A 144,179-nucleotide genomic window follows, 5' to 3' on the forward strand; every position below is an offset into this window, starting at 1 on the left:
GGAGACTGTTTCTGACAGATCCTATCTGCCAAAGGTGATTATCAGCAACTGCTTTATCTGCCTTAAGGAGACAAGCTTAATTGTAAAAATCAAAAGTTTTCTCTAGATAAGGTGTGCTGGCTAACAAAAAATTAACTCTACTGTATTGTACAAATTAAACCAAAAGAAAAGCATTCTCCTGAGTTGAAAGAACTACAGATTAAGAATCTCCAAGGAATCAACAGAAATGCCTCACAAAATAAAGACTAACTTTTAACACTCTGCCAGGACCAGAGAGCACAATGCTCTCCTAGGAAAGGACCAGGAAGACTTTCCTCCCTTACCACCCTCCTGCTTTGATGAGCAGGTGGGAGCAGAGCTGAGAGAAGAGAAAGAGGATTCTGCTCCATTTCCTTGGCCTCCCTGCAGAAGACACCTGCTGCATGGGGGAGCAGTTTTCAAATAATTCAAGTTTAAAGACTTGATTATTGTAGCTAGGATGGCACATCAGAGAGATCTAATCCTCAGCTTGAAGCTACTCCTCTACTTTCTGATAGAGAGCCAGAATTAGTGTAGGTGATAACTAGATACTGCTTTGGTATTGCATTCAAAAGGGAAAAACTGGTGTGCTAACCACTGTGACTCGACTTTTGCTTTTGGTGTCCTAAAAGTGAAATTAAAGAAGAATCAAAGAATCACCTGCCCCAGAGATGGCAAATTATTTCTGAGCTTAGTAGCCTCTAAAATGTTGCCAGGAGCTATAGGTTTTTATGTATCACATCAGTCCTATATGTCAGAGAACTGGCGGTAAGAGGAAAGAGAAGATATTATGGATGACACCCAATATGCTCTACTTGCAAAAATAGTTAGGGGCTGGTATTGATAATATAACTTACGAGACGCAATAGGCTTCACTTAGCCCCAAATTTACTTACCTTGAAAAAAAGATATGAATGGATCACAGACCTAAGTGTAAAATGTAAAAGTATAGAACTTTGAGAAAAAAATAACAGGATAAAATCTTCAAGTTTTTATACTTCACACCAAAAGTGTGATCTACAAAAGGAAAATTTAATATATTAGACCTCAATAAAATTAAAAACATCTGCTCTGTGAAAGACCCCATTAAGAGGATGAGAAAACAAGCGATGTAGTGGGAGAAAATATTTGAAAACCACATATCCAACAAAGGATTTATATCTGGAATATATAAAGAAGTCTTAAAATTCATCATTAAAAAATCCCATCAAAAAATGGGTGAAATACATGAACAAGCATTTTACTGAAGAGGATATACAGATGGCAAACAAGCACATGGAAAATTGCTCAGTTTCATTAGTCATCAGGGAAATGCAAATTAAAACCACAACAAAATACCGTTATACACCTATTAGAATGGCTAAAATAAAAAAACAGCATTAACACCAGATGCTGGTGAGGATGCAGAGAAACTGGATCACTCATACATTGCTGATGGCAATGTTAAACGGTATAGCTGCTCTGGAAAACAGTTTGGCAATTTCTTATAAAACTAAACCTGCAACTACCATACAACCAATGATCACACTCCTGAGCATTTATCCCAGAGAAATGAAAACACGTCCACACAAAAACCTGCACACAAACATTCATATCAGTTTTATTCATAATAGCTGAAAACTGGAAAAAAACCCAGATGATCTTCAGTGAGTAAATGATAAACAACCCATGGGGCACCCATATCATGGAATACTACTCAGCAATGACAAGGAACAAACTAGTGATCCATGCAACAACTTGGATAAATCTCTAAGAAATTACACTGAGTAAAAAAAATCTCAAAATGTTACATTTTGCATCATTCCATTTATATAACATTCTTAAAATAACAAAATTATAGATTAACAGTTGCTAGAGGTTTGGGGGTGGTAGTGATGAGGGGAGGCTACAAAGGGATAGCATGAGAGAGACTTCATGATTATGGAACTGTTCTGTCTCCTGACTGTGGTGGTGGTTACGTAAACCCACACAGGAGATAAACTTGGATATTACCACACACACACAGACACACACACACAAGTGCATTTGGAACTGGTAAAATCTGAATAAGCTCTGTAGATTGTTGATTTCCTGGTGCGACATTGTACTATAGTTACGTAAGATGTTACCATCCAGAGAAACTGACTGAAGGGTACATGGGACCTCCAAGTACAATTTTTCGCAACTTTCGGTGAATCTATAGTTATTTCAAAATAAAAATTTAAAACAAAACAAACAAAAAAGGATACAGGACCGGCAATATAGCACAGACAGTAACAGCAAAGATGAGGTCTCATGACACCCAGGCACATGTTCCCATATACTTGTCATTCATTCAGGATGGGTCACTAGAGACGAAGTTGAGTGGGTGTGGGCTCATGGAAGCCATCAGCTGGTTAGACATGTGGCTCACATTCTCAAGTGCATCTTCATTTCACCAACACTGGTTTATTCATTACTCAGTAAGCAATCTCAACAATGAGGTACAGGTAATGGGCCTGGTACATAGACCTAGGCTGAATTCTCATTTACCTTGGATCTCATATAGGTATCCTCCTAACAGATCCTTACATTAGTATTGGAAAGAGTGTTCAATCAAGGGTCAAAACCTCTGGCATCCCGAGAGGAAAGGCCATACAACTAGCCGTTCACCCTATCCTTCCACCATCTCAATACCATACAGTGACATTGACTGATAAGTGCTGAGCATTCAGGATTGGGGTGTGCAACGAATTTCTATCTGAATTCTAGAACATATATGAGAAGGAGATTCTAGCAAAATAAAAATGATCAATGCCTGGGGCCCAGGGAAATCTACACACCCTGTTAATTGGCAGAAACCAATTATTGGATGGATTCTTTCTCATTCTAGGAGGAAGAGTTTAATATGCGTGTCTGTGTGTGTCTATATATACTTTTTTATTGCTCATCAGAGGATATAGAGCATCATTCTGAAAACTTAGAAGGAAAACCTATCTCTGAAAATTATTAGCTATAGAAATCAAAAGAAAGTTTAAGTAACAATAGCCAATTAGGCATTACTAGGGTGGAATAAACAGTCATGTTCTCAATGACACGAGAAAAAGAAAGTCATAACGAAATGCTATACCCAGATGAAAAGAAAGCTGGGAGAGATAAGAAAGTGTTCAAGGAAATTACACAGCCAATAGCATATCTGTAACTTCAAGTTTTTAAATGGTGGAGTAAAGGTGGAAGATTGCCCTTCCTCTCCTCAAAAATCACCCTAGAGTGCTAGAAGAGTAAGTGTATAGAAAGGTATTAAAAGAATAAGAAACAGAAGGAAAATCCATTTTCAATGAAAGTAGGAGCCATCTATAACTCTGAACCACAACCTATGAGGAAGGGCTGCCAACAACAGCGAAGGTCAAACAGAAGAATGGAAATGCTGAGGAAGGGTGCCCCAACGCACATCTCAGAGAACACAGCAGCTTATGAAGCTGTTGTCTCTCAGCCTCAAACTCAAGTGCCCTTCTCTCATGCTTTGTGCTGCTGGGACTCTGCAAATCACATTTGTCCTACTAGATTCTTCCAGTAGGGGGAAGGAGGGGAGAGATGTCAGGGCTGGAGTTCATTCCAGTAGAGGCAGTTGGTTCCAGAAACAGTTGATTCCAGTTTCTAGTTTTTCTACATTCCCAGAACATCAGCCTCATCTTATCCCCTCTAAAATATCAACAACCAGCGCCTCAGAGGTCTGCATCTCCCATCCCACCAAGCTTCTAGGTTGTAATAACCCCAAACTGTCCCCTTTACTCCTCCAGTACTAGGAGTGGCGGCTGCCTTCTGCGGTACTGTCTCTATGTCAAGCCAGGGGTTCCTTTTCCCATTTTCTATCCTCTAGTGTCTGTTTAATCAAGTTCTTATATTAAATTCACTCTGCTAAAATTACTGGTGGAGTTCTGTTTTCCCGACTGGACTCTGACTGATATAAAATCATCATCCTCAGAAGTAAATAGTGTGCCCTGAGGGGCAAAATTAATAATTCCTAAGGACTGGTTGATAGAACGTCCCTGGCCCTAGTTTGATGTGAATCTTTGGGAAGCTGGGAGGGTGACGCGGGATAAACCATCACATAGATCACTATTGCAGAGACTGGTGTCCTGGTGAAGTGGGAGGGGAGGAAGGGGGCTCAGCCTTATGAACTGAGGGCAGTGCTTATGTCCCTTGTCCAGGGAGAAGTCACGTCTAAGAGAACACTCACACAAGGTTCTGTCTCAGGAATTCTCACCAGCCAGGAACGTCACCCTGCCTGCTCTCTGACAAGCACTTCTCACAGATAACTGGTCCAGGGAGAGCTCATCTCATTCAAAGGTGAGCAACAATCCAAAATGAACTTGACATAAATTATATGCAGATACATACTATATCCTAATGAGAAAACAATAGCATAAGAATAAATAACCAAAATTGTAAGAAAAGTTTTAGCATATACAATCAAGTAGTAAATTTTAAAATTATAAAAATAACTAAATAGGCTTTATTTTTGGATAAGATACTTCTACATTAAAAAACTAAAAATATTACACTAATAAATCAAAAATAAAAGCCAAATAACTGGTGGTGATTTGATTTTTTCAATAGATATAAAATATTCAATAAAATTCTGTACCCATTATAAAAATGTTTAATAAAATAAAAGAATTCTCCGTAAATATTTTAAACAGTATTTATCAGAAATCAATAGTAAACAGTTCTGAAAATATAACCACATTCTAACCAACATCTGGAACAAGACAAGCATGCTCACTATTTGTATTATTCAATACAACTTTGGGCAGTCTCTTTAATGGAATAAATCTAGGAAACAAAATGAGGGAAAAAATTGAAGAGGAAGCAATATTTACATAAGATATGATTGTATACATAGAAATCTAAGAGATACAACTTTAAACCTGAAAATAATATACTGTTATATGTCAATTATACTTCAGTAAAAAAATATAAATATTTACATACTGATATCTTTGCTTCCAATCAGCCATAACTAGTTAGAAACGAAACGAAAAATAAAATCCCCGGCCTGCCCCATGGCTTAGCGGTTAAGTGTGCGCACTCCGCTGCTGGTGGCCTGGGTTCGGATCCCAGGCGCGCACCGACACACCGCTTCTCTGGCCATGCTGAGGCCGTGTCCCACATACAGCAACTAGAAGGATGTGCAGCTATGACATACAACTATCTACTGGGGCTTTGGGGAGGAGGGAAATAAATAAATAAAAATCTTTAAAAAAAAAAAAAGAAAAAGAAAATCCCATTCACAAAAATGAGAACTAAAAAAAATTCAAGAAAGAAAAAAATATAAACATATTAAAAAAACTATGCAAATTTACTGATAAACATAAAATGAGGCCCCAACTGAATGAGAAGACATACCATTCTCCTAGATAGGAAGATTCAAATCGAATAAAAATGTCAATCTTCCAAAAGCAATAGATAAACATAATACTTTCCAATCAGAATGTCAAAGGAGTTTTCAAGGAATTTAATAATTGATTTTAAATTTCATCTGGAACAATAATTATGTAAGAATTGACAAGAAGTGTTTGAAAAACAGAATAATGAGGGGAGATGTGTCTTAGATATTAAAATGTCCTTAAGAGCTACTGTAATTAAAGTAGCATGTTACTATATCAGGAATAGACAAATAGTTCATTGTGCCAGAATATAATCAAAAATATATATGCATTTAATACACGGAAAACATGACACTTTAAATCAGTAGGTAAGGGATAGATTATTCATTATTATTATTATTTTTTTGTGTGTGTGAGGAAGATCAGCCCTGAGCTAATATCCATGCTAATCCTCCTCTTTTTGCTGAGGAAGACCGGCTCTGAGCTAACATCTATTGCCAATCCTCCTCCTTTTTTTTTTTTTTGCCCCAAAGCCCCAGTAGATAGTTGTACGTCATTGTTGCACATCCTTCTAGTTGCTGTATGTGGGACGCAGCCTCAGCATGGCCAGAGAAGCGGTGCCTCGGTGCGTGCCCGGGATCCGAACCCGGGTCACCAGTATCGGAGCACACGCACTTAAGCGCTAAGCCACGTGGCCGGTCCCGGATAGATTATTCAATACATAGATGATTATTCAATACATAGATATGGAACAACTGAACATCTATTTTGTGTAAATTAAAGTTAGATTCCTGCCTCAAGAGTTGTATAAATATAAAACAGTCATGGTTTATAAAACTATTAGGGAAAATTTTTAAGAAATAAAAAAATCTTGATTGGAGAATAACCTTTTCCAGAAAATCCAGAAGCCAAAGAAAATTGGACATAATTCCTAGACTTTACTACACAAATCTTAATTTTCTCTATGTTGAAAAAATACTATAGACAAAGTTGAAAGACAAATGACACATTAGGAGAGAATGTTTGCAACTCCGAGAACACAGAGGGGCAAGCAGGGCACTGCAGTCTCCTTTTACCTTGAGGGCATTTGCTGAGCCTGTCCTGGTTCCAACAGCAATAGATAAACTGGTGAACCAACAGCTCCGCAGAGTCGGGGTGGGAGAAAAGGCCTAGAGTGGGAGCTCAGTAGCTCCCTGTTCCCAGTGGGAGCTCACTGTTCCCCACACCATGAACCTGGAACGTCAAAGGGCTCCACTCACCGTAAAGTTCAGCTAGACATAACACTGCCCCTGCTACACTGGGCAGTAGAGATACCGCCCATCTCAAAACTGCTTGTTGAGTAACATAACTGTCACCCATCCTTAATGGGATCATGCAGCTGAAGTCACCTTAACTAGGAGTTTCAAAAAACCTCAAGCCAAGAATTTAATTTAGAATGGTCCTGGGCTGGTAGTGTACCCAGAAATCTGGCAAAGCAAACACAAACCCTCTCTTCAGAAATGCACCTTTATCCCAGGAACCAAATATTTCCCTCCCCATCCTCTCCCCAAACGATCCAAGGAAAGTGAGCAGCTCTTAGTCAAAACAAAGCAACACGACAAAAACACAAGCACCGTGAGAGAGAGCGAGCGAGTGCCGTGAGTGAGAGAGAGCACCGACGATGGCTAGGAAACTTTCACCTACAAATACGTTAGGTCATTGTCCTCAAAATGTAGTCCCTAAACCAGCAGCATGAGCATCACCTGGGAACTTGTTGGAAATTCAGATCCTGGGCTCCACTGCAGACCTACTGGGTCGGAGACTCCAGCGGTGAGGCCCGGCAATCTGGGCTTGAACAAGTTCTCAGGTGACTCTGATGCACATCCAAGTCTAGGAACCATTGCTTTCAATATAAAATTGAAAAAACCAATATATAGTGTGAATTTCATATGTTTTTCAAGAGATGCTTGTAAACATGACAAAAGAGCAAACAATTTTGAATAAAACGAAGCAGAACTTTCAGAAGTGAAAAATATAACTGGAAGTTAAAATTCACTTGATCCATTTAGCAGCAGACCAGATGGACACAGCTGAAGAAAGTGAGTTACCTGAAAGCTAGAATGAGAGAAATGGTGTAGAATGAGGCACAGAGAGAGCAAGAAGGGAAAGTATGAAAGAGAGGTTAAAAGAGTTGAGGCATAGAGTGAATCTGTATTGTGTATTTCATAATACAAAGAAAAAATTGTAAAATGCCTGCATGATATAATTAATGCAACTGAATTAATATATACACATTGAACTCCGCACCCCACAGAGAAGTCCAAAGTCATAAGGGCGCTTTCCTGGGCACAGAGTTGCGGGGGCTGCAGGCCCCTGGAAGAACTCTAGCCTTCAGGCCATTATCATCCAACAAAGGATGAGAGTCATAGCCAAGGACAAAGGTTAAAAGGTGGACAGGTGAGGTGCCAGCCCCGTGGCTTAGCGGTTAAGTGCATGCGCTCCGCTGCAGTGGCCCGGGGTTCGCCTGTTCGGATCCTGGGCGCTCACCGCCGTACCGCTTGTCAAGCCATGCTGTGGCGGCATTCCATATAAAGTAGAGGAAGATGGGCGTGGACTACCCACACCTGACAAGCGGAGAGTCTAAATAGGCTGTTTAAAATATTGGATTAGACTAAGATTACAAGGATTGGAGTAATCTTATACTTGCATTGCTTTTAAGAAATGAATGCGAGAACTACCAAATTTCAATTATGCTTAAGGGAAAAAGACAGACTAACAGTCTTGGCGCACTCCTACAAGAGAATTCAAGACATTTATTTACTAGTAAATCAAAGAGTGTGAAATAGAAGTTTCTCATGGCAAGCAATCAATACCAATAGCACTTGTAAATAGTGTTAGTCTATAATATGCAGGTTTTATATGTGTTAGAAAGTATATGATGAAAAATTGACATCTAATTGTAATGAAAAATAAAACTCTTAGATAACCAAAAACAGAATGCTATCTCCTGGACATAATAAAGAATATCTAATTTAAAAAGTAGCCAAGATCATACTTTCACAAATCATACAAAAGATTATCATGAAATAAAGAATAAGTCAAAGAAGGCTGCTTTCTACAGATTATTTACTCTCACTTGAGAGTAAAACAAAGAAAATACACTACACGACCCTACCAAATTAATTCACAGACCATGAGAACTTAAAATAAGTATAGTAGAATTGGTGCATAAATTTTCCCTCTGTCTTTGACATTCTTCAACTTTACTAGACTGTACTTAGACCTAGGATTTTATTACCTATCCTGTGAACTCTTCAACATGAGGTCTTTCATAGTCCTTTCATTCTAGAAAATGGAATATTAAATTCTATTTCATAACAAGAGGATATTTAAAAAAAGAAACCAAGTAGAAATAATGATAGAAAACTATAATTGCTGAAATAAAGAACTGGGCAGATAGTATGAATATTAGAATGGATTCCACTGAAAGAAGATCTCACAAGCAGAAGATCAGGGCAAGGAATCATCCCAGAAAGCCCCAAGAAGTAATAAAGAGTAGACCTGCAGATAATAGGAGGGTCAGAAAAAGAGGGGAAAACAACTTGAGGGAGGAAACATTTGAAAAAAATTATAATGACTGAAAATTCTTAAAACTTGCAGAGAGAAAAAGAAACTCACATACAAAGGACCAAAAGATAGCAAACTTCTCCAAAATATCAGCGGCATCAAGAAGACGGTGGTGATAACAGCCATTCTGAAGAGCATGAGGTGATATCTCCTTGTGGTTTTGATTTGCCTTTCCCTAATAATTAGTGATGTTGAACATCTTTTCATGTGCCTGTTGGCCATCTGTATATCTTCTTTGGAAAAATGTCTGTTCAGACCCTCTGCCCATTTTTTGACCAAGTTGTTCGTTTTTTTGTTGTTGAGTTGTATGAGTTCTTCATATATTTTGGAAATTAACTCCTTATCAGATATATGATTTGCCAATATTTTCTCCCAGTTGGTGGGTTGTCTTTTTGTTGATGGTTTCATTTGCCGTTCAGAAGCTTCTTAGTTTGGTGTAGTCCTATTTGTTTATTTTTTCTTTTATTTTCTTTGCCTGAGGAGATGCGGTATTCAAAAAGATACTGCTAGATCAGTGTCAAAGAGCATACTGCCTGTGTTTTCTTCCAGGAGTGTATGGTTTCAGGTCTTACATTCAAGTCTTTAATCCGTTTTGAGTTAATTTTTCTGTATGGTGTAAGATAATGGTATACTTTCATTCTTTGCATATGGCTATTACAAAAAAGACAAGAAATAACAAGTGTTGGAGAGGTTGTGGAGAAAAGGGAAGCCTCATACACCGCTGGTGGGAATGCAAACTGGTGCAGCCACTATGGAAAATAGTATGGAGATTCCTCAAAAAATTAAAAATAGAAATACCATATGATCCAGCTATTCCACTTCCGGATATTTATTCAAAGAACATGAAAAGACTAATTTGAAAAGATATGCACCACTATGTTTATTGCAGCATAATTCAGAATAGCCAAGACTTGGGAGCAACCCAAGTGCCCATCAACGGATGAATGGATAAAGAAGATGTGGTATATATATACAATGGAATACTACTCAGCCATAAAAAAGATGAAATTGTGCCATTTGCAACAACATGGATGGACCTTGAGAGTATTATGCTAAGCAAAGTAAGTCAGATGTAGAAAGACAAATACCGTATGTTTTCACTCATACGTGGAAGATAAACACATAGATGAGAACAGATTGGGGTTACCAGAGGGGAAGGGGGTGAGGGGAGGGTGAAAGGGGTAAAGGGGCACATATGTCTGGTGACAGAAGGCAACTAGACTTTTGGTGGTGAACATGATGCAGTCTATACAGAAACCGAAACATGATATACACCTGAAATTACACAATGTTATAAACCAATGTGACCTCAATAAAATAATTTAAAAAAGAAGAAGACAGTCGTGAGACTTTAAAGAGACCCAAAGAGGACTACTAAATGGGTGTAGGGCCTGGGCCTTGCTTGCGCAGCAAGAGCCCATAAGCCCATTGCAACCATGCATCCTTCTGGCTCCCTTCCGGGCAGGAGGCCCAGCTGCTGGGATTTGTAACAATGCAGGGCCTGGCCAGCCCAGATCCTACCTTATTTCACTTAAAGAACATCACGTCTTAAAGGGCCACAGAGCCCCTCCACATGAACTACGGTTCCTGGGAATGCTGGTCGTACCAGGGACAGCCCCTTGGCAAGCATATAGCCTTTGTGTCCGCTGCCTACATAAGCAACCCCCTCCCCACCCGCGGTGGTGGGTGCACATTGCTGTCCAGCCGGGCGCCACTAGACCTCCCTTTAAGTAACTCCCAGTACACCTCTATGTCTCGTTTGCTGACTCGGGGTCTTTTCTTGGGTCTCTCCGCAACCTATCCCACACTGCTCACCCAACAGGGTGTGCAGCCAGACAATGGGTCTGCATAAAACACAGGAAGGAATTTCTCTTTGCTTCTGAGAGACAGAAGGACAAGAGAGGGAAGATGTGGAGAGAGAAGGTCGTGGTGGAGAGTGAGGCGTCTGAGGCTGGAGAGGACGCAGTAAGATGCAGCAGAAGAAATTTTCTAGTTGGTGACGTAGCCGGAGAATATTTAAGGACAACAATTTTCAAGATTCAACTTAAGGTGTTTTACACTATTTTATGGAAACTACTCTACCATGCTTTCTTGCTTCAGAAACTTAGAGTAAAATATTTTACTTTTCTGAATGCTTTCCATGAATGTGTGCGTGTGCGTGTGCGTGTGTGTGTGTGTGTGATGGATAAGACAGTCTCACTGAAATGAGGAGCTTAGAGACAGAGGTGACCAAAAAATGTAAGCTGCCAGGAATGTTTAGAAATCTTGGAAGAGACAGAGGGTAGGACTTCCACAAAGTTTTGAGCCAAGCCCATCTGGATAGCCAGGGCCTGGGAGACTTCATTCCAGCTGATGTCTGGGTCACATAGTACTTCCACTTCCAGAACAAAACTTTCCTCTAAGAGTGGCTCCTGTGCCTTGCGTTCCTTCTGTATGAATCCCCTGACTAATGTTTTCCCTAGTTCTGGGTTCTAACCCTACTCAGTTAATTGCCTTGTACTCAGCCTTTCATCCTCATTAGCATGCCTTTATTCCCTTCCTTTTGTAGAAACTCAATACTTTACAAAAGTTCCCCGAGCACACCTCTATTAATCTCCCCCAGCTCACTGAATCATGTGGTCACCTCAGAAACCGATGCTCACACAGTTTTATTTTAAGTATACATGCATTACCCTGAACTTGAGGGGCGTGAACATCTGCAAATCCCTCATATGTTTGGAAGGAAGGGGTACTTTGTTGTAATATTTACTTCATTTAAAACTTTTCAAACTTTTTCTGTAAACTTTCGTAACTATTTTAGATTTTACAGGCCATATGGCCTCTGTCGCATCTATTCAGCTCTGCCATTTTGTGCGAAAGCAACCATAGACAATATGGGAACAAATAGTTGTGGCTGTGTTCCACTTTATTTACATTTTATTAACAAAAACAGTCAGTGAGAAGGATTTAGGCCACAGGCCTTGTTTTGCTCTAAACAAGCACTTGCCAAAATGAATACTAGTCCTCTGGGATATTAAGTATAGTAAAGGCCTGTGGACGGCTGGATCTGGGTAACGCTGACCTGATCTTCCTGAGGATGTCCAATCCCTCCCCAAGGTTTTAACAGATTTAAAGATTTCTCAAGGTGAATTTTAGCTCTAGACTTCTGCTTTTTCATATAGACGTCTGTTCTATATCTGGTCTGCCCTGATTTCTGCATATAAACCACTCCCTGATTTATGCACTTGCTAAACTAGTCACACTATATTTTGGTGAATTTAGCAGTTTGCTGTGGCTACCATAGCAAAGTACCAAAGACTGGGGGGCTTAAACAACAGAAATTTGTTTTCTCAAAATTCTGGAGTCTGGAAGTCCAAGATCAAGGTGTTGCAGGGTTAGTTTCTTCTGAGGCCTTTCTCCTTCACTTGTAGATGGCTGTCTTCTTCCTGTGTCTTCACATGGTCTCCCCGCTGTGTGTGTCTGTCCTAATCTCCTCTTCTTATAAGGCCACCAGTCCTATTGGACTACAGCCCACCCTACCGACCCCATTTTAACCTAATTACCTTTTTAAAGATCCTGTCTCCAAATACAGTCCCATTTTGAAGTAAAGGAGGGTTGGGACTTCAACCTCTCCTTCAATACGAATTTGGGGTAACATAGTTTAGCCCATATTTGTGAAAACATAAACTTTTATGAAGTCTTGTGGTTACAGGAAGGAGTTACCATATGTATTACATAGCAAAAATTTTAAATTGCTTGTTGGCCACTTCTATTGTTAAAGCCTTTTTTGACCACTCTGCCACTGTGGGTTTTAATCAGTCTCTACATCCCAACAGTGTCCAGATTTCCACCATCTAGCCAGCATACCTTTTGTCCACCCTCCTTCTCAAATCTTTACCTCCTTCCTTCTGGATTGTGGTTGCACGGTATCAGTTTACCTGAAGACTGAAGTCAACCCCATGGGCAATCAATGAATCACACCTCTGTGATGAAGACCCAATAAAGACGCTGGACATTGAAGCTTGGGTGGGTGTCCTAGAATTCACTGGACCCAGAATAACCAAAATGATATTGCAAAAGAAGAACAAAGATGAAAGACTTAAACTATCTGTTTTTATTCTTTATAATAAAGCCACAGTAATCAAGATAGTATGGTATTGGTGTTAGACGAATAGATCAGTGGAATAGAGATTCTAAAAATAGAATTGCTCATATACAGTAAATTTATTTTCAACAAAAGTGCGAAGGCAATTCATTAGGGAAAGGATAATCTTTTCACTAAATGGTGCTAGAATAATTGGATAGCCATATGCAAAAAATAGCCTTAACATTTACTTCACGCCATATAAAAAAAATTAACTCAAAATGGATCATATATCTACACGTAAGAGCAAAAACATCCAGAATAAAAAGTAAGAGAAAACTTAGTGACCTTGGATTCAACAAGATTTCTTAAATATGACACTAAAAATATGAACTATAAAAAGAAAAATCAAAACAATTGAACTCCATCAAAATTAAAAACTTTTGCTCTTCAAAAGACAATGAAAAGGCAAGCCACATACTAGAAGAGATTATTTGCAAAACATGTATCCTACAAAAGGTTTGTATATAGAATACACAAGTAACTCTTATAGCTCAAGAATAAGACAAACCAATGGGCAAAACATTTGAATGGATACTTAGCCAAATAAAATATACAAATGGCAAATAAGCACATGAAAGGATGCTCAACGTCATTAGTTATTAGGGAATTGCATAGTAAAACCACAAGACACCCCTTCGTCCCCACTAGAATGGCTAACCATAAAAAGACGGACTATACCAAGTGTTAGCAAGGATCCAGAGCAACTGGCACACACTGCTGGTAACAATATAAAATGTCACAACTACTTTGGAAAACAGTTTGACAGTTTCTTAAACAGTGAAACATACATCTACCATGTGATCCAGCCATTCCACTCTTAGGTATTTATCTAATCAGGGGAAATGTAAGCACATGTCTGCACAAGACCTTGCACACACATGTTCATAGTAGCTTCCCTTACAATAATCAAAAACTGGAAACAACCAAGTGCCCGTTAACTAGTGAATGGATAAACCAATTATGATTAATCTATACAAGTAATACTACTCAGAAATAAAAACAAATGAACTATTGATACAAAAGGATATGGATGAATTTTTAAATAATTGTCTGAGTTAAAGCAAACAGACCCCTGCCCCCCCAAAAAGAGTATATATTGTGTAATTTCATTTATATAAACTTCTAGAAAATTCAAACTTCTCTATAGTGACAGAAAACAGCTCAGTGGTTGCTCAGGGCAAAGGCTGGATGGAGGGATGACAAAGGAACACAAGGAAACTTTTGGGCATGATGGATCTGTTCACTATTGTGATTGTGGTGATACTTTCACAGATAAACACATATAGATGTCAAAATTTATCAAATTGTACACTTTAAAGTTGTGCAGTTTATGTATGTCATTTATACCTCAATAAAGTTGTAAAAAAAGGGAATTATCAGTCACTAATATCAGGTAAAAAATTAAAATAAATACATGCATCACAGAAAAAATAAAAAATATTCTAGCTCTTTGTGGTGGGTCATGAAGGAGACTAGTTCTGCCAGTGAGAACTTGCCTTTGAGGACAAGGACTCAGTGAGAGACCTACTCATGGTCTAGAAGCCACCGTGAAGCCAGAGCCAAATCAGCGTGCTAGAGAAGATCAAAGAAGGAGGTAGGGTCCAGGAGGAGAACACACACCTCGTCCACGAAATTTATCAACCCTAGTTACATATATTGTATTTATTTTAATTACTATTTCTGTAATTACTTGAATGAGGGAAAAGCTCAGGGAAGAAGCAACATTCAACACGAACCCTGAAAGATTCAAATAAAATGGGAAAGAAGGGGATGAATACCGGATTGACTGAACTATCTGAACAAATGCAGATTTGGATATGCTGTTGGGCAGGGTTTAAAAGCAGTAGCCCCTCTAGGTAGCGTGAGTTTTGCTCTATGGATACTCAGATCTATAGTCATATAACTAATCAAATATAATAGTTTACTTTTTAATGTGAGCCTATGTTTGAGTGTCCTCATTCTTCGTAGGACACTCATCCTTTCACAGGCACCACAATGTTTATGTTGCAAACACTGTAGTATCTAGTCATATATCCATAGGAACCTAGTCCCTGGGGAAGTTCTTTCCAAATTGAAGATAGTTAAATATCTTGAAATTTAAACTTCAACATAGCTAAGTGAGACCAGTGGTCCCTTTGGCTCTGAAGGTGCACTTATAGCTTTCTTTAAGTGTTCAAAGTATTTTTAATATGAAGTTTATTTTTTTCAATCATGTAAGAGTTATGTGTTCAAATAAAATATTTACAATATACAAGAAGAGGGAAAAATCTTCTACAGTCACGCCACACTTAACATCCAATATTAACATTTTGGAGTTTGCTTCAAGGATTTTAATGCACCTCTTAACATAGTGGTGACTATAATACAAATACACTGTTGTTCCTTGCAAAGAATATTTTTATGTCCATGAAGGTAATTAGTTAGGTGACTAGGTTTATTTCCACTTTTTATCTGAGAATTACATCTGCTCAAGTATAAGAAATTTATCAGCGCATTATATCACTAAGAGACGGCCTATTGTTCTCACATGGATACTTGTCTGACAGATAAAGGACAAAAATTAAAGCAGTAGTAGTTACAGATAGTATTTGCTAATAACTTATTCAACAATAACTATACTAATATGCTTCATTTTAAATCAGCTAATGGAAAGCTAAGCATTAGTAAGGCCTGTTCTGAGACTTAACAAGAATCATCACTTCCCGATAGTCTCCTTTTGGGTTGAAGAGGTTTTTCAGTGGAAATGTATGCATTTGATGAATGATAATTATGTGGTTCCAAATCTCCTTTAGCCGATACATTTGCAGCTGTTATCCAAGTTATTTTATGAATGTCTGAAACAGCTGTCAACATTCTGAAGGGGAAGCTCTTCAATCAATGAATTGACAGAAATGCAATACTTAGATTTTTCTGAGCAGAAGGCAAGAGAACATAAGATATATATATCTATTTAGTGATGTAGCCAGCGAAGAAGTGGAACGATTGATACTGCCATTGTGTTTTAAAGTGCTGGGGAAAATTTTCACGCTCATGGGCATGGAAAAGACATTCTAAGAGCACACTACCTGGGGGGAGACCCTCTCAAGTCAGATGGATGTCTGAGTGTCCTAAGGATACAAGCAGTGCAATCTTATTTCCATCAATAAGAATGCTTCTAGTGGTGTATAGCAACATTGTAAATCATATTTTAATTAAAATTTTAGTACTTGTTGATGTCATTTGTTTATTGTGTCAATAAAACATTTTTAACAGATGACATCTGGACATTTTGCTTAATTTCTCTCTCTTTTTTCTCTATAAAATTCTTTAGTAAGTCTAATTGTCGAGAAAGGCATCAGACTGACAGTTCTGGAAAATGAGGCCTTTTATTCAGTCTCAGAATCCATGTGTTCAGAACAGAACTGCCTTCACACTGCTATCGGCGTCAATTCCACACTAGAGGGATGACTTCTTAAGGGAAGATTCAGGTCTCTTTTAACCTTGATCTGGCATTTGCTTCTTTGTTAAGGTTGCAGCCCTAAGTGTAAAAATGAGTATTAGTTATAGCAGTGCTTTCTGGATCCTCATGTGTCAGAAATTAGATTGAACCTGTAGGATCCCAAAAAGGGAACCCCAACTCCAGCCTCGGGAAGGCGCGGACCCACAGACACAGAAGACCGAGCTTGATGCAAATGCAAGAGGCTTTATTAAGCGGAGCTCCGGGCCGACACGTATCTCTCGCAGGAGACAGAGGAGTCGACCCCGAACCTTAAAGGGCAAGCTCTTTTATAGGATTCGGAAGCATAAAGCGGGAAAAGGTTGGCGCGGTCTTACATGATTGGCTAATTTAAAACATTTAAACAGTTACATTTTATGGCGCGAATTGCTATGGCGCGAAGCAATTATCAGGTTACACACACGCGTCCCCATCTGGACCCCCTCCACCCCGACCCTCCCAAACTTATCCCTCTGGAGCACTCTCTTGTTCTCAATTTTTTCCCCGAACAGTTTAGGGTGGGTCTTTCATGAATAGAGTCAGTCAGGATTGATAAACGTTCCCTCCTATACCAGGAATCCTTAGGGTGTGGAGGTGCCTGTCTCTAAGGTATTAACTTTTAAATTTTTAATATAATTTACTTCCTTCAAACCCATTATGTCTTTCCATCTGCAAGTGGTCCAAAAATGATTTTTGAACTGCCGTGACCTACTTAAAAGTAACCCAATATTTTCTTTGCAAGAATGGAAGAAAAACACTGTCTGCTCTGACTTTTCATGTAACCATGTCCCCTTGTGGGCATGTCATAATTTGTCACATGCCTGTAACCAAAGAATAAAATTAGGGTGTAGAAGTTTGCAAAAGTCTTCCTGATTAAGTCATGCTGGCAGAATACATACACTCATCTCTGTGAATTTGATACTGATGATCAAATATATGAAAACGTTTTGCTGTTGGTGCTGCTCCTTAATAGATGGAAACATCAGTAGTCATGGCATGATATCCCTGGGCAGCTTTTAAAAATGCACAAAATAATCTTTTAACTTTCAAATGAAGATTAAAAATAGAAAATCCTCTTTGTTGACTATGAGACTTCTTCAAGCATTGCTGAATAAGTTTATTTGTTTGTTTGTTTCCAATTAATATTTCACTCTCTATTATTTTCTCTTTCCTCCCTTAACTAACCTACTTGTAGGGTTAGTCACACACAGGGGCCACCATGGAGCCATGGCCCAGTTTGAGTTCCCCAGAAGCAGATCCCTAGACAAGGATCTATGTGTAAATGATTTATTCAGGAAGCACTCCCAGGAGAAACCAATGAAGGACCGGGGGACGCTAGACAGGGAAGGGGAAAAGGCAAGCAAGGGTATGATCTCAGGCAAAGTTCCCTGGAGAGAAGAACCAGTCTGATCTGGCAGGGGAACTGAATTATAAGTTTTGCTGCAGTTTATCCCAACTGGAGGCAAGGGAGCTGGGTTTTCACTGGCTGCACCGGTTAGCCATTGGCTGAGGGCTTCCCTGAGGAGACATGAACTCCCAGGCATTTCCTGCTTTCTATACTTGTCCCCAAAATGGTGTCAGCAGACAATGGGCAGACCTCCAAAGAAAGACACAGGTGTGGACAATTAGAAGCTAAAGCCTACAGAAGCCAGGGGAGGAGCGCATAAGCATAAGAGACCCCACTGAATCTGGCCAAACCCCAATAGTGTACAATACATGTAGGAATGTTAGACAATATGCCTAGAATTGTAAAGTGAGGATAAATGCTCATTCAGAAATCATGAGCTCTGTCCTAGAAGAATATAAACATATCCGAGCAGTCATATTTTGAGTAGCATGCTTCTTGCCATGAGAGAAAGAAGGCATAAAGCAGAGATTCTCATGCTCATTAGAATCACCTGGGGAGCTTTTAGAACTCCCAATGCTCAGGTCATACCCCAGACCATTCAATCAGCATCTCTGGGCCTGGTACAGGACAGCAGTGTTTTTTCAACCCATAGCCAATGTTAAGAACCTTTGGCACAGAGTATGGTCTCAATATTGACCGCACTTGCAAAAGGAGGGAGTTGCCTTTCTTAAAAGGCTTTTTGTTCGTAATCTGTAAAACAAAACATTCTGCTCTTTAATACAATACATGTTAATGGGAAAATGGCTTGCTTTTGGCAAAAACATCAGCCTTTTTTCTCACTAATATATTATTTGGTATTTATGTAAAAGTTGTTTAACTAGTGCAGGGACAGCTGTTAAGAGTTTTGCAGAAAACTACAGGGAAACTTTTCATTGTTTTTAAAATACAAAACAAAGAGGACTATTTCAAGAAATAATAAGAAAGCTACCTTTTATCTTATAAAAATAAAAGAAAGATGCTGAGAAGGCGGCAGAGTAGGAAGCACTAGGAATCCATCTCCCCACCTAGACAATAATTGCACTCGCAGAATCTGATGTAACTATTTTGGAACTCTGGAGTCTATTGAAGGCTTGCAACTTCCAGGGGAAGACTTGGATGGTAAATTGCGCTTAATTTCAGTCAATTTCATGGTAGCAACTATCCATCTCTCATCCTCCAGCCTCACAACAGGCAGCTGTGCCCCTGCTTCAGGCGCATCTTGCATGCAGCTTGAGGGAGCCAGGGTGGATAATAAGGACCCTGCCTCCAAATATCAGGGATCTGTGCTCTGACCACTGATTGCTGCTTCCAATCACAGAGGTACATTCACAGAGAGTCATTGTTGCACTCTTCCCCCCTGTTACAAGCCTCTCCTCTTCAGGCCGGAAGGACTGTCAGAGAATTTAAAGGGCCAGTGTCTTTTAAAATTTTGGGGTTTTTTTCCCCCTCTCATTTTCCTCTTTTTTCTGTTTTGGGAGCCAGACCTTTAAGGTCTAGGACATTCAAAAGCAACTGCATGTATTGGGGAATTTAGACAGTCATCATACATATCCACAGAAAAACACAGGCTCAGAAAAGACCTTAAGTGTACACCTGAGGCTGATCCCCAGCACAGAGACAGCCCACAACAATCAAAAAATAAAAACAATAACAAAAACAAAAATCAGCAAACCCTGGGGAAGAGGGAGAATCTGATTTCCAAAGTTGCCACATCATTAGTTTCAAATGTCTAGTTTTCAACAAAAATTCACGAGGTGTACAATGAAACAGAAAAGTATGGCCCATTCAAAGGTTAAAAAAAAATAAACCCAATAAACACCATTCCTGAGAAAGACCTCCTGGTGGACCTACTAGACAAAGATTTTGAAACAACTGTTTTAAAGATGCTCAAAGAACTAAAGGAAGATGTGGAGAAAAATCAAGAAAATAATGTATAAACAAAATGAAAATAACAGTAAAGAGATAGAAAATATGAAAAAGAAAGGAAAAAGAAATTCTGGAGCTGAAAAGTACAATAGCTGAAATGAAAAAATTCACGAGAGGGATTAAAAGACAGATTTGAACAGGAAGAAGAAAGAATCAATGAACCTAAACATGGGATATTTGAAAACATTGAGTCTGAGAAAAGGCAAATGATTGAAGAAAAGTGAGCAGAGTTTAAGGGACCAGTAAAACATCATCAAGCATACCAACATATGCATTGTGGGAGTCCCAGAAGGAGGAGAAGGAGAAAAAGGGGCAGAGAGATTATTTGAAGAAATAATAGTCAAAAATTTGCGAAATTTGATGAAAGACATGAATATAAACATCCAAGAAGCTCAATGAACTCCTAGCAGAATGATCTCAAAGAGTCCCACACCAAGACACATTATAATCAAAATGTTGAAAGACAAAGACAGAGAGAGAATCTTGAAAGCAGCAAGAGAGAAGTGCTCTTCACAAACAAGGATCCTCAATAAAATAATCAGCAGATTTCTCCTCAGAAACTTTGGAGCCAGAAGGCAGTGGGCTGATATATTCAAAGAGCTGAAAGAAAAAAACACTGTCAATCAAGAATCCTATATTCAGCAAAACTGCCCTTCAAAAGTGAGAGAGAAATTAAGACATTCCCAGATAAACAAAAGCTGAGAGAGTTTGTTACCAGTAGTCCTGACCTACAAAAAAAAAAAAATGCTAAAAGGAGTCCTGCATGTTGAAATGAAAAGATGCTAGACAATAGCTCAAAGCCATATGAAGAAATAAAGATCTCAGTAAGGTTAAATACATGGGCAATTATAAAAGTTAATATTATTGTAATTTTGGTTTGTAACTCTTCTTTTTATTTTCTACATGATTTAAGAGACTAATACCTTAAAAAAATTATTAGTCTAAAAGTTGGTATTACTTTAACTTTGGTTTGTAATTCCATACTGTGTTTTCTACATAATTTAAGAGACTAATGCATAAAAAATACAATTATTTGTGTATGTTTTTGAACACAATGTATAAAGATGTAATTTTGTGACATCAATAACGAAAGGGGTTGGGGATGGAGCTGTATAGGAGCAGAGTTTTTGTAGGTTATTGACATTAAACTGGTATAAATTCAAATTAGAGTGTTATAACTTTAGGATGTTAAATGCAATCCTCATAGTAACCAAAATATCTGTAAAATATGCACAAAAGGAAATAAGAAAGGAACTAAAACATTTCGCTACAAAAAAATCAACTAAACACAAAGACAGCAATGTGGGAAATGAGGGACAGAAAAGCTATAAGACATATAGAAAACAAGTAATAAAATGACAGAAGTCCTTCCTTATCAGTAATGACTCTAAATGGATTAAATGCTCCAATCAAAAGACAGAGATTGGCAGAATAGATTAAAAAACATGATACAACTATATGCTATCTACAAGAAACTCACTTTAAATCAAAGACACAGCTTGAAAGTGAAAAGATGGAAAAAGATATTCCATGCTAATAGTAACTACATAGCAGCATTGTTTTATTTTATTTTTTTGTGAGGAAGATCGGCCCTGAGCTAACATCTGCCAATCCTCCTCTTTTTGCTGAGGAAGACTGGCCCTGGGCTAAAATCTATGCCCATCTTCCTCCACTTTACATGGGACGCCACCACAGCATGGCTTGACAAGCGGTGCGTCAGTGTGCACCCAGGATCCGAACCTGCGAACTCCGGGCCACCACAGCAGAGCGTGCGCACTTAACCGTTTGCACCACTGGGCTGGCCGCTTTAGCAGCATTATTTACAATAGCTAAGACATGGAAGCAACCCAAGTGTCCATTGACAGATGAATGGATATGCAAAATGTGGTATAATAATACAATGGAATATTATTTAGCCTTAAAAAGGAAGGAAATTCTGACACATGCTATGACATGGATGAACTTTGAGGACATTATGCTAATTGAGATAAGCCAGTCACAAAAAGATATATACTAGGCCGGCCCTGTGGCTTAGCGGTTAAGTGCGTGCGCTCAGCTACTGGCAGCCCAGGTTTGGAAACCCGGGTGCGCACCCACACACCGCTTCTCTGGCCATGCTGAGGCCACATCCCACATACAGCAACTAGAAGGATGTGCAACTATGACATACAACTATCTACTGGGGCTTTGGGGGAAAAAAAAAAGGAGGAGGATTGGCAAATACATGTTAGCTCAGAGCTGGTCTTCCTCAGCAAAAAGAGGAGGATTAGCACAGATGTTAGCTCAGGGCTGATCTTCCTCACAAAAAAAAAAAAAAAGAAACTAAAAAAAAACAAAGATATATACTATATGATTCCACTTACATGAGTTTCCTTGACTAGTCACATTCATAAAGACAGAAATGAATGGTGGGTATTAGGGGTTGGAGGGAGGGAGGAATGGAGAGTTATTGTTTTGTGAGTTCAGACTTTCAGTTTTGCAAGGTGAAAAGAGTTCTGGATATGGATGGTGGTGATGGTTGCACAACAATATGAATGTACTGAATGCTCCTGAACTGTAGACTTAAAATAGTCAAGAGGATAAATTTTATATCACGTATATTTTACCACAATAAGAAGAAAAAGACACATCACTATCAAGCTAAGAGAGAAAGGTTTATGTGACAAGGATAATAAGTCAATGAAGGAAAATGGCAAGGAAATGACAGAAACCAATTGTTTTTCTAAATCCTTATTTACTCACTCTTACACTGAGTTTAGAGAATAAGCTTGAACTCCTGGCCAGAGAGGCATTTCATGAAGCCAGGATATCAATATTTAGGACAAATTAATGTTTGTGGTATGAAATTATTTCAAAAATCATTAAAGGATTTTTTTATATTATTCAGGGTAATTTTTGTTTACACCTCTGTGTGTGTGTGAAGAAATTAAGAATATCTAAGAAATTTAAGTAATTCTGTTTTCACAACCAATCTACCTACATAATGTTTTGTTTTTTCTTTGTATTTTATTTTCATGGTATTAAAAGGTGATTTTTTCTTTCTAAAGATAAAATAACACTTTTTCTTTTTTTTTTCTTTTTGTGAGGAAGATCAGTCCTGAGCTAACATCCATGTTAATCCTCCTCTTTTTGCTGAGGAAGACCAGCTCTGAGCTAACATCTAGTGCCAATCCTTCTCCTTTTTTTTTCCCCCCAAAGCCCCAGTACATAGTTGTATATCATAGTTGCACATCCTTCTTAGTTGCTGTATGTGGGACGCGGCCACAGCATGGCCGGAGAAGCGGTGCGTCGGTGCGCGCCCGGGATCGGAACCGGGGCTGCCAGTAGCGGAGCACGTGCACTTAACCGCTAAGCCACGGTGCCGGCCTAAAATAACACTTTTGCGTTGTTAATATGTGCTTTTAGCATTTGAAATATGCCAGCCATGGGTGGGGGGATGCGTGAAATAGGTGAAGGGGATTAAGAGGTACAAACTTCCAGTTATAAAATAAATAAGTCACCAGGATGTAGTGTACAGCATAGGGAATATAGTCAATAATATAGTAATAACTTTGTATGGTGACAGATGGTTATAGACTTATCGTGGTGATCACTGCATAATATATATAAATGTTGGATCACTATATTGTACACCTGAAACTAATATAATATTGTATGTCAACAATACATCAATAAAAAAATAAAAAATAAAACAAAATATGTAAGCCGGTGTATCCAAACTTGACAGTTTCTAGTACGCTTAAAATCTAATTAGGTTGTCGTGAGAATCAAATGTGATAAATTATGTAAAAATGCTTTAAAAAACATAAATTATTGAATAAATAAATGTAAAGTACATATTTTTTCTAGATACGGTTATAAATCTAATTTTGAAAAAAAGTCTCACAAAGTGGAAATTTGTAAAATAAACATGGAGTTTTGTATAATGTGCAATAAATTCACTTTAATCAATTCCTAAAAGCACTGAACTTTGGGTAATTCAGTTAAATAATAATTACAATCATTCATTTATAGAAATATGCAGATGCTGGGTCTGCACACAAAATAAAATGGAGGTTTCTACAGATATCTCAACAGAAAATGAAACACAAATGATTTTTTTTAGGAAAGGAAAAACCAGAGTTTCTAAAATAAGGAATTAAAAAATAAGTAGAAAACCTCCTACTATGAATATGGGAACAGGGGAGGGAGGTATTTGCCAAACACCTGGCGGTTTTCCTTCACCCCAAATCACAGAAACAAAGCCACATCAAGGACATGCTGTTTGGAAAACTGATATGATGATCATTATTTTCTGATTAATTATGTTGCATTTGCTTTGCTTCAAGAGCTAAGATGCCATTTTCTAAGGTCAGAAGGAAGGCATCTTTTGTGGGGGTAAAAATCTTCAATGACACTTTTCTGGCAATAAAAATAGAAATGGACTCATGAAACAACCACACTGTTATTGTAATGGCTAGTCTTACACTCATTAATTAATTTCAAAATAAATTTAGCTGCCGGTTTAAATAGAAAGTGCACACAAATGTACTCACAAATTCTCAATTTGTACACATCCTCAATTTAGGAAAACTAAATCAAATGACAAAACTATCAAAAATATCTCCAGGACATCAAACAAAAACTGGAGTGTAACCAGTATATGAACTTTGACCACTGAAGGATGGTGAAAATAGGAGAAAAGGACAACTTATGTTTTACGTAACCATTCATTCAACCAACAAGTATTTATTGATTGCATAGTATTTTGCCAGGCACAGTACAGGTGGGGATACAATATAAACAAAACAGACATGAACCCTGCTCTCAAAGGATTTGAAAAAGACTTCAAATTCATCTCGTCTAAGCAACTACTAGATGTTAAGCACCCGCTGCAATATCCCCATTAAGTGGTGGTTGCAAAAACCAGGGATTAGCTTGCTCAACATCCCTTCCAATTTCCTTCCTTCAGCAAATATGTATGTTCCAGGTTCTAGGTACTGAATACTGTTTGGAAAACCGTTAGGAATAGAGCAGCAAGCAAAACAGTTAAAAAAATTACTTCCCTCCTGTGCTGCTAAAGCTGGAAAGTTAAAGACTCCTTGCAGCTAGAAGTCCAGATATGATTTAGTTTCTGCCAGTCAGATGCACCCATGTGAGACTTAAATTTGTAACTGGATTGAGTGGGAATAGATGGGCAGCGCATTGAGGCATCCACTGGGCTGGTGCACATCATAGCAGTTGCAGTGTTCTAGGGATGTTCCTCCAAGTTCAGCTACAGCTGGACCCACCCTCCCTTTCAATGATTTTGTAAGTAAGTTAACACCTGGTAATAAATCCCACCTGCAAAGGAGCACAAACTGATACAATGTTAATAACCCAGTGTTTGTGCCTACTGTTTAGCAGGATCCCTCCCTGCTGCTAGGAAGATGGGAATCTGCAAAACTGATTGAGTATATTCAAAAGACAAGAGATGAAAACTAAAATCCCATTTCTTTTCTTATGTTCTCTCTTTCCAACAATAGGCCAAATGCATTAAAAAAAAAATCTGGAAGTCATGCTAACTTGTATTATCAATTTTATCTTCCCTGCTATAAACTGCGTGAGTTGTTGAATTCTTAAATTGAACTCTTGATTCTGACTACATAAAGAAACACATTGCTCTGATTAGATAAGAAGTTATAAAGAACATGAATACTTGACAACTGCATGCCCTGAGGTCGGCAAACTATATCTAAAAAGTGGTAGACATATAAATAAAGTAACAAAAAATCATAGATTTACCATATAAGCATATATATTTCTAAGCTTCAAAAGTCATTAAGAATGTAACTTGGATAGCTTCATTTGAAAACTGATATGCTTATTTCAGGAATCTGTATTTCCTAGGATAAAATGTTTCTTTGAGTCTAAAGTTAAAATAACACCATGCAGGTGTTTACAATCTAATCACTGCAAACTTTATTCAGAGAGAGATGAGATAGTTTAATCACACACTAGGCTGTGATATGCTCATTGAAATTGGACACAATTTCAGATTTCAGATATGATGCTTGATTTTGGAAAACACTTGGAAAATGGGCCAGGAATGTTTCTTCGGTGGAAATAGGAAAGGTGGCATGCAAATGCTTAAGAGTCATTTAAGGGTATTGAAGAATAATTTTTAATCGTCTGATTTGATAAATCGAGAGAGAAAATTTTACTTTGTAGGTACTATAAAATGGGGGAGGTTAATTCCTTTCAGAGAGTTTAGAAGTGATTCTGCATAATGGTAAAGAAATGAGTTAGAAGGTTTCCTTATTTTGATTTGCAGCTCTATAAAACATTTCTGAAATAAAACCATCTTGATCCATTTGGCAGGAAGTAATGTTTTCCTTCTCAAACTCCCAAATTACTTTGCAATTCTTTCATGACTATATCACAGTCTTTCTAGAATGATCAAATTTGTGTAAATATCCTTCCCCCTTATAAGTTTATAAGCTCCTGAAAAACAGGTACCATCTTAATACTCAGATGGTTTCTATCACAGAGCCTTGCAAAGTATGAATCAACAAATATTGGATGATAAAGACAAAATAGCCTTTGTGTAGATTAAATTCTTACTTTAATTCCTAAAGTACCAAAATTCCACTTTTCAGCTGGGCAGCAAAGTCAGCAGAGATGCTGGGCAGGTTTACCCATATCTCCAAATCATGAAATATTCAGTTGCCTGATTGGACTTTCTGGAAGAATCCTTGGGTCCTGGAGCCCCAGCATTCTAGCCGTCTTTGAATAGGCAAAATCTGAATAATTCTGGGTTCATGTTTGTATCAGGAAGCATTTATCAAGTGCATATGTGTAGCACTCATGGTGGGCACTGTGGAAAGCAGAGATGTAGTATGAATGTGGGAACAGCCTGTAGTAGGACACCGAGAGTGGTGGGGACGTGGTGAATGGAGGGGGGGTGATCAGCCTAAAGCATCCACATTTAAATTTCACACACACACAAAACACTGCGCAGGCCCAAGAAAACAAATCTGAAGGTCAGCCAGTTTTTGACCTCTGAAAAACAACCTAGACAGATGTAACCTCACGTCCTTACACAGGAGATGGGATGTGAACTGTGACAGTAGCAGACAGAGTTAACTGGTGTTGGGTGCTGAAGCAAGAGAACAAGTGAACTGGGTCCCTGAAGAGAATGGTAACTGAGCAGATGGCCCGGATAAAGGCAAGAGTGAGGGTTCCTAAGACACCTTTGCCTACCTCACAATTCTGCCTAGGACTGGGCATAACATGCGTAGTGGTTAGGTGTGTGTGCTCCTGGGCCACATTGCCTGGCTCCATCCCTTCCTGGTTGTGGGATCTTATGCAAGTTATTTAACATCTCCATCCTTCAGCTTCCTATGTCTAGTATGAGGATAATAATAGTGTCTCTCTCACAGGAGTGTTATTATGATTAAATGAGATAAAACTTAGAACAGTGTATAATCAATGCCATATAATGTTATATAATGCTCTTTAAATTTTTTAATGTTTTATGTGTGTGTGTGTTCATGTGTATATGCAAGTATAATTTATATAATTGTCTTTTTTTAAAATTTTTTGTTTATTGCAGTAACATTGGTTTATAACATTGTATAAATTTCAGGTGTACATCATTATACTTCTATTTCTGCATAGATTACATCATGTTTATAATTGTCTTTTATATTTCTTAGAATTGTATCCCATGGTCCATCTAAACTCACACACTTTCTCTGATAGAGACACTATCAGAGAAACTGATAGAGATATGTTGCTCATACTTGGCTTCCTTAAAAGATTAGGAATGAAAATTACACTTCAGAACACTTCTCATTTTTCAGGTCTGGATCACAATCTTCTTCTATTTATTTACATTTTCAGGCTGCATCAACTTCCTAGGAGCAATGCACGTTTTAAGTTGCCTCCCTGCTGTGTAAAGTGGTACTTCCTCTATTTGTTCTAAAATAGTCTCTTTTATGCCTCAAGAAGTTCACTTTGGTTTTAGTTTTCTGGAATTTGATTATTAAATCTGTATTTATTTTAGCCATGCCAGTAGTGATTTCATTGATTTCAATTATACTCCTTCTTAGCATTCATTTTTTCCTTCTGAAAGTCCTAGTGTTTTGATTATATCCAGTCTATAATCTTGGTCATTTCGTTCCCTTTTTCTAGGTCTTCTTTACTCCACTCAGTGTCCATCATAGGTGAGTCCTGCACTGATCTAAATCCATGCTTGGGTGTGGGTGAAAGAAATACTTGTAAGGTCATAGAACATTTTCTACACGCTGTTATTCCAAATAGAAGAACCACTTATAAGCCCACCACCCTATCGGAATAACTACTTCCACTGTCTACATACACAAAAAAAATGACAGAATCTATGCAAAGTAATTACAAACATGGTTAAGGAGATATTGGCCCAAAAGTGCACTGCCCCTGAACTTGTGTATGTCTGAAGTCATTTTCAATGCACAGCAAATGGTGTGATCGATCCACCTTTACGTTCCATGTAAATTTGTTTTATTTTTGATAACGAAGCCTGGAAAAATAATTCCTGAAGCATCATAACAGTGTTGACTGACAGCTCCCTAAGTGGTATCTCTTTTATAGCAAATATAATTGACAGCTTGTAGGCAAAGAGAATACGTAGATGGATTGGGTCCACAGTGAACACAGTGGGGGAAAAACCGAAGAAGATCTTTGTTCTATTTATTATTTATTAAAATTCAATTAATATGGTAAAATATATGCATCTTGGGAGAATAGATTTACCTGTAAGCTGAGACAGATTCAGTTTTTAAACTCTTAAAGAAGTTTGATATATAGCAATCATATACTAAAATTACCTCATAAATATTTTTAAACTTCAGTGAAATTTACACTACTCATTTTCTTACTTCATGTATATTGTTTACTTAGCTAGGAGTGGTCTAGATCATTAGAGACTTTTCAAGTTGTAGATTTAAATTCCACTCCAGTTATCTTTTGTGGGCACCTGCCTGTGTAGAATAAGTTAAAAATCTGGCCACATTAAAAACAAGAATCCTGCCATGCCCAAAAGAGTTGAAAGCAGATACTTGTACGCTCATGTTCTTGGCAGTATTATCACAATAGTCAAAAGGTGGAAACAACTCAAGTGTCCCCTGATGGATGATGGATTAAAAAAATGTAGCATATATATACAATGGAACATTATTTAGCCTTGAAAAGGAATGAAATTCTGAAACAGGCTACAACATGGATGAACCTTGAAAACCTTATGCTGAGTAGAACAAGCCAGGCCAAAATGGACAAAAAAATGTATGGTTCCACTTATATGAGATACCTATCATAGATTCACAGAGATAGAAAATAGAATGGTGGTTACCAGGTGCTTAGGGAGGGAGAATGGAAGTTGTTGTTTAGTAGGTACAGAGGTTCAGTCTGGGAAGACGAACAAGTTCTGGAGATGGATGGTGGTGGTGGTTGCACAACAATGTGAATGTACTTAACGCCATTGAAGTGTACACTTAAAAAGGGTTAAAACGGTAAATTTTGTTATATATATTTTTAACCACACACACAAAAAAATGTGTAGGAATTTGCCAGACGATCAAGATGGAAAAGGGCATTGCCACTGGATTAAATGTAATGGAATCTGACCTACTACTAAATAACAGATTGTAAACTCAAACAAAACAAAACAAAACAAAACAAGAATCCTGAATTATTTGGAGGGCTTTATACTGGGCCTCACCCCCAGATATAATAGGTCTGGATTTTTGTTGTTAGTGCTGTAGAGTGGATTCTGACTCCTAGTGACCCTGACTACAGCAGAGCGGAACCCTGCCCGGTCTTTTTACACCATCCTCTCACCTTCCAGCACTATATCAGACAACACTCCACTCCTATTCACAGGGTTTTCATGGCCAAGTTTTTCAGAAGTGGGTGGCCAGGTCCTTCTTCCTAGTTGGAAGCTCCACTGATCCCTGTCCACTACGGGGGACCCTGCTGGTATTTGAAATACTGGTGGCATAGCGTTCAGCACCACAGCAACACACAGACAGGTGGTATGGTTCCCTGACTGGGAAAAGAACCTGGACCCTGGCGATGAGAGCTCTGAGTCTTAACCACTACAGCACCAGAGCTGGCAGGGCTGGATTGGGACCCAAGAATTTGCATTTCTAACAAATTCCCAAGTGTATTAGTTATCTATTGCTGCATAACAATTTACCCCACATTTTAGTGACTTAAGACAACACATATTTATTATCTCATAATTTCTGTGGTCCAGGAGTCTGAGATCAGCGGTTCTGCTCAGGATCTCTCACGAGGTTGCAGCGAAGATGTTGATGGAGGCTTCAGTCATATAAAGACTTGGCTGGAGGATCCACTTTCAGGACGGCTCACTCCCATGGCTGTTAGCAGAGGCTTGAGTTCCTCACTAGGCAGACCTCTCTGTAGGGCTGTTTCATGACATGACATCTGAGTTCCCCCTAGAGGGGGCGCTTTGAGAGACAGAGCAAGCAGGAAGCCATAGTACCTTTTGTGACTAGTGTCCAAAGTCTATTCTTCAGAGACAGGTCATTAAATCTAGCTCACATTCAAGGGGAGGAGCTCCACTTCTTAAAACGAAGGAGTACCAAAAAATTGTGGACATTTTAAAAATCAATACACTGGGTGTATTTCTAGGACTGCTTTAAGAAAGTAGCATAAACTGGGTGGCTTAAACAACAGAATTTATTGTCTCACAATTCTGGAGGCTAAGTCCAAGATCAAGGTGTCCGTAGGGCTGGTTTCTTTTGAGGCCTGTGAGGGAGAATTTATGACAGATCTCTTTCTCTGCCTCTGGTAGCCTCAGGTGTTCCATGGTTTGTAGAAGGCCATCTTCTCTCTGTGACGTTGCCTTGTCTTCCTTCTATATGTCTGTCTCTATATCAAAATTTCCTTTTTTTATAAGTACTGTTGTCATATTGGATTAGGACCCACCCTAATGACCTCGGTTTCACCAGATTACCTCTATAAAGACCCTGTTTCCAAATAAGGTCACATTATGAGGTAACCAGGGTAGGACTTCAACATCTTTTGTGGGGGACACAATTCAACCCACAATTCAATCAGGTAATGCTGATGCTTCTGCTGTGGGCACCATGCTTTTGAGAATCACTGGTCTAATCCACCCCCTGGCTACACTGATGAGAAATGGAGGTTTTCCATAAGCTCAACAAACCACCAAGGGTCAAAGAGTGTGTGTGGAGGGCTCAGGTGAGAACTCTGATTTCTTGATCCACATTTAATGCACTTTCCATGAACCACAGTGTTTGGTCATCTTTGACCCAAAGTTCCCTGAAGATCTCAGTTCCCTGTGGAACCCATTAGCCTTTGTGTTTTTTCTAGGTTAAGATTTTTCCATATTGATTCACAAAGCTCTGCAGTTCCAGGGATGCTCTCTAGGAATCCTTTAGAGGGATGTGTGTGTGAATTTTCTGGGGACTACATCATTCAGTATTTAACCTATATATACTGGGTACGAGAAGAGAGAGAGTAGGGGATGAAGAGGAGATTATAAAGGAAAGAGGAGTAAGGAATGAGTTATGAGGAATATAGGAAAAAAAATAACAACTGTACTAATTTACACTCCCACCACAGCCTGCCACATGTTTCAACGTGAGTCAGGATGGCATGAGAGATGAAAATCACCTCTTCCTGTCATATGTATGTATAAAATATTTTTAGAAATTCAATAATAATAATAAAATGAACACCTGCGTGTCCACCAGTCATGTAAAGATAAAGAACGTTGGCAGGAGCATTGACGCCCCTGTGTGTCCTGCTCAGAACATCCTTCTCCCTTCTCTCTGGGATGTTTACTATCCTGGAATTTGTGTGTATTATTCTCTTGCTTTTCTTTATGGTTTTACTACATAGGGATAAACCCTTAAACAATATCTTGCTTAGTTTTGCCTGTTTTTGAACTTCATGTAAATGGAATCATACTATGTATGCATATGTGACTTTCTATTTTTCCCTCCACCTAGTGAAACTCATCCATAGTCATATGTGTAGGTATGATTCATTTGTTGTCATCGCTGTATGGTGCTCTCTTATCCACCAATCTTTCTATCAACAGACAGGTTTTTTTAAAGTTACAAAAAAATTGATGCTATGAACATTCATATACTTGTTTTCTGGTATACTGTACAATAATTTCTGCATGGTATATACCTAGGAAAGTGATTGATAGATTGTAGGGTATAAACATCTTAACTTTAGATCATTGATTAGTTGGTTGATTTCAGGAGGGCTATCCCAATTTCTGGAGGGCTATCCCACGAGCAGCATCTAACAGTTCCTGCTATCTCACATCTCAGCAACATTTGGTGTCGTTAGTCCAACATTTTGACTCTCCTAATGTTTACCTTACAAGCTAACTTTAGAACCAAACCCTCACATTAGATGTGACTCCACTATGTTGGACTTTATGATCCTGGTACATAGGATGCCTAATGCCTCTGACATAACAGATGCTCATTAAATGAGAGAAAAATTAAATGAATCTAAGCTTTAGTTGTTTGGTAAAATTACAGATTTTTGTCATATTTTAAATATTTATCAGCACGTTCCTGATTCCGATCTTTCCTTCCATCTCCAAATTATGTACCCCATGTCAACCTATAGTGGTATATTTGTTCCCAAACTCAAAGGTTACACAGGAAATTTAATGCAGCAGTCCACGTGTTGCCCCTGGAGGTGAGAAATGCTTTACGGTAATCCAGTAAAAGATGGTTAACATGAATTTTAGAGAAAAAAATAAAAGAAAAAACTTTCACAATTACTAACCTTAATTTCAATACTTAGTTCTTATACGCTCCAACATGTCATTTTAAAAAAATGGTATAAATTCTGCTTCTACATACTTATTTGTTTTCTACTTGATTAAATTTCCACAATTAAATTCAAAAAAAATTTTTTTTACTCTGTGTAGGAACTGCTGTTTAAAGACATCTATTTCAATGAGCTATGAAGTCTTGATTCCCAGTGCTAGTTCGTGGAGCTCTGCCAATTTCTGATGAAAGTTTCACTAGCCGAAAAGGTAATAACAAAAAACAGCAGAGTGAGCTTTTCACACAACTAAATGCATTCCGTTTGAAGAACCACTCTTTATTCTGATTGTCATTTCTACCTTTTTAATGTTAAAATGTTTTGTGTTTTAAGAAAGGATGGCGATAAGAGATGGCATTTATTTGCTTGACAACTTTCTATGACTTCAGATTTTTCTCTGTGTATTTGTTTTAATTTTACTGATCCTTCAAGTCTAAATATTTGGAAACGCTTTCAACGAAGTTCAAACCTTTATTTTGTAGAAAGCACCCTGGGAGTTACCGTCAGGAGCACACTGTTGGGGGAAGAGGGAGAATCTCCCTCTGCCCTTTTCCTTAAGGTTCTTATGGCTAGCCAAATAATTAACAAGACAGGAGAAAATAATACCAAGTTTAATAACATGTATACATGAGAGAAACTCAGAAATGAGCAACTCGTCCCTCTGTCTAAGCTGCTTGCTTAAGTATTGCAGCTAAAGGCGAGGAGCGTGTTGTGGGTGGGTAGTGGCCTGGAACTTCAGAGGGCAGGAGGACAATTCTTTTCGGGGTCATCTATAGATAATGTGGTCAGGGAGAGACAGAGTTTTTGATAAAAGAGGCTTGGTGCCTTTGCTATTGTAACCTCCATCCTACATTATCTTTACAGCCATCATGATAGAAGATCTGTTCCAGGAAGGAGCCACCATGTCAAATTCTTTAGGCAGTTAGTGGGGGAGGTCAAATGTCCCTCAGAGAAAACAATCAAGGTAAAGAGATATATTTCAGGGTGGCCAAATCTTGATCTCCCACAACACTCATCTCTATTCAACACTTATTTATTTAGTTGTGATTGGGCTTCAAGTAAAGCTTAGTACTAACACTATGGGGAGTGACGGGTCAAGATGAGTAAGAAGGTTAGTCCTCACCGGTTTCCGATTTAGCCTGCGCATTATCCAGTTAAGAAACAATGTCAGAGTGAGTGCCATGGAACCTAGAAGGGTTTGGCAGTTGCTGGAGGAGGGTGAAGACCCTGAACCCTGAAAAACGTGGCAAGGTAGAGAGGAAGGAAAACCCATGCTAAGAAGGCAGGCAGACAGGAACCGAGGCTTGGAGTGCATTCCTGCGTGCTGGGGAGAGCAGCGTCTGTGTCGGAGCGTGGTGACGACAGAAGGGACGAGGGAGGTGCGGGCGGGCTGCGAAGGTCCCGCGGTTCAGGGAGAACCGGCTCGAGGTGCAGCACTGGGCATGGGAAGGAAGCGCTAGATAAAGAGCCACGTGAAACTGCTACCAAGACGACTTGGAGAGCGACCAAATCCAAGGGCTACAGAAGAGCAAGGAGGCCAACCTGCATGACCCACTGGCCAGTCAACGCACGCCAGGGGTGGAGTCGGACACGCCCCGCGGGCTCGCGCACCCAATCAGCGACGAGACCCCTCGCCCCGCGGGACACGCCCCCTGCCTCAGACTTCCGGCAAGCTCGTCTTCCCGACAGCCTCGGGAACTCGGCGCCCATCGGCGCCTGCGCAGGCCTCAGGTCTCCCGCAGCCAATATGGCGGCTCTCTGTGTGTTCTGCGGCACAGCAGGGTCCTACCGCCTCTTTCTTGGGAGTAGGGTTAGTCTTGCCCGGGGACAAGGCCTCTGGAAAGCCGCGGCTGCTGAGTTGCAGACAGGTACCGGATCCCAGGTAGGCCCGGGAGAAGCGGAAGCGCTGGTCCCTGTAGCGCGAGGATGTGGAGCCGGCGCCGCCACCGCCACCTTCCCCTGGCGTCTCGTGTGCTCTCACACCGGGACCCTGGGGTCTTAGGTATTTAGTAGAGGTCTGAGGTTGAGAGAGGAGGAGTGGGTATTGCTTTGCGGCGGCCACTCTACGTGTTGTTTGTGGTTTGCGCAGCATGCAATGAGGGGGGAAGGTGTCTGCAGATGGAACTACAGCGACCTCCCTTGACTCGGCTGCCAGGCTAAGGGAAGCCTGTGCCGAGGTGTGGTGTCGGTCCAGAGGGGAGGAGAGCCGCGCCGGGGCGGGTGAATGAGAACTGGACTCCTGCAGTGGCCTGGAAGACTTAATGGAGAAAGTCACACAGTGGAGAGGATAAACAGTGAATTTCTAAAAGTGCTTTGCATGTATGCAGTTTCCGTTTTCTTAATTTTCCCAATACTTTGCCTCTGGAGAGATGGAGACCAGAATTTGTACATTTCGTCTAATCCTGAGGGCAATGGGAAGCCAGCTTTACAGCTGGTCGGATGATGATGCCGTTCACTGACATGGGATCTCAGAAGGAGGAACGAGATTTGAGAGGGAAGTTTAGTTTTGGATACAGTTGTATTTATTATGTTATAATTGGGATGTCCAAGTGGAGATTTCCAGTAGGCCCATAGATAGGCAAGTCTGTAGTTCAAGAAGAGAACTGATTTACAAGTAGTCTATTGCCTTGTAGATGGTAATAAGTTAGATCACCTCGGGAGGGTGTGCTGAATCAGGAATAAGCAGAGGTACAGGGCCCTGAAGGACAAACAGTCAAGGAAGAGGACCCCCGAGAGATTGAGAATGAGCTGCCAGAGAACTAGGGGACAAACCAGACAGTGTGGTGTTATGGAAAAAGGGAGAATGTTTCCAGGAGGGAAAGTGATAAACAGTACCAAATATTTTCCAATAAAAAAATAATAAAAAATAATGTTTGATGGATAAATGAATGGATGGATTGGTTGATTTGGGTTAAAATATAAAAGAAATAACATAAAAAAAAGATAGTATTCCTTTTTTCATATAGTTTTAGATTATAATATTTGACTTCTTTACAATATGTTGAAAGTTTTTATTTTTTCATGCATCTCTTTTGAGTATATCCTTCTTGTATACACATAATTATCTATAAAAGGGACTATAGCATACAGAATGTTTTATTGTTGACACTAAATGTTTGTGTGTGTTGTTGGGGGGGGAGGGGTGCTAACTTTCCCTCCTTTGAATTCCTGAACCTGTGTATTTTTTTGTCTTTGTGTTCTTTTAATCCTAGACAAGCATACATGCATATGCATACTTCCAAAAAAATGGATCCTGTTCTATTTTTTCCTTCTCTAACTTACATATTTAGTAGAAATCCCTGCAAGTCACCTGTTATGTGTCTAACTGCTGCATAATACTCTGTGGTATGAATGTATCCAAGTTAATTTAACAAAGGGCATTTGCTTTGTTTCCATTTTCTTCCCACTAATAAAGTGTTCAGTAAACATCCTGGTATAATTCTTAGGTGCTGATGCTTTTATTTCTGTAGGAGAGAGTTCCAGTTGTGAGGTTATTGCTGCAAAGGATGTCTACATCTTAAATTTTAATAGATATTGCCATATAGCTTTCCAAAAAGGCTGTGGCAATTCACATTCCATCATTGGTGTTTGAGAGTGCCCCTTTTTCTACCTGCAGTAGGTATTATTATTTTTTCAATAAGATGGGTGAAAAATGAAAAATGATTTCTCCTTGTTACTTTAATTTTCATCTCCCTGACCACTCTTTGCAATAGAGCTTTTTTTTTTTTCCCCATTTGGTAAATGTTTACTGAGCACTTTACTTGAGCCAGGCACTGTGAAGTGAACAAATTATAGTCAAACAATTACCAAACAGGATCGACCCTTAGCACTCACTCTTAAGGGATGGTCCTAAGATGGCTGAATCCCCAAAGTCCTGAATACTACCACAGCATATATTTTACCACAACTGAAAGACTTAACTGGCCCCCTCAGACCCTTAATGACTCCATGTGTATGGCTAAAGACATTTATAAAGCTTTTTTTTTTGGCACAGAGCTTGTCTGTCTTAAATATTTGTTCACTTCCATCTCTAACATTAATAGTTATATTTCTCTTTGGGCCATGTTTTTTAAAACAACAAAATTTTTAATCACTTCATGAGTGGCTGAAATAGTATGCCTGTTTCTTTGTTTTTTGTTTTTAATTTGGATCATAACCTATTAGTTATGAAATCTCTTCAGAGGTTACAGACGACTTAAAGAAGAGAGTGGGGAGAATAGAATAATAGTAATAATCAAAGTGCATCTCATACAGGCTAAGTATTTTTGCTTATTTGTATAAGTGTGTACTAGGTGGTGATATAAACAGTAGCTATTACTGTGGGTCACAGTCAAAAAAGTTTTGAGAAACACTGATGCAACAAGGAAGAAGAAACAAGTTCTGTTAAGCTACAACTCCTGGGTGCTCAGTGGGGACCCTCAACAGCAGAATTCCCCCTGCATACCAATCTTGTGGCATACATGTTTCATATTAATGCCTCAACACAAGTGCAAATATGTGTGTGTCCCAAATTTGGGGTGGGGGAGGGAATTTTACTCATGAATGGCCAAACTTCTCAGATTATAAACCTCTGAATATCAGAGATCTACGTACGTACAGTGTACTGTGGGCTTTACAGAGGTGAATACAGAAGAGCACAGAAGTGCAGTGGCTTATTCACACGACTTGTAATGGGTAGAGTGGCGGGCAGCTTCTCAGAGGAGGTGATGGGAGAGTGTTTAGGAGTAATTAGGAGTTATATGAAAAAAGAGAGAGATTCTGTTCTAGCAAGATGTAATAGGTACACAAGGGACAGAGATTCCAGAGTCAGTGGATTCTGGCAACAACAAATAATTGGTTATAGCAGTTATAATTGGTGTAATATTTGGTGAGAGAATGGTGAGACGGGATTGGAATATTTGGCAGCATCCAGACTATGGTCTGTTTTGCTGTGCTAAGGTACTCGAATTTTTTAATCTGTCACAAAAGAAAGTAGCGTTGGTCTTATTATAGCAGTTGACAGTCATGATGTACTACAAAGATTACCCATGAATCCTTAAATTCTTTATTAGTATAGTTTATTGTAGGAATGCTAATTTAGTTTTCTATAGTATTTACAACTTTAATAATAAGAGCAGTAGACCAATTTATATTTTGAAAAATATTGCTACAAAATATCAGTAATATGTCCTCTTAATTTTATTTTCTACTAAGCGCTTTCTTAGTGTTTAAACTTTTCATTTTTAGTGAGCCAGTATGCCTTTGTTGAATTGGACTGGCTGCCAGAGAAGAACGATTGATGACGTTTGGTGGCTTAGCCCTTGTGTATTTTGGTTTTATTATACAAACATTGTTGCCTCTGTCTTAATTAACTGTTCTTTTCATATCTCATCTTACGGGCTCCTGGAGGTTATAATGTCCTAAACTTTATTGATAAATTGCTAAAAAACTCTTTGAAAAACAAATTTAAAAATTGACCTGCATGTGTAACAGATGCTTTATACAGCTTTGTAAATTAGTTATGTTTTCCCCAAGATAATGTTTGATAATTTTTTTTTTTTTAAATCCCAGTTTATTAGCAATGGAAAGAAGACCCCTTTGGTAGGATATGTTGTTCCCTTTGAGATCTCATCTTGTTCTTTTAAGGATAGATTTAGTGTGTTCCTCGTTGCTTTAATTATGGAAAATACTGGGACATTAAAATTTGATTTTTCTTATGTAGCAGTTTACAAATTTCTTATTTAAAGAGAGCTTGATAATAGATACTACCATCATTCCCACCTCTCTTTTCCTTATAAAACAAGATACGTAAACTTTCTTGTACTGTGCTTCCTTGTTATTAGGATGATGAATGAATTAGTTATTTATTGCTGGGTAACAAATTACTCCAAAATTTAGCAGTTTAAAACAACAGACATTTGTTATCTCACAGTTTCTGTGGTTTAGGATTCCAGGCGCAGGGGCTCCTGGGTCTTCTGCCCAGGGCCTCCCATAAGGCAGCATTCCGGGTGTTGGCTGTGGCTACAGTCATCTCAAGGCTGGAGGGTGGAAATCGACTTCCCAGCTTGCTCAGTGTGGGGATTAGCAGGAGACATATCCTTGCAGGCTATTGGGCCAGAGGCTGCCCTCAGTTCTTGCCACGTGGGCCTCTGTAGGGCAGCTTATCACATCTGGCTTCCATCAGGTTGATCTAGAGAGGGTGAAAAAAGAGGGAAGACAGCGTCTTTGTAACCTAATCTCAGGAGTGACATGCTGTCACTTTAGTCGTGTTCTCTTCGTCAGAAGCAAGTCACTATGTCCAGCTCACACTCAAGGGGCAGGGATTGCACAACGGCATGAGTACCAGGCAGAGGAATCCCTGGGAGCTATCTTGGAAGCTGCCTACAACTCACATGTGTTTCTTTTTCATTATCTATGTCTCATGTATTTAAGTCTTTCCCCTGTATTTGGTTTGTAAACCTCTTGAGAAAAATAACCTTTCTGTCCCTGTTATGATACCTAGCCTAATGCCTACAGATAACCTCCTGATGCTCACTGTTTCTTGAATTAAACATGTGAAGAGTTCTTCTGTATAGGGATATGTGGGTGCATACGTGTGTGTGTGCACATTTGTGTACATGTGAACAACTGTTATGTTACTTTTTGCCAAATGAGTTTAGTAACTTAAATAAAAAAACTGCGTCTTTTACATGTTTCATGTTTTCTTATCTCAGTATAGCAACATTCTCATTTTAACACGACTCAATTCCACTTTACAATTATTTCTGTTAAAATTTAGTACATAGCCTGGCCCGTAGTAGTTGACCCATTCAAATTTGTTAAATGAACTCGTAAAATAGTTTACTTTTTAGAATTTTATTATGAAAAATAAAGCATATTCAAGCATATACAAAAATAGAATAATATAATGAACTCCATGTACATGTCAACCAGCTTCAACAATTGCGAATCTTGTTTCATCTGTCTCCTTCCTTTTTTTTTCCTAGAGGCTTTTAATGTAAATCTTAGACTTTCTGTTATTTTACTTACAGATACTTGAATATGCATCTCTAACAGGTAAAGATTTTTTAGCTTCCATGCCACTGTGAACATATCTAACAGGATGAACAGTAATTTCTTAATGTTATCTATTATCCATTCCGTGTTCACATTTCTCTGATTGTCCCAACAATAACTTTTTATAGTTGGTTTGTTTAAATCAGGATTCAAACATGGTCCATGTATATAATATTTGATGGATAAGTATATTAAGTCTCTTAATTTATAGCAGTTTGTGGAATGAATATAAATGGTGAATTTTGCTTAAGTAGTATAGTAGATTTCCTTGTTTGTTTAACCTAGCATCCATTTCCCCTTCATAATGGCACCCCACTTTTCTTAGGAGGAATGAGTTCTTGCCCGTCGGACACAGTCCAGTGGAACTATAATCTGGGGCACCTGACCCGAGATAGCCCCATTAGATATTCCCTCCCTTGAGGTCTTGAGCAGGGAGACTAGGATGGTTGGAATACCGTTTTATCTTAATGGCTACGTTCTGACTTCAGTGAACTTGCTGTGGATCATTGGAGTTCCTGCGTTTTAGCTCCAAAGATGCTTCGGACGCTGCCTGCTTCAAGTGTAGTCCTGTGGGCCCCTATTAGCCTTCTAAGAAATGTCCCTTTTGCTTAAGTAAAGCAAAGTCAGTTTCTTCTGCATCCAGAGACCTCTAGTTGATAGAAGTATAAACCTGTTCAAAAAGGTTACTATAATCACTCTCTTGGAGTCCTTATATTGTTTCTTGCTATCCACATTTTCTCTAATCTGACTTCAGTCTTTACCTTTTCTTTTATTCCTCCAAGTATTTTTTTTTTTGCCTTTTCTATTCAAATGAGCAGCAGATTCTTCTTTGTTCCATTTTTATCCGGTTGAACAAAAACGAAACTCCTCTGTACTCCTGTAATACCCTTCAAGAAGTGTGTAGCCCTGGCATTTGGCCAAATTTGGGACATCACTGCTCTGTCAGAATGTGTCTGCTTCTTGGGCAACGTGCTTGATTGAAATTATAGTTGTCTGACCCACTGATTATCTTTAAAAAGAAACAAATCTGTCAAGTTGTAGCTATACTATTCCATAAAAACAAAGTCTGAGGAAAATTCTCTATCACAGCTTTTCAGCTGGAAATAGAACCTGTAGAAAATTTTGTTGGGAATTGTACTTAACAGAGGCAAAGTGGATTCTTTCCAGGAATTCTTACTGTTCTTAGCTAAAGACCTGGTTGTCACTCAGCCTCATCTTACTTAATGGATCGTACTAATGAATAATGGACTTCTGTGAATGTAAATATTTTTGTGTGAATTCATTGCTGGAATAATTCAGAACGTTTAATAAATATATCCAGTAGTCTGGTACTGATGCTGTGATGGCTTTGTAACTTTAATAAATATTATGAATTTTCAGAATGTCATATTCTTAAGCAGTGTGAACAAATGTCTTTAAAAAGATGTTAAAGATTCTAAAGAGATTTTATGAAAAATAGCAAATTAGGGACGTGTTAATTAAAAAAAGAGGCTTTCTAAATGAACAACAATAAAAAATTTTACAAATATTTTTTAAGCTTCATTTATGTTAAGACTAAGAAAGCTGCCACCTCATGTCACAAACTCCAGAGAATATAGACAGACTCAGAATAATTTTACGTCAAGTGAAGAAATGAGTCTTCAAACCACTAATCAACTCTTTTGCTTGAGATGATGCTAAAATGTATTAGCAACTAAAGAAGGAAAGGAACAATGCAGAAGAGAGAGATGAAGAAAGTACAAAGAAATATTTACTCAACAAAATGGAAGAGTTATTTTCCTATAACTACTTCACATTGTCAAGGACATTTAAAAAAAATATCGAATGAGGGAGAATTCTGTGAAACAGGGTAAGACAGGAAGATATGATTAAAAGAAACTGTTAGGGAAAGAATTTTGAAGATAAACCAATGATATAAGAAGCTAAAAATTCAGAGTGGGTGCACAAATGACAGTGCAGAAAAGGGAGAAAAAGAACATGAGTAAAAGTTTACAAGTCATAAAGAAAGCAGAAGACAAGGACAAAAAATAAGCTTGAAGAGAAGCTGATATGTATGGAGGACATAATAACATAATTACTGTGATGGACGAAGAGAAGATAATAAATAGGTGAGAATTCAGTGGATATTTTTTTCCTGAAGTTACTAGGAGAAATACATTTAAACATTTTATTCAGAGACATATAGAGATAATCACAAGTAAAATAAAAGCAGGCCGTATACTGTCCAAATTGCCGGATCAAAAGACAAGTGAAAAAAACTACAGATCGTATAGCAAAAGAAGGAAAACAGGAAGGAAGCATAAAAAATATAAAGATGAAATAAGATCAAAAATAAGACAGGATATCTATTAAAACTCGTTTAAATGGGATATTCTCAAGTATTTAAAAAAAACTCAGATTGGGTCAAAAAAACCCAAAACTTAAAATGACTCAAAATTTAACAGAAAAATATGGGCAATGATATTTCAGGGAAATGCAGATAGGAGTTTGAAAGGGTTCCAGTATTATGATCCAATAGAATTAAATTCAACATAAAAGTATTGCGTGGGAGTGGAACACTTTATAATGCTGAAGGGTACAATCTGCCCTAAGATAGAACTCTCCTGAACTAAATAGTGCATTGAGTATACCACTAAAACATACAAAGGAAATATATAGGAAATGAAAAGATAGTTGACAAAGAAAATAGATACTGTATAGATGTAGATTTCTATCTATTTCTTTGGTATTCTCCTAGCTCATATCCAGTATAAATGGATACTTAATGTTTTTTCTAGATTTTTTTCCTTTAATTTTTATGTCTACATTTTATAACCACTGTATCATTGCTCTTGAAGTATTTAGTCCATCAGCCTTATCACCCCTTACTCTGCAGACCATCTCATGTCCTATTTCACAAAGAAAATAATGGCCATAAGACATAACTAACCTTACCTTTCTGCCTACTCTCCCTCACAGACTGTTTTGTTGCTTTGCATAGAAGAGATGTTTCTCATTCTAACCCTAATGCCCGCTATTTCCCTTATTCTGATGGTGTCAACATCATGTCCAATGCTGATTATTAACAGACTGTATCTCTAGCTTAGATCTCTCTTGTGTGACTCACAGAGCCATCTGCCTCCTCACCACCTCTCCTGAGATGTCCATCAAGCATCTCAAATTCGTCATGCCCAAAATTGAATTCTTCTCTTTCCTCACTGGTCTTGCTCTTCCTCTAGAATTTGTTACTTCAGTGAATGGAGCCATATTCACTGGCAGACTCATTTCTCCTGAGGGCTGCAGTTGGTGATGGGTGGGAAGTGTAGTGGGTTCACTTGGATTATAAATAGATTGTTTTAGCTATAGACAAAAACAGTTAGTCGTATTATTTACAAAACCAGCAGTGTAATCATCTTTTGGCAATGGAACATTTGGGAGAATTACCTCTACTGTATGACTGCTATGTTTCTCTCCCAAATTCATACCTTTGCCATGATTCTTGGGGCACAAAAGCATTTTCTATTCACTTTGAATCTAAGAAGCAACATTTTCCATTGTTCAAAGAAGATAGGGAATCATAAAAAATAAAAACTAAAGCCTGGAAAAGATAAAAACATAAGATGGTAAAAAAATACTGCAATGGGAGAGTTGGTGCTGGTGGTTCTTGGCTGTGGGGAGAGGTAGCAGGGGTGTAAAAGCAGGCTCCGCCTATAGGAAAGGGCAGGCTGATTATACATGAGCAAGTTTTGGTCATGTTTGTACTCATTGATAGTGACACTGTATCTTTATAATGCATAGTAAGAAAATATAATTGTTGATTAATAATGTGGAGACACTCCTCTGAGCTCTCTTGAGGAAGAATGAACTATAAAGTTTCATGGAATTTTAAATTGCCCTTTCTTACTTGTTAAAAAGTAGCAAGGAATTGTTTTATCACTATTTTAATTTGTGAGAGTTTAAGAACATAATTTGTACTATTGAGTATTATTTGTCCTGTAATTTTCTCCCATTTTCTCTTGTAGCTGTGGTGACAAATTACTGTAGAGTTATTTGAATCTCTGATTCTCAAAAGGGTAGGGAATGGATGAGGGAGAGATGGTGGTGGTGGTGGTATGTGAAAGGAATTTTTATGTTTATGAGAAGGGAAGTGAAGGAGTTACTAAGAATTGTAGCTCTTAAAGCCTGAGTATTGCTTAAGAGTGTTTAAAATTGTTGAGACAGAGTTGATGGTTGAGAACCACAGATTTAAGATTTTGAGAAAAGCCAGTACCAGAAAGATCTGTTCTAGTTATATCCAGCTAATTGAATGCAGCTGAATGATCATTTGAAAACATTTTTCTGGTTCTTTAACACCCTTTATTGCAGGTGAAATATTAATGTCTTGGGGGGAAATTCCTAGGGCCACAGAATACAAAGTATCAACAGCAGCAAGTGTGATATCCTTACTGATAGTTTAAAAGGATGTGAAAGCCCTTATTTCTACAGTTAGCCTGTTGAACCGAATTAGTAGTAAGAAATCTTCTCAATGTTGAGTGAAGCACTTTCTTCATTGTGTCAGCTTAAAATAAGACGGTGGAATAAAGTCTCAAGCTAAGCTGAACCTATTATTTTAAGGCTTTTAAAGATAGGCTGTATTTGTACCCTCAAACAAGGTGATACCTCTAGGCTAAGGATACTGTTCTCAGGTATGTGCCCCTTGACTCTAGGTATGTGCCCCTTGACTCCCATATCATTTGCTTGCTGGTTTCTGTCTACATGTACATTTGCCTCTTTTTAAGGGAGTGACATTCTACTTTTCTTTCCATGTGTGTCAAATATCACAACTAGCTGACATTGACCACTCACTATCAAATATGGTTGTTGGTAGTAGATAAGGAAGTGGCATATCACTTAAAAGTATTTTTATTTTCAATTTGTTAAAATGCTGGTAGTTTAAACTGCTTTGTAAGTATAGGCTTTTAAAAGCGAGCTTTTGAGCAGGGGACAATTTCTAACAGCTTTCTTAATAGATCTTTCACCTTGTTTCCAGACTCCTGCCAACTGAGTACTATAATACAGAGAAAACTGTTTGAATATCGTGTTTTGTTTAGAGACAGTGGCCTATAAGATCATTGTTAAATTTAAAATCTTTTCTTTCCATTTATATTTTCTGCTAGATCTTAAGGCTAAGACATACCACAGTTGTAACAACAAAGAAAAATGTTGCAGCCTTGAGACGTGAAACTTACACAGTGGATTTTATTAAAAAGCAGATTGAAGAGTTCAACATAGGAAAGAGACATTTAGCCAACATGATGGGAGAAGATCCAGAAACTTTTACGCAAGAGGATATTGATGTAAGTACAGTTACTCTGTTGGAAAAGTAATTGCTGTAGAGTTTTAGATATTGAAAGCACTTTTCAGGGGCCGGCCCGGTGGCGCAAGCGGTTGGGTGTGCACGCTCCGCTGCGACGGCCCAGGGTTTGCCGGTTCGGATCCCGGGTGCACACCAATGCACGGCTTGTCAAGCCGTGCTGTGGCGGCGTCCCTAATAAAGTGGAGGAAGATGGGCACAGATGTTAGCCCAGGGCCAGTCTTCCTCAGCAAAAAAAGAGGAGGATTGGCATTGGCAGCTCAGGGCTGATCTTCCTCACAAAAAAAAAAAGCACTTTTCTTCAGCCTGAGCCCTTTAGCTCTGTGTAAATTTTAATCAAATTGTCAGAATAAGGAAAAATGCCACTGTACGTTGCAGATTGGAACCATGCTTTCAAAGAGAGATGCTACTCTGTATTTGAAGCATTATAAAGTATGGTGAGTTTTAGATTTTAACAAGAAATGGATACTTTCCTTGATTCAAGGCACAGGAGCCATTATGAATGCTTATACAGGATTTGGAAACATCCTGTCGTGTAGTCTTAAACTCAGCTTTCTTACAAACTGATAAAACGAATGGAAATACCATAATTAATTATAGGAAATACCATAGTTAAACCTAAGCCTGGTGTTTTTATCAACTAACTATATATTTGAATTTTCAGAGGCGGGCATGTTCTAAGTGATTTGAGAATTAGGGTTAGAACTCTATACCTGTTCCACTCTTGAGTTGTTATAATCCTGACAAAGTAGTAATAATCAATCATGTTGTTTTGCTAGACATCCCAGGATAACTAGCAAAGGAACCTAAATTTAACAACTTTGAAGCTTGTTCTAATTTTTAAAAAAGTAACATAGAACGTCCCATGGTGTTTCATACTTATCTGAAGGATAACGTCTTTGTATGGATTTAACATTTTAGATGATTTTAAATATTTTGATCATTTTCTGATTTTATGCATTTTAGTTTAATTCCCATCTTTTTGTATACCTTTCCTAATTATTTGTAAATGGTACTTCAGTATCTCTTTAAGGCACCAGACCAACATTTTTGACTCAACCAGAAGGATTTCTTATTGCCCTTCTAGATCTAGGTGATTTGGAGTTATGGACCTCATAGCTGCTGTCCTGTTTTTGAATCTTATGGTAATCTGGACAGTATTTGGGGGTATTAAGAAAACTATAATTTTATAGCACTAATTTTGTCATGGGGAATGCAAATATTGCTCCATTTTTAGAAGAGGAGACTGAGGCACAGAATGGATAAGCATCATGTCTACATATGGAAGTAGGGAAAAGGGAAGAGCTCTCAGACTTTAAACTTTGAATTGGTGTTCTTTCTTCGTATGTGCCTCGTTTCATAGATAACGGACACCTAACAGTATCCAGAATGTATTGCATAATTTTTAGCTAGATAGCTGCATACTCAAAAACCTGTGGTTTTCAAGAAGAATTGAAGGACAAAAAGTAACTAATGTTTGGATACTCAAAAAATTATGAGTTCTTTAAGAAATGAAGAAAAGGACAAAAAACAAAAGATCTTCTCCTTCCTCATGTATCCTTTAAAAAGATAAGAGAATAATGAGTATCTTGGCAAAGTAGTCATACTATAGATTTTTGTTTTCCAAATAGGAATATAATCTCTGTTCTCTTAAATCTTCTCTTTTGAGACAAGTTCTTCGCTATTTTATTTCTTCTTTTTTTTGGGTAGCTGCTTTATTGAGACATAATTCACAGACCATCTAAAGAGTACGGTTCTCCCGTTGTTCATCTGTTTACAGAGTTATGCAGCCATCACAGTCTGATTGTAGAACATTTTCGTCACCCTGTAACAGAAACCTTGTATCCTTTAGCACTCCCTCTTCACTTCCCCCATCCCCCCCAGCTCTGGGCAACTACTTTCTACTTTCTGTCTCTAGATTTGCCTATTGTGGACATTTCATATAAACAAAATCATACAACATGTGGTCTTTTGTGACTGGCTTCTTTCAGTTGGCTTATTGTTTTCAAGATTCATCCATATTGTATCATGTATCAGTAGTTTATTCTTTTTTATTGCCAAATGATTTTCCATTGTGTGGGTATACAGGCATACCTCGGGGTGTTCAGTTCCAGACCACTGCAGTAAAGCAAATATTGCAGTAAAGCGAGTCACACGAATTCTTTGGTTGCCCAGTCATATAAAAGTTATGATTACACTATACTGTAGTCTAAGTGTGCAATAGCATTATGTCTAAAAAAATGTACGTACCTTAATTAAAAAATACTTTATTGCTAAAAAATGGTAACCATCATCTGAGCCTTCGGTGAGTTGTAATCTTTTTGCTGGTGGAAAGTCTTGTAAAAAATGCAGTATCTGCAAAGCACGAAAATGTGAGGTATGCCTGTACCACATTTCTTTTCAATCCATTCATCATTTGATGGGCGTTTGGATTGCTTCCATTTTTGGCTTTTATGAACAATGCTGCTATGAATATGCATGTGAAAGTTTTTATATGGTCATATTTTTCACTTCTCTTGTATATACCTAAGAAGCTATTGCTAATTCAAGGTCATAAAGAATTACACCCAAGTTTTCTCCTAAGAGTTTTATAGCTTTTGCTCTTACATTTAGGTCTTTGATCCAGTTTGAGGCAGTTTTCATATATGGTATGAGATAGAGGTCCAGCCTCATTCTTTTACATGTGGATATCCAGTTGTCCCAGCAGCATTTGTTGAAAAAACTATTGTTTCCCCATTGAATTGTTTTGTCACCCTTACTGAAAATCGATTGACCTTACTGAAAATCAAATACGAGGGTTTGTTTCTGGATTCTCAATTATATTTCATTGATCTATATGCAGGTATGACACTGTGTTGATTACTATAGCTTTGTAGTAAATTTTGAAATCGGAAAATGCTAGTACTCCTACTTTGTTCTTCTTTTTCAAGATTTGTTCTGGGAATGATGGGAGCAAATGCAAGTTTTTGTTTGCTTTTTAACATTGTTCAATGAAACATTACTTATTAATAGCAAAACCGTTAATATGACCTTGAGCTAACATCAAGTGTTAGATATTGGTTAAGACTCACAAGAATCAAAGGTTTTATCCTGTATCAAATTTAACTAATACCTTAAAGGATACAGGTTTTTAATGTATTTACTATTATTTTTTACATTAATTGATTTGGATATTAAACCAAGCTTGTATTCCTGGAATAAATCCTACTTTGTCAGTGTGGATAATCTTTTTTATGTGTTTTGGATTTGGTTTGCTAGCCTTTTGCCTGAGGGTTTTTGTGTCTAATTGATACTGATTTGTACTTTTCTTGTAATGTCTTTGTCTGATTTTGATATCAAGATAATACTGACCTCATAGAAAGAGTTAGAAAGTGTTCTATTTTTGGAAGAGTTTGTGAAGAATTGGTATTAATTCTTTTTTAAATATTTGGTTGAACTCATCAGTGAAGCCATCTGGGCCTGGGCTTTTTTTTTGTAGTAGTGGTTTTTTAAAATCATTATTACTGTTTGCTTTTAAAGATGGTCCTCCCCTCTCTCCTTGTGACCTGTTTGTCCCTGAGTAACTGTTGTTCTCAGCAAGAGGATCCCACTACCCACCTGAGGTTACCCCTGAAGCATTTTTGAGCGTGTCTTTACTACCTTTTTGGATGTTCATGGGGCATATTTAGCTCGCTGAGAGAAACAGAATCATTCAGCAGTTTTGTAATTCTATCTGAAGGGATAAACATTTTCACAACATAAGTATTTAAATGAATTATGTTGTTTGGAGTGGTTAGTTCATTGCTTGGATGTTTAATCAGAATATTAGTTTGGGATTTTAAAATTATTTTCATGAGGATTTAATTTCTACAGAGTAGACATGACCTATAATTTAATTCAGTTACCTAGTTAAAAGTCTAGGCTCACTGTATAATTTTCACATAGGTAAATTAGGTGCCATTGTATTCAGATTAAACCATTTGTTATTTTATGTTTTTTAGAAACTGGTTTTTCCATACTACTTAACCAGTCGCTAAAATAGTGGTAGTTGAAACAATCTGTGAAATGCATTTAAGCAAAAATATTTAAGATTTAGAACAACTTTTTTCATATATTAATATATCTTTAAAATTTTTTTGTTAAGGTATATACAACAGACACACATGGGTGTCTCCACATAGAGTGTCCTTTTTCTATTATTTAGAGAAATCTAAAAGGATCTTGCCATTCAATCAGATAGAAACAGTATGTTTAGTTCTGGTTCTTAAAATATAGAATTGTTTTCCAGAGACGATATGTTTAACATCACTATGTAAATGTGAGAGGTGACAGCTTTTCTGTACTTTTAAAATTGCATGTGTATATATAGATGGTAAAAGTAAGTTATGTTATTTTGTGTCATTGTGCTAATAGAATATAGTAAAAATCTCCCTTAGATTTAGCCAATAAAGTAATGAAATAATGAATTAATATGATAAACATCCAATTGCTCCTTTAAAATATGTAGAATCTTCTAAAATGAAGCTGAATTTCTTGCGTTGTGAGGAATATAGATGCAGGACATGTAGAACTTTGTTGTTAAATTGATTTTTTTAAAGTATATTCATTATAGTTGAAGTGATGTTGTAGAAAGATGCAGAACCTGGGATTAGGAGAATCCTTGGCAGTGTCACTAAGTAGCATTGTAATGTTCAGCAAGTCACAGCACTGTCACTTGATTTTCTCATCTCTAAAATAATACCTGCTTGCCTACCTCAGGACGTAACTAGGGAGCATGAGATTAATGCAATGTGTTATTCTCATTACTATTAAACGTAATAAATAAAATCTACCATAACTTGAATCATTCACTAGTTTTCTAATTGCCTTTGTCACACAAATCTTCCATGCCACCTGAGAATGAATGTTGGGGAGAATAGTCAAGTACTGTTGAGTACATTGTTGTATCAGTGAGTGACTTAAACCGAGATTGCATTATATCGTAGGTTGGTGTTTTGTCTCTCCTAGCTCACTTTCTAGAGGCCTGTATGCAAGTGAGTGTTGGAAGTGAGTTTTAGCCATTTCCTTGACACCAGTGACATAACTCTGCTGTGCTAGACTTTCCTGCAAATGACTGATCTGCTTCACTAAGTCTCACATTTTATATCAATTAACTTTTTTGGCATTTTATTAAATTTAGTGGACTCTCTTTGGCATCTGAGTAGATGTAAAAGTAAGAGGACAATGACAACCAGCTGTTACCAAAGCATTAAAATTATATATCCATTATGGTTCTTGTTTTCATTTATGTTTTTGAAACTATTCTTTTTGTGAGAGGTTTGGCTGTGTATATAACCTGAAAGAGAGACAGTATAGCTGATGTGTCATTTAACATTTCCTACTGACAAAATGCTTAGTTATTTCTAAAGACAAAAATAAATAATTTGATATCCAAAGGCAGGAAAATAATTTAAGCGTCCGGATAATCTTTGGAAGAACATTGTGTTTGCTGTTATATATTTAGAACCTAGAGTTCTGATAATATGTTTGGCTTTTAATATGTAAATTAAAACTAGATATAGTAATTTTTGTCTAATTTAATATGAACAGGAAATTAGATATTTCACAAAAGGAAATTTTCCAGATAAGGGAAAACTATTTTTAGTTGTTATTTGTAATGAAAAATACCACCACTTACTAAAAACCTCCTTATATATGTGCAAGATGCTGTCTGGGAGCCTGGTATACATTACCACGTTTAATCTTGATAAAAGCCTTATGGGCTAGGTATTTATTGAGGAAACCAAGGCTGGACAGGGTCTTTCTGTATCCAAAGTCTGTTTTTTCCATACTTTCAAAGATTAATTTTTTGGTAACATTTTCTGCAATAAATTGTGATCTCTTCAACCTTATTTAGTAGAGTATAGTGCATATAATTTAACCTCAGGATTTCCCCTTATGCCGCAGGATTTCTTTTTAGTATGGTTGTTAAACTGGGATGCCCCGACTGTGGCTCCAAGTGCATGTTTGTCCCTGTACTGACTGGCCTGGCTATGCTTTATTACTGGTTCTTGCCATCTCCTTTCCTGTCAAGATGTCCATGTCTCTGTGTCTGCCTCACCGCTCTTGCCTGCTTCCAACCTTCCGGCATAACTAAACTAGTTAGGCATGTGAATTAAAACTAAGAGCCATTGGACTCAGCATGAGGACCTGTATGCCCTTCCTGCTAAGGAAAATCATGAATTTATGTCAGCTATTTCAGCTCATCATAGGCCTTTTTTGTTGATTCCTAGGTTTACAACTTTATTCCAGAAGGTTGAGCTTGATTAGAAATCTGGCCTCTGGCCTCGCTGAGTGCAGCTTATGTAACTTCTCTGAAAATTATACATAGCTAATCTTATATGCTCGAGTTTCCTTAATTTAATAAGTCTCTTAAAAAGAATACAGATGTGGATTGGTAAAACAACAAGAAATATGACAAAATTTTATGAATAAAAATAATTCTGCTTGTCACTGTTCATAGTTAAAGTTACATTATTTAGAAGATTTTTGTATTATTAAAGCTACAGCATTGTGTATCTGCTAGAAATTTTTTTTTGCAAAATTATTCTGCTATGTTTAATGCTCAACCTTGGTATTAAATTTATGTGAAAAAATTATTATTTTTAGTTGGTGAAATAGCAAATTAACTGAAAAGAAATTAGTCATGGACAAGTATAGATTTTCTCCATTTCACAATAGTTGAATTTTTGCCTAATTTCTTAAGTTACATTGAAAAGGGAGAAACCACTTATTGCGCTTTCCCACTGAACCACTAGGGTGCTACTGATAACGGTCAGAAGGTGAACAGGAGGAGAAACAGGCCCCCCCAGCAATCAGTCTTGTCTGTGGTGTCTTGCTGAAAGTACTGAAACACATGCTAAACATTTTGAAAATAGACCTTAGTGCTGTGTCTCTCAACTCTTGCTCCATAAACCTTTCCCAGATGACTGTCAAATGCCGATCAGTGTTTAAAAAGTATTTTTGGCTGTCATGGTATAGTTACTGTGAGGAGGAATCTCTCAGATGAACATTGAGCTGAGTGAGTTTTGTAATTCAATATAAAGCAGTTACAGTTTGGTCAAAAGAAGATTCTATGTGTTTGGAAACTATCAGCCCCATAGTGTGGTAACAGAGGCAAGGCAGAAACAGTTTTCCTCGAATGGTGACCCAAGGCTAAAGGCTGGCCAGGTGAATAGTAGTGCCCCAGTGCCCTGGAATTTTATGGACATAGTAACACATGGTTATATTAGAGTAGACATTGGGTTACAGTTATTGCTAATCTGTTTAGTATTGGTGAGTCTTTGAATCCATTTACATGTACCATCAAAAATCCTTTTTCTTGAATTCATGCTGTAAACACACCAAAAAGTTGAGGACCACTGGTATTTGCATTTCCCTTTTTGAATTAAGCTGTATCAGTTATAAATTTTAAGTTGGAGACATTTCAGTTGTATTAAATGTTATAAATACAGAATTGCGCTTGCATTTACTAATGTCTTTATTTGGGAATTAAAAGTTAAGTTCTGCTGTACTATAGAATTTCAGGAAAAAAGCCAGCAAATTGATATATAACACTGCTGAAGTCTACCAATTACTTTTTAATTGGTATTATAGACCTCATTCTGAAACCAGAATGTTTTATTCTCCTAAGTGTGAATATGCTGTGTGAAGTTTCTCTAATTGATTTGCTGTGCCCATTCCATTTGATGTATCATTTTTCACAATATTTCATAATTTGTGCTCATTTCTAATGAACAGAGTCGTTAGGACAGGCATGTCTAAGTACAACTGACAGCTAACATTAGGTGCCAGATGCAGTTTATAAAGCTATGTAGAACGGTAGAGAACAGTTTAAATAAATTAGCACCTGTACATTAGTCTCACTTGCTGGTAATTTATAAGCGAATCAGTAGAGATGACATTTAGGTAAGTCATTGATCAAGTTAACAGCTGCAAACCCACTGCCCAGCTGGGATACCTAATTAATAGAGATTGCATTCCTGACCTGGTGCTTCTCCTGGGTTGAGTCTACAGTCTTTTTATGCTTTGACTTAAGCCTAAGAATATAGTCAAATACTTTGTCTTCATTTTAGGGAGCAGTTGAATTACCACTACTCTAGTTAAAATCTAAAGAAGTAAGAAACATGTTTACAAATGAGAATTACCTTACTCCATGACTTATTTGGATTAATTTTTTAAAATTTACATTCTTTATTTTTGTCAACAGTTTTTTGTTGTTGTTTTAGATTCAGGTAAATCATGCTATAGTCTAATAAATTCCTAAAGGGTCCTATACTTATCATTAAATGTATACTCCAATTTTTTTTTTTCTGGAATAAGCAGGGTTTTTTTTGCTTTTGCGACAACCGGGCATTGAACCTAACCCATACATGTAACAATTTTTTCAAATGTGACATTAGTTTAAAACACCTAAGAACTTTGCCAAGTTGAATTCCAGAACTTAATATCGGAAATATTAAGCTAGAACTTATTATAGGAAGATGCCCTTTGTTTTCTATTGCTGTGGCTCACATTTTCTTCTGAGTGAATTTAAAACTGAAAGATTAAGGCATCAGCAACCTTAAGTCAGAGGAAGGCAATGCTTTTGTATCTATTTCGGGGATATATTCGTGACTCTTTGAATACCAGTGTGTTAATTAAGGCCACATCCAAACTCTGGTTCCTGAAATGAGAAAAAGTCTCAGGAAACACAAATGCTAAGCCTAAAACAAATAAAAATATTGGGCTAGTAATATTGTTTTTAAGCTTCTTGAAGAATCATTAATTGAGTCCCAACTGATATACATATTTTTGTTTTCTGTTTTTGTGAAAGCGTTGGGTGTTTCTTAGTTTAAATAATAGTTTTTTCATGTGGATCGTTTAGAAGTGGAAAAGGTATTTATTTCAGATAATTACGAAATTTCCGTTAATTCTGTCATGGTTAGAAACTTGGTCCAGTGGGCCAAACCACAATTCAGATGTGAAATGCCAGTTTTCCTCTAATTTTAAGATACCTAGGGCCCTAGACCATTTCCTGCTGGTACTTTTTCTCTAGTGCCTGGTAAGTGTGATACACACACCGGGGAATCAGAAAACAGAGCAGTTGACGGGTCGGTTAACATTAGCAGAGTCAAGTATTTCCCTCACCACCTTCCTCCAATGGTTTTCTGGTTGATTTAATTTCACCTATCATAGTATTTAAATTTTGCATTTTTTATCATGCTAATGTAGCTATTTCTGAATAACACATCAGGAAAACTGCAAAAAAAAGACCGAAGTATTTTAACATTTTCTTAGCCTTTGTGTTTCTCATTTTCTTATCTTCTTGTACTTCTGAACCTTTCCCAACCAAATTTTTACCTTAATTTAAAATTTTCTGTGAAATGACCCTTCTGCCCCCCACCAGATTCTTTCTTTATTCATTCTTTATTATAATTATCTTATTTGAAATACCTTCCTCAGCTTTGTCAAATTGGAAAATTGTACTTTTAGTCAGTGTGTATTTTGGAAAGCCCCAAGGAGTTCAAGAGATCAACCCATGGAAGACTTTATCTTCCATGAAATGTTCCCAATGTGGGACAGAGGCTGTTGAGTGTAAGGAGTAAGGATGAAGTTGTCTGCCATCTCAAAGGGAGCTTGGGGAAGTCTTTTGAGCTTGTGGCTTTTGAGAGAAACTGATTGAAGAAACCAGGGAAGTCTTTTGAGCTTGTGGCTTTTGAGAGAAACTGATTGAGGAAACCAAAGGGGCAAATTAGTGGGGGTAAGGGTAGAGATGGAGAGTTAAATACTGTGTTTGGAAGAGTTTGTGCAAACGCCTTTCTACTAAAATAAACATCAGGTCACCATGCCTTAATAGACGAACTGGGCAGCATAGGGTGCGCCTGCCACTGAGCTAATTTCTCCCAGCCGGGCCTTGAATTAGGACCAGGGACTTCTGGTCAAGGAAGGTGAAATCTTAACGCTAGGGCTTGTAGGGTGGGAAGACTACTGAGAGTAAGAAAGCGGAAAACTGTTGTGCTCCCTGAGGGGGTCTTGCTCCCATTACAGGGATAATGTGGGGTCAGTGCCCTCTCATAACTGAGGCAGAGCTTCCAGTAACAAGAGACAGCAGTAACTTCGTCACGACCATGCTGATGAGATTGGTGCTGACATAGCAGACTGCAGCATGCATATTTTCATGCTTTGCAGACACGTAGAATTTCCAGTAGCTTCATCATTGCCAGCAGCAGGCTTTGGAGAGACATGTGATATGCCCTGCCCTCCCCCTACCATTCCTGCTTTTAAGATGGTGGTAGAGAATAGTTACTCTGGACCTAGACCGAAAGCCACACTGGAGAGTGGGGGAGGGTGTTTCCTGGAGGGCACCTTGCAAACAGGGCACTGTCCCTGTAGGCTCTGGAGGACAATGTTGTTCCTTTGGGTGAGCGTTCCTGGGCCACAAGAAGGAGGTGGGCGCTTGTCATTTTTGTTGTTGTTATGTTTGGTTGTTTTTTTCTCTCTTAGGCTTTGTTTCTGGGAGGAAGGAGTTGCAAAAACAAGCAGAAGGAGTTTTCAGTATTTGTCACAACTCGGTGTTTACATCTTTTTCTTTCCAGTAGCAAGTTAAGATTAACTACAGAAAAGAACAAGGGTGGGGGGTACAGCTGGAGCTGTGCCAGTAAGGACCCCTGAATTAATAAAAACCACAAGAAGACTAACTGGGAAGCTGGAGTCTTTTGTGAAACTACTCTCATTTCCACCTCATAGGCATGTTTGTATGTGCATGTGCACTTACATTTTCCTACCACTTCCAGCATATAAATGCTTCCAGCTCCTGCCCCGGCTTTGAAATCTAGGCTGAAATAGGGTATATAATCCAAGTTCTCTTGCCTTAGACACTGTACATAAAGGCCATTCTGGTTAGTAGCAGGGGGCCACGGTAGTGCCAAGAGAGATGTCAGGAAATTCGACTTTCCAGATGGGTTCTGTGATAGAGTTACCCATTCAAGTCCTCAAAGAATCAAGTCATAGGTCTGAAGTATTAAAATGCTACTGTCCAACCCTCTCACGGAAGAGAAAATTAGGAATGGTCATGACTACCTTCATCATAGAAGTCTTCTATTCAAAGACTATTTGGTTGTTAGTACTCTCTCTTGTGACAGTGGATATTTGTTTGTTAATTTAGACCAGTAAAATTAAATTACAGACTTTATAACTTTGTAATAGTTTAGTGACGTTTAAAAACCTGCTGAAATACACATCAGTAACATCAGTATAGTATGCTCTACGCTACATGAGGGCTCTGGTTAAAATAGCCTGGAGCTGTATGTATGATTGCCACTAGCTATGTGTGATTATTTAAATTAAATCTAATTAATATTAAATAACATTAAAATTTAGTTTGCCAGTAGTACTAGCCACATATCAAGTGCACCGTAGCCTCATGGGCTACTGGCTATCGTATTGGACAGCAGAGATTATAGAATATTTCCATCATTGGAGGGAGTTGTATTGGACAGTGCTGGCTAGAGAATTGCTCCATTATTTCCCCCCTAAATAAGAATTTATATTTTTTGCCTTGTGTTATTTAAAAGAAAGAGCACACTTTGGAAGTATAAGTAATATCATTCTGCAGTTTCATTTTTATATTATCTTTCATTGAAACGATTCAACATACCTGAAAAACTGGTTTTGAAAACAGTTCATAAATACTATGAAAGAATAGAAATTTAGAAGTTTAGAAAATGGTTGCTTTATCTGAGTGAAACAACAGAGGTTTACTAAAACAATTCCAAATTACAGAGCAAAACATTCATATGACTTGTATGTGTATATATATCTGTATACACTCACATACATATATGTATTTATGTATGTATGTTACGTGGGGGTAGGGCCCAGAATTAAGAAAGTGAAACATTCTAGGCTAAGAGCAATAGCAGTAAATATTAATTTGTATACTTTTTCTTATGAACATTTCAATCATACAGAAAAGGAGAAATAATGTACAATGCATACACATATGACCATCACCTGGTTTAAATAACTTTTAACATTTTGCCATATTTGCTTTAACTGTATATTTTTTGGCTGAACTATTTTATTTTAAAGTAAATTACAAACATCATGATGGTTCACCCCTAAATACTTGAGTATATATCTCCAAAAAATTAGGATATTTTCCTGTGTAACCACAATATCATTATTACATCTGGCAAAATTAATTTGGATATAATCTCTAGCAGGGGGTGGAAACATTTATATATTAATCTATATTTAAACTTCCCCAATTATCTATAAAATGTTTTATTTTGTAGTTGATTCACTCAAGGACTCGGCAATCAGTTTGGTTCTTGATTTATCTTTTGAGTACCTGCTAATGTTCTAAATCTAGGGTGGGAAATCAATGACTAAGATACTAAAGTCCTTTGCCTTCGAGAACACAGCTCTAGACATGACCAAGATGAAAATCAAAAGATTTGGTAACAGGGCATGGAAGAAAGAAGAACTGGTGGAAAGCAAGGTAAGTTGTTTGAGGAACAGCTTTGAATGTACTATTAGGATACGTAAGTGGAAAAACCCTAAAGATAATTGATAGTCGGAAATTGTTTGGAGCAAAAAAATAGATTTCATCTCTCTCTACCTAAATTTGCTTGAAAGGAAGAGGGTCAAAGATGGCACTCAGAGGGAGCCAGCATTTAAGGGAGGAGCAGAGATGTGTTTAGAAGAGACCAAGAAGGAACTTGCAGAGAGGTAAGAGGGGAACATGGCTGTAAGAGAGGGGGGAGACAGCAACCTCATGTGGAAGAGACCTGAAAATAGGTCATGAGATTTGAAAAGAAGCCTTGGTGACCCCTGACAAGCAATTGCAGGGTGGGAATTATGGTGAGGCTAGATTGAAATCTTGGGGAAAGCATGGGGTATTTTGGGAAGTGAGTATGTGCTTCTAAGGACAGGAATGTGAGTGGGAATTTAGTGTTTATTGGCCTGAGTGACACTAGGAGTCTTGTTTAGATGGCTTGTTCATATGAGCGTTGGGGTTACTCACAAAGATGGCAGCAGTTGGTAGTAAAGGAAAAAATTGAGTATCAGCCTTTTGTTATTGCTACAAGTAATGTGGAAGTTGAAGGCAGTAACAGGGATGGGGAGAGAATGGACTAGCCAGATGGTGTGGGTCCTGAAAGACGATCTCTCTCCTGTTTGACTGAGATGGCAGGGCAATAGGATAGGTGGAGAGCACTCTAATAGGGGTATAAACAAAGAAGGGGAAACAACAGAGCCCTGGGGACTGAGGGAAGGCGACACAGGCAAGGTTGCATTTGATCTAGGTCTCAAAAGACAAATAGGAATGTGTTAAATGGAGAGACAGAACAACAATTTTCCAGGTGGAGAAAACAGTATGTAAAGGCACATATTTAGAAAGGAAGAAGTGACTGTTAAGAAAAGCCAGATGAAAACAGAACTACCATACCATCTAGCAATTCCACTTCTGGGTATTTATCCAAAGAAAAGGAAAACACTAATCTGAGAAGATATATGCACCCCTGTGTATATCGCAGCATTATTTACAGTAGCCAAGATATGGAAGCCACCTAAGTGCCCATCGATAGATGAATGGATAAAGAAGATGAATAGATAAAGAAAATGTAGTATATGTGTACAATGGATTCTTACCATTTGCAATAATGTGGATGGACCTAGAGGGTATTATGCTAAGTGAAATAAGTCAGACATAGAAAGACAAACACCGTATGATTTCACTTATACGTGGAATCTAAAAAACAAACGAACAAACAAAACGGAAACAAACTGGTGGTTGCCAGAGGGGAGGGGTGGGGGGGTGGACGAAATAGGTGAAAGGGATTAAGAGGTACAAACGTCAGTTATAAATAAGTCACAAGGATGTAATATGCAGCATAAGGAATATAGTCAATAATATTGTAATAACTTTGGTGACAGTTGCTATGGTCATCATCTTGTATTGTATATAAAGGTTGAATCACTATGTTGTACACCTGAAATTAATATTGTATGTCAACTATAGTTCAATTAAAAGAAAAAAAAAGAATGGAACAGCAACCAAAAAAAGCCAAATGAAAAGTATTATTGAAAAAGTTAACTAACTGTCCTCCTTGGTGTTCCCCGTGTAACCTATAAATAGTTCTGCCGCAGTTCCTGTGTGTGTTATTTTATTATGCCACATTATTTCACGTATAGTATTACAACAGTCCCTGTATTTGAGGTTACGTACAAGTTCCCTCCATTGCTTTGGGGTCAGGAGCCATATCTTACTCATCTTTCTAAGCTGGCGGAGTGCCTAGAACGTTAGGTGGGATAAATATTTGTTGAATAAAATTTATCAAGGTAAATGGTCAGTTTCCTTTCCTTTAAGTCCGTTTGGGTTTTTCTGTTAATTTTACCACTAAATAGCTGAATGTCCGTGATGTCAGTGAAGAAGTAAATCTGTTATTTGAGAGAACTAGATTGATTCCCTGTGATAGGAAGGAAGAGCACGTTCTGAAATTTAATTTCAGAAGGTTCGGGTTCTAGCTTTGCCATTTATTTCAGTGTGATCTTGGCTTCGCTGTCTACCTGCTGCTGCTTTGTCTGTAAGGGAGAGCTAATGAATGCATGATGATTTTATAAGCCTTACAACAGAGTGGGCAAGTGCTTCACGTAGACTGAACATTTTTGTATAGCTAACATTTCTCAAGTGCCTGCTGTGTGCAATGCTTTTACAAATAGCTTTTTTAATCATCAAAACGACTGGATAAAGTTGATGTCCTTAGAAGTCAGAATCACTGGAAATGGTGGTACTAGAAAAATATTTTTATGGTTATAAGACACAATAAGGATTATATGTTACCTACACATTCATCCTATTTTCATGGTCACCACTCCCTTTTTCCTGAATTCTGAAGTGCAATGAAAAGAAGGGTTTATAGCACATAGTGCTCTGCCCAAGAGCTCTGTTTCAGCTTAATACAATCAAAATTCTCTTGTTTTTATAAATGTTTACAGTTTATTTCAAAAAGGTGTTCACCTGCTTGAGTTTTTACAGCCGTTTGTGTTAACTGGGAGTTAAGCAGACACAGAAAGCAACAAAATTGTTTTTTTTCATAAAATCCAGGTAGTCCTGTGTTTGCCTCAGAATGTGTAAGCAATCTGTTTAGAATGCCTGTAGGGGATAAATGGAAGTAACGGGTTAGGTCATGTTACTACTGTTCTGTGCATACTGAACAGATGACTGACAGCATGCTGGGAATGTGTCTTTTCTATTTTGTGTTATTTTGTTATTTGGTTGAAAAACAACTGGTTTATCTTATTTACTGTTTCCTGTTTTGTTCCTTTTTCTTCTATCCTTTGTTTTTCATGGTTTTCACTGAATTTGTGATTTTGCTTTTTATCTGCACGATATCTTTTGCTCTGTGGACCTTTTCCACAGTACTTGGTACAAAACTTGATATAGTTTGGTACAAATATAATGTAGTTGGTACAATATAGCATAGTATACTGTAAATACTATGTTAGTAGCTAGTAACATACTATGTTGTATAGTATAATATGATCCAGTTGGTGCAATATGGTAGAGTTGGTTGTACTATTATTACAACCTAATATAGTGAGGAATTATAAATTAGTATGTGTTAATTTGCTTTTAGCTGAGAATTTTTTTTTAAAGGCAAAGCTACTTTTCCTGATCCTTTCAGTTGAATTTCAGAATACTTCCAGCAAATTCTTTGTTAGCTTGTTTTCATTTTTTTTAAAACAGAGATTGCCTGTAAGACCTAGACATCCTTTGTAATTGATGGTTTATTTTTAGGTTTTACCAGTTAACTTCCTTGTCACTTTTCTGAGTCTTTGTTTTCATGAGAAATCCGACTGTGGGATGGAATTCTTCACGTTTTCATTTCCCTCTAGGACTCTATTTGGTGGTCATCTAAGTTAATAGTAGTTTTTGTATTTGAGAACGATGCCAGTGGTGGCTGGAAACTGATTTGAAAGGTCGGTTGGATTTTCCCCCTTGTAAATTATGGTGGTCTCCCTCCAAGTTGAAGAGTTGTGGTTAGTCTTCCGTGCTAATAGTCTCACCCGGGGCTTGGATTCAGTAGCACCTTTGCTAAGATGTCTGACCAGCCTTGGGGCTGCTGTGTATGACTGAGAATCAGACCTGAAGTCCAGCTGGCTCACAGGTGCTGTAAGCTCATGGTGGCCCTGCTTTGATGGGTTGGGTTTGGGAAGGCTTTATTTACTTATTTCAATTTTTAACATTTTTCCTCCAACTTTTTTTATTTTGAAAAATTTCCAGAAAATTTGAATATTCAGTGAATACAAATAAACACACATATAATATACCCTTCACATAGATTTTCCAATCGTTAACATTTTGCCACATTTCCTTTATCTCTCTGTATATATAAAAATTTTTTTTGAGTGAGCCATTCAAAATACAGGTATCATAACACTTAACCCTTAAATATATCGACATTTATTTAACCCCTAAATACCTACATCCTTTATACCATTGTCTCCCACAATACCACTATTATGCCTAATACAATTATAATAATTCTATAATGTCACATATAGTCCATTTTTAAATTTCCCCAGTTTCCCCCCAAATGTCTTTATAGCTAGCTAGTTGTTTTATAGAATCCCAGACCGCTTGGCTTGTACAATTGTCCCACCCTCTGGCTTTCCAGTTGCTTCCTCATGATCAATTTAGATTGTATAGATGATATGACTTATGTAGGGGGAAGAGAGAGAATCACCCTCTGCCCTTAGCCTTAAGGTTCTTCTGGCTGGCCAAATAATCAACAAGACAGGTTAGCAGGAGAAAATAATACCAAGTTTAATAACATGTATACATGGGAGAAAGCAGGGACACTGCGTTTCTCAACACAATAGCAGAAATTTTCATCTTAAATATCATTTTCAGCCAATGACAAAGGAGGATTTTGGGGGTGGGGGGAGTCAGTTACAGGAGATTACCACTAAAGCACAGTAAACAAGAGTAAGGTTTATTATGTAGCTCAAGGCCTCACCTTCCACAGTGATAAGTCACTAGAAATGAGCTCATCCCCCTCTCTTCTCCAAACAGAGAGGGAGATACCTTTACAAATGGAGATTTCCCTTATAAATGTAAATGATTGTCTGGCAACTCTTCGCAGGGTCATCCAGAGAATGTGGCCAGAGAGACAGAACTTCTGATAAGAGGGGCTTGTTGGTGCCTTTCCTATTATCTTTACAGCCATCATGATAGATCTATTCCAGGAAGGAGCTACCATGTCAAATTCTTTAGGCAGTTAGTGGGGGAGGTCAAATGTCCTCAGAGAAAACAACCAAGGTAAAGAGATAGATTTCAGGGTGGCCAAATCTTGATCTCCCACACTTACCTGATATTATATACTTCTCATAGGCTCACACCAGGAGGTACATAGTCAGTTTGTTCCACTATTGACTGTATGTCTGATCCCTTGGTTAACGTGGTGACCACTAGACCTCTTTATTGTAAAAGTAGCTTTTCTCCTTTGTAACTAGTAAGTAATCTGTGGATGATATTTTGAGTCCATGTGAATAGTCTATTCCCCAATAACCTTTTAGCCACTGACTTCAGCATCCACTGGTGATCCTTGCCTGAAACTCATGATTACCTTGGAAGTTGTAAAACAGTGATTTTCTGCTACTGTCATTCCCTCTGCTTTTAACTGGTATTGTTTTATAAAGAGGCTTTCCTTTTCTCCTTGCCCCCCCCCCTACAAGAGTGTGTGTATGTATACATGCATACTCTTAAACATAACGTACCCACGTATTGAGTCTGTTATAAGGCATTGTCATTGGTTGTTTTTTTTTTTTTTTTTGATGTTCAAATTGTCCTAGGTTTGGCCAGTGGGAGCCCCTTGAGGCTGGCTTTTTGTTCTTTTGAGCACTTCCTTGTTTTCTGGCACAGGAAGACCTTTCCTGTGCCTTAGGCCTACAATCAGCTATTTCTCTCAGATACTCGGTTCATTATACTAGCAAATTGTATTTAGAAACCAAGATTTGGGCGCTAAGGGCCACCCGTTGCTCCTGGAGTTCCATTGCTTCTCTGCTCTTTCAGGGGACAGAACTAAAAAATAATATTTTTTAAATATTATAGGAATAATGTAGGCAATAATATTTTTTAAGGATCATGAGTTTATATTGATTTGTCTAATTCAAACTTAACATTACATTTCTTCTTTTATAGTTGCATTTCTTCTCCCACAATAAAATTTTGGTCACCATAAAATTAATATGTTTATTTGCTTTATACTGCAATATACACGAAATATTTCAGAATTATAATATTCTTTCACTCTTAAGAATAAGCCTACCAAGTAAAGTTGAAGATTTCTTTGCGATTATTTTTTGTCATTAGACATTAGTTTTATTTGTTTCTGTTTGTATTAAGTTTTAGAGTTTCTTTAGAAAATTTTAGTCTTTAGTATATAAAACATTTACATGCTTCAAAGTTCAACTATATAAAAAGGTGTATCCAGAGAAGTGTTACTCCATCCCTGTGCCCTTCACCCTACTCCCTCCTATCTCTTCATAGATAATGATTTTTATTAGTTTCTACTTTATCCTCGTTATGTTTATGTTTGCAAAAAGAAACGTATATTTTTTCCCTATTCTGATATGTGTTTTCTTCTTTCTGTTTTTCTTTCTTATGCTAGTGGTTGTATTTTAAGTACATTTCTTTTGCATCTTGGTTTTCTCAGTCTTTTTTTATGGCTGTAGAGTACTCAATTGCATAGATTTCCTATCATTTATGCAACCCATCTCTGTGTTGTTGGTTGTTGTTGTGTGTGGATTTGAGGTTTCTAATATTCTGTTCTTATAAATCAATGAATAACCTGTGCTTATGTTGTGTTATATTTGTTGGGATGTATCTTCAGGGTAAATTCATAGAAGTGGGATTGCTGGGGGAAATGTATATGTAGTTTTGTTAGATAGTGCTGAACTTCCAACCGTAGAGGTTGTACCATTTGACATCCCACCAGCGGGGTGTGGAAGTGTCTCTAAAACCTCACCAAGACTGTGCTGTCAAGCTTTTGATTTTTTGCTAGTCCTGTTAGATTAAAAGTGTTAGCTCAATATTTTAATTGCACTTTTCTTATGAATACATTTGAACCATATTTTTTTATGGTGTTTTTAATTGGTCAATCTTTTTTTTTTTTTGCTTCTGAATTTTGAGTTATAGTTAAGAAAGATTTTCCCATGTCTAGATTATAAAAGAATTCACCCATGTTGTCTTATAGTACTTGTGTGATTTCATTTTTTATATTTATCTCTCTGACTCATTTGGAGTTTATTCTGGTGTGTGCTGTGAGGTTTGGATAGTTTTGTCTTTTTCCAAATGGCAATCAGTTGTCTCAATATCACTTATTAAAAAGTTTACCCTTTCTCCTTCAGAGAAGGAAGGGTGCAGTGTTCCTGGTTTTAAAAGGGAAAAAAAGTTCATAAAATTAGCACTCTGATGTTTCCTCTAAGTTTTTTTTTTTAGTGTCAATTTTACTGCCAAAAGGCTGAATGAAAGGATGATGCTTGACCCAGAGACGTAACTGGGCTCCCTAATATAACTAAATTTGTACCCCCAGAATTATAGACCTCTACTTTCAGGGGCAGAACGTGGTCCAGCACATTTACTGTATGGATGGACAGAGAAGGCGCATCTGGAGAACAGGCTCTGTAACAGAGCAGCACTGTGTACAGTGTTTACATGAGCTGCCAATTCCTTTAGAGTTAATATAGGGTGCTCAGAGCCAAGGCAACAGGCTTTTCCTCTGACACCATTCAACAAAGATGAAAATGCATGTTTTTTGTTTTTGTTTTGCTTGTAATTGTGAGGAGGGATATTGAAGAAGACACTAATGGCTTAAGCAGTTGTTCTCAAGTTGGCGCAGTACTGCTCTCTAGGAGGTGAAGGGCTTTTGGAAATGTGTGGGGTGAGATTTGTCACAAGCACTAGGGATATTACTAGCGTGGATTTTTGGAAAAGGGCCAGAGATGTTAAATGACCTGCAGTATAGGGACAAGTTGCCTACAGCGGAGCTGTGACACTGAAAGTGCCAGTAGAATCCCCATTGAGAAACAGACATTTAAGAGAACTTGTTTGGAAAAATGTAGTTTAACAGCGTCTCACAACTTCTAGGAAAAGTTCAAAGAGCATCTGAAAGCATCCAGAGTGTTACGGTGGATGAAACTTAGAGCCTGCTCTAAGTCTTTGATATTTGCACTACCAGCTGGGTGTTAGAATGAGTCCTCTTGAGCACGTTACCACAGAGGTTGTACAGGAGCACCTCCGGTTTTTCTTTAGAAAAAAAGGAGAGAGATGATTTCTGGTATCACATTCATGTTGGAAGCTGACGCTTGAAAATTGTTAATAAGTAGTTTGATAGTTGCAAATTTTTTTTCTTTTGGGGGATGTATATGTGGTAATTTTGTTAGCCCATTTAAAAGATTATGTACACAAAACTCTTAGTTCGATGTCTGGCACATAGTAAGCACTCAGTAACTATTATTTATAACATTAACTTGTTTTTATAACAATTGTTAATTAACCTTTGTGTATATTTTCAGAGAGCTATTGCTTACCTTTTCCCCAGTGGTTTGTTTGAGAAGCGAGCCAGGCCAGTAATGAAGGTAGTTATCTTAATTAATATTTTAAAAAATTTCACTAAGGTTTATATGTTACAGTAATTATCTAATGCACTTTTAATTTATTTTACAGCATCCTGAACAGATTTTTCCAAAACAAAGAGGTAAGTTTGCCCAAGAATGAAATAAACGGTGCTTTCTTTACTGCAGTCTTATGTTATATCAGCAGTCACTCATGTATTATGGAGATGCAGTCCTATGTCATGGTAGTTGTGAAGTAGGTCAAAAATATTTTATAACTAATAATGAATGACTAGAGTTTATAAACTATTTCTTTTTAATTAAATAATATTAAAATTAGATCAGATTAGAGTTTATGCTTATACTAATGTCATACTAATTCTTTGCATTCTAATATGCCTTTTTGAGGAAGAGTTTGGTACAAATCTGCTGGAGACTAATTCAAATTTTTCATATGAAAATTTTTAATTTTTCTTTATTTTGGAAGCATATTTTCACTGAATACAAATTTTCCCCCCTTTTTTGGTCTTTCGTTATTTTATTGATGTGATTACATTGTGTTTTATCTTGCATTGTTTCTGATGAGTGGTTAGCCATCATTCTTATCTGGCCCCCGATTTTCTCTGGCTTCTTTTAAGATTTTCTTTACCTTTAAATATGTAAAATAAAATCTTGAAGAAAACATACAGCAAACTTTAAGGTTGCCAGGAAATAGTATATTTACTATTTTCTAGTTTACATTAGAAGCCTCTTATCCAATGTGGACTGGTGGTAGTTGTCAGTTAATTTAAAAAGTGTTAACACTAGAAATCATTTCTTAAAAACACCCAAAATATAAATTTATATTTATTCATCAATCTTTTGCTGTAACCCTAGAGGTTTTTTTATGTGAGTCTGTATCTGTTTCTTTTGCATATCTCTACCACTGATGCATCATCAAAGTTTTTTAGTTTTGATTTCCTTACAGTGGAGTAAAGAACTTAAAGAAACTTCCTAAGACATCTGGGTGCAGAATATTTCTATATTTCTACAGATTATTCCCCTAACCACACTGAAATTGAACAAATCTTTTTTTTTAGTAACTTGTCTTCCTAAAGCATTCAACTTAGTTTTCATACTAGCGGCAACTGTCTTGTCTTTTTCACCCGTGTTTCGTCCGTTTTTGGGCATAAACACAACTGACTCTTAGTAAGCATGTAACTCAGCAGCAGCAATGTGTAGATATACTAGAGAATAGCCTGGTAGCCACAAATGCTCAGTATGCAGGCAGCATTAGTCAGTATATTTTAGGATTGGTTAAATCGAGATTGGTAAGAGAGCAGACATTTCTCTGAAAAAGTTACTTGTTTTGCATTGATGTTTCTCCTCAGTCTTACCAGTGTGCAAAGCTAGGCATTCTGTCATTCTGCTGTTCCATTGTACTCTTTGAAATGGTAACTTTTATTTTGAACCTTGTTATCAATATTTTGAGTCTTTTTATAAATATGTTCTGTCTTTTGTATTTCCTCAATTCTTAGGCGAGGTTGATTATAAACTATAACATCAATTTAATGAGTAGCTTTTGGGGAAATAATAAATGAAGCCTGTATTAAAAGTGCACATCAGTTTTAAAGATGCAGCTCAGTTTTACAGAAATAAAACTGCATAAAGGCACGTAACTTAGAGTTGGTGGCTTTTCTGTCAGTGTAATGACAGTGATTTTTTTTTTATTTTTTCCTTTTTTTAGTGGCTCCTCTATTCTTCAGCCTCTCAGGCTCCTCACTTAGGTCTCTTCCTTTCTTTGTTCTGTATATCTCTACTAGTTGCATCTCTTGTTAGACATCTGCCCTTCTAAGACTGGTTCTTTCTTTCAAACTATACCAGCTTCTCAGTATTGGAAGTTTATTGCTGTCAGGTGGAATGTAGCAACTGAAACTTCTGTACCCTGCAGAATGCCCATGTATTATTTTGGAAATATTGTCAGTGTTGGTAGGATTTTCTTACATTGCAATTAACTATATTTAACTATATTTAAACAATACTCCTTTAGAATTAGCAAAATATTTTTTGCCACCTACCTACCTCCCTACCTACCAGTTTTGCTGTAGTTTGTAAATAGAGGACAAACTGATTTTTTTATGTTAAAAAATATCAGTGAATTTTAGATTTGAATAGATTATGATACTTGTGCTACCACTTCCCTGTTAAAAGATGGAAGCTTCCAGATTGAGTTAATATAAAAATCCTGCTCTACTATTTAAAGCAAGTGATAAAAATATTGGGAAAAGCAAAGATATATGCTGGATTGATGACAGAAACAAGGAGTAGCATGTAATACTAGGCAAAATGAAATTCAGGGAGGTTGGGGTATGGCTCAATGAGACAAGAATGTTAATTTATATTGATAAAACCTGATATCCGTTAAGTTGATTTGATGACCATGAACCTTTTTGTACCAAGCATTTAGCATTGAAATGTTTAAAGCAAAAGCTGTTAACTAAGGCTCTAAAGAATTTGAATAACACAGCATGATTTTATAGCTACAGATACAAGTACAAAGAATAGATTTTCTATGCAGATGCCAATGGAATATTAATAGAATTATGATGTAACAGGTCATAGAGAAAACCTAACAAATGCCAAAAAGTAGAAATTATATAGATCAGATTTTCTGACTTAAAATCAATAGAACCATAAAACTGTTGGGTTAAAGAGGAAATAAAAGTTGGGATTACAGACTATTTAGAAATATCTGAGAATGACATCAGTTCATATCAAACCCTATGGGATAAGGACAATGTGTTATGCAGAGGCAAACATATTTATTAGACATTAAGAAAGACAGAAATAAATGAACTAAATATTCAGTTCAAGAAGGCAGAAAAAGAACTAAATTGGTGAACAAAGTGAAGAAATAGAAAAGAAGGGGTAGGATAAATAAAACCAACTTGTTCTTTAAAAAAGCCAATGAAATTGATCAACTTCTGGCAAGTCTGGTCAAGGATAAAAGAGAGAAAATAAGAGGACAATGTAAGTAATTTTAAATAGTAGCGTTACGTTCAGAAGATATTTTTAAAGTACAAGATTGTTATGGGTGACTTTATTCTAATTAATTTGAAAGATATCCTAAATAATAACAATAACTAGTATTTATTGAAACTTGGAGTGGGCCAGGCACAGTTCTAAGTGCTTTGCGTGTAGTAACTCATAATCTTCACAAGTTTTATTAAGTAGATACTTCTGTTTTCCCCACTTTACAGATGTGAGAATTAAAGCCCCCTGAGATGAATTGACCAAGGACACACAGCTAGGAAGTGGCCGAGGTGGGCTGTAGGCAGGCCCAGGCGGTGTGACTCCAGAACACTGACCGTCACACTCCACTGACTCTCAGACAGTAGTTCAAAGAAAACTAGAATTCCCCAAATTGTCTTACTCAGGAGAATGCTAGTTAGACTGAAAACAGGGTCCACAAGGTTTTGTCAGTGAGGTCTATCACACCTTGAAAAAGCCTGTAACTTTTATATTATGTAAACTGTTGCAGAGCAGAAAAAAATGACAACTTCCAAATTCACTTTATTTTTTTTTTATTTTTTATTTTTTTTAGTTTTCATTTTATTTAATTTATTTATTTATTTATTTTGTGAAGAAGATCAGCCCTGAGCTAACATCCATGCTAATCCTCCTCTTTTTGCTGAGGAAGACCGGCTCTGAGCTAGCATCTATTGCCAATCCTCCTCCCTTTTTTTTTTCCCCAAAGCCCCAGTAGATAGTTGTACGTCATAGATGCACATCCTTCTAGTTGCTGTATGTGGGATGCGGCCTCAGCATGGCCGGAGAAGCGGTGTGACGGTGCGCACCCGGGATCCGAACCCGGGCCGCCAGTAGCAGAGCACGCGAACTTAACCACTAAGCCACGGGCTGGCCCCCAAATTCACTTTAAAGGCTCACATGGTTATCAAATCTGGACACAAATTGCATAAAAAAGAAACCTATAGTCTGTTCTCACTACATAAAATGATAGCAAACCAACTAAAGCATTATATTAAGAGAATATACCAGAGGAACTTCCTCCCCCCCCAGGAATATAAGGATGATATGCCATTAGGAATTTATTAATGTAATTGTCTATGTTAATTGAGTCAGGGAAAAAATATTTCCATAGATGAAAAAAAAGTCATTTAACAAAATTCAGCATTTATTTTTTGATAAAAACTCTAAAACTAGAAATAAAAAGAAACTTTATTAGTTTGAGAAAGACTGTCATGAGAAACAGAAACATATCAAATTAAAAAATGTATCATTGGACTCCTTTACATTAAGTTCAGGAATAAGACAAGTATGCCTACTCTTGCACCTGGTGTTCAGTATTGTTTTGAGAGTCTTAACTAGTGTGATTCAAAAAGGAAAAGAAATTAGAAATAAATCAGTTATTATTCATAGGTGTTATGATTGCCCACTTAGAAAATATAAAACCATGAACTAAAACTATATTAGAATTATAGTAGACTGTCATTATTTGGGTATTTGAATATTGGAAACACCCAAACTATGAATTGTTCTGAAATTTTTTTAAATGGTACTCTTATAAAAACATGCTATAGTATAGGTGGAGTGTGAAATTGCTTATCATGCCGAGATCATATGAGCATCCTGCCAGTTGATGACAACATGGTGGTCAAATCCACACAAAGAAATCAATGTGGAATGGAATGTAATGATGATCTAAGTAACACGATGGTCTCATTGGTAACAAATCGTGATCTTTCTCTGCCTTTATTTTGGTGGACAGGAACTGTTTTAAGAACATTGAATTCCAACTGTACAAATATATACCTACATACACAGGTACATACATGTGTGTGTGTGTATCTCCTATTTCTTTTATTTTCCGACATTTTATTCTGTACACTTCTTACTCATCTTTGTTCTTGTCTTACATCTACAATTAAATTATTAAATGCTGTCCATTATTTTTTTTTTAATTTTTTGTTTATTGCAGTAACATTGGTTTATAACATTGTATAAATTTCAGGTGTACATCATTATACTTCTATTTCTGCATAGATTACATCATGTTCACCACCCAAATACTAATTACAACCCATCACCACACACATGTGCCGAATTATCCCTTTCGCCCTCCTCCCTCCCCCCTCCCCCCTTCCCCTCTGGTAACCACCAATCCAATCTCTGTCTCTGTGTGTTTGTTTATTGTTGTTATTATCTACTACTTAATGAAGGAAATCATACGGTGTTTGACCTTCTCCCTCTGACTTATTTCACTTTTCATAATACCCTCAGTGTCCATCCATGTTGTCACAAATGGCTGGATTTCATCGTTTCTTATGGCTGAGTAGTATTCCATTGTGTATATATACCACATCTTCTTTATCCATTCGTCCCTTGATGGACATTTAGGTTGCTTCCAAGTCTTGGCTATTGTGAATAACGCTGCAGTGAACACAGGGGTGCATGTATCTTTACGCATTGGTGTTTTCAAGTTCTTTGGATAAATACCCAGCAGTGGAATAGCTGGATCATACGGTAGTTCTATCCTTGATTTTTTGAGGAATCTCCATACTGTTTTCCATAGTGGCTGCACCAGTTTGCACTCCCACCAGCAGTGTATGAGAGTTCCCTTCTCTCCACATCCTCTCCAACACATGTTGTTTCCTGTCTTGTTAATTATAGCCATTCTGACGGGCGTGAGGTGATATCTCATTGTAGTTTTGATTTGCATTTCCCTGATAATTAATGATCTTGAACATCTTTTCATGTGTCTGTTGGCCATCTGTATATCTTCTTTGGAGAAATGTCTGTTCAAGTCTTTTGCCCATTTTTTAATTGGGTTGTTAGTTTTTTTGTTGTTGAGATGCATGAGTTCTTTCTATATTTTGGAGATTAAGCCCTTATCAGATGTATGGTTTGCAAATATCTTCTCCCAATTGTTAGGTTGTCTTTTTGTTTTGTTGATGATTTCCTTTGCTGTGCAGAAGCTTTTTAGTTTGATGTAGTCCCATTTGTTTATTGTTTCTATTGTTTCTCTTGCCCGGTCAGACATGGTGCTTGAAAATATGTTGCTAAGACCGATGTCGAAATGCATACTGCCTATGTTTTCTTCCAGAAGTTTCATAGTTTCAGGTCTTACATTCAAGTCTTTAATCCATTTGGAGTTAATTTTTGTGTATGGTGTAAGGTAAGGGTCTACTTTCATTTTTTTGCATGTGGCTATCCAGTTTCCCAACACCATTTGTTGAAGAGACTTTCTTTTCTCCATAGTATGTTCTTGGCTCCTTTGTCAAAGATTAGCTGTCCATAGATGTGTGGGTTTATTTCTGGGCTTTCGATTCTATTCCATTGATCCTGTGTGTCTGTTTTTGTGCCAGTACCATGCTGTTTTGGTTACTATAGCTTTGTAGTATATTTTGAAATCAGGGAGTGTGATACCTCCAGCTTTGTTCTTTTTTCTCAAGATTCCTTTAGCTATTCGGGGTCTTTTGTTATTCCATATAAATTTTAGGATTCTTTGTTCTATTTCTGTGAAAAATGTTGTTGGAACTTTGATAGGGATTGCATTGAATCTATAGATGGCTTTAGGAAGTATGGACATCTTAACTATGTTAATTCTTCCAATCCAAGAGCACGGAATATCTTTCTACTTCGTGTCTTCTTCAGTTTCTTTCAGCAGTGTTTTATAGTTTTCCGTGTACAGCTCTTTCACCTCTTTGGTTAAGTTTATTCCTAGATATTTTATTCTTTTTGTTGCGATTGTAAATGGGATGGTATTCTTAATTTCTCTTTCTGCTACTTCGTTGTCAGTGTATAGAAATGCAACTGATTTTTGTATGTTGATTTTGTATCCTGCAACTTTACCATATTCGTTTATTACTTCTAAAAGTTTTCTGGTGGATTCTTTAGGGTTTTCTATATATAAAATCATGTCATCTGCAAATAGTGAGAGTTTCACTTCTTCCTTTCCAATTTGGATCCCTTTTATTTCTTTCTCTTGCCTGATTGCTCTGGCTAGGAATTCCAGTACTATGTTAAATAGGAGTGGTGACAGTGGGCATCCTTGTCTGGTTCCTGTTCTTAGAGGGATAGCTTTCAGTTTTTCACCATTGAGGATGATATTAGCTGTGGGTTTCTTATATATGGCCTTTATTATGTTGAGGTACTTTCCTTCTATACCCATTTTATTCAGAGTTTTTATCATAAATGGATGCTGTATCTTGTCAAATGCTTTCTCTGCATCTATTGAGATGATCGTGTGATTTTTATTCTTCATTTTATTAATGTGGTGTATTACATTGATTGATTTGTGAATGTTGAACCATCCCTGCATACCTGGAATAAATCCCACTTGATCATGGTGTATAATCTTTTTAATGTATTGTTGTATGTGATTTGCCAGTATTTTGTTGAGGATTTTTGCATCGATGTTCATCAGTGATATTGGCCTGTAATTTTCTTTTTTTGTGTTGTCCTTGTCTGATTTTGGTCTCAGGGTAATGTCGGCTTCGTAGAATGAGTTAGGGAGCTTCCCCCCCTCCTCAATTTTTTGGAAGAGTTTGAGAAGGATAGGTATTAAGTCTTCTTTGAATGTTTGGTAGAATTCACCAGGGAAACCGTCTGGTCCTGGACTTTTATTTTTGGGGAGATTTTTGATTACAGTTTTGATCTCCTTACTGGTGATTGGTCTATTCAAATTCTCTACTTCTTCTTGAACCAGTTTTGGAAGGTTGTATGATTCTAAGAATTTATCCATTTCTTCCAGATTGGTGTATTGGTTGGCATATAGCTTTTCATAGTATTCTCTTATAATCTTTTGTATTTCTGAGGTGTCTGTTGTAATTTCTCCTCTTTCATTTCTGATTTTACTTATTTGTGCCTTCTCTCTTTTTTTTCTTGGTGAGTCTATCTAAAGGTTTGTCAATTTTGTTTATCTTTTCAAAGAACCAGCTCTTGGTTTTATTAATTTTTTCTATTGTGTTTTTGGTCTCTATTTCATTTATTTCTGCTCTGATTTTTATTATTTCCCTTCTTCTACTGATTTTGGGCTTTGTTTGTTCTTCTTTTTCTAGTTCCTTTAGGTGCATTGTTAGATTGTTTATTTGAGATTTTTCTTGCTTGTTGCGATAGGCCTATATTGCTATAAACTTCCCTCTTAGCACCGCTTTTGCTCTATCCCATAAATTCTGGCCTGTTGTATTTTCATTTTCATTTCTCTCCAGGTATTTTTTGATTTCTTCATTGACCCAGTCGTTGTTCAGTAGCATTTTGTTTAATCTCCATGTATTTGTGGCTTTTCTGATTTTCTTCCTATAGTTGATTTCTAGTTTCATACCATTGTGGTCAGAAAAGATGCTTGGTATTATTTCAGTCTTCTTAAATTTATGGAGATTTGTTTTGTGGCCTAATATGTGATCAGTCCTGGAGAAGAATGTTCCATGTGCATTTGAAAAGAACGTGTATTCTTCGGTTTTTGGATAGAATGCTCTGTGTATATCTACTAGGCCCATCTGTTCTAGTGTGTCATTTAAGGCCAGTGTTTCCTTATTGATCTTCTGTTTGGATGATCTATCCATTCGTGTAAGTGGAGTGTTAAAGTCCCCTACTATTATTGTGGTACTGTCTGTTTCTCTTTTTATGTCTGTTAATATTTGCTTCATATATTTAGATGCACCTACATTGGGTGCGTAGATATTTACAAGTGTTATATCCTCTTGTTGGATTGTTCCCTTGATCATTATGTAATGCCCTTCTTTGTCTCTTTTTACAGTTTTTGTTTTAAAGTCTATTTTGTCTGATATGAGTACTGCTACCCCAGCTTTCTTTTCATTGCCATTTGCGTGGAGTATCTTTTTCCATCCCTTCACTTTCAGTTTGTGAGTGTCTTTAGGTCTGAAGTGTGTCTCTTGTATGCAGCATATATATGGGTCTTGTTTTTTTATCCAGTCAGCCACCCTATGCCTTTTAATTGGAGCATTTAGTCCATTGACGTTTAAAGTAGCTATTGATAAGTATGTACTTACTGCCATTCTTAACTTTTTTTTTCTCAGTGTTTCAGTAGTCCTTCTCTGTTCCTTTCTTCTTCTATACAGAATTGATGGTCTCTTTAGTTTGACCTCTGTCTGAAAGCTCTACTCTTTAACTCCCCTCCTCCCTCCTTTTATGTTTTTGATATCATATCTAACCTCTTTTTTGTGCATTTGTATGCCTTACCCTCTTATCATGGAAATAGATAATTTTTCCTATTTGTGCTCTTCTCTTTTCCCCTTAAATCAGTCCCTTTAACATTTCTTGTAGCACTGGTTTCTTGGTGACAAACTCCTTTAATTTTTGCTTGTCTGGGAAATTTTTAATCTTTCCTTCCATTTTGAATGATAACCTTGCCAGGTAGAGTATTCTTGGCTGTAAGTTTTTTCCTTTTAGCACTTTGAATATATCGTGCCACTCTCTTCTAGCCTGTAAGGTTTCTGCTGAGAAGTCAGCTGATAGCCTTATGGGGTTTCCTTTGTATGTAACTTGACTTTCTCTTGCGGCTTTTAGGATTCTCTCTTTATCTTTAACTCTGGACATTTTGATTATGATGTGTCTTGGTGTGGGCCTCTTTGGGTTTATCTTGTTTGGGGCTCTCTGTGCTTCCTGTACCTGGATGTCTGTTTCCTTCCTTAGGTTAGGGAAGTTTTCATCTATTATTTCTTGAAATAGATTCTCTGCCCCTTTGTCTCGCTCTTCTCCTTCCGGGACACCTATAACACGGATGTTAGTGCGCTTGATCTTGTCCCAGAGGTCCCTTAGACTGTCCTCACTCTTTTTAATTCTTTTCTCTTTTACGTGTTCAGCTTGGGTAATTTCCTCTAGTCTGTCCTCCAGCTTGCAGATCTGTTCTTCTGTATCCTCTACTCTGCTTTTGAGTCCCTCTAGTGAATTTCTCTTTTCCAGTATTGTATTCTTCATTTCTGATTGGTTCTTTTTTATATCTTCCATTTCTTTGTTGACATTCTCACTGAGTTCATCTATTCTTCTCCCCACATCAGTGAGCATCCTTAACACTCTTAGTTTGAACTCTCTGTCAGGTAGGTTGCTCATTTCTGTTTCACTTAGTTCCTTTTCTGGGGTTTTGTCCTGTTCCCTTACTTGGAATATATTCCTTTGCCTCCTCATTTTGCCTCTTTCCCTGTGCTTGTGTCTACGTATTAGGTAGGTCAGCTATGTCTCCTGCTCTTGGATAGGTGACCTTATGTAAGTGATGCCTTAGGGGGCCTGCAGTGTGCTTCCCTCAGTTCTCAATGTTCCAGGGGTGACCCCTGTGTGGGCTACGTGTGTCCTTCTGTTGTGGCCTGTTTGCTTTCCCTGTAGGCGCCCAGGGAGGCCAAGTTATGATCCTGGCCAGCTGTTGTAATGCTCAGCTGCTTGTAGTTGTTGTGGGCCCTTCAGGCTCTTTATCAGGTGTGGGGAGCCACAGCTCAGTTGGCTGCAAGTTCTGATACCACATTTGTGTTGCAGTATTTCTTTTAAGTGAGTAGGCCCCCAGCGTGGCAGGTTGTTAGGCTCAGGGCCTTACAATTGCTATAAGCCTCCAGCCTTTAGGTCTCTTGTCAGCTCTCTGAGGGTTGTAGCTGTGTGGGGCTGGCCTCAGGCACAGGAGCACCCAATTGTTTCAGGCTTTGGAAGGTGGGGCAAACCCCCTATGTGGGTCTTTGAGAAGCTCAAGTCTTCTGCAGCTGACAAGCTCCGCCGCCCACAGGTCCACACACACAGTCAACACAGTCCTGCCCCGTGTGCGCGCCCCGACCCCCCAAAGCGGACCCAGTCTCTCCCCGGCAGGAGCCCCACACACTCTACCACCGCCCCACACTCTCCACCCGCTCCTTGTACACGCCCCACCCCACCGAAGTGGGCTCAGTTGCCAGGCTGCAGAGAATCCCGTCACCAATCTATGCAGGCCCACAAGTTGCCCGAGGGCCCGCTGTTGGGTGGGGCCAGTCACCAGGGTGGGCTGCCTGCCTTGGCCGAGCTGGACCAAATCGGTGCTCTAGCGGGTGGGGCAGACCGCGGGCCAGCAGACCCCAGGGAGAACTCCAACCGGGGCGTCTGTGTCAGCATGCTCACACCAGGCCACAACAATGGCCGACGCTAATGTCCCAGTCCCTGGAGAGGTCTCACCTCTCACCGAGATGCACTCAGGTCCTATTAGGTGAGTCTCTTTTCACCAGAGCACTGTGCACCTTTCTTTCTGGTGATTTTAGATTGCTTTCTGAAACGGGTGAGTTTGTTCATGGGCCCTTTAAGAGCCGGTTTTAGTTTCTTTGTGAACCAGCTTTTCTGGGGGTACTCCCCGATGTTTTAGTAGCAGGCAAAGTCAGATATTATGCCACTCGTCTCAATTGTGCTGGGTCCACAAAATGCCCCCAGCGCGGGCGCTCCCCGGGTCAGGGCCCAGCTTCTCCAGGGAGGGCTGCGTACCTGTGGCCTGCTCCCGGGCGGCCGTGACGCTGGCGGCTTGTGAAGGTGGCGTTTTTTCTCTCCAGAAGGGAGTTTCTGCCTCTTCCACCTCAATTAGGATTGTGCTTTGTTGCAGGAGTTCCTCTTATCCCGTTTTCAGTTATGTCTCGGGTAATTTTTCCACGAGTAGTTGTAAATTGGCTGTGTCCGCGGGAGGAGGTGAGTTCAGAGTCTGCCCACACCGCCATCTTGCCTTCGTCTCTGTCCATTACTTCTTTTGCTGAAGTTTCCTTGGTCATCTCTTGGTTGAATGGAGTTCATTTTCTAGTAGATTCTTGAAAATGAGCTCCTGGGTACAAAATTCCCTCAGCTCTTAATGGTTTAAAATGGTTTTTCTATAGTCTTGGTACTTGAAGGACAGCTTGGCTGGGGGGAAGAATCTTTGGTTCACACTCCGTTTTCTTGAGTTTCTTGAAAATATTGCTCCATTGTTGCCTTGCTTTGTTTGTTGTTTTTCAGAAGTCTCATGCCAGTCTAGTTATCTTTTCTTATAAGTTATTTAATCTTTCCTCTGGTGGTCCTAAGTATTCTTTACCTTTGTTTAGTAGCTTTGTGAAAATTTGACATTAAGTGGATTGTTAAGGGTTAGTTTACAGTGGTGCTGATGAGCGCTTTCAATATGTATATTCAAGTCCTTTACATCCAGAAAATTTTAGTAGTTATAAATATTAGTTCTGTTCTACTTTTTATTTTTGTTCCTTGGGACTCCAGTTATATAAGTGTTATTCCTTCTTTGGTTGTCTTCCAAATCAATCACTATCTCTCTGACTCGTTTTACCTCTTTTTTTAATCTCATTTTCATTTTCTTGGTTGTTTCCCTACTTTTTTCCAGTATCCTTTATTATGTTTTTAATCTGTTCTTTTTTGGGTAACTTATGTTAGTTTACGTTTCTGATGATTTTAACTTTTTCTGCCATTTCTTCCCTAAGTTTAGTCAAGTTTTCATTTCGTTGAGTTTTTTTTTTCCATTTTATTCTCTGTTTTGCCATTGGTCTTGGTGAGGATGAATTTTCATCAGCTGAACATTTGGTTATTCTCATTTCCTGTTTTATTTTTGTATCAGCTTTTAAACAAAAAATAGAAACATGCTTCTGCATTTCTGTGGACAGAATCTCCTATTTCTTGATCCATTTAATGTAATTTAAAAAATTAATTGTATGCAGATGACAGTTGGGTCAAGACTTAAAAGTTCATTATGATTTTGGAGTTAAGAGATTCAAACTCTAGAGGTGGCTAGTTGAAGGATTAACATACAACTATCAATATTTTTTAAATAACAGATAATATGCCCTTGAGTCACAAAAACAAATCACAAAGGTTGATAAATTATCTATTTCAAAATTTAAAGTCTGAAAAAAAGATACTATAAATTTAAAAAACAAAGAATAGACTGGAGAAAATTTGAAACATGACAGAGGTCTGATATCTAAAATAAGTTACTCTTAAAATTTACAAGCAAAACAGCCTAATAGATAAATGGGCAAAGGGGAAAATAGACAATTCATAAACGAAGAAAATAAAAGTAGCTAATAAACATAGAAGAATATCAGATCAGATATGAATATCAGATCAGAAATAATGTTCTGTAAAACAAGTGACAAGAGATCATTATCACTTAGATTGGAAATTATAAATATTATGTGTCAGCAAAAATCAGAAACAATCTGAATGTTCATCAATAGGGTAGCTAAATAAGCTGTCAGAGAATCATTTTGTGGAGTAGTATACAGGTGATAAAAAGAGTGAGGTTCTAGTTATGTTAGTGCAGATGAGATACATTGTTGGGTGGGAAAAGCAGGTAAAAATGGTGTAATATCATCTTAGTCCATTCAGGTTACCATACACTGGCTGGCTTACAAACAGCAGAAATTTATTTCTCACAGTTCTGGAGGCTGGGAAATCCAAGCTCAAGGCACCAGCAGATTCAGTGTCTGGTGAGAGCCCGCTTCCTGGTTCATAGATAGCTGTCTTCTCCTGTGTCCTCACATGGTGGAACAGACCAGGGATCTCTCTGGGGTTCGTTTTATGAGGGCACTGATCATCTCCCAAAGGCCGCACATCCAAATACCGACACATTAGGGATTGGGTTCCAACATATGAATTTTGGAGGGGACAGAAACAGTCAGTCTATAGCAAGTACATAGTGTAAATACAGCTTAATACCATTTGTGTTTTTAAAAAAACATGCCAAGAATCCCCTGTATTTCAGCAGGTATACTATGTAAATGCACCAAAAGAGTCCAGAATAATAATCTCGAACCTTGCCTCTGTCAAGGGAATTCTGATATTTAATCTTTATAAGAAGAGTGAGCAAAAGCAGTTCTTAGAGGGGAATTTATAGCACTGAATGCGTATATTAGAAAGGAAGAAAGATCTAAAATCAGTCCTTTAAGCTTCCGTCTTAGGAAACTAGAAAAAGAAGAGCAAATTAAATCCAAAGCAGGCAGAAGAAGAGAAATAATAAAAATTCAAGCAGAAATCAATGAAATTGGAAACAGGAAATCAGTAGAGAAAATCAACAAAACAAAAGGCTGTTTCTTTGGAAAAAAATAAATAAAATCAATAAGCCTCTAGCCAGGCTAACTAAAAAAAAGGAGAGAGGACACAAATTACTAATATCAGAAATGAAAGAGGGGACACTGCTACAGATCCCATGGACATTGAAAGAATAGTCAAGGAATATTATGAACAACTGTGCCCACAAATTTGATAACCTGGGTGAAATGGACCAATTTCTTGAAAGATGCAGTCTACCAAAACTTACACAAGAAGTAGACAATTTGAATAGGCCTATATCTATTAAATTAAATCAATAAGTAATAACCTAGAAGACCTTGGGTTTGGTGATGGCTTTTTAGATACAGCACCAAAGGCATGATCCATGAAAGAAAGAATTGATAAGCTGGATTTCATTAAAATTAAAAATTTTTGCTCTGTGAAAGACATTGTCAAGAGAATGAAAAGACAAGCCACAGAGTGGTAGAAAATATTTGGAAAAGACATATCTGATAAAGGACTTTTATCCAAAATATACAAAGAACTCTTAAAACACAACAGTAAGAAAACAAGCAACCCGATTTAAAAATGGGCCAAAAACTTTCCACTTCACCAGAGAAGATACACAGATGGCAAATAAGTGTATGAAAACATGATCCACATCAGAGAAATGCAAATTAAAACAGCAGTGAGATACTGCTGCATACTTATTAGGATAGCCAAAATCCAGAACACTGACAACACCAAATTCTGGTAAGAATGTGGGGCAACAGGAGCTCTCATTCATTGCCGGCGGGAATGCAAAGTTGTTCAGCCACTTGGGAAGACACTTTGGTGATTTCTTACAAAACTAAACATACCCTTACCATACAATCAAGTGATTGCACTCCTTGGTATTTACCCAGAGGAGTTGAAAACTTATGTCCACACAGAAACCTGCACACAGATGTTTTTAGTGGCTTTATTCATAATTGCCAAGACTTGGAAGTAACTGAAATGTCCTTCAGTAGGTAAATGCAGAAACTGTGGTACATCCAGACAATGGAATATTATTCATTGCTAGAAAGAAATAAGCTATCAAGCCATGAAAAGACATGAAGGAAGCTTAAATGCATATTACTATGTGAAAGAAACCAATCTGAAAAGGCTACATATTGTATGATTCCAACAATATGACATTCTAGCAGAGGCAAAACTATGGAGACAGTAAAAAGGTTAGTGGTTGCCAGGGGTTATCAGGGAGGGAGGAATGAACAGGCAGAATACAGAGGATTTTTAGGGCAGTGAAACTACTCTGTAATACCATATGGTGGATACATGTCATTATAACTTTGTGCAAACCCGCAGAATGTACAACGCCAAGGGTGAACTGAACGCTAGTGTAAACTGTGGACTTTGGGTGATTATGATGTGTCACTGTAGGTTCATCAGTTGTAACAAATGTACCCTCTGGTGGAGGATGTTGGTAATGGAGGTGGCGAAGCATATGTGGGGGCAGGGATTATGGGAGATCTCTGTACCTTCCTCTCAATTTTACTGTGAACCTAAAACTGCTCTAAAAAATAAATCTGTTAAAAAATTAATGAAAGACTGTATTACTTGGTTAATTAAAGTTAATTTTATAGAAAACATAGATAACTGAGGCAGTATCAAGAGCAACAAAAACTAAAATACAAATGAAGCAAAAATATATGAGATTTATATAGAAAATTATAAAACTTAAAGATCATAAGTGAAAATCTGAATAGCTGGAAAAAAAGATTTCACGTTCTGTACAGAAAGATAGTATTGCAAAGTTGTTATTTTTTAAAATTATTAATAAATTTGATATAATTTCATTCAAAGTCCTGGTAAGACTTTTGGGAGAAACTTATAAAGTTTATTTAAAAGAGTAAATGTGCAGGAAGCAGCAAGAAATTTTTTAAAAGAAATAAGAATAATGAAGGAAGCTTACCTTACCAAGTATCAAAATGTGGCAAAAAACCAATTTTAATTAAATGGTGGTGGTGGTGCAGAATAGACAGACCACCTAGTGGACCAGATTAGAGTATTCAGCATCAGCATATGTTTGTTTATGCCATATTTTGTGAATTCTAAGGCACAGTTTTTCAAATTTTATCTTTGACAACAGGATTCATTTAAAAATTAATGTAAACTTGATGTGTACCATCAGCTTTCTTTCTTTGTATAAGATACATGATGGGGCATCTTAAAATCTGTGACATCTTAGATTGAGTGAAATCAAGTACATATATACACATATGTATGTGTATACATTCATACATTGTGAAATCGGAAAACTCACACACTCATACACTCACGCATGTGAACTGAGACCCAACTCAAAAATCCCTCTAAGTTTTACAGTAGAGTCTTAGCTGCAACCATGATGTTTGTCTTTCTTGGTCTCTTCTGACTGACTGCTTTAACAAAACAGTGAAAATTGATTGCATAGTAAAGTTATAAATAGTGGAAAATATGTACAGTTTCATGAAGTTTATGAAAATGATGTTGGAGAAGTATTTAGTTTATCCACAAGCCATTGGCAAATAAGAATCTGGTTTTATTTTTCAAGGTAAACTCCCTATCAAGACTGTTTTTCACCATTATGAAATTTTGGTCTTCATTTTAAGTGTATTCATTTAAAGTGGCCTCCATAATGCCAGTTATCCTGAGAAGAGAAAGATAACCTACGTAGTGTACAGGTAGTATTTTAACAGAAAAGAGTGTAGTATTCAAAAAAATGTAATGGGATAATGACTCTCTTTACTGGACAAAATAATACTTGGATTTCTGCCTCATAAACATAAATTTCAGATTAAATTTATGGATATGAAAAAAAAAATTCCAGAAGAGGGGGCCGGCCCAGTGGCGCAGCAGTTAAGTTCACGTGTTCCGCTTTAGCTGCCCGGGGTTTGCTGGTTCGGATCCTGGGCACGGACCTACACACTACTCATCATGCCATGCTGAGGCAGCATCCCACATAGAAGAACTGGAAGGACCTACAACTAGGATATATGACTGTGTACTAGGAGCTTTGGGGAGAAAAAAAAAACGAGGAAGATTGGCAACAGATGTTAAAAAAAAAAATTCCAGAAGAAAACACAGGAATATAGTTTTTAGAAAGCCCAAACTCTTAAAAGCCTGCTTTCTCAATGGGGGTGATGTTGCCTCCAAGGGGGTGTAAATTGGTTCAATAGGAGGTGAAAAAAATCTTAGCTATTACAGTGTTTGTGGCCCTCCAGAGGGCCACGGTATAGATCAACAGATATGCAGTATATCTGTGATGATAAAATTTCATAGGGAGGGAGGCAATTAGGGAAGAAATGTCTAAAAAGGCTCCTTAGCAGAGATTAATGAAAAAACAGTTGAGAAACACCACCCTACAGGAAAAGTGACATATTGTACTATATACGTGTATTTTAAACTTCTTGATTATGAAAGAGACCATAAACAAAATTAAAAGGCAAGTGAGGGATTGAGAAGAAAGAGTTTACAACTTAGGTAGTGGACAGAGGAGTATAATCTTTAATGTTTTGGAGTTCCTACAAATTGTTAACAGAGAAACAACTCAATAAAAATATGGGCAAAGGACATGGAGTTAGTGTTTGGTTTATTTACTGCAGTGACTCCATTTCTCACTTTGTTTGGTGTTTATTAGATGTGAAGGACCGTCTGTATTTCAAAAGGAATTACACATAACGCCTTTTGGGGCCCCTTCTGTTTTAGACGTTTTAAAGTCTCCGAGGTATGTCACCACCGAGTTGAAACAAATAACGTGGCGTGGAAAACTCCATTTCGTTTTTTTTCTTTGTTGTATTATGCCTGTTTCTAATTTCCTGAGTGTACTACATAATTGATTTTATCGGTTTTTCTTTTTAAGAGTATGGGAGTGCATTGTATTTACAGCCAAGCCTAAATTTTTTTGTTCTAATGAGATGATTTTGGCTATTTTATGTGTGTGTATTTAAAACAAATTATAGAAGTTCTCATGGTGAAATATTTAGGGACGTTTTATCAAATGTAAACATTGTTTTATGTTAATGGGTATGAAATATTAAATATCGTAAAATATTTACGTTAAACATGCTAAACTATTAAAATTCTAAATATTAAAGCTTTTTTCTTATTTTAAAAGGTAATCAATTATAAATGTGTCTCATAATTCCAATTAAATACAGCTATTTGGCCTCTGTATATTTTTATTTTTATTTGTTTTCATCTGATATTTTATTAGCAATCCAGTGGGGAGAAGATGGCCGTCCATTTCATTTTCTGTTTTATACTGGCAAACCATCGTATTATTCATTAATGCATGTAAGTATATTATATTTAGGATAAATAATATGAACTGTAAGCTAAGTAACTAATTATACCGGAGATTTCACTCAGCTTCAGAATTTACCTAGTATGTATCTTAACAGACAAAAATAAGACTTCTAGAAGTAAGGTAGTATGTTGGAAGGCCTTATATTTTAATTCATTTTTGCTAAGAGTGAACATTAGAGAATTTATATCAGAATGGTTTGTCCTTAAAATGCTTTTACGTACAAATTGAGATCACGTTAGGAGATACATGCTCTCAAGGATAGTGCCTGTATGTGCATCCCAGGTAAGACGAGAAGCAGGAAAGGGGGCCGAGTGTATAATGCTGTCAGGGGCTATAAAGCATTGACCTTGGAAGACAGTCAAATAGTTATTGTACTTTTTGTTATTCATATAGAATTTTTGCTTTTCATAGGCTAAGGCAGTATATGAGTCTAGAATTTGGGCGCCAAAAAGACCTAAGAAATGATTTTATTACACTTTGACTTCCAGCTGCGTTTAAGTGTACTGGGAACAGTTGTTATTTTGTTTCAGAGCTTTAAGTGTTTGATAGTGTGCAAATTTGGGAGTTTCCTAGAGTTACTATGAATAAAAGGCCTGGATGCTAGTATCCAGTTTTAAACAACAGAACCCACTTTATTTTTAGAACATGGTGTCGTTTTATTTTATTCATTGTATGATTTATAAAAGTTACAGAAATATTCACTGGGCTTCCTTCATCCACCATCAGATTTCAGGTTGCTTGAATCCTGTGCACACATTTACTCTGCTTTTTAGAACTGTCTGGTGTTTATTTGTGCTCCACAAACCCAAAGGACAAAATCCCCACTTGTCAGGTACATTTATTTCTTGGAGAAGAAAAAAGAAAACCTTCTTTGCGCTTTTTGTTGACCTTGGGCAAATGAGCTTCTTGCCCTGGCAGAAATGAAATGAATGATAAATGTAGAGTGTGTCTTTGCTGAGTAATGGAGCTGCGGCTCAGGCTTTCCGCTGAGGTTCTCTCCGCACAGCCTGAGGCTGCCCGAGGACCCCTGCTGTTCATTTAAATAGGTATGTCAAATCTGCCTCCAAACGCCGCTGGTTTGATCTGTGGTAATATTTGTGAAGGTTCCATATGGACTTGAGCCCCCTGCAGTGCTAAGAAATAATGTACAACGCTTCATGGTGTAGACGCACATTTTCTCTGAAAAGGGATGCAGTGCTGCGTTTTAGCTGTCGGAGGGGATGATGGAGCTGACGCGCTAGGCCTGTCAACTTGTTACACGGATGGGTTGCACGCAGTGAAGCTGTGGAAAATCTGTGCCTTTTAACTTTTCTACTTAATCACGGTTGTAGCATTGCCTTTAGACTGTATGCTACATTAATTCTCTTCCTGCCTTCTGCCTTTCATCCCAAGTTTCACGGAAAAAAGTAAAGCATGCAGGTCTTATAGAGGAGCCTTATCAAACAGCTGTCATCTGACAAGCCATTTGCATTTGTTTTGGCTGAAAATGAGCAACCCAAGGGCAAGATATTTTGTTGCATTCCATCATAATGAAGAAATTACACATTGGCCTAACTTTGTTTTTAGTTTGGTTATGTGTTTTAAAAGGTATTGCTCAAGAAATTGGTTGCTTTCTCAGTGGATAAAATGCTACTGTACTTTCTGACAGAAATGTCAAATTATATGTGATTAATAAACATTCTTTCTTTTTGAGTAACATAGTTTCTGTTACATATAGGAGAGTTCTTTGGGCTTTTATGTTTTAGTGAAATTCAGTCATTTTTGTCAGTTTATTTTGTTGGGTGTTTTGAATCCCCAAACAGTGTGAAGTTTAGCATTTGTTTTATTGCTCATCAGAACAATTTACATGTAGGAATTACAGATATTTTGGGTTAACTTGAGTATTTTAATTCAGATAATTAATAAGACCTTGTAGTTTCAAAAATGCTTTTTATGGAATTTTAAAGTAGTTATATGTATGCAAAAAAGGATAAATGTTTTCCTAAATACATGCCAATCACTTTAACATCATGTATGGCAAATGTTACTTATTACAAGTGTAATAATACCAGTCTCATTTCCTAGATGATGCAAATCAACATCATCCTAGATACCGTTTGTTACTTTGAAATGGTATGTGAGGAAATATTCACTGTTCAGCTTACACAGGTGGTTTTGTGGTGAAGTCAGGTGTTGCATATAAAGTAAAATGATAAAACTTGAAATTACTTCACGTTTGCTCTCTCCTTTGTTCTGTCTTCTCTTGTTGTGTGTGTGGGAGTGCTCTTCTGTTCTGTGTGAGAGGGGTTCCACTGCAGCAAGGGAATTGGCCCCCCCCCGAAGACTGTCGGGGGGTTAAATATTCGGAAATGAGTCATTGTTACAATTTCTTTTGGTTGATATAATTTCTTCCCAAATGACAGCGTAAAAGACACTAAAACCAAACTCGGTTTTTCCCGTGTCATTGACCAACTGTAGTTGTGTGAGGTATGGCAGTCATTGGCCAAGCTGTTTGACAAAAAAACATAGATCTAGAGCATGTGTGCAGTTCTGCCAGGAGACCTTTCTTTTTATTTTCTGTAATAATGCCAAATCTTCTTTTTATTATTTGTTCACTACTTGCATATTAAGCTTATACAGAGTCATGCATCCTTTTAACGACGGAGATTCGTTCTGAGAAATTCGTTGTTGTGCTAGCATTATAGAATGTACTTACACAAATCTGGATGGTATAGCCTACTACATGCCTAGGCTGTATGGTACTAACCCTATGGGACGACTGTTGTGTATGTGGTCCATCTTGACCGAAATGTCGTTATGCAGCACATGACTGTTACATTATAGCAACTATAAAAGATAGTCCTGATGTAGCTTGCAGTTAAGGATAATACATAATGCTTTAGTGAATGCTATTTCCCCTTGAGCTGTAATTAGTCCATCCAGTTTTTGTGGAGAAGTGGGGAGGTTCTTGAGGGAAGATGAGGATAAGAAGAAGGAAGCAATTTATTTTTCCTGCCCAGAAATGAAGCATGTTGGGAAAGTATAAAGTGATTTGCTGATCCATGGAAGTCTCAGACTTTGTAAATGTCATATTCTAAAGGTTCATTGGCAGGTTAGTTGGAACTCCCATTTTCCTATACTCATGTCTTCAGGTTCCTAGGAAAGTCAGTAAAAACCCATTTATTTTATAATATAGTGAATAAGTTGTACATATGTAATGAAAACAGTATATAATAGTACTAACAAGTAATTTCTTAAATAGTAAAAAGTAGTTTAAAAAGAAATGACTTAAGGAGCTTCTCAAAGGATTGCCAAGCACTGAAAAGGGAGCTTCATGCTTGATGACACTGGCTTATGTCTTTTTTCACCCAAAATGAATGGCTTTCCATTTCCTTAATAGCCACTTAAACAGTAGAACTTGTATACTTTTCAGAACTTGATTTAGAGTTTCAGTTTAAGGTTTCAGGAGCAGAATGAAGAAATAGAGAAAGAATAAAAGAAGTTTCCTGAAACAACTGAGCAAAAGTATAAAGGAAAGGGAAGAATTTTTAAAGAGGATATATATCTGTGCAAAAAAGAAAATGCTATACCATAGAACAACTGAGTTGTGAATAGCCTAGGTCTAGATGAGGGAGAAAACCCTGTGTGCACAATTAAGGGATAGGCCAGAGGATGGTCTGCCGTTTGGGTCTGCCAGCCTGAAGGGTCACCCCTTGCCCACAGCAGCTGGAGCCTGTTCAGGCTGACCAAGCTGGTGGTGAAGGGAGGAGTGGTCTGTATCATGAGCAAGATGTTTGCAGCCTGGGTGGTCACGGTTGAGTTTGTACAGGTCCTTCCATTTTAAGAACAATGTTAATTCAGGTTTACTCACTTTATTAATATACATGTTTTTGAAAAATTTAAAATTCACTCACTAAAAGTGAGTTGAAAATTATTTAAAACTCATTTTGGGAGGTGATTATTTGACTCTGAAGTGGAAACTCTTATACAATATGATTCATTAAGTCAAGTCATGTTTATAATGCAGCCTTTCCCAAAGTGCTTTCTGAGAAACACAGGTTATAAAATATTCTTCGAGAAAGGGTCTCTGAAATTAAGTTAGTTTGGGAATGCTGCATGTTGTGTACGGGAAACTCTAATAAGGAGATACCTATTAGCATGATAGAAGCTCTGTGAAGTCCTTCAGTAACGAAACCGTTGGATCAACCCACTGCTGCTCAAACTTATTGACATGGAACCCTTTCTACCCAGAACACTTTTTTTTTGGTAAGGAAGATCAGCCCTGTGCTAACATCTGCCAATCCTCCTCTATTCTTGCTGAGGAAGACTGGCCCTGAGCTAACATCCGTGCCCATCTTCCTCTACTTTATATGGGACACCGCCACTGCATGGCTTGCCAAGTGGTGCACCGGTGCGTGCCCGGGATCCGAACTGGCAAACCCCGGGCCACCGCAGCAGAGCGTGCGCACTTAACTGCTTGTGCCACCAGGCCGGCCCCCAGAACACCTTTTAATATCCTGTGAAACCAGTGCTTGGGAAAGGCAGTACAGTCATGTGTCACTTAATGATGGGAATATGTTCTGAGAAATGCGTTGTTAGGCAATTTTGTTGATGTGTGAACATCATACAGTGCACTTGCACAAACCTAGATGGTGTAGCCTACTACACACCTGTGCTGTATGGTACTAATCTTATGGGACCACCATGGTATATGCGGTCCGTTGTTGACAGAAACGTCGTATTCAGCACATGTTGTTGTTACATGCCATCAAGTCGGCTCAGGCTCCTGGCGACCCTGTGGATGAGTGATGTCCACAACGTCCTGTCCTCAACAGCCCTCCTCAGCTCCTGTAGACTCATGCCTATGGCTTCCTTTATGGAGTCAACCCATCAGCACATGACTGTATAGAATATTGAAAACACTGTACGTTGTCAATACATTAAGCGTTTATTGAAATTTTACATAAGCTCCCTCCATCTCAATCTTTAAGATAAGGTTATGCATCTCTAAAAACTGCACTGAAAATTTAGCATCTTATAGAAACCTCATTTATATTTTAGGACCAGTTTTACTATAAACAATGGAGTACTTTCAAAGTATTTCTATAAATTGAAGGAATTATGTGGCCACAGATGAAATTTTTACCAAAAAAAGTATAAAGTTAAGGAATAAGTAGATCTTTATGTACTTAAACTATTCTGCTGAATTGGAAAAAAAAGCTTAAGATATGAAAGAAAACTGAATAATCTCATCCTGATAACTTATGCATAAACAGGATTCATTTGCCTTTTGAAAGAAGCTCTAAAATAGTGACCCTTCTCACAGTGAGGTATTGTGAAGTAACTGCTTTACAACTCTGTAAAGTGCTTATTTTTAGAAAACTACAGACTGGTGCTGACATATATCTGCATACTGTTTTAAGACTTTTCTTGACAGCAGGAGTTAATTCAGTAATTAACTCAGCAATAGAAATTGCTGTTCCAGAAGTATCTTTAATATACATTTTCCTCATATGAATAATTACCGTTGTATATCTTATATGTTCTAAGTGTAACAATTAGGAAAATTAATTTTTAAAAACTAATTCAGCTTATTACCTCTGTTGATTTTAATCAGATTACTTCTTTTATAGTGGTATAATTGTTATAATATATGATGGAACTTTAACGTGAGTGGTAAAAATATATAGTATCTGAGTTACAAGCACTTTTATGTAATTATTCCTGGGTGTGAACTTTCCTAGAGTACTTTTCTATATGACCTGTATGTGAGACGGTTTCCTTTTTTATGTTGAGTAGCATTACGTGATATATAAACTATATAGCATATTGTATTCACTAAGTGATAACAAGGGTCTACAGTAGAATTATGTCATTTGGAACTTTAGGTAAACCATGATAAATTAATTACATTTATATTTATTTAATTTGATTTTGTATATGCCAGTAGCCAAAAAAATTGAGAGGATTATTATTTAGGAAATTAATTTTCTGTGATTATTTTTTTTACCAAATACATATTTTAAAGTGGTTACTTTTCTGTTATTGAACTAGTATCTAAGATGATAATTACTGTTAGGTTTTTTTGTATCTTTTGTATATCAAAATACAGTTGACTTTTCCTTTACTACTCTCCCAATATTACTGAAAACCGGTCCTTGTCACCAAAGCCGAATCACAAAACAGAATGACAAGGTTTTGAGGAGAAGAAAAAGGTAGTTTATTAGTTTGCTAGCAAATGAGGAAGTAGCAGGCTGGTGCCCTAAAACTCGCTGTCCTCCTGAAGCAGCAGCAGTTAGGGTTTTAAAGGGGAGATCAAAGGAGAGAAGGCCCGGTGGTCCTGACCACAGGCATCCCAGGGAGCGACTGTGCAAGGGTCCGAGCAGACATTCTGGCGTCGAGTCAGTTGTTATCTTTATCCATTCCTTATCAGTACCTTGGGACCAGGTGTCTTGGGTTCCCCCAAAACCAGCTTTCTGTGTCATCTCGGACCCTGTGAGCAATTATGCAAGGGGAACAGGAAGAAACTGCTGCCAGTTAACGTTACAAAGTTTACAAGGTTTCAGATTAAGGTTAAATGTTACATGTTAAACTCAAGGGTTCAATTGGATTCTTCCTCTGCTACACCAAGAAATGTTATTTGTTTACCCGTTCTAAAATTGGAATTTCTACATGATTAATATAACCAAACAGATTTTAAACAACTAAAATCAGATTTTTAGTCCAAAAATCATATTCCTCATGCTCTTAGAAGGCTTTAGTTTAAGCATTTCTTGTCTGCAACCTGAGCATCTGGTATTTTCAAATTAGGCACCTTCTAAATTTGACTCATACATTATGGAAATCTGATGACACGAGGGGTGGATAGGCTTGCTTTGATTTTATGAAATATTAATCATAGCTGTGATTAATGATTCAGCATTTCAAATCTGGGTTATTCCTGTCATATTTGAAAATTATACTATTAAATACAGTATATAAACTTAGTGTAGGTGGGATCATACTAATTCTCTAGTGTCTCTTAAAAATTAAATGGAAACTTAACAATATACTAGAAGCTACCGGTGATAATCTGTGATGTTGACAATTCCTGGCATATTTTATACCCTCAGGGATTTTTTGATGTAAATTAGTACACATCTCTCCAGGGAGTTGAAGCTATAGAATCTACTTTCCAGAGAACTGTTGTCTCTAACTAACCAAGATAGAATCTCAAGAGTAGTTTTATTATATAGAAGAGAAGGAAAAATAGAAATGGTGTAACAATAAAATAGTTTCAATTATTTGACTTGAATGCCATACCTCACCTTTGCTTTCATTTCTTGACCATTACTGTAGGTCAGGTACTGTGCTAAGTACTTTACATATATTTTCCTATTTAAAGAAGTGTATGGGGTGGCTTAATGAGCATTATTTAATTTGATGGATTACACCTGTCAAAGTGTAAGCATTGTGGTAAATGAATAGAATTTACTGTGTTTAAAATTTGACATATACTTTTCATGTTCCACATTTTTTCTGATTATTTTACTTGCAGTATTTATAAATTATTATGGAGCTAAATATAACACTGGGAAGTAATAGCATAGTAAAAGAAAATTTTAAGAAAAATATGGACTTAAAGTAAAAGTTGCTCGAAAGTCACTGGAAAATGATGATGAATTGAGCAGCCCAAACTTTGACTTGAAATTCACCTAGAGGCAGGTCAGTTATTCTTATTTTAGTTGCCTTGGTTATTTCAGAAAATTAAATAGACCCTTACAAGCAGGAGAGGGTATCTTATTACTGTTGTTGGTGTTCTCTTGGATTTTCTTAGCTGGATTTGAAAGATACAATGTCTCTGACTCATGCACTCGCAGAATCTCTAAACTCTGGAGCAGACCAGCTGGGTGACTGATGCCGTTCTTTTACCAGGGTCCCCAGATGTAGCAGTCTGGCTGGGCTCCAGCCTGCTGATGGGCTGGTGCTGTGTGCACAGTGAGGTGCTGTTTGCACTGTGCCTGTCCACTTTGTACAAGTAGGGGAGGATTCATTTTTGGGGGGGTTTTTACTTTATTTTACCTGTTCAGAGCACTTGGGAATTGCTTTCTAGAACAGAGGTGCGTAGAAATTTTTCTGATACACTATCCAGTTGGGGTCACAACCCGCTATCTTAGCCTTTAAAAGTGAGTTAAAACTACCCTAACCACAGACAGTCAAATGAGACTTAACCAATTCTTGGGAGACAAATTGTAAAATTTTATTTTAAGTTGAATAGCAGAGACATATTCTATATGTGTATGGTTCACCTTGGTTCTTGCTTTCCTTAAAGTGGACAGTTGTTTGTTTTAAATTGTCAGATACATTCTTCTGCTGCTACAGGTGATGGATTTGTACTTTGAATGTAGTTGGAGAGAGAGTTTTACTTAATATGGACACTAGAATTAACTTGTCACTTTGCTGTTGTGTTGAACTAGACTCCCTGTAGTTCTAGTGAATAGCTGCAAACTTGAGTGTGCATTAGTTGGGGGCATTCTTAAAACGGATCACTGGGCCCCACCCTAGAGGTTCCTTTTTAGAAAGTCTGGGGTGGGGCCTGAGAATTTACATTTCTAACCAGTTCCAGGCTTGGGTGCTGCTGCTGCTGCCCTGGGGACTTACCTTTAGAATTACTCAAATAGAGATTGTTTCCTATCTGCTGTTAAGAGTCTGTAGCTCAGCCCCAGTTTTTTTTTTTTTTTTTTTTTTTTTAGGAAGATTAGCCCTGAGCTAACATCTATTGCCAATCCTCCTCTTTTAGCTGAGGAAGATTGGCCCTGGGCTAACATCCGTGCCCATCTTCCTCTCCTTTACATGGGACACCGCCACAGCATGGCTTAACAAGCGGTGCGTCGGTGCGTACCCGGGGTTCCGACCTGTGAACCCGGGGCCAGCACAGCGGAGCACGCGCACTTAACCGCTACGCCACCGGGCCAGCCTCTCTGCTCCAGTTTTGTAGCTTCTAAGTGCTGCTTCTCTTTTTTTTCTCTTTGCTTCTTTGTCTCTTCTAAGCTATGAAATCTACTACTCTTATTGAAAAAGAAAACAGAAAACGCTCTTTATGAGTCTCCACAGCCACAAGAAATGAACTTTTACGGCTTATCTCACTGAGAAGTCCTAGCCCATTGAGTATAACCCAGCTTTTCTCACCTATATTTATGAAACTCAAAGGCTCAATCTTTATATCTTTTTGTGTTTTCTTTCTTTACATTCTTTTTCTCCATGAGAGAAATGGATTCCTGAAAAGAGGTTGCAGAATGAAGATAATAATAAAATGCAAGCACTGGTAAATACACAGACAGTGGCAAAGGGCCGCTTCTCCTGTTCTTAGAACAAACTCTTTATCAGCAACATTGTGATATAATGTGGCAGTCTAATCAGAGCCCATGAGAAGGTGCCCCTCAAAACTTGAAATTATGAAGACTATTTGAGACATGGATGGACATCTCTATCAGTAGCAAGTTGAGGCTTCCAACATTAGCTAATGATATTGGAAGGTGTCAAGATTAGCAAGAAAATATGTCATTTATATCATCTCTAACTCATCCTTTGAAAATATCTATTTGTTCATTAGGTATTAGTATGGTCGGTTATGTGTAAATTATAAGTGAACACACACATATTGGATGTGAGCCCTCAAATGATTAAGCTTGCTCAATCAAAAATATTGGGAGACGATTGCAATTATTCTGCTTGTTATAAACTCATTTCCTAGAAAATGTATTTCATTGATAACTTTTATTGCCAGATTATTGCTTTTTACAAGTTCTAACAAAATGGTAAATTTCCCCTGACTTACATTACAATGTAACAGGTGTCGGGGGAAGAGGAAGACTCTCCCTCTGCCCTTTTCCTTAAGGTTCTTATGGCTGGCCAAATAATTAACAAGACAGGTTAGCAGGAGGAAATAATACCAAGTTTAATAACATGTATACATGGGAGAAAGCAGGGACACTGCGTTTCTCAACACAATAGCAGAAATTCTCGTCTTAAATACCATGTTCAGCCAACGACAAAGGAGGATGTTGGGGGTGGGAGGAGTCAGTTACAGGAGATTACCACTAAAGCACAGTAAACAAGAGTAAGGTTATTATGCAGATTTAAAGCCTCACCTTCCACATTGATAAGTCTCTAGAAATGAGGCCATCCCCCCTTCTTCCCAAAACAGAGAGGGAGATACCTTTACTAATGGAGATTTCCCTTATAAATATAAATGATTGTCTGGCAGCTCCTCACAGGGCCATCCAGAGAATGTGGCCAGAGAGACAGAACTTCTGATAAGATGGGCTTGTTGGTGCCTTTTCTATTGTAACCTCTATCCTACATTATCTTTACAGCCATCATGATAGATCTGTTCCAGGAAGGAGCCACCATGTCAAATTCTTTAGGCAGTTAGTGGGGGAGGTCAAATGTCCCTCAGAGAAAACAATCAAGGTAAAGAGATATATTTTAGGATGGCCAAATCTTGATCTCCCACACAAGTGACATACATTCACAGACTGTTAGAAAATCAATTAATAGAAAGAAATCAAATAATGAAAAATAAATATAATAGAAAACTGTTTTTAAGATACAAACTACATGGTGAGGACTTAAATATTATAAAAATATTAGATAAGTAGTTCAGCTATAAATACCGTAATTTTTAATGGGTAATTCTGTAATTTTAAAGGCATATTGCTATATAAATTATGATTTTTTTTTTAAGGAAAATTTTTGGTCCTGTTTGTGAAACTCTTAGGAAAATAAGTAGTTTGTAGCTTTGTTTTGTTTTTACCAACCTCACTGGAGTTGTAAATTTTTTGTAGAGTTATTTAAAAATCAGTTGGAGTTAAATGTGCTACTGTGTATGATACTAAATTCTCATTGACATTACCATTCTTTAGTTTGAATCAGAAATAGTATTATTAAAAAGCATTTTCAGTATTATTTGCTGTGTAGCGAGATTATGTGAGAAGGTCACTTTGAAGTGAGAGGTACTCAAGGGAAAAATACAAAGTAGAAGTAATAATGTACCATCTCTCTTATTTTAGCATGTGTATTTTATTTGCCATAGGAAGCATATGGAAAGATACTAGATGTGGAAAAACATCAAAATCAATTGCGAGCTCGAGATCTGTTTTCAGAAAAAATTAAAACCAAGTAAGTTGTTTTTTGCATTAAAATATATGAAAAATTTTAATTAAAAACATGCCACTTATCATTGTTTTTTTAGGCATACCTAAAGCCTAAAACTTTTTTCAATATTTCAACATTAATCGTTAGAGTTAGGGGTCAAAATAATAGATGATTTTTTTTGTTTGGGAGGAAGTAAATATTAAGGTTATTGTTTTTATATTACTTTATTCCAGATTTATATATTAAATGGCACCTACTTACTATATTTGAATATGATATCCTCAGAATTTTTGTGTATACAGCTGTACATTTACTTAACATTTACGTGCTTTAATTTTTTTTTTGGTATTTCAAGGTTTGTGCTTTCCTTTGGCAATAAGTGATGGATTAGATCCATCAACCTGAACAACCAGTTTTAAATTTTTGCCCGGTTATTCACCTGTTTCTTCTTATGCAAAAGACCCAAGTCTTTGAGCATACCTTGTTTAAGTTGTAAATACTGCCCCTAGCCCTTTATTTGAACTTTATTATTACTTTAGTCTGTTGATGGGTTAACTTTGTGTCCATAACATCTCCTTTGAAGTAAATTATGAAAAACAAGTGCAATTTTAATTATTAAGAAATCTGGTGACTTTTAATATCAAATGAGTCCCACAATGGCAGGTTTAAGTCTTTAAAAAAACATTTGCCACACTGGGTATCTTTTCTAAAGTAGATTGAGGAAATTAATTAATATGTCTCAAAAATTGTTTACTTAGATGAAATTTTACACCTATATAATACAAAAGTTTGTTTCTGAATCAAGAATTGCTACTCCATGTGGGATCTTTTGTGATATAATTCTAATTGCATGGTTAATTTGAAAGGGAATGTATGTGATATTTTAACAGAGACCTGATTGGCAGCAGATGGCTCATTAAGGAAGAACTAGAAGAAATATTAGTGGAAAAACTGTCAGATCAAGATGTGAGTAATTAATCTTTTTAATTTAAGGGAACCTGTGCCATAAGAATGCAGACAATTGCTGTATTTAGGATCCTAATAGTAATGTTCCTCAGAGGCAGGTGTTCCTCAGACAGTTTTCCTTTTTCAAACATATTTATGGTTAATTTCTGCCATGGGAGGGCCTTATCTGTGATCAGAAAGGTGAAGTGCTGAGTCTCCAGACCCTCCTTATGTAAGTACTCTTGTGTCCTCTGCCACTTGTTCTAGGGAGCGTGGCTGGTATCATGTTTCATCTCCTTCAGTAAAGTGGATAGCTGATTTTACAAGCTAATGATAAGTGTAAGGAGCTATTACAGGTTAAGTAGAAAAGAAATGAAGCATGTGGTTACCTTCATGCAATTTGCTGCTTCCTGGCTTACTTATGTGCAGTGTCTATAGGGCTAGTATTTTCCATCTTGGAATCTGCAAAACCACCTGTATCAGAATCATTTGGAGTGCTGCTTACAAAATGCAGTTTCCTAAGATTCAGACCTAGCTCAGAATTTCTAGGGGTGTCACCCAGAAATCCATATTTTTTAACAAGCTCCCCAGGTGAATGTTATATCCTATGAAATTTGTGACCCTTGCTTTAGGTCTTAATTGGATTATTTTTTTGCTTAAATGTTCTAATATATGCCAGTATTATCAGAGGAGTTTTGATGTATTAAATATTTTGATGTTCTAAATTTAGATATTTCTATAAAATTTGAGTGTAGATAAATTTCACAAATTGTTCAGGAAGGGTTTTTTTCTTCCATGGCAGTGGCTAATGTTGTTAGTACCTTGCCACCATGTAGATTTTAAGTCATGTACTTTAAATTGCTCTTTTTCTCATTTAACATATTGGATACGTTAATGACTTGGAAGAGTTACAATTTGCTTAACCAAGGTGTCAGGCATTTGGTGAGTGGTAGATCTGGAGTTAATTTCTAATATCCTAACTGCCAAATCAGTATCGTTGCATTTAGATCTAACTGAAAAATCTCTCTTTACTTCTTTATTGAATGCATCATTTCATTGTTTCTTCTGTTTTCTGGCTGCCTTGATGTTTATAATATAGCTATTTTTTTTTTCATTTTGAAAACATCTCAGGGATTTTATTACAGGTGTGCAGCTATGAGACAAAACAAATATATATATATATATATATATATATATATATATATATATATATATATATAAAAAATAGTCTTCTGTACTTTTGGAGTACTGGGTATCAGAAGAAATCCTCAAGCTGATGGCTGGTATCAAGATGAGGGAGGCAGGGGTGGTCAGTGGCTTCTTACACCGTAATCCCAGTTCATGAGCAGGGCTATGTCATACCTGTAGTTACCCCTTTGCAGGTTCACCAGTAGTCACAGCGTGTGTGATAGAATTGAAGGAATAGCTGAGAACAAAGGACATAGGCCTGAAAATGGAGGCAGAGAATGGAGCTTTGTCAGGCTGGGCACCATAGGTGGCTAAGTATTTCACCCTTCCTTAGAAAATGCCTTTTCTTTTATTGTAACGTCATAGGAAGCAGTAATTGAAGTGGGCCTTTTAATGCTACTAGTGAGATTTTTATATATTTCATTTGGCAGATTTTCACTATAAAGGCAATGGTAACAAAGATGAGTATGATTTTTAGGGTTGGCAAAAACATAAGTAAGGTTATCAAAAATTGGGTTTCACACTCCATGTTAACTAAGGATCTCAAGTATTAGTTGTTTCCTTCTGCATAAACACTTTAGAATGATTATTCTGACTTCTAATTTTAAGGGGTTAATACCAAGTTGTTTACTTTCTAATCACATGTTCAAGAACTGTTAAAAAAAATGCACAGAGTAGCAAGGATAATTTATTTCAAGAGGTTGCCCTTTAAGTCAAGTATCTCTTGAATTTTTAAATAGCTTGATTGTTCGGTTTTAAAGGAAATCATAAACATTAAAGTAACACAGCTTGAACTGCTAAAGATATATTTGCCAAATGTATTATGAAATATAATTTCAGAGGTACATTTTTCTCAAAATCAGACTCTTCCCATTTTGCTATACATAACTTACTGGAAATTATTTATGAAGCTCTTCTTGATACAGTTCTAATAGAAGAGTAGAAAGTATACTTGAAGATCATCTAAATATTTTTTGAAAATGAATTTAAATCTCAATTTCATGTAATCATAATACAGAGAAATTGATTTTTCTTTGAATGGTAAATCTCTTTGTTTCTTGAAAGAAAAGATTGAACACTGAAGGCACACAGGGAAAGTGCTGCATCTGCATGCTGTTTTAAAAGCAGCATGAAGGTGCACAAGTGTCATCCTGTCAAAATTCATCAAGAAAAGCAACATTGGAAAGATCAAGTATATAAAAATAGAAAAAATTTAGCAAATGCAATTACACTTGCATCTTCTAATGAATTTTTATTGTCTGCAGTATGTGCAATTCATTCGGCTGCTAGAAAGGTTATTGACATTGCAGTGTGGTGCTGATGAAGAAGAATTTGTGCAGAGGTTTCGTAGGAGTGTAACTATTCAATCAAAAAAACAGCTGATTGAACCTTTGCAGTATGACGAGCAAGGGATGGCCTTCAGCACAAGCGAAGGTAATGACATTCTGTGGAGAGAAAATAAATTTAGTGAAGATTGAGAAACTACAATTATTTTTGTTTGCTATTGCTCCCTGGTATTCATTTGATTTGATGTGTTTATTTTTGCTACTACTACATTGGATTTCCTAATTTTTAAGATTCTATTGAAGTTTTTAAAAACTGAACCTAATAAGGTCCCAAGAAAAAAATGTGGACACGTACCTACATAATCATATTAACACTTTATATTTTCACATATTTATATTAAATCTTTTTATTTTCACATTTCAACTGGTGGAAACAATAAAATATTTATAATAAAGGTTTCATATATAAAATGAAAATGCTCTGTGAATCTGCATGTCGGGTGCAAAAACTATGAATTGTGAAAACTTTAGGTCCTCACTCACATTTTCTTTGTAGGTATACAAAGACATTTGACATGGTGTAACTTTTAAGAATTGACTTATTAAATGATATATCCACAACCCTTAAAAATTTTACGTCATTCCTTTCTTGTTTTCAAAGAAATGTGACCTTTCCCGAGGATTCCTTTAATTTCTACCAATTATATTTTATCATACTATTGAAATATTTTAAAAATTATATAATTAGATATATTGACTGTAAAAGAACACTATGTAAATTGGTTGATTTTCTTAAAGTATTATAAATAAATATAGATTACTTTGTTGCTTGTTAAAATTATTTTAAAGTCATTGTAGTGTTCCTAAAATGGAATTGAAGAACAAAATTACCTCCTAATAAGCTTTATGACGTCAATTATGGTGTAGTTTACCTCTTTTATTTTTGTTTGACTTGTAGTTGTTATAGAACTTTCCTCTAGACAGTGTTATATATTGTTATTCTGAGCAAAAGATTTAATGTAGTTTCACCTGTCTCAAAGCATTGGTTGGTAGGATTTTTACTAATAGAAATTTTATATTTTTGAAGGTAAAAGGAAGAGTGCAAAGGCAGAAGCAGTTGTGTATGCACACGGAAGTGGAAGGATCAAAGTGAATGGCACTGATTATCTGCTTTACTTCCCAGTGACCCAGGACAGGTTAGATTTTGCTTTTGCTTTTGGTTTTTAAAGAAAATATACTTGATGATATGTTATGATCGATTAAGACTTGTGATTTTCTGAATGATTATTTCTCTTTACCGATAGAATTTATCAAACTAGCTAGAGGGAAGCTATCATTATTTTTTATGTAGTTTTCCAAATTTTTAAAAAGCATGTTTAGAGTTCCTCATTAATTGAATCTTCCTCCTCTTTTCATCAGATCCTTCTGGAATTTGAGTATTTTAGATATATCTTATGTTCTGAAATGCAGACTTTGCCAAAATGTAAGAAAAGCAGATTTCCACTTTCCGTTTCTGTAGTCTGGCGGGGGGAGGGGAGCATGCACAAAACAAACCACCACCACCACGAACCAGTCTTGGCACTTACCATCTTAAATATTAGAAAAAGTGCTTTATCACTTTGGATTTTTTCCTTTTCAGAGGAAATTGATTATATATATTGAGTAAGCAAAGAAACCTGACATATATGCGTTAAAATGGGAGCTCATCAGGCTTTGCTTAGTTCCTACTGCTAAATTTGGCAGTTTTATTTTTTGAACTTTGTATCCCGTGGAGAAATAGACATTAATCATAAATAGGTCTGACCATTCAAATCTTCTAAATATACTCATCTTACCTGTCTGTGAGTCGCTATATGAAGGCCTCTTCTTGAGATGGGTATTGTTTTTCCAGTAGTTACTGTCATTAGCCGCAAGTCACAGAAGTTCTGCGTGATTAGTTCCTCCTTTCCTTGTCCTCCTCCTGTCTCCTGAGTGTGTAGTGGTATTTAAGATCAAAAGGGGTAAAGCTCTTATGACCGCAATGCTTATGGAAGGCAGCGAGGACCTTGCTAATGAAGTGTAAGCTTCTGGACAGAGTAATTACTTCAGGAACTGTATGTTTATTTTATGTGTGTGTGTGTCTGTCCAGAAGTAGTCTACTCTAATTCCATTTAATATGAATTAAACGAATTCTGCCATCATCCTCACAGGGAACCAGATGGAGGAGGCTCTTATTTCCCTTGTGGAAAGCCAGAGAGACCCATAGCTGCAGCATTGGGACTGCTAGGAGAAATGGCATTTGACCAATAACCTGTTAATTTGTTTTCAGATACAACTCCTGATGACTTAACACCAAGTCTCAATTTTGACTTGATCTCACAATTAAATTATATCCTTAGAACTTGTTCTTCAGTTTGAATTCAACAGGCATTTAGTAAGGATTGTCTGTGTGCTTAGTCTTGTTCTGGCCGTTGTGAAGATATCAGAGCTATTTAAGATATGATTTCTATCATCAAGAAATTTCCTCTCTGATTGGGAAGCCTAGGGCTAGGCTTGGTGGGAGTGGGCCCCCAAACTACCTCATCATCTTGGAGTAGTGGTAGGGATTTGGGCAGCCATGCTGGCTGTGGACTGGCCTCTCCTCCTGCAGGAGCAGCTCAGGAGCTGACGAATTTAGCAATGAGGTGAGCATTGACCGGTGGGAGGACTACTGAACCAAGAGTCAGGTGATCTTGATTCTGGTTCTGTTTCCTAGCTGTGTGACCTTAGCCAAGATGCTTAAAAGTCACTCCCCTGGGGCCGGCCCAGTGGCGCAAGCTGTTAAGTGCACGCACTCCCGCTGCCGCGGCCCGGCGTTCGCTGGTTCGGATCCTGGGCGTGCACCATCGCACTGCTTGTCAAGCCATGCTGTGGCGGCGTCCCATATAAAGTGGAGGAATATGGGCATGGATGTTAGCCCAGGGCCAGTCTTGCACAGCAAAAAGAGGAGGATTGGCAGATGTTAGCTCAGGGCTGATCTTCCTCACACACACGAAAAAGTCACTTCTCTAATTGGTAGGAGGGAGTTGAACTTGATCTCTAAGATGCTTGCCTGAAAGTCACTTGAACTGCTTGCTTATCCTTTCTTTAGGCTGTTTTTACACAAACATAGCAACAGATCATTGAGAACGTTCACTTTGTTGCCTTCCCAGCATCATCGAAAATTTTTATTCATTCATTCACTTATACAACAAACATTTATTACTATGGGCCTGGTACTGTGGAATACAAATATTAATAACCTTTCTGATTTGGAAAGGGCTTTGCTCTCTTAGTCAACCAGTACAGCAACTCTTAATTGATCATCTGTATAAAAAATAACACATTCCTCACACAGCACTAGCCATGTAATAGAGATAAGGATAGCACTTTAAGCAATTACAGAAAAATAAAAGACAATATGCAACTATATATGTACTAAGTTACATGCTGTAGAATCGGTGCCATAGGAGTAGCATTCAGAGAAGATAGAAATGGAAAAATTGGTTATTTTTTTTCAAAATAACTTTGATTATATAACAAAGAACAAAATAAATTTGATTCTTTTAACTCAGGGTTTCATCTGAGATCCCCAAGAGGAGAGAGGAAGAATTGTGAAATATTTTCATGTCATGTAACTATTTTTGCATGTACTAGTTTGCAGTCCAGATTAATTAAAATTGATAGGTGTATAATCATTTTCGATTGTTACTCTTTGGGAGTTTTTCATCTATTTATAAATTTGGTATTATAGCTCAGTGTACACCAGCTTTCCAATGTCTGGACTCTTCTTAGTGGTTCTTTCTTACCTTGACCATTCTAGCTCGATTACTCTGATATATCTCAAGTAAGTTGTAAAGTATATTTTTTCTGAATTTTATTGTAATTTTCTTTACTTCTTTAAGCATTTGTTGGGGAATCTTAAAAGACAGATAAATGTTTAAGCTCCCAAACAAGTGGGTGACCAGAGCTTCTCTTAGTAACGTCGCTTATGTCACTAACCCACTTAACGGTGTTAGTCAATGCCAAGACCTGTGACATGTGCACATGACAGTCCCATAGATTCTGTCTTGGTGTCTCTTTCTTTGCTAGAACAAGGAAATGGTGGAATTCGATTATCAGTCTCTAAATTTTCTTTATTATGATGATAATATGGCCATTACTTATAAGAGTACTATTTTTATAACATTCCTGTTTTTGATTTGATTGCTTTGAAAAGTTTGTTCAAAAAAGCCATAAAGATTTATGTCGTTTCCTACCGCTATTTTTTGTTGTTGTAGTTGTTGTTTCATCCGTATTGAAACAACGTCCCTATTGAACAGTATTGTTACAATTCCAGTTAACTCTGCCCTTTGAGGGTCTTGTTCTGTCCATCTGTCTGCGTGTGACTATTTTGCTAGTGTAGTCCGAGGAGTGACACTGGTATGTCTTGTCCGTATCCATCCTTCAGCTTCACTGTGTTAAAATAAGCTCTGTTTGGGTCTAGAAAGCTGCAGTGTCAGACAAAGCAAGAAAATGCCATATAAATCAACTTTTCTAAATAAAAATTCAGAAATATGAAGGCAAAATAGCAAAATCAAGATACTTGACAAAGGTGATGGTGAACATTGTACTTGGCACATAAACGGTATTCAACAAATACTTGTTCAGTTGAGCAAGAGGAGGTCCAGGACCATTTCTGCCTGCATTCTTTCTCTGGTCCTCTGGTGTCTGCCCAGGACCACGTGGGCACTCACTGACCATGGAGGGAAGCAGGCCTGATGGGTTGTGCAGTGTGTCAGCTGGCACCAGGCAAGTAGCAGGACCCTGCAACTTAGAGAACTGTTAATAGGAATATGTGTTTCAGTGGGGGACACAGAAAAGTTGAATGTGGTTTTAGTAACTTACAAACTAAGCATGTCGGGCCGGCCCCGTGGCTTAGTGGTTAAGTGCGCGTGCTCTGCTACTGGTGGCCTGGGTTCGGATCCCGGGCGCGCACCGACGCACCGCTTCTCCGGCCATGCTGAGGCCGCATCCCACATACAGCAACTAGAAGGATGCGCAACTAGAAGGATGCACAACTATGACACACAACTGTCTACTGGGGCTTTGGGGGAAAAAAGGAGGAGGATTGGCAGTAGATGTTAGCTCAGAGCCGGTCTTCCCCAGCAAAAAGAGGAGGATTAGCATGGATGTTAGCTCAGGGTTGATCTTCCTCACAAAATAAATAAATCAATAAATAAAATAAAATAAATAAAGACTAAGCATGTCAAGATGAGCATTATGTATATATTATATAAATATAGTATACTTTATTTACTGAATCCAAATGGCATTTTATAATTGCTTGGGAAAGTCTATTAATATTATGTGTTATTATTGAGCCTAGAGAGGTTAGATTCAGTTGATTAATGGAGTTTCCTAACTTTGACTTCTTTACGAGATTATTTCCAAGCCTTGCAAAGTTCTCATGAGATAAAGGAATCAACAGTGATAGAGTATATTGCTGTCTCCAAGAAAAAGAGAAATAAACCTTGCTCTCAGCAGAGCATTCTAAATATGAGAAATATCAGTGTTTGTTCATATAAAGGATTGATCAAGAAGTATGGAAAGTGTGAAAATGGGTTGATTGAAAAGTGTGAATGCTGGCACACTTGTTATAGTTTTTGTGAATGTTCAGAATGTGAGCAGTTTATAAAATCGTGTATCATTTTAGTAAACTCAACTGCGTTTACTTGTGATGTGCTTTAGAGAACAGTTGATGTTCCCTTTTCACTTCCTTGACCGGCTTGGAAAACATGACGTGACCTGCACAGTCTCGGGTGGCGGGCGGGCGGCGCAGGCCGGAGCCATACGCTTGGCCGTGGCGAAAGCCTTGTGCAGCTTTATCACCGAGGAAGAGGTCGAGTGGATGAGACAAGGTATGAGTTGAGGAGGGAGGGGCGTGGTTGTCCCCATACTGTCTGTAGGTGTTGATCTCATTCTTGTTCTAGTTACCTGCAGTCGGTGAGAAAACACTTAAATATGCAATATTGCAGTTTGCCGGCTTCTCTTTTCATGCTGCAGAACTGTAACAGTATTTTTCAGTTTTGATATCTACAAAGTGAACTTGAATTAGAAGAAGAAAAGGGAGGCACTCCCAGTGTCAGGAAGTTTATTTTGGCCTTTAAGGCATGACGTTTTGTTTAGGTTAACAAGCGCTGCTCAGTTGTAGTAATTATTTGATTTAATGGTGAAGGCCTTAAGGTATTTCTTCCCCAAATTATTGGAGATTTCTGTTTTTCCATTGTGATATCACTTCGCGTTTTATGTTGTCTTACTCACTTTGTGCGACCCTATCACCCAGTCGTGAATACGAGAGGCAGCAGAGTGTGAGAAAGAAGATGCTCTCAGTTAGTTCGTTAGGGCACTGCTTTAGCATTATAATAAATCAGGGTGGCTCTCGCTGAAGATTATCTTTGCCCTCTTTATGAAGGGAAGACAGCGCTGTGGGTGTTGCTAGCCAGCTCTGTGGCCGGGGCGAGTCACTTATTGCCTCTGGGCTGCAGCCCCTCTCTGAGCAAGTAAGATGCTCTCTGTGCCCCTGCCCTCCCACACCAGCTGCTGGGGTTAGGACTGCCTCTGGCTTAAGCTCGTCAATTTTTTAAGCCTCTTAAAAATCTGTTTGCTTATAAACAATTCACCATTTTGTGGGATTCGTGTCTGGTCATTAAAATAATTTGATAGGACCTTACTTAACAATTCTGCTAGTTTGAGTTACTGTGCTTATTGAAAAGTAATCAAGTATTATTACTTATAATTTAAACTAGAATTTAGACAGGTCTTGTCTGCATTTTGTCCAAAATGTTGTTGTTTTATTCCATGCCCTTTAAGTGTAAGTAAATGCAAAAATTTATGGGTATATAATAAGCATTTGAAGTTTGCCTTTGCTGTATGGCCATTAAAAGACCCCTAATAAAATACCTAAACCTTATATACAATGAAAAGAAGCGCTAGTGTTAGAAGAGTAACAAAAACAATGAAAAACTATGGTCTATTTACATATTTACAAAAGCAGTTTCAGAGCTTTCTCATCACTGGTATTCTTGAAATCTGTGGTCTTCACTAAAATACCTTGGCTCTAGCCACAACTGGGCCGCTTCGTTTGGGCCGTATGCTGAGACTACCTCAGTAACAGCCTAGAAATCTTAATTGTTCCTGATCATTAGGAGAGTGGAAGCTTTCAGTTTAAACTGACTTTATTCTTCTAGATTAAACTGCTTATGCTGAGAACACAACCCTAAAACTTGTTTTAGATTCTGAAACAAAATACTAAGGGATAGTATCATCACACAAATTAGAATAATAAAAGTTTTTTTCTCAAATATGTTTGATGTCATATTTTATGTGCATGTACATTCATGTATACTATTAATATATTGTGTCTGTGTACCTCCTCATACTTCACCACACGCTACGTTTTTCTTTTCTACCTCTTGTTAAAACTTTCACATCTGTAATAATAAGTATGCAGGGTGAGTTCAGTTCCAGTGAATAGTGACTGCCCACACAAGAGCAGCTTTATCTTAAGCTGAACAAGTTTAAAAACCAAAGAGGAATCAGTTCTCATAGGATAAGGAAAGCAGACTCAAATAATGTAGCTGGAGTTTGTCTCAGAAATTGGAAAAATATTCTAAAAGAGTGAAAGCAAACTACCGTCAGGAAATTGATAGCAGGCTGGTAAGTTATTACAGGTCTGGTTGCTTTCCTCTAGTTGTTTCTCTGACAACAGTACCTATAAATTCACACGGTTGGCCTCTTCTCCTGCTAGGCAACTTGAGTTTTCCGTGGTTCATAAAGGCTTCTCTTTCTGTGCTGCAGCTGGACTGCTTACTGCTGATCCACGTGTCCGGGAACGGAAGAAGCCAGGCCAAGAGGGAGCCCGCAGAAAGTTCACCTGGAAGAAGCGCTGAGTGTGTTTTCGCAGGAAAGGAGAGGAAGCGCTGTGGGTGTGTGCCTGGCGTGCGGCAGACGCACAGTCAATATTTGCCTGCCAGTGTGAGGGCAACACTATCAGACATTTGCGTTGTGAGATGATTTATTTTTAAATGCTGCTTTGTAAAGGTTACCTTTTAAAAATAATTTTTAAAAAATGTTTAGCTTCCATCTGCTGCTTTATTTTTTAAACTTTTTCAGAAGATAGTTTTAGAAGCATAATTCATAGAATCTTGGCATATTAGACATGAAAGGAACATTCTGCAAAATCTAATCAAGTAACCTCAATTTGCAGACAAGAAGGCCCAGCCCCCAAAATTAAGTGAGCCACCAGAGCCACAGTCCTAATTTATTGAGGGAACTAGACTTGAATTCACTTCTCCTGATTCTGTTGTTTTCCCATATGGGGGTTGTTAGAAGGTATTTTTCAAAATTGAGAGATGAGTGCCTGTTGAGAAGAATGAAATAAGTTGAGTGTCTTTGTCAGGAGCTCAGCCCAGCTGGAGAGGGCTGAGTTGCCAGGTGTCCACGTAGCTGATTAAGGCAACAAGCCAATTCTGTCTGCCACCACTCCCACCCCCCTTACCCCCCAGTCCTTGGCAGCCACCAGTTTACCCTCTGTTTCTATGAGTTCAACCTGTTTCTTTCTTTTTTTTTTTTTTATGAGATTCTACATATAAGTGATACCATGCAGTATTTATTTGCCTTTCTCTGTCTGGCTTATTGGTTTATTTCACTTGGCATAATGCCCTCCAGGTTGGGGACAAACTTTCAGTTATAAGATGAATGAGTTATGAGGATCTAATATATAGCATGGTGCCTATGGTTCATAATACTGTATTGTATAATTGAAATTTGCTAAGAGGGTAGATCTTAAGCATTCTCACCAAAAAAAAAAACGATAACTATATGAGGTGATGGATGTGTTAACTTGATGGTGGGAATCTTTTCACAATGTGTATGTTTACCAAATCATCACATTGCACACTTTAAATATATTCCAACTTTATTTGTCAATTATACCTCAATAAAGCTGGAAAAAAAAAGACAACAAGCCAATTGAAAGTAATAGTTAAGTCTGTAATCACTTATTGTGATAATGTAAGCAAGAGACTAAACCCGAGAAAGTGTTCCCCTCCCCAAGAGGTCTTAGCAGAGGTGCCCAAGGAGGGAGATGCAGAGGCTTCGGAATGCAGGTGCCAGGCAGGGAGGCAGATACGCAGAAGAGCAAGGGCGGGGCAGAGGCAGAGTCCTTCCTCCGTCTGCTCAGAGAGCCAGGCACTGGCTGCACCAGGTGAGGTGCGGGAAGGCAGCTTCCCTGTGAGGCCTGCCCGGGAGTGCCTGCCTTTGTAATTGCCTGTGTTTGGGTCTGAAAGATCACACTTAGGTTCTGGCCAGGAGCTGGATTCCTAAGGTCCCTTAAACTGAGAAACTTACATTTAACTTTACTGTAATTTTGCTGTAGGTTTTTAAGGGGAAAAAGGCAGTTGGTAACAGGGGTACTTTATATCTATTTTATTACAATTGTTTTAATTAAGTAAGTATATTACTTCAAGAATTAGACCCTCAATGCTGCATTTTCCTTCGTGTAGAGGGTTACATAGTACTGATTTCTTTGTAGTTTTCTCTTTTTAAAAAATCTTGGATAAGTTCTGAATCTGTATGTATACATCAAATTCTGTAGAATAACATGATGATGAAAAAGTGAGAGCATAGGCACCATTCTATAGTACCCGAGGCGTTCTTCATCTCAGGTGAAATTGTGGAAAACACGTTTTGTGGCTCCTTTGATGCAGCAGTTGTCTGTGGCAGGTTTTGTTCCGCCTGTCTGTTGGAGCCTGCTTTTTATCACTTCGACAAGGAAGAAGGGACGAGTGTCCCCTCGTGTGGTGTGGGTGTGTTGAGACCTTGTGATGGGCATGTGGTCCCATCAGTGTGTAGTGAGCACTTGTTGTGCTCTTGCCATATCTGGTGATACAGAGCAGACTGAAGTGTACGCCATCAGGGTCTTCCGGTGTCACAGAGAGGACAGACACGTAAGATGTCTAAAGGGAACCGGGGTGCTGTTGTGATGAAGCCAGAAATAGAACTCAAGACGAGTGGGCCTTGAAGGGTGGTCACACCTGGATGAAGAGGGGTATGGGAGGAGGAGATGGGAGTGCAGTCAGGCAACACTGGGAAAGAAAGGAGGAAGAGAAGTTCAGGGGATGTTCGGGGAACAGAAACCTGGCAGGTTGGGGTGTTGCTGGTGAGGGAAGAGTGCTGTGTGGAAACTGGCCGGGAAGGAGGCTGAGGCAGGTCTGTGGAGGGTTGAAATGTCACGGAGATGTTTGCGCTGCCCACGGGCAATCACGGAGTCTTTTTCTTTTTTTCTCCTTGGAGAGAATATTGATGAGGGTTGAGATTAGAACAGTGATTTCAAACATTATTTTAGCAAGAGGACTCTTTTTTTTATTTTAAATATTAAGTAGGATCATAGTACATAATACAACACAACAAAATCTAAGCCTTGTTAATTCCCACCTTCCTGTGAGGCACCTCTCAGGACCCAATGCTCCAGGGAAAACACTTTGAAAATCTCTGCTTCAGGAAGATAACAGCTCTTGCAGGGAGACCTGTCAGGAGGCCATCATAATACTAACGGACTTGGCATGGAGAGTCTGGGCATGGAAGGCAGAAAGGAGGGGTGGGTGTGAGGGATGTTTCAGCTCTAGTGGACAGAGTTCCATGACTGTTCGACCGGGGGAGGCGGGCAGATGTTAGTTCTGAGATCGAGCAGGCCCTGGTAATGCAGAGAACTCAGAATACTGGAAGAGAGGTGGGTGGGGAGGGGATAGTGACACCAGACGGTTGACTTGGGTTCTGTTGAGTGTCAGGTGTTTGGGAACCACCTAAGTAGAGATGCCTGGCACACAGTTGGAAATTAGGGGCTGTGACTCAGAGGATGAAGCAGGCTGGTGACCGAGTTGAAAGGCTGTCCCGTGGAAGGAGGATTTGAAATATAAGCTGGGACCAGCAAGGAGGAATGTACAGTGGAAAGAAGACTCAGGCTCAACTCTCGAGAAACAACCATCAAGTTTCAAGTCCGAAGGAGGGAGAAGAGCCAGCAAAAGGAGGAGTGATGATAGAGGAAGAAGGAAAACCAGGCACAGGGAGTCAGGGAAGTCTGGGTGACGACCAAGAAGAGGCCACTGGGAGAGAAGGAAGCTACAGGGGTCTTTCCTGTGGTGTCTGGAAATGCGCTGGCTCTGGCAAAAACTGGCTTTGTAAACATGGCAGGTCACTCTACCCTCTGAGTCGCCGTTTCCTTCCGTCAAATTGAGGTCGCTCTCTGCCCTACCAGTTCCCCCTGCCCGTTTGTGAAGACCAAATAAGATCGAGTGTGAAAGCGCTGGTCCATCTGCTCTCTCTCACCTGTAACTTAGGAACTGGGCTGTGGAAAATGGTGACGTGAGGCAGCCAAAGAGGATTAAGTGGATCAAAGCTCTTGTTCCTTTGTTCGGCTTGAGGAGGGCTCCTTTGTAAACACGTGGTACTGCAGACGCAGGAGGCTGTTAGCTTCCTGCCCCTGATTCTTGACCTTCTCAGCTACCTTTGTTGGAAATACCTACTAGGAAGTGTTTTCTGAACACCCACTGTGTGCATAGCATTGGGAAGGGCTTATAAGAGCTGTTTTTTTAAATGGACATTTGACAAGGTTATTGCTTTGAGATAACAGTAAGAGCTAACACTTCCATAACCTACTCTGTGCCAAATACTGTTCTAAATACTTTACAAAAAAGAACTCATTGAATCCTCGCAGCAACTCGATGAGGGCGATATTGAGAAAAATCAGTGCCCAGAGAGGTTAAGTAACTTGCCCAAAGTCACAAAGCTAGTGAGTGGCCAGGCCAGGTTGAAATGTGGAATCTTGCCTCCAGAGCGTGTGCTCTGAGCCACTAGGGAATACCAGGCAGGACACGATAGCAGCACGTGATACAGTCAGAAAACTCGACGGCAGAGGTGAAATTGCATCCTAATGGATGGGTATTGATTACGTGGCATGTGTACTGTGCTCTGGCGACCAACCTAGAGACCTCATCGCATTCAGGGAGGGGTGTTATAGCCACGCCATCAAGATGGGATCATGAGGGGACGATGAGTGGGCCATATGACTGGAGGGTGCGAGAGTCCAGGGATGAAGTCAGAGTGAGGTGGTTACGCCGCCAGTTTGCTCAGGATGGCCTCAGGCGCTGTCTGCGTCTCCCTGTGATGAGTAAAGAGTCGCCCCTGGTGCTCTCCAGAGTGCCCTGGTTTAGTGCTAAGTTACATGCTCACTCTGGCTTTAGGAGATCTGTGAAACGTTGGAATGCTTTCCAAAGTTTTACGTGAGTGACATTTTTTCTGGGCTATATAGGTCCATTGCTCTCGCAGGATGCTCAAAGGGGTCCATCCCTATGACATGAAGAACCACTGGCATAGGAGGGTTTTTTGGTTTTTGTTTTTTTAAGGAAAATAAGTTTGGCCTTCATGTGCAGCAGTGAATCCAGCGGGTGACACGGAGCAGGTGTTGGTAGGCTGCCACGCCGAGAGGGCTGCCCCGGGTGGGAGGTGGGTAACGATCTTGATCTGAAGCCGGGAGTGGTACATGAGGGTCTACTTTACTATACCTTCCAAATGTGGCAGTACATACAATTTTTATTATGAACAGTTTTATGATAAAAGTAAATAAAAGACCACCCTGAGGCAGTATGTAGAAGTTGCAGAACAGTCGCTGGAGTTCGTATGTGACCTCGGGCGAGCCGACCTCCTTGCACCGTGTTGCTCTTTTGTGAAGTGGGGAGAATAGCAATACTTCTCCAAGCATTATGAGGATTGAGTAAAATCCATGTGAGCCGTGGAGCCCATAGGAAGTGCTCTGTAAATGTTGGTTACAATTCTCATCAAAAAATCCCCCCTTAACCTCCGTCATTTGGTTAAATAAAGGTGCACAGTGACCCAAGAGTTTGGAAGAGGGAAGGAATAGATGGCGATGGTATCAACAGATAGTTTCCTTGCAAAGGAATGACACAGTCATTCGGTACAGTTTTCCTCCTTTTGTAGCACTAAGTTCATTGATTTGACTACTTAGAAAAACCAAAAACATGGTGATATATATGGTGGAGTAACTTGGTGTTGTGGACCAAGTGTTTCCATGTCTGCTGAAATATCTAGGCTAGACTCCATTCGGGAGGCCCCAGGACACTGAGCGTGTGCAGCCAGCCGCTCACCAAGCCGTTGGAAGCATAGTGGGTAGTAAGCAGTGAGGGACTGACAGTATTTATGAGGAAGGATCAGTATGTTGTATTTTACAAATGTGGAAATGAAGTGCCTTTAATAGAAAGGCTGTAACACATTCCCCAAAATTAACAGACAAGGAACCCTAAAAATAAAAATCATCATCATCATCTCACAAAAATTATGGCCACCTTTGGTGAACAACTTTGGGGGCAAAGGAGTTTTTCTTATTCTAAACCTCTGGCTAAAACACACAATAAACTCATTACTAAAAATTGAAAGTAACCTTTGAACACTAAGCTATAAAAACTATTGAACTTCAATACTGCTAGCAAAATCTTATCAAAGAATTTTTTCTGTCACTTCACAGAAAATATAAATTACTGAGGTGCAAAACGTGAAAAAATATTTTAAAAGAAGAATTCAAGTCGTATCATTGTATTACTTTTCCTTCATCACAGGCCATTAGCTTTTTAAACTAAATAATAAAATTAATGTTATGTCAATAAAAAAGAACTATAGGTAGAATTAAGTATTTCATTAGAATTAGAAGACACTTAAAGTCATGATTTATGGAGTAAAGGCCTGTATTATCCATGTATTCTGATGCTTTGACATCTTGGGGCCTTGCCAACTCTGGAGGGACTGTCCCTCCCAGGGTTAGCCAGTTCCTAGAGACGGTGAACCACGTGCGTGCCGGCGTGCCTTTGATATGCAAACCAGCCAACTTAGTGTCCACACCCCCACCCACCTCCTTCAGCTCTCACACTCTGGGCCGCTATCCACCTGCCCCAGTCACCCCAGGACCAGGTACCAGACAACTAGGGACAGCGCCTGTGTCCCAGAGCCCACTGAAATTATTCCAACTAGCCAATCCTAAGCCTGCTTACCCTGCCTCACACATCCCTTCCCTCAGAAACCACAATAAAGGCTTGCTCCCTCTGCCTCCTGACCGACTGGTGCTGCCCTGTGTGGTGTGGTGTGCTGTCCTCTTCTCTTGGGAACTGTGAGTAATAAAATATCTTTTCAACGGCAGTCATTTCCTGATCTATTGTCTCCTGTCACCATACCTGAGTAATAAAACCTACATTTTAAACAAGGCCTCAGTCTTTCAGGCTGTTACTACAATAGCAGAATAGAGAGGTCAGGGTGTAACTTTGCTCTCAGTGCTTTTTGTTATTCGATTTTCATTCATCGAACATTTATTTACCAAGGTTATAAACATCAACCAGACACCTCCTTGTAGGGAATTTTTTTTAAAGGGAGGGAGGAGACCCCTTTATTAAAGAGGTAAATTCATACTGCTTTTCATTAAATTACTGCTACTTAAGCTTTAACAAAAGTTAGGACCGCTCTTCTGTCTTCTGTGAAAGCTGCTCATGAGAACTCCACGTTTATTCCTTTTTCATTTTCCCAGAACTTGAGTGTACTTCTGAAAAAGATTGAAACCTCTCCAGGGGAGCGAGCCTCACAGTGTGAGGTCTTTCTCTCCATGTTAAGAATGAAAGATTCGTATTGAACTCCCCGTAATTGTATCTAACCTTGCTGTAAATCCTCTCCACTGAGGAAGCCATCATCGCTTTTGTGGAGTAAACTGTTCCTTCACAGTGTCCCCCATCATTAAGTTGAATTTCTCTTTTGTGATTTCAGAATATTGCTTCTTAAGTGAGGGGAGGAAATGGTGGAGGGAAGGTATTTTTTCGTAGCGGTGTTTAATAGATAAAGTAAAGGAAGCTGAATACTGCATGTCACTCGTGGTTGTATTAGGTTTTATTAGGGCTCTCTTGGTTGCAGGTTGCAAAAGCCCAAAACTTGGGCTATCTTGAAACTGAAAGGGAATTTCTTGGGAAGCTCTCAAGTGACCCAAGGGTATCTGACCTACTTGAAGGAAGAGATGAACAGCCATCCTGCAGGAAGGCAGCAGCGCCTCAGGTCTCCAGGATGAAATGCTCCCAGAACTCATCCCTGCCCTCTGCTTCCTTCCCTCTATGCAGAACTGCTGCTTCTGCGGGGCAAGAAGCACTTCCTGTCAGCTCCCAAACTTCTCACTCCGTTTCTCAGGGTTCTTCCAAGGATGCCGGGAAGTGACTCATCAGCCTATCCTGAACTGGCTCTAGGGAGGGGGGATCATGCTGGAATTATGGCAGCTCCCAGTGAAGCCCATGGTTGGAGTGGGAGAAGGGATGATTCCTAGAAAAGAACAGGTCCTATTCCCAGAAGGTGGTAGGTTGCACAGAAAAAAAGTGCGCCCCAGCACTGTCCCTGGGTCATCTTAAGGTTGAAGATGTCATTGCAGGTCTGTAGAATGCCGGCTGAACTCTCTCTCTACCACGAAGTTGTTGGGGGCCCCTAACATTAAAGGACGTGGCCTCTACCCACCTTTCCAGGCCTACTCCTCCTCCCTCTGTCACCCTCTCACTAGCCATCCCAGAGGGCTCACCTCCAACATGCCACCCACTGTTGTACCTCGGCACCTCCGCTCCAGCTGGGCTGCCACTTCACTGTCCCTCTGCCCTGAGCGTCCTTTCCTTTCCAGTCAGACCAGCCAGGAGGCCTGGCCCCATTTCACCCCCCGGCCCCCGCCGCCTCTCCATGCATCCACAGCTCTGACCGTGCGTCTGTACAGCGCTCTTCACGGCTACGGTTATTTATGTCTTCTTCCTCCCACCAGACCATAAGCTCAACAAAGACAGGGGGAGTGTTCTGCTCATCTTTGTGCCCCAGTGCCTGGCACACAGAACACAGAAAGAAATAGTTGCCACATAGTTGAAGGACTCCATTAACAATTCCTCAAACAACTGTTCAGATAATTCAGAAGGTGGCCATCTGCCTGCCTGTCTGCTCTATGCAGTCTGGATTCTTCTCTCAGTCCGTAGATATTAACTGATAACTCCTTTGGGTCCAGCAGTAAGGAGGTTGCAAAAAATAGTCAAGTCAGAGTTTTGTCCTCAAAGCTTAGAGTCTAATTAGAGAAACACAACAAACAGAGAAAACAATTAGAGGGCAATTAAGGCCTGCTGGGAAGTGTTGACTGTGAGTGTGATGATGACTGAGAGCGAGGGCACGACTGGGGCAGATGCAGCGGCCTCACCTGTCAGGTCGGGCCTGGAGCGCGACTTACCCGGGAGCCTGGCGTCTCATCTCGGTTCTCGGCTGGGAGAGGCCTGGCCCAGAGCAGGTGTGCAGGAAACCACAGCTCTCTGCCTTCACCGAGCCTTGGCTTTCTCATCTGAAAAAGGGAGACCATAGCCCTCCTCTCCAGGCTTCTGTGGACCACTCAGAACCTAGGTGGAGTACCTAGCAGAGATTCTGACGTGGCCAGGTCCTAGGTAAACAGGTGTTACCGATGTTGACCAAAAAAGTCAAAACTGCTGCGAGGAGAAAGGAGCCCTGACTGGCATTTAGAGAGGCGTGTGACATCCATATTCATAGCCAGTTTATTGCTTTCAGCTGCCCCGCCTTCAGTTCTCCCCGGGCCATTTCTTCCGGAGACAAGAAGCGGTAGGACAACAATACTTGATATTTCACGTGGTCTCTGAGTACTCCGCCGTGGTAATTTCTTCCTTGGTGACTCGGTTTGGCTTTAATTGGCTTGTCTGGAGTTCGTGCTGACGTTCTCTGCTCCAAGGGTCTTGCTTGATCTTGCTTCTTTTCACCTTGACTCACCTCACAGACTGTGACAAGGGGCTTCGTCAGCTGAGGTGTTGGGGGCTTTCTCTATAGACATCTTTGCAAACAAATATTGTGCAAGCTGGAGTCCATCATACACACCATCAGCATTTGTTTTCTTTCAAAATGATACGAGTTTAAATTACATAAAAATTCTACCAATCCATGTTGGACTAATGGAATTAGATGAAAGCAAAGAACGCTTGCCCTGGAGAACATCATAGACGAGCAGTACTGTACAATAACATTGAGGAGTTCATGGTACCCCTAGAGTCCATCCATGCACTGAGTTAAGAATTCATGTTTGGTTCATTACTATCATGGGACAAATTCAAAATTTTATAGTCAACATTTAATTTCTGATTTTCTTGCTCCTACATTTAAAATACTTGTTTAAAAAGCATGGGGGATTAATTTTGATCTTTATACATAAGCTCTCTAAATATAAGCCCCAGATATCATCATATGAAATGTGATAGGTATTTCTAACTGCCTGTGAGGCATCGCCATTGAGGTCTCTCCCTGGCCCAAACTACCTGCATTCCCTCCTTCCACTTTCCTCCCACCCAGCCCGTCTCCTGCGTTTGGGGTCTGAATGGAAGAATGGGTGGTACTTTGGGCTAAGGGGCAGTTCACCACCAATGTCTTGCCCTCATCTCCACAAGCTGCTTCTCGGAGACTGGCCGGCTTGTGGTAGAAATCTTCCTGGATCTCAAGGGTTTGGAGGGAGAATTGGGAGACGTATGGTAAGCCACCCAAAACTCCAAAGCAGATATTTAAGTTACAAACAGCTCTCCCCACAGAATGGAAGCCACTTGGGTCACATGAGAACGGGAGTTGAGACGTCATACTGTGCAGGGAGTGTGACACGATGCTTGTGAGATTTGAGGGTTCACAGGCAACAGTTGCTTGGGAGTAAAGTGCTGGGTATTTTTTATTTCTAACACACCTAGTGTATGGCTGTTACTACTCACTTCATTATAGTACTAACATCTTTCAGAACGTTCTTAAACAATTGGATTAACTTCTAAGCTCAATAAGCAGGGTAACAATAACTTGCTTGTGGCTAGAAATAAAGTCAGTCTTCGTTTCCTTTAAATTAGAAGAATTAAATTAAAAAATTTAAATATTGAATAATATATATCATATTCTGTACTTTTAATCTAACCAGCAAAATAGTCCCTAGCCTTGATAGTAAGGTGCAGCGCGCCAGCAGCAGGGAGCGCAGCCGGCCCACACCCTGAGTTTAGCAGGGTGAGACTGACCTGGGACTGGACTTCCAGCCTGTAGGAATGTATGGTAATACGTTCGTGCTGTTTTTAGCCATTAAGCTTGTGGTCGTTTGTTACAGCAGCTTTGGAAAACTAATACAAGTGTTTATAGAGTATGTTATTGTTACTTTTATACCAGTCTCAAAAAGAACGAGATCAGGCTGGTGCAAGAACTCCAGGTGCCCAGCGGAGGTCCCGGGAGACATTCCAAATAATCACAGAGTCAGGAGGCAGGGACTTCTGGAAAGGATCTGTGCGTGGAATCCCAAATGAAGCTCAGGGAGACAGCCTTCTCTTGGGACGTTTCTGTGGCCAGGTGGCCTGAGGGAAGAGCTTGTGTAGGTAATTTTACACCTTCCGATGGCTCTACCATAAAGACATTTTCAGAACGAGAGATTCTGTGATAAGGGAATTTGAAGTTAAAATGAAAAAATGAACGATTTTCTTCCTACACACGTTACTTTAGGAGCCCCTCTGGGCCAAAGTCTTAGGCATCGCTCGCAGGTGGAGTGACTGGGTGGCTGTCTGGAGCTCTGTACTGGGACGATTCCCAATCCAAGCTCTGCTGGACGGAAAGAGCCCCACCGGACTGGAGACAATCGCCCCATGATGGCATTTCCTGTCCCCAGTCTAGTGTGGTCTTACCATTCCCGGGCCGACCCACATCCAGCGAGGAGTAGGACCCTCTCAGCCAGAGCTCCCCCTGCGCTGTTTCATTTATCCAACAAATACCTGTTGATCACCACTGCCTGCAGCCCCGGCGTAAGTGCCCAGGATGCTCCGGTGAGCAGAAGCAAAATTCCGGCCCCCGTGGGGCTCACATTCCAGCTGGGGCAACGAGCAGTAAACCAAGTCAAGTAGCAGGTGTTGCCCGTGGTGGAAAGTGCCATGAAGCAGGGAAGGAGGGAATGGGGTGGAGAGGTTGCAACTTCAACAGGGAGGTTGAGGAGAGACGTGAAGGCAGCGAGGGAGTGAGCAGCATATACATCTGGGACCAGAGGGCCCTGGGCAAAGGGCTGGACTAATGCAAAGGCCCTGAGGTGGGCCCAGGAACAGGCAGGTGTGGCTGGGCAGAGAGAAAGGGGTGATGGTGGGAGGTGAGGTCACCGAGATAGTGGGGGCGACCTGTAGGGCCCAGAGGTGACTGAAGGCAGTGGTTTTCCTTGCAGGGAGAGGGGGTCATTGGGCGTCCTGATTGAGGTTGGCACACCCGTCTGTCGGTGTTCAGGACTGACTGCAGGAGGAGGGTGGGAGCAGGGCGGCCGGCTAGGAGGCTACTGCACCAAGTCAGGTGACAGATGATGGTGGTTTAGACTGAAGTGCTAGCAGTGGAGGTAGAGGAAAGGGTCGGACTCGAGATTTTTGAAAGCCAAGTCCAAAATTGAGTCATTCTTGATTTATGGAAAGTTTAAACGTTACCTCATCCTTTTACTTTATCAAGTTTGCCAGTAACTGCCAGATCAATTAATATTATAACCCACGTTGTGATCAGTTGAACCGTTGTAGCTTAATCCTGTGTGGAGGGAAAATTTTGAAAATTAATAATGAGGAAGAGAAAGATACGTGAATAAGAAAGAATGGAATGTTTCGCTGATGTTCTAGATGGTGGTTCTCAAACCTGAGTGTGCACCAGAATCGCCTGGAGGGCTTGTTAAGATGCATTCGGGGCCCCACCCCTAGAGTCTCTGATTCAGGAGGGCTGAGAGAAGGCCTGAGAATCTGCATTTCTAACTAGTTCTCAGTTGATGCTGAAGTGGCTGGTCCAGGGACCACTTTCAGAACCACTGCTCTGGTTTACTGCGAGTTCTTGGGGTTGGAACTAAATGTCTCAAGCAGAGGGGAATTTAGGGATCATTTAATCCAACTGTTGCAAACCAAACGCTTCCCCAGGCGGGCGACATAAACGTGCACCAGACCACGGGCACCAGGAGGTCTGGGGGCTGGATTCAGGGACCCACTGGTGTGCAGCTCTGACGCCCACCCCCACCCCTTCAACAGATCGGGAAGCTGGGGCCCAAGGAGGTTGTGGTTATCCTCATCGCTTTGAAAATATACAGAGTTTTCATTCCAACCTGCTAACGTGATCAAATACTGATTAGCTCCCATTCCTGAACTGTGTTGAGATGGTGATTGATTTGAAGTGAAAAAAGGCAAATGGTAAGTATTTCTCTTATGTAAAAGAACATGCATGTGTTGTGTCTGTATTTGACTTATAAAATATATGTGTCTAGGTATCTTTAGACAGTGAAATTATTGATAATTTTTACTTTCTTGTCTCTGTATGCTTTGAATATTTTAAAGCTCATTCATAACTTTTATAACAATACAGTGATTTTCACTGTGATAGAGCATCCGTATTTCTAGCTATTACTACCCTTGTTTAACCACAAGATGGAGTAGTTTACAATCGAATAAGCAACTAAAAGGCAAGAAAGGCGAAGGGGATGGAAAGACTGCCCCCTTTCCAGTTTAATCTAGGTGTTTTATGTACATTGTAATGCCTCTTGAAAACATTGGGCGTATTAATTATATTTTTAAATCCATCTATTCAGATGAATCTTTAAATTCTGATTTATTTTTCTTATGCTTACGTTTGAACTTACAGTTATATCACTTAAGTGGATTCCTTTCGATGAAAGGTGGATTGTTCGAGAAGACTAGAAGCAGAGTTGCAGGACCGTAGCAGCAGCTTCTAATGAAGGAAAATTCCCGCACACGTGACTGGGGCCATCCAACATCCACTCCTTCCACCTCAAGCGGCCCTGCCCCCCGAATAGAGTGGCTACCATTTCACTTCTCATTGCCATTTCCACGTCTTGTACCATTAATAGACTCTAATGTTAGTGTACAAAAAAAGAAAAGTAGAGAGAATTTAACTGAAAATAGAGGAAGACAATTATTAGGAGACTGAGACTCAAAAACAATTGTTTTGGGATTGCATGCCATTCCCACGCTTGGGTGAGAGGGATGTGGGAATCAAATGGGAGTGTGTTGCTGGGCTCTGCCAGGGACTTGCCCCAGTAGAATAAAAGCTACGCTGCCCAGGTGCTAGATACGGGATGGAAATATCAGCCTGAGCCCCCCTCCTTGCCTCCTGCCCACAGCCCATCCTGGCATAATACTGGGGCTGAGAATATGGTTAACAATTTCGCCACTGTGTTTTCTATCAAAAGCACGCGAGTACTGCTGTGGACTGTGGGATGATGGAGGTTGCAGTGGTAGGGAGGAGGCACCCATTACTATCAACACTCAACCTCAACATCGGATGCAAAGGGATTCTAATGAAATTGCTACACTTAAAATCCGTCCTATTAGATCTCAGTACTGTCAGTCACAGAGGGAAAAAATTCAGCTATGTTCTCTTTTGAATAGGGTAATAACTAATAAGATAAAAGGCTACTTTTTTGTTGTTCTAACCAAATTGTAGCATTAGGATTCAAAATGTGTTTACCAAATGGAGAGAGAAAAAACCACTCACAATCTTCACATTATCCCAACCTACAGCTAGTTTCATTTCTAGGAATTCTATCGTAGTGTATTTTCTCATGAAAGCGTATTTCACATACTTGTAATTAGAGTATACATGCAATTTTAAAAGTGATTTTCCATTTACTATCATCACCGCTTTTGTGTGTAGCTATAAGCTTCATAATTATAATTTTAATGATCTCATAATAATCCACCCATTGAGCATATGTTCCATAATTTACTTAACTAGTTTCCATACCGTTAGCCACGTGCTTTTTAAAAATAATATTGTAAATAATATGCCATGAACATATTTGTATGTATGCTTTTTCTTTCATTTATCCTTAGGGTAAATTCCCAAAACTAACTTTATTGAGTCAATAGGCATGAACTATGACTTTATATCTATTGCCAAATGACTTCCCAAAAGTAATTTGCCATTTCCAGCGTGGGAGTGTACCAGCTTCGCTGGGTCAGATCAGCATTGAGCATTCTCATCTTTCTCACAGTCTCTGCCCCGCCGGTGCACAGCCCTTCTCTACTGCTCTCTCTGTGTTCAGGGTGTCCCTCCTCTACTGAAAGTGAATGCTCACGGTCGTGGACCTTGCTCATCACCCCGTCCTCTGACCTCCCAGGCTTGGTCCCGTTAGTTAGCCTTCTGCACAGTTTCTTCCCCTCAATCTGTGAATGTGCTGAGCATCACCCAGTAGGCTCAAGCAGCCCAGGGCCCCCAAAGACACAGCCTGTTCCCTTTCCTCCCCAGATGCACATCTCCACACCCATGTACACTCCGCACCTCTCCGTCATGCCTCGATCCAGGACAGTCCGGCCCCTGCTTCTGCCTCTTTGATGGAATGGCTCTTTCCAAGGTCACCAGTGATGTTAACTAGAAGGTCAGTGGACATCTTTCAGGCCTTTTTCATTTGATCTCTGTGAGGCATTTGACACCATCCTTCTGGAAACTTTCTCCAGCCTTGCCTTCTATATCCTACCCCTTGGACACTTCTCTCCACATGTCTGCTGTCTCCTGTTTGTTGACCGAGCCCTTAACCATTGACGTTCCCCCAGACAGGACAAATGGCATGTGGGGAAATGCAGGGGGGCCTCACCCCCTCTCTTCATGCTGTCATGTTGGTTCTGAAATTTGCAAACCCTAGTGTGCCCCTTACCACAGCTTTGTGACTCCCCAAGCCCGGGTTTCAGTCTCCACCACCTTCTTTTCATTCTGCACACGTGATCCATGACCAAGCTCATCTGCTTCCGGGATTCTAACCCTCCCCTAGGCTAATGGCTTTCCAATCTGTGCCTCCAACTAGATCTTTTTATTGAGTTTGACTCTTTTCTAACTGCCTATTGGACACCTCTATCTGAACGCCCTGCAGGCATCTCAGATTCAGCAGGTACCAAGTAGAATCATTATTTCCCCCCTCACCCTCCTTGCCAGTTTACCCATGTTCTCCTAGTGAATGGCACCACTCTTCACTATGTGATCAAGTTCAAAAGCTGTCCATCGTGAGAGGTGACGTGGTGCAGTGTGAATGGGTAGGCTCTGCAGGCAGACTTTTTGGGTTCAATTACAGACTCTGTCTTCAGCTATCTGCGCAACTTTGGCCAAGTTATTTGATTTCTCTCCATTTGCTCATATGTAAGATGGTGACAATAACAGCATCTATCTCAAAGGAGTAGGTGCGAGAATGGGATGAGGATTACATGAGTCAATACATGTCGAGTACTTGGGACAGTACCTGGCACATATTAAGCACTGGTTAATGTTAGTTGGTGTTAACATCACCAACATCATCTTCTATACCACCCAGAGATCTTTTTTTTTTGTGAGAAAGACTGGCTCTGAGCTAACATCCATTGCCAATCCTCTTTTTGCTGAGGTAGATTAGCTCTGAGCTAACATCTGTGCCCACCTTCCTCTATTTTGTATATGAGATGCCGCCACAGCATGGCTTGATAGGTGGTGCGTCAGTCTGTGCCTGGGATCCAAACCTGCAAGCCCTGGGCCACCGAAGCAGAGCACGTGAACTTAACCACTATACCACCGGGCCGGCCCCTCACCAGGGTGATCTTTATAAAGGAAAAATCTGGTCCAACCAATATCTAACTCAAAACCATTCAGTTTAAACAGATATTTGCACACCCACGTTCATAGTGGCATTATTCTTAATAGCCAAAAGGTGAAAACAACCCAAGTGTCCATTGACAGATGAGTGGATAAACAAAATGTGGTCTGTACATTCAATGGAGTATTATTCAGCCTTAAAAAGAAAGGAAATTCTGACACATGCTATAACACGGATGAACCTTGAAGACATTATGCTAAGTGAGATAAGCCAGTCACGAAAAGACAAATACTGTATGATTCCGCTTATGTGAGGTACCCAGAGTAGTCAAATTCGTAGAGACGAAAAGTAGAATGGTGGTTGCCAGGGGCTGGGAGGAGGGGTGAATGGAGAGATAGCACTTAGTGGGGACCGAGTTTCAGTTTGGGAAGATGAAAAAGTTCTGGAGATGGATGGTTGTGATGGTTGCACAACAATGTGAGTGCACTCAATGCCACGGAACTGTGCACATAAAGAAATGGTCAAAAGGCTAAAGTTTATGTAATTTTTACCACAATAAAGGAAAAAAAAACCCTTTGTTGTCTCCACATTGCCTACAAAGTTGCAACACCACAGCATGTGCTCTAAGCCCTTGAGGATCTGTCTCAGCTCATCTTTTCTGGCCTCATCTCCCGCCTCTCCCTGAGCTGCAGCCACACACACTACTGTGGTCTCTTGGGCTATGAACTTGCATAATGCTCAGCCTCTGCAGGACTCTCCGCTGTCTTGCCCTCCATGAAACTTGAGTCACGCCCACCTCCTATACTTCTGGTCTTGCTGATGAACTTTCACTTGGACAAATCAGAGCATGGAATTGCGGAATATTAAAAAAATTATTCTAATTGAACTCTCTCATTTACAGATGGGGAAATAGGTCTTCATAGCAAGTTGGTGGTGCAGCCAAAATAACCCAGGTTTCCTGCCTCCCAACTCTAATCTCCTGATATTACTATTCAGCAACCTCAGCGTTCATGAAAAAGCAAGTCCTGGGCAAGGAACAAGGCCAGATGCTGACATGGGGAGGCCACAGACAGGCCCTGAGAACCATGGAACTCCCAGGCTAATGAGGATCCTGTTTACATCATACGGCCACATGGGACAAACTTATTTTTTGTATTTTTTTGGTTTTTTTGGCTTAAACAACAGACCTTTGTTTCTCCCAGTTCTGGAGACTGGGAAGTCCAAGATCAAGGTGCTGGCAAATTCTGTGCCTTGTGAGAGCACTCTTGCTAGCTTGGAGATGGCCATCTTCTCGTTGAGTCCTCACATGGCAGACAGCAAGCAAGCTCTGGTCTCGCTTCCTCCTCTTATAAGGACACTAATCTCAACATGGGGGCTCTACCCTCATGACCTCATCTAAACCTAATTACCTCCCAAATATCCCACCTCTAAATACCATCAGGGTTAGGACTGCAACATAGGAATTTAGGGGGACACAAACATTCAGTCCATAACAGACATGAAACTTGTTTATTTAATGATTTGTGTATCCATCTATCCATCCATCCACTCTTTCATTCAACTGGGAGGCAGTGTAGCTAAGAGTCCAGATCTGAACTTCTTGGTCTGAATCCTGCCTCTGCCACTCTGTGTGTGATGTTGAGCAGGTTATCTGCCTCCCTGTGCCTCACTTCCCTTATCTGTAAAATGGGATAACAGTCTTATTTCCTTCATAAGGTGGTTATAAGGAACAAATTAATTAATATGTAAAATGCTTAGAACAGTGCCTGGCACATAGTTGTATAAGTTGTGTAAGTCTTTGGTTCAGCAATAAATTGAGGGAGAAATACCTCCAATTCTGGTAGAAGTAATGCACCGTCTTGTCTGTCTGAAACCCTTCTTCCGCCATCTTTGGCGTTGCGAGCAGCAACGACGGTGGAAGTGTCTACAGACCAGGCAGGGAGGCCCAGGTTTCACAGAGCGGAGGAGTTTGGGGTCACAGGAGGTTTCAGCTCATCTTGGTGCTCACGTGTCTCTGAGCCTGAAATTAAATCAGAAAAATAAATGTGAGATTTCAAACAATATTGTGATAGTATGCAAATAAGATAGCAAGGTTTGTTTAAAAACATTAGCATAAGTAAAATTTTAAGTTTATGGGTTTTTCTAATGAGAAAGGCAAGAAATAAAGCTAAAATTTCTGACGCTTCCTCTAAATGACAGGAGGCATTAGGCTGTTGTCAGGGGGAAAGTGTGCTACTGTTGGCGGAGGTCTGGCAGAGCCTCTGTGTAATAAACTACAGGGATTTCTCTCTGCTTCTCTCTCAAAAGTCATCAAGTGTTAGAAAATCTTCTTGGAATGTTAATAAGTTAAATAGAAAACTTCCCTTCTTATCATCCAAGAACTTTTGCCTGATTATCCACTGATTTGCATCGTCTACAAAGCAAGAAAGAATTTCATAAAAGGCATTTTTTAGCTACTGACTTTATTTTGTTAAGTGGGGGGAAGCTATTTTTGCAAGCACTGATGAATATGGCTAATTTTAATTTTTCTCTAACTTAAAATGTCTTTTACTCCAATTTGAGGTTGAATAAAACTGCCATGAACATCCATGTACATGTTTTTATGTGAACCTAAGTCTTCATTTCTCTGGGCCACATGCCCAAGAGTGCAATTGCTGGGTCGTGTGGTAGTTGCATGTTTGGCTTTATAAGAAACTGCCAAACTGTTTGCCAGAGTGGCTGGATCATTTTCTGTTCCCTCCAGCGATGCGTGAGTGATCCGGTTTCTCTGCATCCTTGCCAGCAGTTGGTGTTGTCACTATTTTATATTTCAGCCATTAGGATAGGTGTGTAGTGATATCTTACTGTGGCTTTAATTTGCATGTCCCTGATGGCAAATGATGTTGAACATCTTGTCATGTGCTTCTTTGCCATCTGCCTCGTCCGTGAAGTCATGTCATGTCTCCATTCTTTTGCCCATTTCCAAAGTCTTTTGCCCATTTTCTGATTGGATGCTTGCTTTTACTGCTGAGTGTTGAGAGTTCTTTATATATTCCAGTTACAAGTCCGTTATTAGATATGTGTTTTGCTAATATTTTCTCACACTCTGTAGCTTGTCTCTTCATCCTCTTAACAGGATCTTTCATAGGGCAAAAGTGTTTCATTTGGGTGAGGTCACGTTTTCCTTTTATGGATTTTGGTTTTGGCATCAAGTCTAAGAACTCTTCTCCTAGCCCTAGGTTCCAAAGATGTTCTTCTATTTTTTTCTAAAAGCTTTATAATTTTACATTTGTTAAGTCTGTGATCCATTTTGAGTTAATTTTTGTTGTATGAGGTGTGATGTTAGGTCAAGGTTCATTTTTTTTGCTCTAGTTCCTCCAGCATCATTTGTCGAAAAGACTACCTTCCTCCATTGAATTGCCTCTGTACCTTTTTCAAAAATAGTTTCATCGATTGATCATAGACATGCACAGCATTGTTTCTTTCTGAGGAGGAATATAAGATTAGTTGGATCAAATATATGTTTTCCTTCTGTTTCCTCCTCTTTATCGACACGAAAGTTTCACATGAGGTGCCGGGAAGGCGGCAGAGGTCGTTTCTGTACCAGGAGAGCCTGTTGTGTTGGGGATGCAGTAGGACAGGTCTGCACATGTGGAATTACAATTTTAATAAACCTGAAGCTTACATTTCCAAATGCGTCCTGAGCCCTTCCAGTCAGTCCCCCTGGGACCATTTCTCAATCACTAAACCCCTTCTGTGGAGTTCCTTTCACAGTCAGGAAACTGAAGAAAATCAGTGTCACTATTTACAGTGTTGTCTTGCTTTTGTTTTTCATCATAGATGGAATTTCCTACTTGGAACACCCCCCACCTTCCCCCTTATTCACAAGCTGGCTTTTGCGTGTCACCAGGGTCACGTAGCAGTAATTAGGATGGGCTTCACAGGGAAGGACTCACCCAGCCTTGCTCCTTACTAGCCAGGTGATTTGGGATGAGTGAGTTACCTTGCTGAGTCGCAGTTGCTGGGCCATGAAATGGACTCAGGGAGACAGTGAGGACTGAGGAAGCTATAAACGAAGCGTGTATAATGCAGTGCCCGACACATAACATATGTTTAATAAATGATAGCCAGTTTGTTAGTGCTTTAGACTGTTTTGAAACATTAAATCTTTGTGAGGATTTTCAAAGAATATGACTAAGGCTCCTAAGGTAATTCCGTAAGGGAAAACCAAAAATGTTTTGTGCGAGATGAGATGACTACTTTGAAGGGTGGACGTTCATTGATCACGTAATGTCTGGCAGGCTTGCTGACGGAGTATTTCAGTGATAAACACAGAACCGGAGATGGAGGTCGCCTTGTGGGAGGGCAGGAGGATGGGCGGGGCCGGGAGCAGATGAGAGGTTTGATGGTACCAGGCATGTGCTGGTGAGCTGGGTGGAGAGTTGACAGGTATTTGTTTTATTGATACATATTACACAGATTCTTTTGAATAAATCAAATGCTACACAATAAATTTTCCTTAAAAATTAGCCTCATTGACTCGTAGTCATACCTGATACATTTATGCATAATATTCACATAGATAGGTAAAACACAAAAGTCAATTTAGTTCAACAAATTTCCCTTGAACTCCTACTATTGCATAAGAGTAGGTAAATATGAAAGTGCTATACAGACATGGTGAGAGGGCTTAGTGGACACTGGAGGACAAAGTAATTTTCAAATGTAGCTAATATGAACCAGGGAAAGTTTCTTGGAAGAGGTAAATCTTTGAGTTAAGAAAAATATAATTTAATGATGGAATGAGCCAAGTGAAAAGTGGGACTTCTGTGGAATTTTTGTACATTTCCTCACCTTCAAAAATGCCCAGTATATGTTGAGGATGTTCTGTATGTCAGATAGTGTGCTGGATGCCTTCATACTCACCCTCACAGGAGATGAGGAAATCAAAGCTCAAAGTCACACTATATGTTAATGCAAGATTTTGAATCTGAACCTCAAATCCTTCCCACTAAACCACAGCACTCAACACCATGGAAGGAGGAAAATATCCAATTTATGGATGCAATTGAAACGCACAGGCGCTGAGTTGTTGATTTTCTACCCCGTTGCCTAAGGGTAAAATGCTTTGAGGCAGGAGACAAAAAACTTGAGGAAATTTACTTTTGTTGATTACAAATAAGATGAATTGTGAAAGGATTATCAGTGAACTTAGACTAAATTGTGCTACAATAACAAGCACAAATCTCAATGGTTTACAGAACTCAGTCACGTCGCATGTCCATCCTGGGTCAGCCGCGGCTCTGCTCCAAGTCTTTACTCCAGACCCAGCTGACAGAGCGGCTCCCATCCAGGACATTGCTGGTCTTGGGGCAGAGGGAAAAGAAAAGATGGCAAAACTTCTGCTCGGAAGTAGACTACATGACTCTGCTCAAATTCATGGGCCAAAGCAAGTCGCGTGGCCAAGCCTGACCTCAGTGGGGTGGAAGGGTATCATGCTCCCCCAGGGAGCGTGGAGGACACTCTAAACAATAATACAATCTACATAAAGGGTACAGTGAGAAAGCCAGAAACAGTCTCTCAAAGGAATCTGGTTAACAGCTTTGATTTTGCCTTGATATCTTGTATCGTAAACTAAAGTATGAAACATATCAAAAAGAGTAAGAGAATTCCAAATAATGCAAATTCTGTTCTTACACAATTACTCTAATACCATTCATTCATACGAGAGGGCTAAAAGTAGGTGGTAGCAATTAGGCCACTGGAGATAGGGCTGGTGAAAATGTCATGAGTGAGTGAACATTTAAAATTTAGTGCACAGGGGCTGGGCCTGGTGGCGCAAGCAGTTAGGTGCGCGCGCTCCGCTGCGGTGGCCCGGGGTTCGCTGGTTCAGATCCCAGGCGCAAACCAGCGCACCGCTTGGCAAACCGTGCTATGGCGGCGTCCCATATAAAGTGGAGGAAGACGGGCACAGATGTTAGCCCAGGGCCAGTCTTCCTCAGCAAAAAAAGAGGAGGATTGGTAGATGTTAGCTCAGGGCTGATCTTCCTCACACACACAAAAATAAATAAATAAATAAATACATAAATACATAAATAAATAAAATTTAGTGCACAGAACTGGCAGCCACAGAGAGGAAAGAGTGTGGATTTTTAGATAAAGGTTCAAATCTCTACAGCCATTATGACTTGAGTAAGTACTTTACCCTCTAACCTTCAGTTTCCTAGTGTATAAAAGTTATTCATTTGTTTCTTCCACTTTATTTAGCATCTACTCTGTGCCAGGCACAGGAACAGTAGTGAGATGTTGTTGCAAATGAGGGAGATGGGTTCTGTTCCTCAGAGAGCTAACGAGCTAGGGGGGTGCAGACAATTATGATTAAGTTGATAAGTGCTGTGTAACACATATCACTAGGAGGAAATGGTAAAGTTAGAACCAGAGGGAGGAGCAGGTATTGGCTTGGGTATAACTGGTGGAGGTGGGGGCAGGGGGCGGGAACATACTTAATCCAGCAGAGGGCCCATATGTAATCTAGTACAGTTCTCTCCTCTGTCCCTCAAAGACTTAGGTAAAGGTAGCCTAAATCTGGTGTCCATGGCCTGGTGGCTCAATGCCCTTCACTCAACTTCTATACTGAACTTCCTCATACTCTTCTAGATTCTTCTGTGTCACGTCTAGAGGAAACTTTTGACCTTTCCTCTTTTCCCTAAGAAACTCAGTCACACATCATTCTGTGCTTCCTCCTCCTTCCCTCCCTCTCTCTCTTCCTTCCTCATGCCAGGCAGTGTTCTTGGTGCTGGGACTGTATCAATAAAGCAGGCAAGGTCGTCTCGTGGAGGACTCCACAGTTAGAATGGGTGCATTTCATTTTCTGTAAATGATACTGCAGTGAAGTTGATTTAGAAAGCGAGTCAAAACTAAAGCAGAAAGTCAAAAGGACACAGAAGCCACCGTGATGGGCTTCCTCTGGTCAAATTGGGACAATTTCAGCATCAAAAAGAATAATGACTATAAAATAACGAATAAATAAAAATCTAGGGGACCATAATGAAAGAGAGAATGAGAGGGAGGCAGAGAGAGAGAGAGAGAGAGAAGCTTGTGTTTGTTTAGGAGTCCATATGCAGGAGGTAAACATCTAAAGAAAAGCAGAGAAATGACTATGGGTGAGGTCAGGGGTTGTGGGTGAGGAAGCGAGTTCTGGGGGTGCTTTTGGGGTGCTGACAGTGTTCTATTTCTAGATCTAGTGAGTATACTGTTCACTTTAGAATTATCTGTCAAACTGCACATGTGTATGGATGTTATATTTCACAATAAAAAGTGCAACTTCCATGTTGAGAGAAGCAGCAAAAATCCAAGTAGCCCATTTAAAAATGCAATCTCAAGCCATTAATTCCATTTCTCTAATCAAAGCACCTGTTAAATTTGACAAGGGGAGGTGCATATGTAATTTAAAATAGAACTAATTCTTACATAAATGTTATTGAGAAAACCATTTTTTAAAATACAGATAGGGCTTCTTAGATAATCCAAAATAAGAAATATCAAGTTGTCAGAAAAGAAATAGTTTTGTCGTAATTTATCTCTCCTCATTTTAGAAGGCTTCAAAAATTCCTCAAGCTATAAAACGTCTTCTCTTTTCTGAAAATGGAAAGAGGAAACGGAATGGAGCATCTCCGTCGTTTGAATTAACATCCAGCTCACTTAGGGTCTTAAGTGGGTTGCTTTCTCAAGCTCCCTCTGAAAATATTAATTAAGTTATCAAACGAAATTTGATTTTCATAAAAAAAAGGTTTGATTAGGCCCTTGCGGAGAACTGATTGGAGCCTGGGGTGTCCGAGGTTGGCGACGTCTGCTCGCGTTTGCTCCCTTCCTCCCTCCGTAATGCTGTGTACCCCATCATCACCTTGATAATAGAAGGCCAGATGATCAAAATCGAGAATAACAGGCAGATTCCATCTCTCCCAGCTCAATCATGGGTGAAAACATTTTCATCTTCAGAGGTTTTTTTTTAAAAAAATTCATTTTAACACAGTTATCCTGCTTTGCCCAGAAAATTATTTTGGTCGCAGACAACTCATTTATTCCTTGTCATGGGTGAAAGCAGAACCTGGATAATGCAAAATGATACAAATCCAGAAACCTTTTATATTTGACTCTCAAATGCGGTCTTGTACTTACAGTTGATTATGTGTGTGTTTAATATTCCGGGGATTCAATCCAGACAAAGTCAATGAGTTGCAGGAGAAGCATCTAGCTGGAAAAAGTGTGAGCTGCTCCCCTGAGGCCTGAACCCCCTCATTGCCAATGTGCAGTCCCAGGGGAAGAGTGGTATCACTCCCACGGAAGACAGAGAAGGACCCCTCCCAGCGTACTGACTTCTCGCCTCTTTCCCGGAGCAAGGGAAGTGGGGACTTCCCAGGGCATCCCGGCTGCTCTGTGCACCCCAAAGACTGCCCATCGTCACAGAGCAAGAATAATATGTGCTGCTGATATCTGGGGAGGGAGCTTTGCCACCGAGAAGACTGCTTGTCATGGATCCAAAGAATTGCTGTTCTAGTTGTTCTTTCCTGGCCAATCCTGAGTTTCAGTTCTTGGCAGGGGTCCCACCCACACTCAACGGGAGCAAATTATACACCAGAAGGTGGGGATGGTGAAGGGCAGGGGCACCCTAAAGTCTGTCCACCACTATTATTATCTTTATAACCAGTCTGTCCACCACAATTATTATCTTTATAACCAATCTGTCCACCATAATGGGCAAATTGGGTAAAACATAGGAGCAAGCGGTCCCACTGTGTGAAGCAGCCTGCTCTGAGTGGGCATTTCTGGCGGTGTCTAACCATGTTATGCGCCCTGGTTCTCACTGGTACAGCAGTATCACCTGGCAGACGCTCACCACAGTCCTCCCCAGCTCCCTTCTCCCTTTCTAGCCTCCCTTTCTAGAAACTGCAAAGCCAATACTCACTTACCCAGCTTTCTCTGTAGCAAAGGTTTGTGTTGGGGTTTTACCACTGGGAGGGAACTGAAGGATATTGGCAGGAAAGTGACATGATTGGATGTGTATGGGAGAGAGGTCAAATTTTACACATGAAAACCGAAGTCGGAGGGGAACAAAGGAAAGAAAGGAAAGAAAAGGAAAGGAGAGAGACACACACAGGGAGAAGGAGAAAGAAAGAGGGAGAGGGAAAGAGGGAAGGAGAGAAAGGGAGAGGGGACGGAAAGCAGAGAGGGAGAGAGGAAGGAAGGGGGGAGGGAGGAAGGGTGTTTTCTGTAACTGACCTCTTACTGTCTTCTGTCTTCCCACTGATGCAGTGACTATGGGGCAGGGGAGGGGGCAGGGAACACCTGCCCAAGTTGAAAGTGCCATTCCAGCAGTTTCTCTCCTCTTAGTGTCTCCCTTACCCCTCCTTCTCCCCAGGATGGGGTCCGGGTGCAGGGGAAGCTCAAGTCCTCTCCCTGTGGTTGGGAGGAGAGGCCCAGGTTCACATACTTGCCTCTGAGTCCTCCCCAGCCTCTCACTCCACTGGTCACTGAGACAGGCTTCTCTGGCTGCCATCTGGGTATCAGACCAGCAGCAGCCACCAAAGTTCACAGCCTCACTCAGCCTCCTGCATATATGGTTCTCACACTGTGAGACCTTCTTTTCTTGACCCTGGTGCTTTTCCAGTCCTCAGTTTTCTCTGCCTTCTCCTTCCCCCCACATGCCGTGAATGGGAACCAGGAGCCAGCTCTTGCCAGGACGAGCTCAGCTGTTAAAAGGGTGTGCCCAAGGGATGGAGAAGAAACCCTCCGTGTCCTGTGGTTTCCTCCAAAACTGTCTAGAAGTTTCAGGTGGGGGTGGGTATGGGTGGGATTAACTCCAGGCTTCACCAGAATCCCCACATTTGAGCTCCTGCCCTGCTCTTTCCCAAGTCCAGAAGGGCTCCCCTTGGTCCCTCAGTGGGAAATCTCCTTATATCATAGTCTGCATCTCTGCTACTCTGTGTTCCCAGCAAACTCGGTGCTCAGGACTCTTAACTTGGCTCTTGATGTGCAAGGGAATGCTTTTGAAACATAGAAGGAAATAAAAAACAAATAACCCTTTCTTTCTCCCTCCAGCCAGGTTTATAAGAATACATTTCTGCCATGGACTTAAAATATCTGGTTTGTCATGCAAACCTGAGCAGATATCTCTTTTTCTAGGTATTTTTTTAGCCTCCCTTTCAAGCTCTGAATGCCACTGATTCAGTGGAAGGGGAGCCCACATCATCTACAAGAAAGGGAAAACGCATCAGTTTAATATGACACAAATATTATGTCTGCAGAATTCTTCAGAAAGATCACTCACTTTGCAGTGCAGGAAATGAATTAAACACGGACAAGACAGGAGACAGTGAGGCTATTAAGGATGCTGTTGAAAAATCCAGGTAAAGGATGACAATAGATTTAACCAATGCAGTGGTGGTGAAATGGAAAAGAGACACTTTAGACACATATTAAGATATTAGTATGAAATCAAGGTAATAAGGCTTCACCCTCGATTGTTTGCTCCAGGAGGAGGTAGCTTTTATACCAAAAGAGTGAAGGGGCAGGTGCAGAAGCATGGTTGGGTGCATTATAAGGGTAGAAGACCAAAAGGGAAGAAATATACGACTAGATCAGGCTAAGCCTATTAACATTGGGAATCAGGGCTTAATGTGTTGGCTCAGTGTCCCAGGCTGGATTTTCCAGGAGACACTGAGATGAAAGTTGGCCTGCAAGATGTTCACTGCAGATGTTTATGGGCTGAATTATGCCCCCCACAAAAAAAATTCATATGTTGAAGCCTATTAGGTTCTCCAGTACCTCAGAATGTGATTGTATTTGGAGATAGGATCTCAAAAGAGGTGATTAAGTTAAAATGAAGTCATTAGAGTGGAACCTAACCCAATCTGACTCCAAGTCCTTATAAGAAAAGAGGATTAGGATGCAGACACATACAGAGAGAAGATGATATGAAGACAAGGAAAGGCCAAGGAAAGAGGCCTCAGAAGAAATCAACCCTCTTGACACCTTGATCTTGGACTTCCAGCCTCTAGGAATGTGAGAAAATACATTTCTGTTGCTAAAGCCACCTACTGTGTGGTACTTTGTTAGGGCAGCCCGAACTGACTACTACAGATATCAACACCTGTGTAGGAGAGGAGAAGGGATTGGGCAGAGAAAGTTGAGCTGCAATCTAAGCCCCACAAAGCGTTTGGTAATCTGGCAGGGAGCTCTGGAGCAAGAACAGTTCACCAGAAGCACAAAATAGCTGTACCTTCACACTCTACCGCACTCAGTCACCAGATGAGGGCTGCCCTTGGAAGGGCATGACCTCAGGCAAGGTGGCTCTCCGTAGCTGAGGTGGACCCATAAGGAGCTGATGAGCAGAGGCTGTCCCCATCTCATGTTGCCCACACTGGGCACAGGTGCTGCCTTGAAGGAAGTGGCACCTCTCCGTGTCTATCACAGTCCACCCCTTTGCCCTGCTTAGATATATGCTCTCTATGTATATTCAGGGAGCAGCTCTTGCAAGATTCCAGTGGACCTCTGGCCCTGAGAGGAGACTTAGAAGAGGGAAGTTAATAAGAAAAACTAGACATTTGGTCTCAGGGCCACAACTGATACTTATCATCATCATCTCCCTCCACCATCATTGATCTTAGCATCTTAGTCTGTTCAGGCTGCTGCAACAGAAATACCACAGACGGGGGGCTTAAACAACAGTACTTATTTCTCACAATTCTGGAGGCCAAGAAGTTTAAGATTAAGGCATTGGCTGATCCAGTGTCTGGTGAGTTTGCTTCCTGGCTTGTATCCTCACATGGGGGGATACAGAGTGACAGAGAGACAGACAGAGACAGACAGAGACAGAGACAGAGACAGAGAGAGAAAGCAAGCTATCTCATGTCTCTTCTTATAAGGGCACTAATCCCATGATGAGGGCTCCACCCTCATGACCTAATCACCTCCCAAAGACCCCACCTCCAAATACCATCACAGTGGGGATTAGAGTTTCAAGATGTGAATTTCAATGTTTTGTCCTTCACACACTTTCAAGGTGTGAAGGACCAAACATTCAATACTTAGCCCTTAGATTTCTGTCGGCCTCAGCTACCACCTCTGCTGACCTCAGTGACCCCTGGCTGCCATGCCTTCCTCAGGCCAGCGTGGCTGTACCTGTCCATTTACAGTCACAGTTGGGCAAAGGATTACCAAGAGGATCCAAGTGGACCACCAGGATTCCTCACACATTCTTCCCTGCCTCCATTGTGTAAGAGCTGTCCTACAGCCTCCTAATCATCAGGATTAATTACTCCTGCCCAGATGGTAACTTATCTTTTTTTCTTGTGGTTTCTGTACACAAAGAGCCCAAAATGGCAGACATCGCTTATAATTCAGTGGGACCTTTGCTGTGTCCCCTGGTGAAAGTGTTTCCCACTTGGGGAGCAGGACCTCCAACCCTATTGAGCCCAAGGTTGTGAATACAGGAAGCACAAAGTCCCTCAGTAAGCCATTGGAAGGATGGGCAATAGGACCACTTCTACTCCTCCCTTGGATCTTGGGCCCATGTATTCTTCCCACTGGGGACTCAGTACCATATAAGATCTTCAATGCATATACTGCATCCTGGAGGATGGCACTTCATCCTCATAGAATAATGTCTTTGAGCTGGTGCTTCAGCTATTTATTCAACAGGCTGGCAGCTTCTGGGTGGTGTGATTTGTGATACAGCTGGTGGATTCCATGGTCATGGACTCCACACTTCCTTTGCTGTAAAGTGGTTCTCCTAGTTGGATGCTGTGTGGGATCTGTTTTAAAATGTAGACTTTATTATTATTATTCACCTCAGGCATGGTGAGGCCAACAGATCAGGAAATGACTGCCATTAAAAAGATAATTTGTTACTCAGAGTTCCCAAGAGAAGGGGGCACACCACATCATGCAGGGCTACATGGGGGAAGTATCAGGGCTGGTCAGGAGGCAGGGGAGCAAGAGAATGTGGGCAAGAGACTTTATTGTGGTTTCTTGGGGAAGGAATGGGCGATACAGGGTAAGAAGGCTTAGGATTGACTATTTTGAATGATTTCAGCAGGCTCTGTGGTGTAAGGGCTGTCCTGTGTTGTCTTGTACGTAGTGCTGTGATTAGGGCAGGAGAATATTGGCTTAGAGTGTAAGAGCCTGATAGAAGAGGTGGTTGGGGGCATGGGCTCTGAACTGGTAGGTTTATATATTAAAGGCATGCTCAGAGGCAAGTCACATACCATCTCTAGGAATTGGCAAGGCTCCTGATGTCAAAGCATCAGAATAAGAAGACATGCCTAATACAGGATCCTATACCAGTGAATCAAACACTATGTAAGCCTTTGGATGGTGGTGCCATGGCTGCATGAGCAGAAAAGGCAATCCCGTATTCAGAATGTGTGTTTTTCCTGTGAAAATGAACTATTGGCCCTTCCAGAAAGGGGTCTAACGTCATCATCTTTTTTTTTTTTTTTTTAAAGGTTTTATTTATTCATTTTTTTCCCCCCAAAGCCCCAGTAGATAGTTGTATGTCATAGGTTCACATCCTTCTAGTTGCTGTACGTGGGACTCGGCCTCGGTTTGGACAGAGAAGTGGTGCCTCGGGGCGCGCCCGGGATCCGAACCCGGGCCGCCAGCATCAGAGCGCGCGCACTTAACCGCTAAGCCACGGAGCCGGCCCCTAACGTCATCATCTTGTCAGCGAGAGACCAATTGGACTCTTTGAGGAATGGTTCCGCTTTGGGAGCTTAGTGTTGGTTTCTGCTGCTGGCAGGTCCGATATTTGGCAGGGAGAGTAGCAAGATCAGCCTTGGTAAGTGGGAGTCCATGCTGTTGTGCCGATGCGTAGCCTCCATCTCTGCTATCGTGGCCGTTTAATTCACACACTCACCATGCCAGTGCTGAGGTCGTTGGTGATAGAGGCTGACTGATATCAACTATTTGAATCATTTTGTCTATTTGATTGTTTAGTGCAGTGATTCTCAATTGAGGACAGTTTTGCCCCTGCAGAGGACATTTGATAATTTCTAGAGACATTTTTGGTTGTCACAACTGGGATGGTGCTACTGGCATCAAGTTGGTAAAGATCGAGGATGCTACTGAACATCTTATAAAGCACAGGGCAACAAAGAATTATCTGGCCCCAAATATCAATAGTGTTGACGATTTATTGTCTTCCATAGTATATGATAACAGTTTTACAAATATCTTCACTCTTCGCGATCACCCTCATACGTCTATCCACATGACTTTACGCCAGACTTGATCTATCCACGTGACTTTACGCCAGACTTATTATTATTATTCCTTCTAAGCTCCTAACTAGTCAACCAGGCCTTTCACCATTGCTCATGAGTCCATATATATTCCAACCTTGTTTAAATCAATACAGAATCAATGATCTCCTTCCATATATAATCAATGATCAGACCTATTGCCCAAAGCTCTGACCTTTTGGAGGATTTTCCATTGCCATAGTCTTTCAAGGCTACTCTTGAAAGGCTGTAGTGCAGCCTGTAGTCTAGTTGCTATCAATTTTTACCTTGCATCCACATATCAAGCCAACCATCTTTTCCTTCCTCCTTTTGCTAGTTGTAAAGGACCCCTCCCCCTGACATGACATAGGTGTAGGTTGAGGTTAGAGGTGCTGGTACAACAGAGGTAGATGCCATGAAAATCTGGACTATCTGCTCGTGCAGGTTGTCTGGCCCTCTAGCCTTGGTTTTGCTCAATCCTGGACGTATCAATTTCATCCAACATCTCACAAAGGATTGCTACTGAATCCACCTAATCTTATGACTTGGGGAGTCTGCCAGGACACAGCTCCTGATAGGCAGTTCCCTCTCTGTGGTCATGTGCTGTCTCGTGGTCAGGAGATAAGACTCTACCAGAACCTAGCAGGGTGGCAAAGGTTGTTTTTCAAAAGCTGTGTAATTATTCACTGCTGATAGCATGGCCTCAGGGCCTTGCCATGTGACTCCTCCATTGGATCTTGTCACAAACTCCACAGACCGTCTGTTCTTACCATTGATACTTTCAATACCATAAGGTGAAAATGGAATGAATGCTTGCAGTGAAGGCTAGATCCACTGCAGAGCCCTTTCTTGTTCTGGGCCTCACTCAAACCTGGGAGAAGTTTATGTCATCCAGATAATGGCAGGAGCAGAATGGAATATGCTGTGAAATATGCTGTTGCCAAAAACTAAAGAGGCCTGCCATGCATTGTACTTCCTTCTTCATTGTTAGAGATGCAAGATGGAATAATTTGTCTTTCATTCTGAAGAAGTCTCAGTACGCCCCTGTCCACCGAACCCCTAAAGATGCTTATGATGTGGCCAGCCTTGAAACTTTGTGGGGTTTATCTCCCACCTCCACCTTCTGGAGCACATGTGCCTTACCAAGGCCTCCAGTGTGCTAGCCACATCTTGCTTATCTAGCCCAATTAATATAATGTTATCTATGTAATGGATCAATATGGGATGTACAGATAGTCCAGATATCTTCAGACAATATTATGACAGAGGGTGAGTGAGTTAACACAACTTTGGGCAAAACTTTACATGCATATTGTTGTCAGTTCCATGTGAAAGCAAACTATTTCTGATACTCTCTTGCTAATTATGATAGAAAAGAATGCATTTGCCAGGTCAGTGGCTGCACAGCACGTAGCTCAGATGTATCACCTAACTTTAGCAAAGCTAACACATCTGACACAGTAGCTGCAAGCAGGGCAACTACTTGATAGGCTGTGATAGTCTATAGTCTTCCTCTAGGATCCATCCAAATTAACTGGTGATTAAAAGGAGATATGATAGAGATTACCATTCCTGCATCCGTTATATCCATAAGTGGCGCTAATCTCAACCATCATCAGCACCGCGTGCAGTATTGTTTTTGATTGACTATCTGGGCTGAGGGAGGGGTGAGCAGTTTCAGAGGTTTCCACCTGGCCGACCACAGTATGATACCTCTTACTCAAAGGCCAAAGACCAAATGTGAAGGTCATATCAACTGCCAAATATGTCAATCCAATTATACATTTGGGGACTGTGGAAAGGACTACTGGGTAAGTCTGCAGACCCAGTGGACACACTGAAAGATGGACATTGGCCAGGACTTCATTTATTACCTGATCTCCATATGACCCCATCCCAATAGAGGGCCATGATAATGCTTTGGGCCTCCAATTAATATCATTTCAGACCCTCTGTCCAACAGTCCTCAAAATGTCTAAGTAGTCCTTTTTTCCCTGAGTAGTAAATATCTGTAGGCCCCTTTGGGGAGGGACATTACTGTGTATACTTGCTGTGGTATTGTAGCATCCTTTCTGTCAGAGACCTGGCTATCTTTTCAGTCAGTGAGGTCCAGGTCTGAAAACTGGCTTAGCACAGACTCAGCAACAGACACATTTGATAAAGGACTGTTATCCAAAATATACAAGGAACTCTTAAAACTCAACAAGAAAATGACAAACAACCTGATTTAAAAATGGGCCAAAGATCTTAACAGACATCTCACCAAAGAAGATGTACAGATGACAAAAAAGCATATGAAAAGATGCTCCACATCATATGTCTTCAGGGAAAGGCAAATTAAAGCAACAATGAGATACCACTATGTACCTATTAGAACAGCCAAACCCAGAACACTGACAACACCAAATTCTGGTGAGGATGTGGGGCAACAGGAACTCTCATTCATTGCTGGTGGAAATGCAAAATGGAACAGTCACTTTGGAAGACAGATTGGAAGTTTCTTACAAAACTAAACATGTTCTTACCACACAATCCTGCAGTCATACTCCTTGGTATTTACCCAGAGGAGTTGAAAACTTATGTCCACACGAAAAACTGCACACGTTTATACATATTTATAGCAGCTTTATTCATAGTTCCCAAAACTTGGAAGTAATCAAGATGTCCTTCAGTAGGTAAATGCAGAAAGTGTGGTACATCCAGACAATGGAATATTATTCAGCACTAAAAGGAAATGAGCTATCAAGCCATGAAAAGACACGGGGGAAACTTAAATGCATATTACTAAGTGAAAGAAATGAATCTGAAAAGGCTACATACTGTAGGATCCAACTATATGACATTATGGAAAAGGCAAAACTATGGAGACAGTAAAAGATCAGTGATTGTTAGAGGGGAGAGAGGGATGAATAGGTGGAGCACAGAGGATTTTTAAGGCAGTGAAGCTACTCTGTATGACACTATAATGATGGATACATCTCATTATATATTTATCCAAACCCACAGAATGTATACCACCTAGAGTGAACCCTAATGTAAACTATGGACTTTGGGTGATTATGATGTGTCAATGTAGGTTCATCAATTGCAATAAATGTACCACTCTCCTGGGGGATGTTGCTAATCTCACATAATACATATGTGAAAGCAGGAGATATAGGAGAAATCTCTGTACTTTCCTCTCAATTTTGCTGTGAACAAAAGCTTCTCTGAAAAAATAAATATTAAAAAAAAAAAATTAAAAACTGAGTCAGGTCCAAAAACTAGGTAAGGCATGTGACATTTTATTGGGGCTGTGGCCCTCAACCTCCTGCTCACCTATCCTTGATTTATTCTGATACAAGCTGAGAAGTATGCTTGTTGGTGATCCATCTATTTTGCTTCTGAGGACACCAAATTCTATTAATCATCTCTGTCATTCTCTGTGGGTCAGGCCCCCTTGGCTGCTATTACAACCTTCCAATCATTTTGATAATTGATACTCTCTGGCTTCTGGCAGTTAAGTACCACCACCTGGCCTCTATTGTCTTGGAGTTATCAGGGAGCCAAGTTCTGTAACAGCCTCTCCTACCATCAGCTCTGACCTACAGAGGAGAGTCACTGCAATGCAATTCTGACACTAACTACCCAGAGTTAGGCGAAATTTCACAGGGTGTAGACACCGTCCTCCACAAGATTGCTCTCACTTCAGATACCAGCTGCAAGTTCGGGGGTCCCCAGACTACTTACACTTTTGAAAAACTGCCTACAAATTCAGGAGTTCCCACAACCCTCTCAGGCTCAAATTTGCTAGAACAACTCAGTACCCAGGAGAGCACTATACTTACAATGACAGTTTTATTGTAGCAAAAGGATACAAATCCAAACCAGCAGAAGAGAGAGAAGCAGTGGGTGAAGTCTGGGAAGGTCCAAAATGTAAAGCTTCTATGGCCTCAGGGCGTGTCACTGTTCTGGCACATTGATGTATGGTTGCCAACCAGGAAGCTCACCTGACCCTCAGTGTCCAGAGTTTTTATTGCATAGGCATGATTGATTGAATCATTGACCATGTAATTAAACTCAACATCCAGCCCCTTTCCCCTCCCCAGAAGTTGGGCTGATAAGACTGGGCTCAAAGCCCTAACCCTCCAATCACATAGTAAGTCTTTCTGGCATGACCATCCCCCATCCTGGGTCATCTCATTAACATAAACTCAGGTATGGTCTGAGGGGCCCATCATGAAAAACAAAGATGCTCCTATCACTCAGGAAATTCCAAAAGTTTAGAGGTTACTTCCCAGGAACCACGGACAAAGACCAGCCAAATTCTTTATTATACAATAGCCACAAGTCAACTTTTAGTGATGCTGCTGCCCCTCAGACCAATGCATTCTTTATGGCCTTGGTAAATGATTATTCTCTAGGTTTTCCTGTAGAACATAACAATCATCTGCTGGATCTTCCAGCCATACATAATATCCATTCAGCATGCCTATTTCTCTTAACCTTTTAATTCCTTTCTCCACTATGTGCCAGAACAAAATTTTGGCATTTCAAGTTCACTCAGTCTAAGCCACTGCTTTTTCCATACCTCCAGGAGCCGTCCAAGTAGTGAGTTCACGCTATCTCCTGGGGTCCTTACCAGGGTGTTAAATCCTGTATTTCAGGAGAGCTTTCCCAAGTCAATAAACTCTTCCCTATCTAATTTTATTTTCTGCCCCTTGAGATGACATACTAAGAATACAGTCTCACATATTCTTTCCCAGCTTCTACTAGTATATGTTGGCCAGGTCTTGAAGCTCCTTTGGAAATACATGCTATCACCCTTTATCAGGCCCAGCACATCACCAGCTGAGCTATGCTGTGACTTAGCCCTAATTCTAGTCACTGTGGACAAAAGGGAATGGAGTGGGTCCTGAGGGGCCCATTTGTTATTTTGTTGGGGAAAGGCCTCTGCATTTTCTTTCATCTCATGGTGGGGAGAAGAGAGTGCTAGTTCTTAATGTGGAGAGTTGAGCCATGTCTGCAGGCTCAGAATGTTCAAAACTGGTGAGTCATCTGTGGGGATCTACTTCCATGTCCCTATCCCATGTGTCAGGGCCCCAACCAGGGCCTTGACCTTGGAATAACAGACCTGCCTTGGTTAGACATTTAACTGTATTTGGAGTTCAACCATTCTATTACATTCTGGGCTTGATTCCTCGTCTTTCTTGGCCTTTCCTCTGCTGTTTATGACAGCTTTTTGTGAAGCAAGAGGAAGAAGCAGGAGTGACATCAGCAAAATGGCGGAGTAAGCAGCTTCATGCTTTCATTCTCCCTCAGAAACATCACAAACAAGTAGAAACTGTCAGAATTAACTTTTTCAGAACTCTGGAAAATGATTCAAGTTGCGGCAACCAAACGAACACTGAATCAAAACAGGGCAGATTCAAAGCAGTAGGAAACATCTGTGGTGTTTTTACTTGCCTTTGCCCTAGCCCCTCCCTGGCCAGGCAGCAGTCTTGAAGAAGAAAGCCTGTGTTGCCCGTGTGGGATCCTAGGCCCTGATTCCAGAGGGAGTAGAACAGATTTTAATTGCAAATTGTTGAGTGTGTCTGTTCCTACCACTCTGGGGCTACCTCATGGACTGATGCAGCGTGCTTGTCTCTGTTACACTTCACTCAGAGCTTAGGCCAGAAAGGTGGCAGGCACTTTTCAGAAAACTACAAGCCAAATGAATAACCTGCAGATGCCTGGGGCAAAATATGATTAAAACGTATAATAGATGACTTAAGGCCTGGGAGCTGGAGAGTTTCCCTGGGAAACTAGGGCATTTAAAAGCACCATGTATATGGGGGAATTTAGAAAGCCATGCATGTTCCCAGGGCAAGATCAATGCAAGTCTAGCTAAGTGTTAAAGGAATGCCCCAGCACAGAACTAATCCACAAAACTGGGAAAAGTGTTGTGTTTTTGTTTTTTACTTTTCTTTTTTTGGTCCTGGCATTCACAGAAATATGTGTCAAAATGCTAGCTGAACACGAGTTAAGAAACAGACACTTCAGCAACCACACACAATAAGGAATATAGCTTTTGAACAATAGTTGAGGAAAGTGACTGAACAATTGGATTACTACAGGCTTCAACAATCAAAAAAGCAGCAAATTCTGGGGAATGGGAATAATCTAGTTTGCAGAGTTATCACATTATAATATTCAAATGTCTGATTTTCGACAAAAAAATCACAAGGCATACAAAGACACAGAAAAATATTGCCCATTCAAAGAAACAAAATAAATGGACAGAAACCATCCCTGAGAAAGTTGACATTTAACTTACTAGAGAAAAACTTTAAAGCAACTGTCTTAAAGATATTCAAAGAGCAAAAGGAAAACATGGACAAAGAACTAAAGGAAATCAGGAAAATGATGTATGAACAAAATATTAATAATATTTGGAGAATATTAATAAAGAGATAGAAATTATAAAAGGAAAACAAACAGAAGTTCTGGAGCTGAAAGTACAATAACTTAAATGAAAATTTCACTAGAGGATTTCAACAGCTGAGTCAAACAGGGGAGAAGAAAGAATTAATAAAATTGAAGGTAGGACAATTAAAATGATCAAATCTAAGGGGCAGAGAGGAAAACAAATGAAGAAAAGTTAACAGAGTCTAAGGAACTTGTGGAACACCATCCAGCAGATAGACATATACATTATAGAAGTCTCAGAAGGAGAAGAGAGAGAGAAGGGGACAGAAAGAATATTTGAAGAAATAATGCCTGAAAAATTCCTGAATTGGATTAAAGACATGAATCTACAAATACAAGAATCTTAACAAACTCCAAGTAGGATAAACTTACAAGATCCACACCAAGATACATTATAATCAAAATATTAAAAGCCCCCAAAAAGAGAGAATCTTGAAAGAAGCAAGATAGATGCTACTACTCATTACAAGGAATCCTCAGTAAGATTAATAGCCAATTTCTAATCAAAAACCATGAAGGCTAGAAGAAAGTGAATGACATATTTAAAATGCTAAAAGAAAACAAAACTGGCAACCAAAAATTCTTTGTCCAGCAAAACTGTCCTTCAAAAATGAGAGAGAAATTAAGATATTTTCAGATAAACAAAAGCTGAGAGAGTTTGTTACCACTAGATCTTCTGTATAAGAAATGCTAAAGGGAATCACTCAGGTTGGAATAAAAGGATGCTAGACAGTAACTCAAAGCCATATGAAGAAATAAAAATCTCTGTTAAAGGTATATATGGGCAAATATAAAAGTCAGTATTGTATTTTTGTTTGTAACTACTTTTTATTCCAGTAGGATTTAAAAGACAAATGCATAAAAATAAGTTTCTGTTATTGGGCACACACTGTATAAAATATAATTTGTTACAACAACAATATAAAGAGGAGGAGGGCAAAGCAATATAGGAGCAGAGTTTTTGTATGCTGTTGAAGCTGGAATCAAGTCAAACTGAATTGTTATAAATTTAGGATTTAAAATATAATCCCGATGGTAATCAGAAAGAAAATATCTTTAAAACTATACACAAAAGGAAATGAGAAGGGAATCAAAATGATTTACTACAAAAAATCAACTGAACATAAAAGAAGGCAGTAATGGAGGAAATGAAGGATAAAAAAGGTATAAGACATACAGAAATCAAATGGCAAAATGGCAGAATAAATTCCTTCATTATAGTA

General features: G+C 39.2%; 1 protein-coding gene across 2 annotated transcripts; it reads left to right on the forward strand.

The window, feature by feature from the left end:
• Positions 1-34,442: 34,442 nt before the first annotated feature.
• On the forward strand, positions 34,443-106,675 carry MRPS9 (mitochondrial ribosomal protein S9). 2 transcript variants are annotated; one of them, XM_004435873.3, is made up of 11 exons: positions 34,443-34,611; positions 44,900-45,079; positions 65,680-65,742; positions 65,831-65,861; positions 83,939-84,018; positions 95,085-95,170; positions 96,037-96,112; positions 98,545-98,713; positions 99,653-99,761; positions 104,293-104,462; positions 106,402-106,675. In XM_004435873.3, exons 1-11 carry the CDS (start codon positions 34,477-34,479, stop codon positions 106,491-106,493), a joined length of 1,191 nt encoding a protein of 396 aa, XP_004435930.1. In that variant the 5' UTR covers positions 34,443-34,476; the 3' UTR covers positions 106,494-106,675. The 2 variants fall into 2 exon arrangements, with proteins under 2 accessions (XP_004435930.1, XP_087282434.1); XM_087426308.1 differs by lacking the exons at positions 65,680-65,742; positions 65,831-65,861; positions 83,939-84,018.
• Positions 106,676-144,179: the final 37,504 nt, after the last annotated feature.

Source organism: Ceratotherium simum, chromosome 40 (genome assembly GCF_057802395.1).
Source record: "Ceratotherium simum simum isolate JZ-2026a chromosome 40, ASM5780239v1, whole genome shotgun sequence".
Classification (NCBI taxonomy): Eukaryota; Metazoa; Chordata; class Mammalia; order Perissodactyla; family Rhinocerotidae; genus Ceratotherium; species Ceratotherium simum.

Excerpts from the sequence above, each read along its gene's own strand:
- MRPS9 (XM_004435873.3), top strand. The coding sequence starts at position 34,477 with ATGGCGGCTCTCTGTGTGTTCTGCGGCACAGCAGGGTCCTACCGCCTC. Across the intron at positions 65,862-83,938 it reads GATTTTTCCAAAACAAAGAG|CAATCCAGTGGGGAGAAGAT; the intron begins GTAAGTTTGCCC and ends ATATTTTATTAG. Across the intron at positions 98,714-99,652 it reads GGCCTTCAGCACAAGCGAAG|GTAAAAGGAAGAGTGCAAAG; the intron begins GTAATGACATTC and ends ATATTTTTGAAG.